Genomic DNA, 121,855 nt, shown 5'->3' with positions numbered 1-121,855 from the left:
CTCGTGNATCTAACCGGACCCTTGCCCATCCCTATCCGCCACTGATGTTAATGTTCTAATTATTACTAGAATTGTTTTCTGAAGTTGTGGAATATAACTCTAAGGAGTTGTTTAAAGGGTTGGTGTAATTTGTTTGGAGTTACCCCATGGTTAATGAGGAAGGTTGTTTAGAAAAAGGAGTAATGATCATTGTTAGTAGTATGGCGGATTATTGGATATAGATTAACTAATTATGGACTAAATTATAGAGGTCGTATTTAAAGAAAATAAATGAAGTTTTGTAACAAAGGCAGATTATCTTAAAGCTGAAGGTTGTTTTGTATTGTGCTATGAAGAGGTTTTGAATTGGTTGGATTCCTACCATAGAAAGAGACTATGTTAAATATATGTCGTCATGTCGATGTCCAAGTAAGGTTTGATCAAGTCTTATGAGGTATAAATATAAGGTAAAATTAAGATTTATAAAGTCCTATGAAGTTTAAAAAAAGCGCTCAATTACCCTATACTTATGTGAACAATAACATTTTTTGCACGCTATGCGTGCGTGCATGTCATACTAACGTTTTTTTTTTCTCAATTAGTTATTCATCAGTGTTACAAAAAAATTGATTCGAACAGATATTTCTAATTATTTATGATTTTTTTAATATTTATACAAATATATTAAAAGGCGTGTGTGACAATATATACACTCCACGTGACACCTCTTGTTACTCCACTAAAATTGTCCAATGTGTACATAAGTCATGTAAATTAACAAAAGTAAAATTACCTTCCAACAAGAATTCAACTTGTGACCTCTTGCTATTATATATGACACAATTACCATCTTAACCAACTTTTAATCATGCTTTAATTGTCCACATTATTATATTTGTACCTTTTAAATGTTGAGTTTTTCCTTAATATATTTTAATGTGAATGGAGAAAATGCATATCAAGTTCGAAAAACAATACCAACCCGGGGTAACACCCGAGTCCATATACTAGTTATTTTTCTTAAATCAATGTTCTTTGGTTTTTTAGCTATTTGTTTATCATTATTCAATATATAATATAGAGAGAGAAATATAAAGCAAAAGAAAGCTAGTGGTCAAATAAAGTGTCAAAATTTGTGTATCAGGTTCAATTGTTGAATATTAATTAAGTTGAAGAGTTTCATTTATATAATAGAGATTGCCGAAAAATAATCAACATTTAGGTTTTAAAATATTATCAGTATAATTATTAATATGGAATTCAATTTTTTATTTTTTTCTTCTGATTGTATTAATCAAGTTATATTGTCAATTTAATATTTGATCAAAGTTTTTTACACATATGTGAGAAGAGGAACTCATTCTTCTTAACTTAATATTTAGTTGAAACTTCAAATTCAATTCCATTGTTAACTTGTCGATATATATGGCAAGTAGGAAGAAGAAAACATTACTTAATATATATGACAAGTTAAATTTATTAAGGGTAATATGATAATGTCAAACTTTTTATGCACGTACACACAATAAAGAAAGGCGATTTTACCATCTTTTATCTTAAGAGCATAGAGAGGTATGCTTGAAGATGAGATACTACAACAATAAAATCCAAAACCAAAGAGCCATAACTATGATAATAATTATATCCACACCATCAAGCATGAGAAAGCCCACCTGCAATCTTTGAAGAATCCCCATGAGTTAGCAAAAAAAAAAAAAAAAAAAAAAAAAGAACAGGAATTTAGTTTTAATACATATACCTTCATAATAACTACAGAAAGTGGTTCATCCTCACAAAATTCAGATTGTGCTTGGACCTTCAATTTATCAACACTCAGAGTCAGAGAGGGAATCAAACTCAAGTAAATTCATTTAACAGCGCAGTATAAGTATAAACATCTCAATGTAAACATCAATACTTGAACAAGTAAATGAGTCAGGTTAAATACCTTATTACTTCGAATACTGCATACAGACAGAGTCCCATCTCCACTGAAAAACCAAATAAAATAGTCAAAAAATGTACGTATAACCATCTTAGTATTTATACTCATTTGATTAATCTAAAATCTATCAGCAGATTATTGAAGTATGCGATTTTCACCATCTTAGTGTTTATACTCACTTGAATAGTGATGCTTTTAACCATTAGATCCCCCACCTACTTTTTTTAGACAACTCTTTTCTCATGCAAACTATGTTATACAATTAGATCATATTGTAAATCACTTTGAACAACCTAGTTAGCTGATTCTCCATAGTACCACTAGAAGAATAATAAATTCTTCACCCCATATCGCCAACAAGGTCTACCCAAGGAACAGAGGTTATTAGGGAACTTTAATTGCAGTTTGTTACTTTGGGGAGTAGCATTAGGAAAATAGGTATCATAATAAACATCCGATTGCAAGAACTAGTTTGCAAAATGACGTAAAGGCAGTAGAAGAGGTTGTTGAGGAGCTTTTTGTATGCAAATTCCACATACATGTAAATTTAAGGTGTAATTCTTCAATCTTTTCTACTAGCTCCTCTAATCAATCATTGCATGCCTTATTTTCCACCAAATTAACTAATCAGCACATCACTAAATTACCAAGATTATGCAAACTATTCGGTCACAATTAATAAACCCTATTCAATGGCACATCTGCATAATGATACAAGTATCTGAACATTAAACAACAAAACCTCATGCGTCCAATAATGTTAAAGTTGGGGATAAAGCTAGACTCTGATAACAGTGTCAGGGAAATTGAACATTTTCCCTGACACTGTTATTAGAGTCTAGCTTCCCTTAGGCTATGTTTAGTTCACCTGAAATTTTCTGATCTGAACTTATCTGATCTGATCTGAACTTATTTTTTCTGATCTGATCTGAACTTATTTTTTCTGAACTGATCTGATTACAAGATCTTATCTTTTAGATTTCTCTCAATATATACGAAAAATATAGTCATGTGGGTCTTGTTTGATTCGTCTCAATGAATACTTTATTAATATTCAATTATTATAATTTTTACTATTATGTAATGAAAGATATTTAATAGTAAAAATGAGTTTAAAAACTGACAGATCTGATCTGATCTGATCTGAACTTATTTTTTCTAATCTGATCTGATCTGATCTGATTAGATCTGAAATAAGCAAAAATAAGGTGAACTGAACATAGCCTTAACCTCATTCAATTTCCACAGCCTAAGTTACATAAGTTGGTTATCTAGAATTGGCAACTTTCAAGATATAAAACGTTTAGACTTCAGACAGGTAACAGGCTAGGATTAAAAACATGTCAACATGCCTAAAAAGTATTGAGTGGAAATAGTAGCACGGTTTAAAAAAAATGTTCATATTGAATATTTCCCCTCGCAGTCGCAGCCACATAATAAGTTACACCTTTATGTCTGGTAAATCTTTCTATTCTGAATAAAAAACTTAACCATTAAGAGGATAAAATTTCCCCTTGTCAGAAACCTACAACTCAAGTTAAAGAGAAAACAAGAAAGCAAAATATTCTTTCAAATTAGTAGTTCTAAAGATGTTAGTATGACACGCACGCATAGCATGCTAAAGATGTTAGTGTTCACATAAGTACAGGATAATTGAGCGAGCTTTTTTAAAAACTTGATAGGACTTTACAAATTTTAATTTTACCTTATGTTTATACCTCATTAGACTTGATCAAACCTTAATAGATAGATTAGACATCGACATGACGACATATATTGAACATAGTCTCTTCCTACAGTAGGAATTCAACCTATTCAAAACCTCTTCATAGCACAATACAAAACGACCCTGAGCTTTCAGATAATCTGACTTTGTTACAAAACTCCATTTATTCTCCTTATACGACCTCTAGAATTTAGTCCATAATTAGTCAATCTATATCCGATAATCCCCATACTACTAATAATGATCATTACTCCTTTTTCTAAACAACCTTAGCTTCCTCATTAACCATGGGGTAACTCCAAACAAATTACACCAACCCTTCAAACAACTCCTTAGAGTTATATTCCACAACTTCATAAAACAATTCTAGTAATAATCAAATCATTAACATATATAGGATTATCAAGTTAACTTATTATAAGGCTTTGGGTTCAAAATCACATATATTATTAATCTCGATGAACCAACTCAGTAACGAATTACTTAGTGATTGACTAAACCAACTAAGACTATTAGTTAACATTGAGACTATTCTAACTTGGATTATCGACCAACCATTAGCAACAACTTGATAATATAATCTATTTTAGGACTTTTAATAACTACTTAGTCTCACTCTATCATGTAGGTTTCTAAAACCAATCAATTAACACGTAATATAATCATCCAACACACCACCATGAATTTGGAATTTCGATACACAACAAACAATAAGTTGAGCAGCATTAACAATATCTCACAACAAGTAACATCAATCGACGATCCAATCATCAATAATCATCCAAAACTGGAAACCATAAAAATTAGAACAAGGAAAAGAGAAAAGGAGTTAATTACATGTTACTCCCACTCAAAATGAGCAAGACTAAATCTGCTTTAAATTCAGTTCCCTGCATTTTCCACACAAATTAGTAATTAGGCCCGGGCTATATATGCCCCGGGTAAGAAAAATTTCATTTATTAATATTGTACTTTGATATGATATCACTAATTACAACTTGGTCTAGTGATTAAAACTTTAGTACATGAACTTGAGGTCATGAGATCAAAACCTATACCATGCAATTTCTAATTTTTTTTATTGTACATGGATTACATGAACTAAAACTCTCTAGGGAGAGCGCCACGTGGCACCGTTCTAATTTGCGCACGCCTTTTAATATATTAGTATAGATTCTTTTATCATGTGTTTACACTCCAGTCCATTTCCATCTGCAACGTTCACTCAAATAGGTGAAATAGATTCTACCTTACAATCCATTAGAAGGGCTTTGGCAGAATCTTGGAAGTGGTGTGTAATACTGCATGTATCCCATAGGATTTGAAGCAGTTTCTTTTCATACTGCCCTTCAATCCTCATAGCTGGTATGAGCTTATTCAATTCCATCCATGGCCTCCACAAATATGCCTGTGAGCACAATAAGTGTCCTGACATTCTTCTATGACCTCTCCTTCATCACCACCTTTTACTTATTCTAACTAATACAATTATGGTCTTTTTGTAATAAACCAATTCTTAAGAGCGTTTTATTTAGCGGTTATAATTATTAAAGTAATTACATTTTGAATATTCTTATTTTATTAAGGTTAGAGTATGACTACTTATTGTTCTCACGTTTGTAACGTGTTTATTTATTTAACTTTTATAAAGTTATTATTGTTATTATATATAAATACTTAGTTGAGTAGTATTTGCCCAAAATAAAATCAATTACTTCCTCCGTTTTGTTTTAAATGAAACGTTTGTTTTTTCACGCAATCCAACATGCTTCTTTAATCATTAATCTCTTTAATTGTGCACACCTAAAAATATCAGTAGTTTTTTGTCTCAAATTCCCTCCGTCCTTGTCTCAGATTCTCTCCTCAGACTTAGGATATTCACACCCTAAAGGCTAAAACTTTGTATGAAAAGTGCCTACGTCGATGCGCCACGTGGCACCCTACTCCTGCCACCAGAATTTGCTACGTGTCTGTTAACCAACAAAGTCAAGTGGTCATTATTTAAAAACTAAATATGCTGAAGTCTGGGCTCGAACCCTTGACCTTATGTGAGGAATTTCAAAGAATCATCATTTGATCTAACATCTCTTAGTGATCCATGTTTCCACAAAATTACAAATATATGTTGCAATTAGTTAATGTTATTAAACATATCCCTTGCATCCTTAAAAATAAATAAATTTGCATGTTCATTAAAATTAATTATGTATGCATGATACCATTTGAAGAGCAATGTTGACCACTACAGTACTACCCTTGTATTTACAGAATACTTTAAGCAAAATTTGATCATAAGTCTGTATTAAATATGAGCCTAGGCCGCATCCACGTCTAATATATTGAGAAGCGTTCCTTAAAACGTATATGTGTCATGTGTCACCATATCTTATTTAGTAACATTTTATCCGCGTCTTTCTCATATAGTAAAGAAACAAAAAGAAACAAACGTGAACATTCAAACCCACAACCTCAAGTATGAAAGAAAGAGATATACAACCATCACTCCACTATACTATTATTTCTTATTTAATCAAAATTAATGATGATGTATGAAAAAAGAACTTACAAAATTCATATAAATGACATAACTTTTTAAATGAGTATGAGATAACTTATTTAGCTACTACTCCCTCCGTCCCATAATATAGTGCCTATTTCATTTTTTGTGGTCAAACTTTAAAATCTTTGACCGAATATTCTCATTTGTATATATAAAAAAACATATTCATGTAGGATCTTGTTAGATTCGTCTCAATGTGTAGTTTCATAATATCAACTTTTTATATTTTTTATTAATAAGGAATTGAAGATATTAAAGGTCAAAGTTACGTTTTGGAGACCGTGAAAAAAGAAACAAGCACTATATTATGGGACGGAGGGAGTACTAATTTGTAGCATAGAAAAACCCCGAGCCATCGCCCGGAACAAAATACTAGTTTCACTTAAAATGGGGCCAATACGGATATGAATCTATGAATATAATAACCTGAGAGATGAGATACCTGGCCCTGGGTGATCCTGATTCTCAAAAACGATGAAAATTAGGAAATGAAGAAAGGACATCTGTTTTTACCTAATTGAGAGAGTGGGATTAACAAGGCGAATACAGACAGTGCCTCTCACAATCCTCACTTCACTTATGTAGTTATGTCAAAGAGTCAAAACATCAACTGATCCCACTTGAAGTTGTAGCTCTTGGATTGAATTTACAGCAAAAACTTTTGTGATTTCACAAAAGTTTTGAGCTGAGTCAATGAACAGAACTCAGGTCTGAGGAGGTAAGTTTTTGAGCTACATCTTGTATTAAAAGTTGTAAATTTCCTGAGAAAATGATAGTTTAAATTGGGTTTTGTTGAATTTATAAATTACTATGCAATTCAGTTGTAAAAATATAGAGTAAAACTTTGAAGATTATGTGAATTTTCCAGATAAATTGTTGCTGTGTGATGGATTTTTTTGAAGAGATCTCTCAAAAAATCAGTACTTGAATTACAGAAATACATGAATGAGAATGTTTATAATAATGTTTTGACATCTTCAGAATGTAATATTAAATTTACAGGGGTAGTTGGTAGATCAGAGCAGGAAAAATAAGAATGGCAATCCGAGCTGACAGGAGAAATTATGTGATGTCAGTAGAGCTTGCTATGCAAAGAGAGATGGAATTCAGGCAAAAGCTGATAAATCAGAGTTCTCTGCAACCTCAGGTAGCATAGATTTCGATTCCGATTCCGATTTTAAATGTTTTATTACTCCCTCTGTCCCATAAGATAATCGAACTTTACCTAGTTTATATCGGATAATGGCAACTAGTGCATATATTGCTCACATATTTTTCCAAGTGGACATTTTCTTTTTAGGGCTGAGGGTGTCTTCATTCATTAACGGTTAAAGTTCAGGTTTACATCTAAAGACATTGTTTAAGCACTAGAGTTAGTTGTTGCAGATCTCACACTTGCTAGATGAAATAGTTTATCTATCTAACTTCAAATGCACATTTCCATGAGGTATTCCTCTTTCTTTTGTGCCCATTTAGCCATTGCATCTGCTGCTTTGTTGCCTTATCTTCCTTCATGCTCCAATTTGGCTCCAGATAACTGGTCTAGGAGTGCCCGGTAGTGATATACCAACTTAGTTACATTGATTCTTCAATTTACCTCAATTATTCCTGTCAGATCCTTGACACTCGGACGTGGACACGGACACTTGGACACTTCATTTTGGGCCAAAATCATAGAAATTTTTCATAGAATACCCAAATCAGACACTTGGACACGTACCCGTGTCAGACATGGGTATACGAGTCCAAGTAACATATACCAATCAATGATGTTTATTCTGCAATTCATTGAATCTAGTCACCATTGTGATCTCTAGAAACTGCAGCTAGACCTGTCACCTGTCACATTGAAATCATCCTTGAAACAGGCATCAAGTATTGATCTTAACCCAAAAAAAACAATGGGTGTTTTGGGGAGGGGGATATATTGCTGGGATTTTGTGAGTAATTTAGGAGAAACTGTACACCAAGAATGTCACTATATCCGATACAAAATTTGTAGTTTATCTAATTTTTGTCCCATTGATTTTCACCGTCCCCAGACTCCAAGGCAAATCTTTGATCTTTAACATCTCTAATTACACATTTAAAAATATCATAAAAAGTTAATAAATTGAAAATACTCATTGGAACAAATTTAAGTCTCTTGTTCTCATATATTAGTGTGAACTTATGTTCAAAGTTGATGAGCTTTTACCTCGAAAAAGCAAATGGAGCAAAGATCTTGGTAAGGAGGGAGTATATGTTTTGTGGTAGACTGGTAGTAGCCTAAAGATAACATACCGTAACATTCCTTAAATTTGGAACTTGCATGGGGTTGATTCAATTATGGAATATGTGCATTTATGCTGTATGATTTTAACTATCAAGGCTATGTTATTCTTTTATCTCCTTAGAACCCCTTATATGAGTATATCACCTTCAGTTATCAGCCTTTCTCTGAACATGCATGAATTTATCTCTTATAATTTGGTTGATTAGATGTTATTTTTCCTGGAAGTTATCCTTTGTTAAGGTGAAAATGACAACGCCTTAGACTTGTGATAACTATCAAGAATTGTCACAAGCATTGCTGACTTTGTACAGTTCTTGGTCTATAAAGATGAGGTAAATGGAAAAAGTTGATAATGAACTTTTTTCTTCCACCATTTAATGCTAATTAGTAATTAGGTATAGTTCAATTTTGACCAGCCTTGTGATTTTGATGTAGCTAGTGAGCTGATCTACTATTGTGAGAAGACTGTTGCAATTACAACAGTATTTGTCTTTCTGCATCTCCTAGTCAGCTCCTGTTAAATGACTTGAGCAATTGACGAGATACTGATAAGTATATTAGCGTACTGATTGAATTGAAGGGCGAGGAAAGGGAAGTCATCTATTGGGCTTAGAAGTTGATGTCACCTTGCTGCTAAAATTTAAGAATTTTTTTGGCAAGAGTTGCGTGTTTGTGGCTCCTGCCCACTATTATATATTACCCAGTTTATATCTTGCCGTCATGCCATGGGATATTATGTGGAGAACTATATGTGCTCAGAAGCACAGCCTGAGTGCCTGACCCTTGACAAAGAAAGACAGTAAAGAACCAACACACACACACACTCATAGGAAGAAAATGATGGTATGACACAGCCTAATCACTAGTATTAACTATGCAAAAAACACTAAAAGTTACAAAAAACAGAAACTCTACAATAGTGACATAAAGAAAACCTGAAAAATAAAAATATACAGGAAATATATGTTACAGGACTTTGGGCTTAGTATGTTTGTTACAAAGTAGTTACAAAATTAGTTGTTAAGCTTTAGTTGTTTGTTGTTTCTGTTTGTTTGTTAAAGTTGGGAGTTTTGTTGTTCATTGTTCAATTTTATCACAAAACTTGAGGGCAAGTCTTCTTGAAGGAGGGAAGTATGTTACAGGAGGTTTAGGTAGGTAGTTAATAAGTTTGTTAGATTAGTTAGTTAAGCTTGTTAGTTAGTTTGTCGTTGAACTATAAATACTTGTAATTAGTTCTGAATAATGAATAAAATCATTAAATGAAATCTAAACTTCCCTCTCTATCTGAAATTCTCTCTCTCTTCTTCTGCAATTTTGTTTCTTTTCTCTCGATTCTGGTATATTCTATTCTTCTTCCTCTATTCTGCCATTAACAAGAAGGTTGAGCTTGAGCTCCCTTAACAAAATACTTAAAAGTTTTGCAGAACACATAAAACATTAGTGGATTAATGGTCTGACAAATGATCATGTGAATTTACTTATTGTAAGTAGTAAGAGGTTTCGAATTCTTGCTCTTTAACCCATATATATTTCTTGTTGCTTGAACTTCAGCTGGCTATCAGATTAGGTAGCTTCTCAATTTGCCTGTTCTTGTGTGCAGGTGGAAAGACCAACTTCAAGTCAAGTTCCAGGGACAATAATTCAGCCTGCTTCAAATGTGTATCTCCGTCCATCTCATGGACCTATTTGTGGGCCTACGAATACTGTTTCAGTACCAATTGCTAGGCCACCTGGCCTTCCTCCGTATCCATATCCATCGCCATATTCAAGACCAAGCCCAAATGCAGGTCCATCTCGTTCAGCTGATCAACGGCGGAATGGCAGAGCTCCTCTTCCAGATGGAATTTTTACATGCAAAGTTTGTCAGATTGACTGCAAAACTGGCTTTAATCTGTTGGGACACTACCAAGGTCAAAAGCACAAGGCCAGATTACAAGGCGGGAAGGGGAAGGAAGTAGCTAGTGGAAAACAGCCGCGAGAAAATGAGAAGCGGCCATACTGTGACTTGTGTGGGATCTGGTGTACTGATGAGTATACTTACAGGATGCACTTCAATTGCACTAACCATATTCTCAAGCAGTATGACTGTCTGATGAAAAAAAAGGGTGTATATGTAGCATAGTATGGTTCTATCAAGAAGTTGATGCACTAATAAGTAATAATCCCATTTTTATTTTTTAGGCAAATCGAACTATGTGATGGAGAGCAAAACTTTTGATGTTCAGCAAATATCTGTTGATTTCAACGATGCAATTAAGTATCCTTTGATATATGGGATGTCCTTTAGAATTGTATAGTTGATGTGTTCAGTTTTCTAGCAGGTTTAGCTTTAAGCTTATTTAGATAGCTCAATGAAGTATCTACAAGTTGGGGTTTTGTTAGCACAATGTGCACATGATGACTTGTAAATTACTAGTACAAGGTTACAAAAAAGGTGTAAAGATCAGCTTTGTTGAATATACTTTTTTTTTTTGGTACAAAGATTTAGTCTATAGTAGTACTCCCTCCGTCTCATAATATAGTGCTTGTTTCTTTTTTCACGGTCTCCAAAACGTAATTTTGACCTTTAATATTTTCAATTCCTTATTAATAAAAAATATAAAAAGTTGATATTATGAAACTACACATTGAGACGAATCTAACAAGATCCTACATGAATATGTTTTTTTATATATACAAATGAGAATATTCGGTCAAAAATTTTAAAGTTTGACCACCAAAAATGAAATAGACACTATATTATGGAACGGAGGGAGTATTGTACAAGTACCTTGTCTTGTTTTAGACGAAAAATTTTGTATCCTTTGAGCAGATATGGGTTCGATCAAGTACACTTTCCTTGTGTATAAGCATGCATGACGTTAGTATGACAATTATTTAAACCAATTATATATCAACTTTGTCTCATCAATTTTATAATACTTAACTTCGGCACTATTGGTCTATTGTACTCTAATACTTCCTCAAAAGTTTTAACAAGTATATCTAATATATCTACACGTTTGTCAAAGCAAGTTAAAGTGTCATAAGTATCGTATAACAATACAGGTTTCTAATTAAGGGTTAATGTTAAAGTGTCGTAAGAATCTTATAACAAAACAGGTATCTCATGGAAATCTGATAGTGGACAATACAAATAATCAATACAAATATATTAAAAGACGTGTGTGACAATGTATACACGCCATGTATCACCTTTGTTAATCCACTAGAATTGTCCAATGTGTACATAAGTCATATTGATTTAGAAAAGTAAATTTAGCTTGCAACAAGATTTGAACCCATGAGGCCGTGACCTTTTGCTATTATAACATGACACAATTACCATCTCAACAAATTTTTAATCATGAGTGTTTACAATAAAAACTTTAATTACCATCTACGAAAAGACATATAAAAGCCACCAGAGAATCAACCCTCTTGGTAAAAATAAACCCGAAGGCCATCGCTTTGCATTATGAAAAGAGAAAACCTCACTTACAGATTTACATAAATGGAAGTAATGATGTGTAAATCAATAAACATTAAAAAAATCTAAAATTCTATTTAGTATGGAAACTCTCATGAAGATCATGTTTTCCATTTTCGAAACTCGAGAGACAAAATTTCTTTGAAAGACCAGCGAGTTTCCTGCCTCAATAATCTTCAGTCACAAAATAATATTTTCCCAACTAAAAATCACTTAGCTACTCTATAGTCTTTGCCCTATTATATACATCTTTTGTCGGTAATAAACAAAACTACAATAAATTTATGTGCAGCAATAGTTATTTAATCCTAAATTTTGGGTTTCACGAGAAATGAACAAATGAGGTGTTCGGAGGCTTTTTCGAGACAACACAAATGTGCGAATCACTCGCGCTTACAAGTCACATTGGCTTTCCTAGGAACGTTTTGGGAGAAAATATGACCAGGCCCGGAGAAATTCAAAAATGTCCCAAGAGCAGCCAAAATTGAAAGTTATAATACACGCTTTCGTACTTTCACGGTGCCCGAGATCCAACGGCTCGGGATGCCTTCTATGGACATGGGATGTCATTGGAAAGGAATCATGTGGCTTTGAACTAATATATGGATGCATTTATGTTAATTTTGAAGACATTTTGGGTTTCACTGAAAATGAACAAATGCGGTGTTCAAAGGCTTTTCGAGGCAATGCAAATCGTGCGAAATACCCGTGCAATGTTACAAGTCACGTCGGCACTCCTAGGAATATTTCGAGGGAAAATATGACCATGCCCAAAAAAATCCAAAAATGTCCTAGAAACAACCAATATTGAAGGTTATAATACACGCTTTCGGACTTTCCCGGGGCCAGAGCTCCGAACGCCACGGGATGACTCCTAGGGACCTAGGAGGTCATTGGAAAGGAGTCATGTGGCTTGGAATGAATATGTGGATGCTTTTACGTTCATTTCGAGGCAATTTTTGGTTTCACGAGAAATGAACTAATGCGGTGTTCAGAGACTTTTCGAGGCAATGCAAATGGTGTCAAGCACCCGCGCGACGTTATAAGTCACGTCGGCCTTCCTAGGAACGTTTTGGGAGAAAAATATGATCATGCCTAAAAAAGTCCAAAAATGTCCCAAAAACCGCCAAAATAGAAGGTTATAGTACACGCTTTCGGACCTTTTGAGGTCCGAGCTCTGAATTCCATGGGATGCTTCATAGGGCATGGGAGGTCATTAATTGGAAAGGAGTGATATGGCTTGGAACGAATATATGGATGCATTTACGTTCATTTCGAAATAATTTTAGATTTCACGAAAAATGAACAAATGAGGGTGTTTAGAGGCTTTTGGAGACAACACAAATGGTGCCAAGCACCTGCGCAACGTAACAAGTCACGTCGGCCTTCCTGAGAACGTTTCGGGAGAAAATATAACCAGGCTCGAAAAAATCAAAAAATGTCCCGAAAATAATCAAAATAGAAAGTTATGATACACGCTTTCGGACATTCCCGGGGTCCGAGTTCCGAACGGCACGGGATGCCTCCTAGGGACATGGGAGGTCATTGAAAAGGAGTGATATGGCTTGGAACGAATATATGGTTGCATCTACGTTCATTTCGAGGCAATTTTAGATTTCACGAGAAATGAACAAAAGAGATGTTTATAGGCTTTTCGACGCAACACAAATGGTGCCAAGCACCCGCCCAATGTTACAAGTGACGTCGACCTTCCTATGAACGTTACGGGAGAAAATATGACTAGGCCCAAAAAAATTCAAAAATGTCCCGAAAACAGTCAGAATAGAATGTTATAATACACGCTTTCAGACATTCCCGGGCCCGAGCTCTGAACGCGACGAGATGCCTCCTAGGGACATGGGATGTCATTGGAAAGGAGTCATATGGCTTAGATCGAATATGTGGATGCCTTTATGTTCATTTCGAGGCAGTTTTAGGCTTCACCAGAAATGAACAAATGGGGTGTTCAGATGCTTTTCGAGGCAACACTAATGGTGCCAAGCACCTGCGCAACGTTTCAAGTCACGTCGGCCTTCCTAGGAACATTTCTGGAGAAAATATGATCAGGGCCGAAAAAGTCCAAAAAATATCACAAAAACAGCCAAAATAGAAGGTTATAAAACACGCTTTCGGACTTTCTGGGGTCCGAGCTTCGAACATCGCGGGATACCTCCTAGAGCCATGGGAGGTCACTGGAGAGTGATATGGCTTGGAACGAATATATGGATAAAATTTACATTCATTTTGAAACAATTTTAGATTTCACGAGAAATGAGCAAATAGGGTGTTTAGAGGGTTTTCGAGGCAATGCAATTTGTGCCAAGCACCCGCGCGACGTTATAAGTCACGTCAGCCTTTGTGGGAAGGTTTCGGGAAAAAATGTGACTAAGCCCGAAAAATATCCAAAAATGTCCCAAAAACAGTCAAAATAGAAGGGTATGATACACGCTTCAGACATTCCCGAGGCTCGAGCTCCGAACGCCATCGGATGCCTCCTAGGGACATCGGAGTTTATTGGAAAGGAGTGATATGGCTTGAAACGAATATATGGATGCATTTCCATTCATTTCGAAATAATTTTATATTTCACGAGAAATGAACAAATGGGTGTTTAGAGGCTTTTCGAGGCAACACAAATTGTGCCAAGCACCCGCCTAATGCTACAAGTCACATCGGTCTTCTTAGGAACGTTTCGGGAAAAAATATGACAAGGCTCGAAAAAATCCAATAATGTCCCAAAAATAGTCAAAATAGAAGGTTATAATACACGATTTCGGACATTCCCGGGGGACCCGAGCTTCGAACGGACGGGATGCCTCCTAGTGACATGGGAGGTTATTAGTCAGGAGTCATATGGCTTAGATCGAATATGTGGATGCCTTTACGTTCATTTCGAGACAGTTTTATGCTTCACGAGAAATGAACAAATTGGGTGTTCAGATACTTTTCGAGGCAACACTAATGGTGCCAAGCACCCGCGCAATGTTTCAAGTCACGTCGGCCTTCCTATGATCGTTTTGGGAGAAAATATGACCAGGCCGGAAAAAGTCCAGAAATGTTCCAAAAACAGCCAAAATAGAAGGTTATAATACAAGCTTTCGAACTTTTTCGGGGTCTGAGCTCCAAACACCACGGGTTACCTCGTAGGGCCATGGGAGATCATTGGAAAGGAGTGATATGGCTTGGAACGAATATAGGAATGCATCTACGTTCATTTAGAGGCAATTTTAAATTTCACGAGAAATGAACAAATGGGTTGTTAAGAGGCTTTTCGAGGCAACGCAAATGGTTCCAAGCACCCGCCCAATGTTACAAGTGACGTCGCCTTCCTATGAACTTTTCGGGAGGAAATATGACCAGGCCCGAAAAATTCTAAAATTGTCCTGAAAACAGTCAAAATAGAAGGTTATAATACACGCTTTCGGACATTCCCGGGGCGCGAGTTACAAACGCCATGGGATGCCTCCTACGGACATGGGAGGTCATTGTAAAGGAGTCATATGGCTTAAATCGAATATGTGGATGCCTTTATGTTCATTTCGAGACTGTTTTAGGCTTCACGAGAAATGAACAAATGGGGTGTTCAGATGCTATTCAAAGCAACACTAATGGTGCCAAGCACCCGTGCAACATTTCAAGTCACGCCGGCCTTCCTAAGAACTTTTCGTTAGAAAATATGATCAGGCCCGAAAAAATCCAAAAATGTCTCAAAAACAGTCAAAATAGAAGGTTATAATACACGCTTTCGGACATTCTAGGGTCCGAGCTCCGAACGCCACGGGATGCCTCCTATGGACATGGGAGGTCATTGGAAAGGAGTGATATCGTTTAGATCGAATATGTGGATGCTTTTACGTTCATTTTGAAGCAATTTTAGATTTCACGAGAAATGAACAAATAGGTGTTCATGGGGTTTTTGAGGCAATGCAATTTGCGTCAAGCACCCACGCGACGTTACAAGTCACGTCGGCCTTCCTAGGAACGTTTCGGGAGAATAATATGATCATGCCTGAAAAAGTCCAAAAATGTCTCAAAAACAGCCAAAATAGAAGGTTATAATACACGCTTTCGGACTCTCTTGTGATCCGAGCTCCGAACACCACGGATATCTCCTAGGGCCATGAGAGGTCATTGGAAAGGAGTGATATGGATTGGAACAAATATATGGATGCATTTACGTTCATTTTGAAGAAATTTTAGATTTCACGAGAAATGAACAAATAGGGTGTTCAGAGGGTTTCGAGGCAATGCAATTTTTGAAAAGCACCCGTGCGACGTTACAAGTCACGTCTGCCTTTCTAGGAACGTTTCGGGAGAAAATATGACCAAGCCCGAAAAAATCCAAAAATGTCCAAAAAACAGTCAAAATAGAAGGTTATAATACACACTTTCGGACATTCCCAGGGTCCAAGCTCCGAATGCCACAGGATACCTCCTAAGGACATGGGAGGTCATTGGAAAGGAGTCATATGGCTTAGATCGAATATGTGGATACCTTTATGTTCATTTCGAGGCAGTTTTAGGCTTCACCAGAAATGAACAAATGGCTTTTTCAGATGCTTTTCGAGGCAACACTAATGGTGCCAAGCACCAGTGCAACGTTTCAAGTCACGTCGGCCTTCCTAGGAATGTTTCGGGAGAAAATATGACCAGGGCCGAAAAATTCCAAAAATATCCCAAAAACAGCCAAAATAGAAGGTTATAATACACGCTTTCGAACTTTCTAGAGTCCGAGCTCCGAACACCGCGGGATACCTCCTAGGGCCATGGGAGGTCATTAGAAAGGAGTCATGTGGCTTGGAACGAATATATGGATGTCTTTACGTTTATTTCGAGTGAATTAACTTTAGGTTTCACGAGAAATGAAGAAATGGGGTGTTTAGAGGCTTTTCGAGGCAACACAAATGGTGCAAAGCACATGCGCAACGTTACAAGTCACGTCGGCCTTTCTAGGAATTAACGTTTCGGGAGAAAATATGACTAGGCCCACAAAAAGTCAAAAAATGTCCCAAATACAGCCAAAATTGAAGGTTATAATACACGCTTTCGGACTTTTTCGGGGTCCGAGTTCCGAACACCACGGGATGCCTCCTAGCGTCATGGGAGGTCATTGGAAAGGAATCATGTGGAGGAGAACGAATATGGATGCCTTTACGTTCATTTTGAGACAATTTTGGGTTTCACGAGAAATGAACAAATGGGGTGTTTAGATGCTTTTCGAGGCAATGCAAATGGTGCCTAACACACGCGCAAGTTACAAGTTACGTTGGCACTCCTAGGAATGTTTCGGGAGAAAAATATGACCAGACCCGGAGAAGTCCAAACATGTCGTAAAAACAGCCAAAATTGAAGGTTATAATACACGCTCTCGGACTTTTTCGAGGTCTGAGCTCTGAACGCCACGGGATGCCTGCTAGTGACATGGGAGGTCATTGTAAAGGAGTCATGTGGTTGGAACGAATATATGGATGCGTTTACGTTCATTGGGAGGGGAGGTAATTTTGGGTTTCACGAGAAATGAACAAATGGGGTGTTTGACTTTTCGAGGCAACACAAATGGTGCCAAGCACCTGCGCAACGTCACAAGTCACATCGACTTACCTAGGAATGTTTCAGGAGAAAATATGGCCAAGCCCGAAGAAGTCCAAATATGTCCTTAAAATAGCCAAAATTGAAGGTTATAAGTAGTAAAAACTATAGGTCACCCAATCTGATTAAAATTTAGCCGAACTAATACAACCTTCGTTCTTTTTCTATTACAACAATTTATTTGGACACAATTTTTAAGGATTTGGAACAAATGAGTAGTTTAGCATAAAAGTAACTCTTTAATTAACTAGAGTAGGATAGAAATTAAAAGCAATTTTGTAAGCCAAAGTGAGTAATTAGATAGTTTTAATAAGATAAAGTAAGGGTAATATTGTCAATTAAAATTATTTTTTATACCAAAATTGAAATTGTTTAATAGATGTAAAACTAACCAAAATAGTAATTATTGTAATCTCTATTACATAAGGGAAGGGGGGAGCAACGGTGTCCTCTTTTGAACTGACTATTTTACCCCCCTTCCCTTTCTAAATTACAAAAGGAATCTCAATAGCCAAATGGGTTCAACAAAGCCACCGGAAATATAATTTTCAACAATCACTCAGAATCACTTATATGAGGAAACTTTACAAATCACTCATAGAATTGAGAAAATCACGTTGTAGAAATCACGCAAATCACTCAAATGATCAGGAAACTTTACAAAAACTAAAAATTATCTTACAAACTAAAACTAATATACTAGGACGTCAATACATACAAAACCATTCACAAAATTCACTTACAAATCATTGTTCTCAATAACCATTCACAATTACACACTCATAAAAAATTACATTTAAACACAAATTTTAGAAAAACATAAATTTTGACAGTGATATCGCACATTTGTCCATCAGCGATTTGCGAACTTTAACAGGTACATAATTCTTTTAATCTTCAAAGTTATTTCACATTATTCGACTGTTATGTAGTTGAAAAATGGAGATATAACAATTTGTTAAAAGGGCTTTTATATAATTAGACTTAAATTTGATTCATATTCATATAAAATCATAAAACAAATTGTGTATGAAATTTGATTCATTTATGATACTGATGAAAAATTTACAAATTTAGTTCTTTTTTTAAAAAATTCCAATATAAAATTTTTGCCAAAAACTTTTACAAATATCCATGTTCAGAATAAATTTTGAAAAACAAAACAATATCAAACCTTTTTGTGAACAACTTTTGCAAAAATCCATTTTCAGAAAAAAAAGTTACATTAATTTGCGAAATCAGATTGTGTATGAAAAATTTTCAATTTCATTTCAAATATAATTGAAACTCAAAATGTTCAAATTATAGAAAAGGAGAAAATTAAAAATGACCATTTCATGCGAAATCAAATTGTGTATGAAAAACTTAAATTTCATTTCAAATAAATTGAAACTCAAAGTGTTAAAATTTAGTAAAAAGGAGAAAAATTAAAATGACCATTTCATGCAAAATCATATTGTGTATGAAAATTTAAAATTTCATTTCAATATATTGAAACTCAAAGTGTGAACATTTAGAAAATAGAAAAATTAAAATGATGAAAAATTTTAAATATCAATTTGTGAAACTATAATTTAGAAGTTAGACAAGGAAAAAAAAACTGAAATTGTATTATACTTTGCGGTTACTTTTGGGATCATAGAGAGATTACTGAAATCCATGATTAAGATATTACCTTTCTTTGTTACAAATCGACCCAATTAGATCTATGGGCTTAAGACTTGAATTGAAATACTTGATTTTTTGATGTTGTTCTTTGACGTTGATTTGAAAATCTATTGTTGTTTGATGTTGTTCGCAAATTAGATCTACTGCTTAAGACTTATTGAAACGCTTGTTTTGTTATTGTATATTGCATACTTGGATGAACTATGTTCTCTTCAATATGAACTAGGTTCCTTCAAAATATAGGTTGTAGATTTGTAGGAGAGGAAGAGAGAATGAATAGTTGGAGAAAGTTTTTTTGTGTATGATGGGTCTTCACTCTTCAACGATTTAAGTGAATAAGTATATGGACCAACTATTCCCGGTTAACAAACAAGAATTTTTTTTTTAAAGAAATCCTCCTAAATTAAATCAGATAGGCGGTGCACAAGTTTTATGCTCAAAAATAAAATTACTCAAACCAACCCTCATGATTCATTTGGATGGAATTTCAATCTATCACCTTAACTACTAACGCATTATGTGGATTAAAAACGAAACTACTCTTATCTAAATCAAAGAATTACTATCACAATTTTCCACTAACAAACCACTTTTCACCAATTATGTAAAAAAAGTATATTGCAAGTTAAATTATAATATGATATTTATATGAAAAGAACACTACATAATTAATTAGTAAAGGAACATTTAAGAGAAAGGATAATATTTGAAAACAAATTTTTTATGTACTATTTTTTTTTATGGGAAACAATCTTTTATAATTTTTCTCACAACTTAAAACTTTACAACATTTTGTATTTTTCTGCAAGAAATCAAAAACTATTATAAATTACGAAAATGAATAAAACCAAAAAAAAAAAAAAAAAAAGAACATGACGATATTTAGTAAAGAACATCAAATGATTATAAAATAACATGCGCATATAGAACTTGAAAAACAAAAAACTATTCAAAATCACAAAAATGAATAACAACATACAAAGACATGAAAGAATCTTATTCACAAAATGGAGGTGAACTTAAATACTAAATTGCGTTTTCAGTTTGTTTACTACTTAGTAATAATTAGGCCTAAAAATATTCTCGCACGCATCGCGTGCACAAAAGGCTAGTATAAAAAGAAGGGAGGAAATATATTGTAATCTCGTCTCATCTACGAATCTATAATATGTAAACTTTTGCGCATTATAGGAGCTTTCCTTAATATATTTTAGTGGGAATGGAAAAAAAATGCATATCAAATTCGAAAATACAATACCAACCTGAAGTAACGCCCGAGCCCAAATACTAATTAGGTACTACATACCGATCTACAACCAAATTGAACGAATTTTATTTTTACAGTTCTTTATAGGGTGAGTTTTCTAGATAAAACTCTTACACTAAGTACTACCAATATTAAACATTGAACAACCGATTTCCCAAACAAGATCTAAAGAGAGAAACCTCTTAGAGCTCGTTTGGTTCACTAGGGTCCAAGAAACGGAATCAATTATCGATTCCCTTTCTTCATGTTTGGTTCAACCCTTTACCAATCCATTACCATTACTTGGTGTTAATGGAGTCCCCCAATTTGTTACCTCCCCTCCCCCTTAAGTAACAAAATCCATTAGTTGGTGGTAATGGTTACCATTCCATTTTCATTCTATGGCTTGAACCAAACACCCAACAAATGTAATAATTTTTATTACCATTTTCCTTCTTTATTTGTTTCCATCCCTTTTCATTCCATATCTTGAACCAAACGAGTAAACGACCCCTTAGTATTTCACCTAGCTGACTGTCCTCCAACAATTTTTAATCCATATTTCTACAATTTTAAGAAACATCAATGCATTTTGGATGATATAATAAGAGCAACTTCATTTATCAGTACTACTAATTGATGTCGAGGTATGTGGATGTCAACTAGTTTAGTTGATAGCGTAGGGTATCTAAGAACAAATCTCCCAACAAAAGAAAAATAAGATGTTAAGGTGCTGTTTTTCTGGCAAGGAATGTCAAGATACTCATTTGTAGACCAAGAGCTTCTTTTAGAGGAAAAATGAAGAAATCAGTTTATTATTATCCAATCACTTCAGATCACTACTAAGGTATATGTTTCTCAATAAGCTCGCATTCTATTCTTTGAAAAGAAACTAACATTTCCCTTAGATCATAACCAACACTATAAGACTGTTGAAACAAACTCCCTAAAACAGAAGCTCCTCCTGTAGGACTTGGCAACACTGCAAAACAGAACATACCATCCTCCACCTGCAAGAACAAATTCGGAACATCCAAAGCAACGTTCACTCCTCTTTCGAGATGAAAAATCACCTCTCGAAAATTGTTTAGATCGCTTAATTTTCCATTATAACATCGCTCATACGGAGGATCAGGCCATAACACCATGGTCAGTCCAAGTTCCCTCTCCAATTCCCCCACCAGCTGATAGTATGCATATGGTGCAAGAAATGTCAAAGTTGTTCCAGCATCGATGATCACACCACCACCTGCTGGACTTACCTGGAAAATCTCCGGTGGAATCAGCAGCCTCCTTTTTCCTATACTTAAACCTTCAACCACTAGATTGTACCTCCCCTCGATCACCTTCAAAGAAGTCGTTTGGCCTTCTAGGAAGACGCCATTTCCTAACACCAAACGGTTATCTGCTTCAGGATCACTAATGTTGCCTAAGCAATAAGTGAACTTAGGCTCGGTTATTGGACTCATTTGCATTATCATGGATAAATTATGGAGTCCTAGACCAAAAATTCCATTGTAATTTGTATATGTACTTGTATGATCATGTTCACTTCCAAAAATGACATCTGTTAGAGGAAAGACTTCGCCATTTGAAGTCTCGAATGTGAAGATATCACTTCCAAGAATAGTGTTTGAGTGAGAGAAGTCTGAATAGTCATTAGTGAAAGTACACATGTTGGAAGAATCACAAGCATTTTTAGGTAAAAGCGTACACTTAGAAGAGTTGCAACTTATGTTATTGTAGGTTAAGGACATTGTTTTGTTGTAATTGCGAGTCAATACTAGCTTACTAGCAGTGTCCATAACAGCAAACATTTGAACTGGAGGGGTTCCAATGGAAAATTTTACAAGGTATTCACCATCATCTACCTCGTTTTTTGCTTGAAAATTATCTATATTATCTGCCATGTCAATCAGATAAGAAAGTCGCGCTTTTGACCTCACGAAGGAATGCCTAACGCGGTCATAAGGGCTCTCTTCGGGATTATATAGAGGTGACAAGGAGGAGTCGCGATGGATGAGACTTATGTGGATGCCTCCTTGTGATGCTTGAGATGAAGTTAGTACAAGGATGGAAAGTAGAATGAGAAGTGTTGATTGTGTTGTTATGTATCTAAATATGTACATTGTCAAAGATTTTTCTTGTGTGCAATGAAGCAAAAGCCTACTCCAAATGTTGGCATCTTATATACTTGGAATGTAACAAGCTGAGTACATGAAATTTTGGTTGGCTACCATGACATCCAGAAAACATGATTTTATTCTTTAAATTTGTAAGCTTCAAATGATTTGTAGGAGAAATGTGGATACAACTGCCCCCTCCCCCCATCTTCTTCATTTTATTCATAAATAATTTCTGCTTACATTCAAAATTAGTGCTCATTTTGTACCAAACCCTCCTAATAAAATATTAACTAGTGTGTTGCCCCGGACGTTGTCCCGGGTATTACCTTTTTTCTTCTTCACAATAAATGTGTTTTTTCCACTCTAGAAAAACTAACATTTTGTTTACTTTATGTTTGCAATGAAATATATAGCATTATGTGGATTTATGAATCACTAAAAAAGTTGGTTGAGATGGTAAGGACAAACTTATCTTTGCAAGAGGTCTCATGTTCATATATAGTGTAACGATTTACACGTGGCAACCGTTCCTTTGATAGAAACACGTTTTAATATATGACACATAAGATGATGTGGCAAAACTACGTGACGTATATATAGTGAATAGTATCACGTGGCAACCGTTCCTTTGATAAGAACACCTTTTAATATATAATTCTTCTGCAGGTGTGAGAAAAGATAAAACTAAAACTGATTCTTAATTAAATCAAAATGAAAGTTTGAAACTCATGTGATTAACCTCTTTTGGTTACTCTGAACAGTGGGATATAGATATATATCAGAAATCTCATTCAGTTTATACCAATCTACTAAACTACTCCCTCTGTCTTTTTTTATTTGCTACATTTTGTCATTTAGGGGTGTCTCAATTTATTTGCTACATTTGCAAATATTTTCATATATAGTACATAGGTCCCACACTTTATTTACAAATTTGCCATCACTCCCTTCTTGATTTTGTAAATGTTTCCATATATAATACATAGGTCCCACAATTTACCTATTTGCTTTTTTGTTAATTCCATTTATGTCAATGGTCCCCACTCCCTCCTTGGTCTTTGTGAAAAAGTGCTTGTAGCAAATAAAAAAAGACGGAGGGAGTATCTTAGATAAGACTTTGGAAATCAAATGATAACACTCTTCATCCTCACTACTAAATATGTATTTAAAATATACAAGATATCATACAAAATATAATTAGAAATCAAAAATAATCAAACATATATGTAACAAAGTGAATTTCAAAGATCATCTCTTGATTATTCAACATGTCGTTTATAGTCTAGTTGTTTGCCTAAAAAGCATTTTTTCAAAGGATTCTAACTTCGCAAAGAAAATGTAGCTTTCTAATATAACTTCCTACAAAGCCATTCTATCATTTGACATCAAGCATCAGAATTGGAAAGTATCCACTTATCATCCCAAGTTTTATAGCAACTTGTACTTCTTATATGATGTCCTAAAAAGTTGTCATATATTCCAACATAATAAGGGCTTGAAATTGTTGGTACAAAATAACTAATTCTGAAAGGATAATCCTACACGAACTATGAAAAGATCATTATTGGAGTATCATCTCAAAATTGAATGTTGCTCATTATCACCAAAACTTTAACTTACAAGCAAAAGATGAAAACTTGTTAGTAATTAAAATAGAGAGATCATGACTAACCCAAAATAGACCAGCAATTTCTTCAGGTCCAGCTTTCTAAGACTTCTGCGGACTTTACATAATCCGAAGTCTGAACCCTTTCTTTTAGGGGATTACATAAATCTGAACCTTTTCATTCCTACTTTTTTATACACAGACGCCACAAATAAACTGATCCTGAAGAAGTGCAGCTTGTAATTTATAATCTACTGAAAATTACTTGCACTAATTGCTTACAATTACCTTGAAAAAGGTCATAGTTATCAAATTATTATACCAAACCACTACATAGGAGTCATATTCAGTGGACATTTGTTATCCAAAAGCTGATAAGAGCATGTTCATTATAGAGTGAGACAGCCATCATATAACTAGCTACCAACCACTTCCCCCGCCACCCCCGCCACCTCCGCTGTCAGACCATCCCTTAGAGTTGCTCTTGCTCCCTGAAGCCCATCCAGAATCTTTGCCAGCATCTCCACCACTTCCACCCCAGCCACCTCCGGCACTACTGCTACCACCACCTCCACCACCACCACTTCCATTGTCACCCCAACCTCCACTGCTACTACCAGCACCACCACTTGAACCCCAGCCTCCAGGAAATGCTTCCTCACCAGGAGCATTTTGAACTTTAGCACCAGGGAAGCTACTCCAACTACCATTGTTTCCTTCTTTATCATTGTCAGAGCCCCACTTGGAGCCACCGCTGTCTCGGTTATCCGAGCTCCACTTTGACCCATAGCTGGAATCACCGCCATCCCTGCTGCCACCATCTCTGTTACCATGATGTGAACCTCGACCACCACGCCCACGCCCGCGTCCACGGCCCCGGCCCCCTCCTTCATATGGCCTTGGTGCCCCACTAGGATGTCCATCACGACCACCATTTCTGTAATCATTCCGTTCTACAAACCCAAAAATTCAAGCATCAGGCACAACATAAGATATTCACCCTCAACATATTGAATAGGCAGAGATGCAAAGTAACACAACAAGAAAAGGCATAGAACAAGTCTTTAAATTTAATAATCCATCACCACAAAGGCATAGACCTCAGGGCTCAGATACTGGAGCTAACAAGCGTGAAGCCTTGTAAAAGAAGCAGAGAAAGGAATAGTAACTCAATGGAAAAACTCTAGAAGACTAACATGTTAGCCACCTAAATTCCATCATATTGACAAATATTTATCCTCGAAAAATGTCGAGTCCCAAAGAAGAGAGGGTAGTTTGATCTTCTAAAATTTTATAAGTGTCAGGTTGGTAAACAAGTAGAGCTTTTAGCCTCACTTCTTTCACGGACTCCCTTCGGCCTATAATTTGTACTCAATTTTATTTGGGATGTCTCATACTCCCATATTTACTATCAATGCTCTTTTAAGTAAGCTTTTCCACTCATTTGGTGGGGACCAAACCCACTTACTTTTTCCTCTCTACTATTTCACTCGTCAATCTCAGTGAAAATCCTGAATCAATAATGGAGGGTGTATTAAAAAGTGTACTTCTTTAGCCCAACAGAGATGTGCACTCCGAAATGGCATGCACTTTAAGCCAATTGAAAGTGTTATTATTCAAATAGTAATAATGGTGATATTAGGATCCAAAGAATTGAGTAGACAGAGCATAATTTATACGAACTAGAGGCTAGAGCACTAGAAGAACATATACATGAAAGCCTTTGCCATCCTTTTCCAAGGTAAAGAAGATAGCAAGGACACAAGATAGAGTTAATCATAGTCCAAAATTTACCTCCCCTGGATGTAGAATGATCTCTGTCAGAAGACCCTCGCCATCCACCATCATTGCCGCCTGATCCACTCCATCCACCTCCTCCAGAGGAGCCACCAGTTGCTGGACTACGCATCGGAACCATAGCAGCCACTGATCGTATCGATGGTGACTCATGTATGGGATCATTGATGTGCCTCTGAAAGTATGCTACAAGCCTGTCAATGTTATCAAACATTCTTTTGCGGAATTTAAATCCCTTTGGGTATAAACCAATATACTCGTGATGGGGATTCGAACTACGTATATATGTCAGGATAAATGTTCCAGGGTGCTCATGAGAAATGCCAAAACTATAAACTATTCTTAAAGGGGTATCATTTTTCTCATTTCTAAGGAGCTCGTCAACTTCAGCTTTTGCCCCCTGCCGAAATTTACGATAGTTAAGCATCGCCTTCAAATGAGTAACCAATGGATCAACATAGCGGTCCATGACCTGCAATTCGAGAAAAAAAGTGGGAAAAGCTCAATATTGTTCAAGCAAAGATTTAAAGAACAAGTTTGGATGAGACACTAATTTCAGAATCCACATCATAAACAATGACAAATAACCAGCATACTGAAAGCAGACTAAGAAGCCATCCATGAATAGGAGTTCCCACATAATGGACATGCATGGGTATTGGGTAATATATCGTGCCACACACTGAACAGGCAATTAATAACCATTAACTACAATTACATACTGTCTTGACTCAAAATCAATTCAAAGGTCCAAAGTATTGCCAGAAAATATCATAACCTCCCACATCGGCAGCAAGCAAGTGGATGGATGATAACAGCAGCATAATCAATAGACAATTAAAAACAATGAAAATGAAGGAATTACTAGCCTCATCCAAATCCTCAAAAGTGTCCTCCCCAATTTTTAGAGTTTTCCCAATACGAAGCAAGCTTGTGATGTCTTTGTGGTCCTTTCCACCTTCAATTATATCCTTGTGAGCAAAAACACCGTCATAAACCTTTAAGGTCAGCGTCAAATAAGAAGGCCCACGAGAACTTGGACGAATAACACTTTCACCAGGATCCTTGTCTTTTAAAAGCTGTACAACACAATTAAAGAACGGTGAATGAGTAAAAGCAATGTAAAAATAAGCAAGAGAATCCATCTCCATATAACTCCATGAGGATAGCTACTCTTCATGCCCCAAGAACATAGGAAACAGCTAGTTTGACACCTAGAAAGAAGCCTTGGGAAAAACTTGACACACCAAAAAGAAAGCGACTGCTTTTGTTTGCTTATATATAACCTAATTGAAAATTGCCATCTAAACCCCCCCCCCCCCAAAAAAAATAACAAGGATTAAAATAATCCTACCCTCCATCCAATAAATCTTTTAAGAAAAGATAGACCATGTCAAATACATATGAATACATACCTCCATCGCATCATCAGCTGTAATGTTCTGAAAACGGGGATGAACAATCATCCTCGGTTTGAAATGCTTTTTTGCAAGCTCTTTGTCTCTGCGAGCCTTTTCTTGCTCGCTCGGTAAGCTGCTGCGATCTTCATGATAGTAAGGGTCCATGTTCTCTACATTCTGATTCCCCATATTTCTCATGTCATTTTCTCTACAAGCCAGGAACACCTGGTATCTGTTCTTTTGGATAGATTTGATCTTACAAGTAACAATTTCACCTTCGTGCAGCTTCTCAGTCAAATCAGAATCCCTCCAATCATCTGAAAAATCTTCCCTCATAAGGATACCAGTCAGCCCTGATTCCAAGCCACATATTGCTTTTTGAGGTTGTACCCTGCGAACTGTAGCTTGAACAGTCTGTCCTTCACCCAGGGTAGCATCAGTCTCCCCAGAAATCATATAAAACTCTTCATCTTGATTAGGTTCTTCATATAATTTACGCCAATCTTGAAAGCCCTGAATTAACTCCAGCTTTATGGCATGCAATGTCTCTACCTTAGATAAACGGCCAGTATCATTTGCATATGCATCAACACTAAAAGATTTCAAGGCACTTGGTCTGTCTCTAAGGTTTTCAATTGCCATCTCAATTGCATCATCATCATCCAAATTATCGTCCCCAACAATTTCTCTATAAATATCTTTCGCCATTTCCTGTGCTAGAGCATAGGACTCTGGATGTATTCGCGTATCATCCAAGACATCAACAAACTGGCTAGTACTAACAGCTAAACCACTACGCCTAATACGCAGAAAGCCAGCAGCACTAATAAATACCTTTCTCCCAAGTCCATGTGCAGTCAACAAATCTTTTCTCGAAACAATTGCCCCAGCTCTGCCAAGTGACCTCTGCAAGGAAGCTGCTTTCCTGGGCCCAAGACCAGAAATAAACTGCAACGGAGCAAATAACCAATCATGATTCGCAGCTAGATTGAGATCTATCCCCACCTGGTTGGTGACATCAACCATAATCTGTTCCACCATCCCATACTTTTCGTCAGCATTAAGAAAGTTCTCTAAGGGATTGAGTTTCCAATCTAAAACTTCTCGGCCTGGCCCACAAAGATTAGCAACCATAGCTAATGGATTTTGAAGATACCGTCCCAGGGCAACAGCCCGTCTCACAACACCTGAGAACAAACAATGATATGAAGTCCAACTAAAGTAAAAAATAAAAAATAAAAAACAACATTAATCTGGTCTATTTACCTGAATGCCCAGAAATCTGGTCGGATGATATGCGAGAATTTTCATATAGACGAGGTAAAGATTCATCCCCATAGAAAACACTCAGGCCATCCATCTCATGACCCACATCTCTAGGATTTTCTTCAACCATTTTGAACACAATCTGAAGAGAACATGGATATATTACAAAGACAGTACAGGTTCACTCTCAAATCCAAGAACATTATCCACATTTTATTTAAATCAAAGATAAAGACCAAATAAACCTAGGTAGAGCTAGCTATTCAGATAAATTAGTCGTGTTTGCTTTGACCTAAATTTCGGCATGTTCTCAGAATGTCATAATTCAAAAATATATATCAAAAGTGGATGATTACATAATACTTCTACGGGACATTTTTCGGGTTGATCCCATGTTCGTGTCATATCAATTTTGTGTTTCTCTGAGTAACTTTGCATTAGTGTCATGTCGGTTTTCGTTGTGTTGTTGTGCCATGTCATAGTTGTGCGCTGCTACATCAAAGGATGAAGATCATGCAGGGGCGAAAGCCAAAAATATTGGGATTCTTTATTATCTTTGTTGGATCTAAGTTCTCCGAAACTACAAGTTCTTGGAAACCCAAACTATTCTACTTACCTATTGTCAGTTTTCAGATTAACATTAGTACAAGTCGACTTATTATTACAAACCGAAAATCTCAAGTGACACCGAACAGGCCCTCTCCCATCACTGAGAAACAGAGCTTTACATCCAGATTTCAGCTATAATTTATAAAGATTTCAGTTTTTTCATATGGAGTAACAAGACAAGGTGCCTGGTAAACAGTCATGTTATTTTAAGATTGAAACTTATGAGCAAAAGAACAAGTTAAAGCAATTGTATACCCATATTAATATAAAAGCAAAGCAAAATTAAAAATCCTCTTCCCAGGGTGAAGTGCCAACAATGTAATTCTCATACCCCATCTCATTCTAGCAGATGTCTTGTTTCTCTCTCCTTAGTTCCAGCGTAAAGTTACAACACAATTCTTTGTTTACCCTTCTTTTACTGAACTGTTGATCACCTACTTTCTACAAATACAGCTATTTATTAACAGATATTCTAATCAATTTCAGATACATCGATGACCATCAATTAACCATCTTAATCAATATGCAGTTTACTAAATTTACACATATATATAAAGAAATGCTATCCTCAGTTATATGAACCTGAGCTATCAAGCAACCTCATCCAATTTCCAATAACTGATCTAGTTTCATAGTACAACAGTAAGGAGGGGTGAGACAATTACACAAAGCAACTGTGAGCTTCAAATACTCTTAGTTCATGAAAGGGGTCAAGGGAATTAGGTGAGGAAGATACCTCATAAATATCATCCTTCAGACGGGTGCAAGACAAACTCACAGCCCCCAGGACTACCACCTGTGGTTGATGTTCGGTCATGAACTTCAAAAGCAACTGCTGATCATGCTTTTTACGCTGCTGGTCAGTAACATTTTGAGACCTCAAGCTGATTGACCCAGCCTCTAGGACATCAACAATCTCCCCGTATGAATCCAACATAACAAAAGTAGTTGGTGGCTTTCCATGACCCCAACAGCAAGCCATAACCCTAGGAGCTGCCTCATCCTCTGAGCTGATATCGATTTCCTTGCGCTGGTATGGAGCCACAGAAACTTTATCCCAAAGACGTTCACCATAATCCATAAGCAACCTGTTCTTAGCTCTGCTATTCAACAGCATTCTAGCTTCCTTCTCTAGTGCTGGCAGTACAAAATGAAAAATAGCATCCTGAAATATCAGTTTTCTCTGCTCATTCCAGAGCTGTGCTAACTTGCTCACACCGCAGCTAAGATACTGCTCCTCAGAATCATTTATCAGCTTCTTAAGGTTTTCTTCTGGCAACTTAATTGTGACCTGGAGGAGCTTCTCCTCTTCAGCCTTCTGGATAAGCAGCCATTGTGCATCCTCAAATCTGTTCAATGGCTTATTCCGTAACCACTTAACGCCCGCGAACTGATGGAAAGCATCGATGACGACATTACCATCGGAAGTAGGACATGTTGACACAACGGCATTATCAAAATATTTACTCCGAAAATGCTTTTTCACACGAGGCTCGCAACTTATCTCAACTGCTGCCTGCATTTAGCCATAAACCGCTCAAAAAGCAGTTACAACTATACTCCAGGCAAAATAAACTCCAAAATTTTCAAACACATACCATGTGCCTAGCACCTTTTAGCACATCTTGAGGCGAATCAAACATCACACAGGTGAAATTTGAGGCAACATCCTCTGGTGTCTCCTTTGGATCCTCCAGTTCATCCACTCTCTACAGCAAGTCTAATTAGAAGAGAAGCACACTAAAATAAAAAAGCGCAATATGAAACTGACCATTACCTCTAAAGATATCAGTGCACCAAACTGCTCGGAACTATAGCCAAATTTGCTGGCAACCTCCCATAAACCAGCTTTATTGCAAATGCTATACTGTGATTTCCGCTTGGGCCTTCTAAATGTGCCCTCATCCACCCCAGCCTCACCAGGAGGGAAATGCAGATTAAATTTTGAGTCAACGTCATCCACTTCCCTTTCAGATTCTGCAAGTCTCAAGGCCCCTATAATCGATTCAAAAAGTTGTTGATTCAAACGTAGTCTCGTCTCATCATATATTCTGCGAGATTCTTCCTCAAATCTTTTATTGTAGTATCCCTGGAGAGCACTCTTCCGCTTTTGAAGAAGCAACCATTTTTTATCCAAGTCCTGGACAGCCCAGAGCACCTGCAGAGGCAAATCTCTAGTCTCAAACTCTCAAAAAATTACCTAACAAGTAAGCATATATATGCAATCATGGCCCGCTGTGAGCATGTGACTTACATGGGGCACACAGGGCCCCCATAACTTGGAGCCTCATAATTTTATAATTTAATAACTAAAATTATAATATTAATAGATTTATATAGTATATGCAATAATTAATAAAAGACATTCACTGATGACCTACTGGTTTGTATAAATCGGGAGCATTATAGCATTATAACCTCCTTAAGCAGTTAAGGTATTGATTCTCAAAAAACCCTACGCGTAACTTTATTCCAGTTAGAAAATCACCTGCTCTAGCGTTTGATATTTTAAGAGTTAAAGACCAGAGCCACCTTCAATATTTTTATTACTATTTTGTATTTCCAAAAAGAAATGGCAAGTTTTTCATGTTTCTAGAGGCCCAAAGTACTGCATCACAAAGTCCCAAAAAAGTTGGAGACCACCTTTTATATAATAGATACAATAATCTACATGTTGATTACCGTTCCAGCATGATTACCTTGTGCCATCTCAAAGCAGGTTTATCATGACTGACATCTTCACCAGTCTCAGGATCCTTCAACAAACAGAAGATGTCCTCTTTGCGATACATAGCAATATAAGGGAGCTGGAAATCAAAAGAAAACAAATAAGTCAACAAGGATATAGACATGACTGCAGCAGGCAACAATGCCAATACTCACATCAAGTTTCTGAACATGTGTGAAGTTCAGAAAACTTCTAATATGATCCTCCATCTCTTCTCCCAGTGCTATCTTGACAAGCCCAGGAACTTGACCAGATTCAAGCTGTGTTTTTATCCACTTGGCCTCATCTTCAATGAGGTCAGCGTCTGTTGGAGGAGGACCAGTGCTCTCCTCAGATATCTGTCACAATAGAAGAGCAGTATTAATCACATTACCCCTCATATTAGCGGTAGCCAAAAAGAATATGTTCAGCATCCATATTTGCTAATAGATTCAATAAGAGATGCAGCAAGTATAGACAGGGGAGGGGGGTAAAGTGAATTTGTCCTCATCAATATACCTGCATTCTTTCTGGTATGTCGATCTCCCGGATACGATCATCCTTGTCAGTCATATACCTCTCAGAAAGAACACTAGGTTCAAACTCATGTTCAAGCCCCCTATCCTTCCAATCGCCATTGTCATCATACTTGTCTCTTTCGAGTGCTATTCGCCGTATATTCAAAAGTTCATCAACGTCACCAAATATATCCTGGGCTTCCTGCAGTGCAGATGATGGAACTCCAGGAGCCTGTCTGTGCTTTTTTTTCTTTGCCTTCACTCGTCTACATTCCAGTGGAAGTAATTAAAAGATTCATCAAAAGAAACAATATCGCCAGTATGGTTGCTGAACAGAACTCAAAAGAATGACACCATATCCATACCTAACACGAACCCCATCACCATCAACTTCATCTTCTGATTCTGATACAATAAAATCAGCCATGTCATCTTCATCAGCCAAATCAGGATCTTCTGGCTCTATCTGCTCATCCTCTTCTGGCATATCCTCAACCGGTTCTCCTGTGACAGCAAAATTCAAAATAATGCACCAGAATAATTTTAACTAATCAAAGGCCATGTAGAAATAGAAAGAAGACAAAAAAAATCACCATCATCACCAAATAAGGTGTGTTCGACCTGCTCCTCTGCTGTCCTTCCACCCCCAGATCCAATGAACTCATCCTCATCAGAAAGGCCAGAACGCCCGGCATCAGTATCACGCCGAGCCTTCTTCAACCTCTTCAACTTTTTACTTTCCTGCAGAAAAAAAAAAGTGACATCATCATACATTCAAAATCAGGAAGCCATCCCAAAATCAGATGCATGCATATATCAGCTATATAACGGGTAACACTCACAGATTTTCGAGCAACCTTAACATTATTGTCTAGGAGAAGCTCATAGTCATCGTCGTCAAGTTCAAAGGACTCCCTGAAATAAGTCAAATCAATGTCAACAAAAAAAGTCTAGTTTCTCTACATGTGCTTCAAACAGTTTTTACAGGTAAAAGATCAACCTCTTCTTTCTCTTCTTCTTCTTATGCTTCTCCTCATCATCATCCCTATCTTCTTCTGGTTCTTCATCTTCTTCATCACCCTCAACAATAAAACCATCATCCTCAAACTCATCTTGTCCTTCCTCTGTAAGAAAAATCAACATTGAATGCAAATTTCCAACTCAAAGCAGTCATGAATGAAGCAATATAAAAGGAGATCACCATTTACACTGATTAAGAGTTCATGTTACAACCAAATGTAAAATTCTTAAAAAAAAAGTCAAGGAATGCAATAAAAGTAGACCCATTGCTATTTTCAGTGTCAGCAAAAAAAAAAATAAAAAAAAGAACAGTTCATCAGTATCACCAGAAATTCTCTCCCAGCTCAACATGATAGAAGAAGCTGTTATCTTAAAAACACGAACTTCCGCTCCAATCAAGGGCATAAAAGACATAAACTAGGATATTCTAAGCAATTTCCAAAGCTTATTGTTCTAAAATCCCCCAAGTGTACAACAACCCACAAAAATCAACTCATAATCCACTAAATTCAACCATAATCTCCCCTCCCGCCAAAAAAAACCCTAAACAATCCAAACCCTAATTTCCAACCCAAATCAAACTCTGAAATCTCCAAATTAAGCAATAATCAGATGCAAAATCAACGATTTTGAATATCATTATACAAAGAAAAACCCAAAAATTCAAAAAAAAAAACCAACCATCATCTTCGTCTTCATCATCATCAACACCACCGCCACCTTCTCCATCGTCGAGTTCCTCGCCTTCTTCCTCTTGTTCTCTCTCATCATCCTGAGGCTCAAGCTCCTCTGCGACAAAAAAAAATCAATTTATTCCATGCAAAATTAAAGAAACACAAGAAATTAGGGTTTTCAGTTAAAATGACGAATAATCGAACGAAGACAAAATAAAATGCGCAGGAAGTTCGAGGGTTTACCTTCATCGTCTGATACTACAGCTCTTCCACCCATTTTCTTCTGCGCGAGAAAATTAGGGCAAAAACCCTAGAAGGTTGAGAGAAATCGAAGAATTGGGGGAAATTTGAGAGAGAAATTAGAAATTGGAGAAATCTTTCTCGCGAAATACAGTAGTACTAGTTGTGAGCAGAGGAGAGAGAGAGAGTGTGTTTAGAAGAGCAAATGGAAGAAAATAAAAATGAGGGGGAGGCCTATTATATACGAATAGTTTTTTCAGTAATTAATTTTAGAAAATTAATTTTCCTATATTTTAGGTTTTTACAGTGCCAAATTAACCAAAATAACTGTTGTTTGATGTTCGAGGAAGTTTTGTAAGTCCTAAAAGTGAAATATTACAAGTATAAATAATACTCCTATATACTCTTGATTTTGATTAATAATTTCTATTATTATTTGTTTATAATTTTTTCTTCAATTCTTCGATTAATAAGAAATTTTCTATTAATAATTTTTCAATTATTTCGATTTTGTGAGAGTATTATTAATACTTCTGTTAATAAGAAATGTTCGATTATTACAGCTTAATTTTGTCATCATTTTTTAATCTAAAATTTTATATTATTGTAGCCCATATTTCTAGGGTTTATTAGGTTAGCTTATAGAATTGTGTATATAAAGACTTTTTACAATTAACTTATGTACAAAGATGATGAGATTTGTAGGTAAAATTCATGATCATTTAATAATTCTAACTCCTAATATTTCACCCCCTCTTTCCTTATTATGTCCTTTGTATAAAATGTGAGGTTTTACGTTAGTAGTTAAAGTTTGAGAATTCAGATCGTTACTTTTTTTTCATGAAATGTATGTTGGTATTCTCATTTTTTAAAGTTAGTAAAGGTGAAGGGACCCTGCTGAACTATCATCTCGCACGGGTACAATCAATTAGGTTTGCAGGGCAGACTCCTTGGAGGGAAGGGGGATGGTTTGATCCCATGACCTTGAAGTCATGAGGTCAAGTCTTTACCACTAGCAAGCCTTCATTGGTATGTTGGTATTATCATATACGATACATTAAAAAATCGTATGTATTATGGGTAAAGTTATTGCTTATGCACTTCAAGTTGTGTGGAAGAATATCTTAGATGTCAACTAAGAGAACTTTGAGGAGCTAATTTTAATCACCTACACGAAAGAGCTACATAATGGTTGAGTTTTAGATAGACTTGTGGGGGTAAGTCATAATAGTTTTGAAAATAGTTCGTGGAGGTTCTTGATATATAGGAGGGGAAATGAGAGGGGAAAGAGTAAAGACCTTATAGATATTCCACATTCATATGGCTTGATATTGAATAATACATGGTATTAAAAAAAGAGGGATATTCCCTTAGTGACTCTTAAGATTTACATAATACAAAATATACTTTCAAGGTGCATAGATAGGGGTAGTTTGCCTTAACAATGAGGTTATTGGACAAAAAGTATAGCTACTCAACAAGTTAACATATATTTCTAATGCTAGATCTTTGTATGAAGCAAGTTTAAGGAGTAAAAATGTAAGTGATCCAAGAACAAGATGGTGTGGTCTAAAAGAATCTAATGTTAAGGTTTTCGTTGACAAAGTGTTTAAGAAAGTCGATTGAATCTTGTAGGAAAATCTCAACTAAACTTGGATAAAGATGGGGACCATTTTCTAAAGCACTAATAAAGAAAAAGTCATAGGAGAATAAAAAGGAAAAGTATTAGTGCATAAGGAAACAACACGGTGATATGTGGATGTAACATAATAATTAAGAGTAAAAAAAAATGCTCCTAGAAAATCATAGTAATGAAGAACATTTGCAAATATGCTAATTAAAGAGACAAGCAATGTTAAAGGTATATAAGCAATTACAAGAAAGACTATACTTGAAGGAAGGTGAAAGAGAAATCAATATTAGCTAAAAGAAGACAAGTGTTGAACAAAATCTCGCTACGTTGAAATTCATAAATCGGAAAAGTAAAACATCAATGGATCCCAATCCATGACAAACAAATTAATCACAAATAGAGAGAATACTTTGATGAGCTGTGTAATGGAAGCCAAATACATGCAAACTAAGAGTCTAAGAGAGGTGAGGTCGTACCGTTTGATCATAATAATTTAAGAAAAAGATAAGTTTTTTTAATCCTAAATTAGATGAAAGTTAAGATCTTCAACTTTGCTGTAAACTATCCAAAGTGTCCAAATTTTTTCGAGAAATCACCAATTCATTTCGGAGATGTACAAATTTTGTATATTAAGTGACAATTTTGTAAATAAAATGTAACCGATATTAAACATACATGTCAAAGTTTGAACATCTCCGAAATGAATGGACGCTCGGCCTATTTTACCCCCTTCATATAATAGAACTTCATAAACAAAACTTCAGTATTCCAGTTAAAAGAAAGAAAAACAACAAATTTTTTGCTCAAGGGATTGCAACCCCTCTGCCATCTTCAAGTGTTGCAATCTGGTTTAGGTGCTTTTAACACGACACATTCGAGCAAAAGTTCGAGCTATCATTGACAAATTCCACAATTTAGGTCAATAATCTCAAGAAATCCCATCAAATGGGTGCATCAGAATCGACGCTTTCATCTTCATTTGTAAGTTGTAACTACACTTTTTCCTCCTGAATTTGGACCCACATCCCTATAATTTCACTGCTCCAACTTATATAATTTTGTTCCTCATGTTCATGGATTTAGAGACAGGAAGATCAGATAACTACAGTATCTGAACGAATTGAAGATGTTGATCCCATTTTAGAGAGTTTGAAGTCCCTTAAAATTGTGAGATTTTCTGTCCTTTTTCTTAGAAATATTATGTCTCTATTTTTTGGAAATTTAAAGCTTGATGCACTTGTTAATTGCCCAATTGTTAGAATTTGTGAGTTTTTATTGCTTTTTGAAAGGGAAAAATATGTGTTGTGAAGGGAAAAAAAGAAAGAGAAAATAATGATTTGGAAATCTTATTGTTGCAGGCTACGCCTATTTTGACAGGTCCACCAGCAGAGAGCAGTTTGACTGATCTTTTAGTAAGGAAGCCTTCATCTTCTTCTAAACATGGTACTTATGGTGCTCTAGCTGTATTTCTTGTCAATGCATTTGCACAAGTAAATATGTTAGTAGTTGGTTCAAGCATGAGTTAGGAAGTTGATCTATTTTGTTTGTCTTTGTGTGTGTGTCTATGTGGGTGTTGCCGTGTTGATGGCGGACTAGTGGAATGTTCATATTGTGGTCATTCGCGGGGATGTTAAGAAATTGACATATATAGGAAGGCCCTTCTATTGGCTGCAAGGTGATTTCTTACTAAAACTGAAATAGTCCAAATATGCTGATCGCCACAATGCCACCTAGCATAAGAGTGCTTTTGGTTAGAAACTTAGAACTTGAATTGAACTTTTTTGGGTAAGATTTTTCATGTTATGTCCTTCCTATTTGTAGCTATTTGTTGTTAGTCATACTGTTTGATTTATCAAATGTTGTCACTCCAATAAGGAAGTGAACTTATAAGATTTCAGATTTTCTCATTTCGTGTACTAATTGAGGCTAAGGGATAAAAGCCCCCTCAGGCCTCAATCTTTAAGGATACAGAAGTAGCTAGAAATGTTAGGGAAGCCATGGTCTAAGTGGAGTTCTTTGCTCCAATTATACAAAAGCGTGACTAAACAAGAAAAAATCTGAAACATGAATGAGCTACGCCCGAGAGTCTTAGAGTCTTCTGTCCATCCTACCCGACCATCTTTGATCTTGGCTAATTCAACCTGAACCACTAGAATTCAAGGAAATTATCAAATGCCCAGTGCATAGTACTCCGAAGTCTTAGAAATAAGAGGTGGCTGGTAGTCTATCAAATTCTCCTCTTGCTAGCTAAAGCTAAGCTCCCTCGCAAAACTGAAACCCCTAAGCTAACTAATTCTTTCCCTTTTTCCTCGACCTACTTTCTAACAAGAATTCTATGCCATTTCCCATTGTACCTCCCTCCCTTTGGTGGGTAAATTACATTACCAGCTGACCAAACTTCCACCTTGCCCTCAAGCTGGATAGTAATTGGCTTCATCTTCCCAGCATTGGCAACGAAAGGAAGCAACCCACTTTCACTTAAGACAGATGCCATGTTTCCACTTGTGTCGAAACTTCTCGTCAGTGAGAAGCTGTTTGTCCTCCAATGGCTGAACATGAGCTCTGGTTTGTGTTAGTGGTTTTGGGGCTGTGGGCTTCGGAGATATAAGGCATATTGTAATTAAAAGCTTGAATGGGAATGTGATAATTGAAGTCTGAGTTGGGTTATGGGAGAGAGCAATTGGGTTTTCAATATCGGGCTGAAGACTTTGGCCTTAAGTTGGTATTGCACATGAGAACCCATCCACATGAAATGGAGTAATAGTAGACTAAACATATGATCACCTCATTTATTTAAGCTAATTGGTTTTTTAGTTTCTCCTCCACTTTGATTGCCATTTCATGGCTAAAGAATTAATAGATCGCTCTACACTAGCCTTGACTTGATCTCGCAATTCTTATTGCACAGAGTTCCGGAACCCAGCTAGTTCCTGGTCAAGGATTTACTTAAGCCCAGCTATATCCTGTTTCATAATGAATCGGATTGCTGAGATACAATAGCTGGAGCCACGACAAGTTCTAGAATTGAACTGCTTTGATACCGTTTTGTAATAAACAGAAAAAATAGCAACTGAAAGAAGAATGAAGATGAAGATGGAAAGGAAGGAGAGGAGGGGGGAGAAAAATGAGAGAAGGCAGAGAAAGAAAGAGAGGTATCTTGATAAGATCTTAGTTGGTTACATCAGTTCTAGGGAATTCAAGTGTCCTGGTGTAACTCCCAAAATGAATAAGAACAATTCAGTAATTCACAAGATGGCAGAATGAATATTTAACCCCCTTATATACTGCCTTAGGAAATCATTACCCTGTTACACTCCCTTCTAACAGTATTACAATTTACATAGCTTGTTCCAACTTACTCGCCTTGTTGCATCTCTATTATATAAGGCAACACATGGGGGACACCAAAAAATAGAAAAAGAAAAAAAAGAAAAAAAATAGATGATAACTAACTATTTCATTTGAATTAAAAAAGGGGGGAAAAGTAAGACATTTAAACTAAACATCAGTTTTTTGAGAAAACAAAATGTAAAAACAATTTTTCTACCCAATTAATTTTATTTTCTACTTCATTTGTTATCACACGTTATCGCACGCATTGCGTGCATGTAAGACTAGTTTTGGATATAAGTAAACACAATCGGAAGTTTGGGATGCTTCATTACATGTTTGTTTTCAGCTGTAGATTTTGGGGAGATATAAACACAACTTATCAATAGAGAAATTGTATACCACCCAGAAAAGTTTCGCACATTGGTAAAGACTCCAGAACGGCATAACGTGAATGTAGTTGCTATTAGAACATTCCTGCTAAACATGTGAGGATTAGAATACGACCAGTCGATTACAAATCAAGTTGATGCCTGTCAGTACTTGTAAATGTTTTGTGGTGCGGGTACGAACTACGGATATGTTGATCGTGCTTTAGCTACAAATACATCGTAATCAAAATCAGACAACCAAATTATGGATTTTGTTGTGGGAATGCATGTCTCCTTTTGTTTTGCAGAACATACAATGGCTATGGCAATGCTACAAAAACATTGACATCACAGAAAGCTTTTTGACATTCTCTGGCTTTATGGCTGTATTAGGTGCTTTAGACCCAAAGGTGATCCTGGACCTTTTCTCCATGTATCGTGATTGGCAAGAGGACAAGGTTCACAAGATCACGCATAGACAGGTCCGTGTTCTATATGATTATTTGTTTTTGTTTGTTGAATATGCTGTTGCAAGTAAATAATTAGAAATGCCCTCTTCAGACCATTGGATTTGAATAAGGAGAATTTGTCATTGTAATGGAAAGTTATTCACAAAAAATGCACCTGCGTGCTACTGCTACCGATGAGTGTGGCCAAGAAGTCCAAGTTTTCATGTTGGCATGTTGCACTTATATAAATCATTCATGACACTGTTTATTTTCTGAAAGAAGAAAAAAACGTACAACTCTTCACCAGGTTTTGCTATGAACTGAAAATCTGGAATATATATTATGAGTTTAATGAACAGAAATAAACAACTGCAGAAGGAAGAAGAACAAGGTAAAGAGTATGAAAATCTGATTGATAAATTGTAAATCTTTAAGGAAGTTGAAGATAGAATATCAAGCATGTTAGAGGCTTGATACTACCCTAAACTAGATAACTGAACTGATATAAACTCTTGCAGTTCCCTTTGTGATCTTCTTGTCTCTCTTTTACTCTATTTTATAAATAATTATGGTTCCCTATATCTCTCCTCTTTAATTTTCTCCCTTCTGTGGTCTCATTGCATTATAAGCTACCCAAACTTCGACCTTTACCTCAAGGTGGCTTGTAATCGGCTTCTTCTTCTCCTCATTGCAACTATGGCCAGCATCCCACTTCTTGTAACTTTTGAAACAGATATCATGCTTTCACGTGTGTTTTAAAGTTTCAATGAGATTGGGATTGTTAGAGCTGAGTTTAGTTAAAATTGGGCTCGAAACACGGGCCTTTAGTTGGTAATTCCAAATGAGAGCCCTTTCTCGTAGTAATAGTGGGTCCAAGCATGTGACTATCTCATCAAATTGAAGTGGGTTGGTTAACAGTTTCTTCTCCACCTTCAAGTCCCCATTCCATGAACTGATGTACCGTGCACGGCCAAAGAAGCCTGACCAGTTGACAAATTGATCTAAGGCAAAGTTTAATCATCTTGGTGACTCCACCAGACCACCACTCTTTCCACCTGCTACTCCAGTCACTGCTCGTAAAGTGGACCGGTGTGTATTGTTCAGTTAAGTTAGTGAAATATATCTAGAATCCCTGGCTAAGATATCTACAATCTGCTCCTCAGGCAATGTTGAACTTTTGCTTAGCCATCCTACGCCGAAGTTGTCAATAATGCATCAAGTCCCTTTATCATTGGTCGAGTCTTTGATGTAGTGATCAGCGCTCATTGGTGCCTACAATTCAGTCTTCAATATGTCAAACTTGGCTTTGTTCTGGTAGCCCCTCTTCAGTTTGCGTGTCGGTCTTTTTTAAATGAACATCGCAATCTACAAAATTTCTGTTCGGCAGATAGGAGCTGTCTGTGTTTAGTTTGATGCAAGTTGATTTTGAGAGGATTCCATTTAAGAAATTTGAGCGGCTCAGCCTAGGGTGGAGGTGAACTGGAATCATTTTTTTAATCTCGAGGCCTGTGAACTCGAGGCTTTGGAATATAGTTACTTACCATTTACTAGAGGAATTTGTATGGCGGGAATTGTTGATGACTTTGGTTAAGATTGCTTGGTTGGTATCTCAATATCCTATCCATGCTTCTTCTGGACCTATGTGGTGAATCTGTCATTTAAGTGTCTAAGTTCACTATTTAACGAATGCAATAAATCAACAAAGAATTAAAGAACAATCGACACAAGAATTAACGTAGTTCACTGACAATGTGTTAGCTACATCCACAAAGGAGAAACGTTTTATTAGGTTTAGGAGAGATTACAAATTTCATAATATATAGAAGCAGAAGTTAATTATAGGGACAGTACCCTGCTAATTAACCTAACAGATGGGCCTAAACCCGTGCTTGGTTAATCCTAGCGCGAGATAATTAATTCAAGGCATAGTTCAACATTCACTAAGTTCTTATCCTTGCTTTCATATTCCATTAGATTAGGTTTGTCATCCTTCTTTGGTTGGGTCGAGTTGTCACTTAACACTATTCCGTTTAGAGTCTTTAGACACACTTCAAATAGATCGAGCTCAGTATTCCGAACCTTGTATTATTGGAGTGTAGAGCTAGAAGCTGCTCTGTACTGTCAAAATTTGGACGCTTAGATTCCTTAGATTGTCAGTTTGTAAAACCTAGAGTCCTATGAAATTTCTCCTGTCAAAGAAAAAGTTACTGAAATTGTGAAGTTGAAGTTATATCTAAGCTAACTCATGGAGTTTAGCAACATCATCAATAAGTTTGGTCTGGGTGTAGAGTCTTTATCTGTACTAATCATCTTTAAATTACTCATGGATATCAGTGAAAAAGGAAGTGGTGTAAGGGGGGATTTTGTTCAGATCACTTGGGCAATACCTTGCAAGCGTAATTTTATTGTATAACTTGTTTTCAGGTCTTCATTGAGAATATTATTATTCATTGAGAATATCGACATACTACTGAGCCTGAACTTTCTGATGAGGTATGTTCTAGGCGGACACTGATTGTATTAAGACTTTTTGCAGGAAGAAATTGAAAACAAAATAGAAGTTGTAGATGCATTGTCAGTTAAACTTCTACAACGGTATAACGGCTCTGTATCTGCCATGAAGACGGCATCACTACATCTATCAGAAGGTAATGCTTACCATGATCGTGTTGATTAAATTATTTTACACTATCATGGTTGGTTACTTTGTAGTGCTGTATATTATGCCTTTAGACCGACTACTAATCTGTGTTCATTCTGGGCTAATTTGTACATATCATGTTTGTACACAGTTCATTCGTTGCAAGTGGAGCTTGGGGAGCTTAAAGGGCGGTTAACTGAGGTTATTAGTAACTGTGATACATTATGTAGGAGAATTGCTTCTGACGGTCCCGAGTCACTTCGTGCGTCCATTAAGCCCTTCTCAGCATCCACTACTGATGTAAATGTCACTTCCAACTTGTGTCCAGGTGCTGCAGATACAAGCCAGCTGATCAAAGCTGGAGATCATTGACTAAGCTTACTTTCTTCTAACTATATCATCTAATGCTCCCTTGACACAACCAACATCCTGGATCAAATTTTCTTTATAATGTTACTTTTTTGGGTTGAGGTAAATTTTTCTGTGTTCGAGATAGATAACCGCAAACTAATTGGTGGTGGTTTTTTATTTTATAACAGTGAACTGAGTCAGTGGTTTTAACTCTTAACATAAACACAAATACCCACCCAGTCCCTTGTGGCATCACCGTGAAGTCAGAGTACCATCAGAGCCACCTTCATTGACACAACCTTGATCCTTGCCCCATCTCGTCTCCTCTTGTGATTTTCAGCTACAAGCGCACGTTGATCACAGCTGTAGCTAGATCGGTCTTGGTCGTCATTGATCTTGCGTCACTGTCCAACCGCCATGGGATTGCTGCTCCTTCCCCCTTTTCCCCTTTGTGTTTTTTGGGCAATTCACTTTGTGGTTGTTCCCTTGTTCTAAACTTGTAATCTCTTTGATATCTAATTTTAGTTTGATATATTTAGTCTAGATTACTTTTCAATGTAATTAGTGCTGAATAATTATTGCATTTAAATAATTTGGTTAGGTATGGCCGTAGGTTAGGGCTCATTTGGCTGAACAGTTTGTTCATCTTGATAATCTCTCTCTTCATATCGAAATTCGAATGTATTTTATTTAATTCTGAGATGTCAGTGTTTATAAATCTAGAGGTGATTTTGAGATTTAGCCCCATTGCCATTGCATTAAGTTCCCTCTCCGTTGCTATCCTCGAGCCTTTTCTTGAATTCATTTATGTTCATTTGGAACTCTCATTTTGGTAGATTTTACTTATTTGGATGATTTCAAATGAGCAATGAGTAAATAAAATAACCTTGGACGTATCATGCTCACAGTATATCCGGGTGTATGATAAAATTTGTACTTTTTTTCGACAAATGTTGATCTTTCACTTCTTGAAAAAACAAATAAAGACACCAAACACAGTTTGTTTGTTCACAAAATTGCTAACGAGGGTTGATTTGTTATCGTTATTCGTTTTCATTTTTTCTTTTCTTTAATGCAAAAATATGGAAATCATAAAAAGTAATTTCCTGTTTTTGTTGTTAGTAAATTGAGGTTGTGTTTACCACTCCTCTTAGAGTCTTAGTATAATTAAAACTAAATTTACTTCATTAAACCACTTATATTATGTGAAATTTTAGTATTATTATACCCAAAAATCAAAAATTGAAAGTGATGTCGAACAGACCTGAATTAGTGTTTTCTCTATTATGAAAAAGACCCATCACTCATTTAGCTTGTGCACAAAATTGATAACCGAATAAGTGGTTTTTCTATTTTGAAAAATAGACCCATGATGTACTTTCAATCCTACATAAACTATTTGTAAAAATAATTTCGAAATCAAAGCAATATGTGGTGTCTTAACAATTTGGGATAATAGGCCAACATAACGTGAAAGGTTTGTGCTATTTTTTTTTCAAATTTTAGTTTTTGGGATTGCTTTTTGTTTTTGGGAGGTGACATTGCTTTTATATATATACAAGTGTGGTGCAACATGGATAATTTCCAAGTTAATTTCTTCGAGTATATTATTTTATAAAGTGTTTGATCTTTAATGTGCTAGTTATGAATTTGTATGAATGCGATGTACTAGAAAAAAGAAAGTTACAATTGTTAAATTTCATAATCTATTGTATTCGTTATTCAGTATACATAGTATTAAGTTCATTTATTGACATAATTCGACTTTTCTCTACTTTTTCAGTTCATTTAGTTTTCAAATCAAGTTAAATTGGTAATTAAAAGATCATAAAGTATCTCAATCATTAGAACTAATCAAAACATTTCTCTTTCATAAATGCAACTTAAAAAGGAAAATCAATAAACTTACATCACATATGTTCTAATTTTTTTAAAATTTCTTTTATCAAAATACAATAAGCAAATAGCGCAAAAATTCAAACAGAACAGTTCATAACAGAACGCCATCACATCACGAAGGTTAATATAGTCAAACAAGAAAAAAAAATCAAATGACTCCACTAAGACTAGTAGTGGCCCCCCTTTTTGATTGAATCTCCATTTCTTGGCCACTTCAATTCCACTCACTTCCCCATTTTCTACTCTACTACTCACTTCTCTTTAGCTTCCTTCCCCCATTATCTCCCTAATTAAACTATCATTTTCTCTCTCCTAATTAACATCAAAATAAATACTTACTTATCATCAAGTGTCCCAAATTAGTGCTTTAATTTAAAACCATTTTTTTCTTTTTCATAAAAAAATAAAAAAAAATTAAGCACCTTATCACCACCTCCCATTTGCTGTACCTCTGACTGTGACCCTGTACTTTCATCTCTCTCTTCTCCATAAATTTCCTTTTTTTTCATCAAATTTTATTTTTTGAAAAAACCCCACAAAACAGTTAAAAGCAGATCAATAAACCAACCAATTTTTTTTTTTTTTTTTTGTAATTTTTTTTGCTTTTTTGAATTTTACTTATTTATTATTATTACTACTTCCAAAAAAGCTTAAAAATTTCTCAGCAAGTTTACTCCAATTTCTCCTTCAACCATCCACCATAACCCTAATTTACTCTTTCCTTCAACTTTCTCTCTCTTCTAAATTCTCACTCCTTCAAATTCATCCCCAATTTAATTTTTCTCTCACTGAAGGAAAAATTAGGGTAAAAAGATGGGTTCTTTGAGCTCAGAATTTAAACCACCCAACTGGGTATGGAAGTAAAAAAATACCCACATTTTAGCAAATGGGGAAGTTGGATGAAGATGATGAATTTTCTCTCTCCTCAGCTGCAGCAGTTCGTGCTAGTGTTGAAGGAATTTCTGGGAATAATGTAGAAAGAAGAGGTTGTAGTTGGTTTTTTTGTAGTTTTATTAAGCTCAAGTGTTTTTTAGCACTTCTGCTTGGAATAGCTGTTTTTCTTTCTGCGGTTTTTTGGTTGCCCCCCTTCTTGAATTTCGCAGATCGAGGTGATTCAGATCTAGATCCACGTTATAGAGGTTGGTTTTTTTTAGTACTTTTAATTTATTGGGTTTTTACTTTAATGGGTATTTGTATTTTGTAACTTCATTTTTTTTTTTTGGTGTTTTTGAAGTGTGAATTTGGATTTGATTTATTTTTATGGGTAGTCTGGGTTTTAATTTTAAGTGGGTTTAAGTGTAATTTGAGTAATTGGGGTGTGATTTTTGATGGGTTTTTAGTAAAAATTAGTGGGAGTTTTTTTTTGTTTGATTAAATTTTGACAGTTTGGTTTGGGTCTTTTAGTGTCGGTGGCTTTGTAGTTTGCATTAATGATGTTGCCTTTTGGGTTGGATCATGAGTTATCTGTTTTTTTGGGGATAGATATGATGTTAGAGTTAGGTTGGTGAATTAATTTTGTTTTGACTCATTAGATAAAAAATTATTGTTTTGGGTAATTTTGATGATTGGTTGTAAGCACACTGTTGATGGAGGATTTGATATGGTGTCCCATTTGAGTTTGGAGGATGATCATTTTGGTGCAAAGTGTTGGTTGGTTCATGAGAGATTGGAATTCGCATGGTTCGTCTATCTCCTTGGTGTTTTTGATTCATAAACATGAAAGGATTGGTGTTAATAGCATGGAAATCGGAGCATTTTCTTTTGTGTGTTCTTTTAGGGAGATGACTCAATCTGTTTGATTGTTGGGGAGTGGACCAAAAGATGTTATGGTGTTTGGATGAAGGGCTAAGTTTATATCCAATGCTTGAGAGGATGTGTATGACGGGCTTTAGTTGGCTGCTGCATTAACGGTACAATTGTTTTAGTTTCACAGAGAGGCAATTGGTCTATATTATCATGTAAGCTTAGTACGACTATTATATTCCATCACCTTAATCTGTTTTGAGCTCATAGGACCTAGGTGCTTGATACATGTGAAGATCTAGAATATAGATTAATGGAGTAAAAAAAGGTGCATCCTGTAGATTTTTACTGGACTATTTAGCGCATCTTAAATCTTTGCTTTCCTTGGCTTTGTAGTTTATTGACATCCATGTTTCGGGCCTCTATATGCGCAACATCATTTTGGAATCACCATGTGACATCAATTGCTTGCCGTAACTCCAATTGGACAGATTGTGGGGAATAGATTAACAGAACAATGCTCTTAGGGTTAGACACCTTACAGTATAACTATCTCAGATTCTCAGATCATGCCACTGGTGCGAGTGAGCCTTCTTCTGGTGTCCCTGGTCATTTAGGACATATGTTATCTAGATGTGCAATAGTAATAGAAACGGGAGGGGTATGATTGAAAGTTGGACTGTTTGGGATAGCTGGTGTGCAAGATGACTTGCATATTCAAGGATTATAGTATCCTCCAAAACTTATGAGTAGACATCTAAAATACAAGCTACGACCATGTCCCTGGTATTTACATTCAGGAGCCTATTTTGAGCCTACTTTTCGTTTATCTGCCTAAAGGTATAATATGCTAAAACTAGCTGTGAAAACTGTTATGTATCTTTCTCTCTGGAATATTTGATAGTACCATCATGTTATGATATATGCCGTCATTACTTGTTCTTGTGCTTCTTGACTGTTTTCGTCTCCCTTATGTGCTATTTGTTGACAACGGTTGCTGTTAGTTTCCTACATAACATATGTGACCACATCTTAATAATATGATGGTGAAGTGTTTGCGGTTTGTTTTAGTTATGACTAAACTTATGGATCTTATAATTGTTTGTTCCATCTCATTTTCGAAGTTAAAATATTCCAAGCTAAGAGTGTCATTTTTAATGCCAACTTGATGATGAAGGAGAGGGATCAATGAATTTTCTTGCAGATAACCTTTGTTCTAATATAAAAGTATGTCTGATGTTTAGGTCACACAATCGTTGCAAGTTTTAAATTGCTGAAGCCAGTTTCTTTTCTGGAAGACAATGTTGAACAGCTCGAAGCTGACCTCTACCTTGACTTTGGAGCTACTAATTCAAAAGTATAATCTATAACTATTCCCATACTTCAGCTTCCTTTTGTTTGCGTATCTCTGTCACACTTATGATATTTGTTTTATTTCTGATTATTAGGTGCTCATCTTATCAATGGAAAGTTCTGGAATAAATAAAACAGATATTGTGTTTGCCATTGATCCTGTGTCGAAATATTCTATATCTACAGCCCAACAGAGTTTAATCCGTTCAAATTTTGAAAATTTGGTTATACGTCAAATGACATTTGAGCTGTCATCTTATCTGTTTGGAGAGCCATCTTTCTTTGAGGTGTTGAAGTTTCCTGGTGGAATTACTGTTAGTCCTTACCAAACTGCATATCCTTTGCAAAAAGTTCAGATTCTTTTTAACTTCACTTTAAACAACTCTATCCTCCAAATACAAGAAAATTTTGAGGTGCTGAGGAACCAACTTGCACTTGGGTTGCATTTGACTGGAAATGAGGTACATTTGCTCTTTCTGTTTACTTCTCTATTGCTATTTTCAGTCTTTGCAAGATAATTTGATTACTGGCTGTAGATTTTGTCATCATAATAATTGACCGTCTATTATTTTAATTTGAGATTACTCATCTTATATGGTTCAGAACTTGTACATTCGCTTAACAAATTCTAGAGGTTCCACCGTGGCTCCCCCTGCTACTGTTCAAACATCTGTTGTGCTGAAGGTTGGAGTTCCCTCAAAGCCGAGGCTGAAGCAACTTGCACAAACCATCAGAGATTCTCCAGCTAGAAATCTCGGACTTAATAACACTGTCTTTGGTAAAGTCAAACAGGTTAGCCTTTCATCAGTACTGCAACATTCACTAAGCGGTGATGCTGCTAGTCCAACACCTGCTCCAGCTCCTGCACCTCTTCCTCATCATCACCACCACCATCATCACCACCATCACTATCATCATCACCATCATGATGACCATAGTTCTCATTTACCTCCTGCTAGCGCTCCCTCCTATTCTCCCGTGGAAGCTCCTCAACCTGTCCAGGGCGCTCCTGTGCCACAAAGAAGTGCTTCTTCACCTGTGAAACACCATCGAGCTGTCCCATCTTTTGCACCTGCACCTGCTATTAGCTATCGAGCAAGCCCTCCAGGTGCGCATCCACCTATTAGAAGCTATCCGGCGAGCCCCCCTGGCTGCAGGTTTAGATTCAAGAGTAGACACTTCGGAAAAAGTCCTGGAAAAAGTCCTGAACACTCTCCTGGGATTGCGATTACTGCACCTAGCATGCCTCCTCATCATTCTGTTGCTGCATCACCTCACCCACAAGTCAAACCACCAACTTCTGTTGCGCATCAAATTTCACCATCTAGTCCATTACCAAATGTAATATATGCTCATGTTCATCCCCCATCAGCGCGTGAAATGGACCCAGAGCCTCCAGATAAAAGGCCATCAATCGCTCCGTCTCCATGTAAGTGCAATTTTTGAAGTTTGTTCTTTTGCTTTAACTTTTCTTTTTCCATTTTCTTGCTGCAGCGTGATTGAATCTAAATATAGTGCCTTGGTCCCAAAAAATTTGACTGGCATCTTGTCTGTTTATAACTCTGATGCATATTTCACCGTTGCAGCACAAATTTATCAATGTTTTGAAATGACTAGATTCAAAGAAAAATTCCATCAGCCTTTTGGACAGCAGGATAGTTATATAAAATTTGTCCTTTCCCCTGTTTAAAGAAAAAAGAAATTTGTCCTTTCCGGAATTACTTCAATGACTTTCAAGTGAATTAGTTATTAGAAAATATTCACCTCCAAATATAATTAGTGAGTAGTACTTATTTAGGCCATGTTCTATTGAACTTCTTTTAATGAAAAATTATTCAGTAAAAATCAGATTTAGGTAGTGAGAAACAGTTTTAATCAGCAAAATCAGTTTTACTCAGTGAGGTAAGCATAACTCAGTTTTGATCAGTAACATTTAGCTTTAATTAGTAAATTGCACAAGTGAGCATTATCAGAAAATTAGGAAAATCAGTTTTGACTCAGTACACACAAGTTTTAAGTTTTAAACAGTAAATAAATATCAGCAGGGTAAAAATCAGGTGTAATGAACAAGGCCGTAGCGCCAGGCATCATCTTCTATGAGCTGGAAATACAGTGTCCCAGTGACATGAAGTATTTCTTTAGCATGCAAGTGGCTTGTGATTTTTGTATTTATCATAAAAATCAAGGAAGAAACGACTTTCATATTTAGATGGTTTGTGATGTATACTATCATTGTCAACTTTAGCTTTCACACGTTTATAATTTCTGTCATTCTTTACTGAGCGATTTTGGTTATCCCGTTGCTGTATTTGCAGCTGCTGGAGGTCATATAACAGCTACCTATTGGATATTCTCACTGTTCGTAGCTCTTTTACTACATTATTGGTAGAATGTGCTGTTTTCTTGTTTAGATGAGTTACTACTCTACGGCATCTGATGGACTTGTTTGTATTGTATCATCCAAAAACGGAAGAAAAGAAACCAAGCTAAGCTGGCGGAACTTATAAAGTGGGAGCAACGTAAAAGAAGGCGTTCCCCATGTTTGCGTGAGTGAATATACGGTGTTGTTTTGTACATGTAAATATACAATTGAAAAAAAAAAAAGCAAAAAAAATCGAGTGGCGGGATGCATTCTCAGGTCAAAGTTCACAAAAGTGACAGGCCACTGAATGAGAATGCCCATAGCCACTTTGTTTGTGTAATGAACCCTTCTTCTCTGCAGAAGTGTAAGTCCCAAAATCAAGAATTTATCATTCAATACATTTTTGCCCTGGAAAAAAATTTCAGTGTTGCTGTCTTTTTCTTTCAATTGAGTGCATTTTAAAACAATGTGATACATACCATTTTTGACATCTCAACAAATATGAACATCCAGATTTTACAGGACATTTAGGGTAGGCTGTCTATTGTCTAGATTTGGTATATGAATAAGTTGGGTAGTACATTTCTTGGAAAAGTGACCAACTTTTTTAGGTTATACTAGTATTTATTTGTTTATTTTATGTCTCTTTTTCAAATGTACTCCATGTAATATTACAACGGTATTGAATATTGATGGAAAGTAGCTGTTTCTTGCGGTTAAGGTTTAAGTTTTGAGCAGGAATGACTCGTCCAATGTGAGGTTTTCACATGTTGGTGGCCAACTGGCTTTGCGTATTCATGGAAAACTTAGGTTGAAATTTATTGTTAATTGCTTTTTTATACTATGAATATGGTAGTTATGACTACCAATATAATGTTCTACTTGTACAAGTCTTCACCTTCTTCTAATGGTAGCTCAATTAGAGGTTAGGAAAGATAGGTTAGATTTTAAAACTTGTATTTTTAAAATGTAGGGAGCATAATTAATTTTCTATTTGACAGGGTTAAACAATAATAAGTGGTTGTTTGGTATACAGGAAATTATGTAGGCGATAAAAGTTCTCATGATTTTCTGAATTGGGTAATTATTTGGTTGTCAGGAGATGAACATTCCTGAGAAATTAAAATTTTCCCAAAACGTGGGAATTTATTGACCTAACTCCCATTATCATTCAGGATTCCCACGATCAATTCATGAAAAGTGCAAATCTTTGATGTTAAACAAACACAATAGTCAATTTCGGAATTATATAAGGGAAAAAACTTTCTAGGAAATGAAACTTTCCATGAAAATTAAATTCTCATATATATATATATATATATATATATATATATATATATATATATATATATATTATATATAATAATATATATATAATATATATATATATATATTATATATATATATATATCAAACAACCATTAAATAATGTTCATCTCTTTGAAATCACTTATTTTGACTTCATATTTGACAAAATATAACTTCGGTAATTAACATCTTTATTAATATGCTAGAAAATATATATGGAGAGTAAATTAACAACATATTATTATATATAATATTCAAGTAGTAATTAATGTTGTTGATAGGAGTTTCAACTTTCGACTTTGAGGTCATACGTTCAATTTCTACCAGTTGTAGATTTTGGAGAAGGGGATCCCTTCATCTTTCTTCCCTCCCTCCCCCTCTTAATAAGTGCAACATTTTAGTATTATTAGTATGATATTGTCTGCTTTGGATCTAGCCTGCACGAATTTGTTTTTGGGCTCTTTCACCAAAAACCTCATACTAATATAGTTCGAAAACTCTTATAAACTAGGTAACTATTTCTTATCTACCCGATGCGGGACTTAAGACGTATATCCAACACAAAATTCATATGTTTCCAAATGTAGCCATTAGTTTGTTGAACCATTATTTTTGCATCAACATTTGCATCTCAAAAGAACCAAAAAGGAAAAATATGCAAGTGTATTAAAGGAAAACAAAAAAAATTTAGACGTTTGATGATTGGAATGAGCTAATAAACCAAAGCTTGTTCACGTGTAGTTTTATGAAATTTATTTACAATCACACGTTATTCATAATTTCATCCCTATATTTGTTTGACTGTAACTTTGTGAATTATGGAATATCCAAGTAGAATATTTAAAATAATTCGAAGATCCACGTGAGAGCACGGGCCTTGGCCTTCTCTAGTTCTTTATCACATATTCACATGAAAGAGCATCATATATTGATATACGGGGGGCCCAATCCTCTCCAAAAGGAGAAAAAAACTCTAACAGATAAACAAAAATTATTAAAAGAGACAATTTAATTTTGATATAAAAGTAGACCCTAGTCACTAAATGAATAAAATTAGTCATCAAAAGAAATTAACTTAGTCATTGTTGGGCTATTTTTATTTTTTACTTATCATTACCTAAATTTAATTTAAAAGTAAACAGTCTCTTACAAGACAAATTCAACAGACACATCACTGTTTATATATAATATTTTCTTGTTCAGGGGATATATATAGTCAACTCATCGCGTGCTTTAAATGGGAAGATTATGATTATTAATCTACATAAGAACTTTTCATAATATATAGTGTCTTTCATTGAGAGTCTTTCTCCTACGACAAATGAGTGAGATTATACTTATGGCTAATGTATTTAATTTCTTATTGTCTTTACCTTCTTTATCTCTCACTAAACATCTCGAGGTTTACTTATTTATGAAAAGAACGTCTTGAAGTTTTGATTTAGATAACTTGCAATCAAAAGCAAGTCAAAGTGATAAGCAACTTGTTTAAAGTTTTTTTTACGTTTTCATGATTAAAAATACTAAATCCAACGAAGTATAGATTCATATTTTCACATAAAATATAATCATGCATTTGGATGGCATATATATGATTTTAATTAACAACATAGTTCAACTATTAATGGTAAATATAGAGAGGAAATAATAGTCTGAAAAAACGGTGGAATAAATACTTAGTGTGATGGAGAGAGATTAATCTTAATTGAGAGATGAAGAGTTCTGTTTGGAGACATTGCAACAGAAAATAAGAATTAAATAAGTACGACACGTGCCGAGTCAGTAGGCCTAAAACAGGATAAAAAGTTGTGACAAGCAGATCTTGAAGAAGCCATCCTATGTACAATATCAACCTATCTCAAGCTTCTTCTTTTCCCCTTCTTTTTTTTAAAAGGACCCCTCCCTTTATTTTTACTAGCTAGTTAAAAGTAAACGGGAAGATATGCAAATCAACCAACAGTACTTGTACATATTTTTTGTTCTCTCAATAGCATCAAGAATTTTATGCTCCAAAACACATATTTTTGCACACGTTACATATTTTGCTCAAATTTGCAAACACATATGAAAGAGTACACTTAAAAATCTCCTAAGTCCTAAAAGTATAATGGAGACTTTGTTCATTTGAGAATTATGTTCATATACTGCCCAAAATCCACACCACGCTTCATATGCAATTTCGATCCAACATCATGCTCGTACGGGGCAAAACTCACGACGTGCCATGTTCTCCCAACCCATACACAACTCTAGTAAGAAAACAAGAAATTCTCATCACTCAAAAGACTAAATCAATTATCAAGAAAGATTTGAAACTTAAAGTCAACATAAAATCGATTTTATGATAAATTACTATAATTCCACTTAACACATGTAATTGTCAGGTTAATTATAATAAAATGGACTATAATCATGCATCAACTAATGACAATTAGCAGCTGAGTGACTAACGTGATGAATTTCAACACAAAGACTCCACAAAGAAAGGAAGAAAGACAAATCTATGACCTCACTCTACTACACTTAACACCAGTCACACTCAAAATACAAATTGCCTTTTTAAAACATTTTTTATTTTGTTGTTTTTTGTGAAAGGAATCATTTTTGTTTTGTTTTGTTTTGCAATCTATCGTTCATTTTTTCTGGTTTAATTTTGATTTTCACAATAATAAAAAAATTCACAAAAAAAAAAATTCCACCAAAAAAAAAAATTGATAATTTTTCCAGAATTCAAGGCTCAGAATCTTGGAATTTGGATCCCTTCTCTTTCTCTCTCCTCTCCATTCGCTAATTATTAGCAGCCCCACCGCAAGAGATATTTTTTTGCTCTACACAAAATTTGGAAATTCAGTGTTTTTTTTAGTTCAAGAAACAATATCTTCAGTTATGTGGAAATCCAGATTTTGCCTTTTTAGTTCTGTCATTGTATTTGTATAATTTGCTCAAAATCCTGCATTTTTTCATAGCTACTGTATAAAGGTGGGAACTTTACTGGGGTTTTGATCCAAGAAAAGGTGATTAAGTAAGTAGCACTTTTATTTTGTGTGTGTTATTATTAAATTCTTATTTTAGTAGATTTTATTATCTTGGTCTTCACTTTAACTGTGCATTTTTTTAGTGAATTAGTCAATATTCTGATTCTTTCAGTACTTTGTAAACTGGGGTCTATTGGGTTTTCTGCCTTTTTCCAAGTGACTAAGATTTTGGGTAAAAGTTGAACTCTTTTTGCTCATGTAATTTGTTTATTTTTATTGGGTTTTGAAGTTTTTTCCTATTTTCCTGTCATCTGGGTAATTTTCTTTGTTGTATTCAATTTTAGTTGTATATGTTTTAGAGTTTGCTTAATTTCCCAAATTATTGCTGTCTTATGCTAATTTTGTGCTGATGTTTTAGAATGTTAATCTGAATTTGAGTTTAATTCCAGAGATTTCAGTTGCATCCAATTGTAAGTTGTTTGGAACTTTGACAATCTTCATTTTGTTCATGCTAGATTATTGGTAGTAAAGCTGAAGCTCACTCATTTTGGGAGAAATGGTGGGTTTGGGATTGTTTTCCAGTGAAACTGCAATAAAATCAGTGAGTGTTAGTTTCAGAATACCATATTTTACTCAATGGGGTCAGAGCCTTCTTGTGTGTGGGTCAGTTCCATCACTTGGTTCATGGAATGTGAGAAGGGGTCTACAATTGAGTCCTGTGAATGAAGGTAGCGATCTCATATGGCGTGGGAGCATTGATGTTTCAAGTGGGTTTGAATGTGAATATAGTTACTATGTGGTGGATGATGATAAGAATGTACTTAGGTCGGAAATGGGGAAGAAGCGGAAACTTTTGTTGCCAGATAGTATACAGGATGGTGAAATTGTGGAATTTCATGATCTTTGGCAGGTAATTTAAGTTCTTTGTATTTATATCTGAATGCTTCGGAACCTACGTTTCTAACTTTTAACCTCTTCCCCCACCAAATATATGAGCAATTACCACTAAACATTACATGAGGCTTGGCTTTCGGATATTTCTATTATTGCCTTCTATCATGGTTGGATGACGATAAGTCAATCTTTGTGATAATGCTGTCTTGCGGCATTTTAAGGTGATAAACTACATGAACTAATCCATATTGAAGAGAGAAAGAAACAATGTGCAAGAAAACTTGGACATAAGTTGCTCTTTCACTAGCAATTTTGAAGGACATCCACAATTAGTTCAAAATTGCAGGAATGATTTAGGGTCACAAACTTAAAGACCACATGAGCATGTAAACAAGAGAAAGGAAATACATTAGTGCCCCCATTTAGACCCGTAGAGTGGGCCCTACTTAGTGGTTTTTCCCTACAGAGTTCATATGCAAGATATGGTCTGGGTTTACGTATTTTGTACTTCTATACTACTCTTTAATCCTGACGTTAATCCGACAAGTCGAGTGATGATGAGTCAAAATTACCGACAACGTATCTGCTCACTAGTTCTGTTACCTACTAAAAGTCATACCATCAGTTAGTCATCTGCCTAACTTGACACTATTGTTGAGGATTTGATGCTATTTGACAATCTTAACAGCTAATTAGTGGACACTGGACAGTGGTGCATACTAGAAGATGTTTTGGTTTTTATTACCCTTAAACTAATTATTATTTTGCATGATATTCGACTTCCAGACTGGTTCAGATGCTCTACCTTTCACTAGTGCATTTAAAGATGTCATCTTCCGTAATACTTCAAGCTTGATCGTTGAGAGACCCCTTGGCGTCCTGCAAAATAAATTAGGTCTTGACGGTAATTTTCTTGCTTCTGAACTTTGCTTTGTCATTTCTTTTTGGTCTCCAATTTGGGATTTATTAATTGATTTAGATGGTTGGTTCTCTTGAACAGATCTAGTGCTCGTACATTTCAAGATTTGCTGTCCTAATATAGATGAAGGGACATCTGTGAGTCCTTTTTTTTTTTCTTATATAGTTAAATATGGTTATTTTCTTGACCATATTATTCTCAATTTTCTTTCCCATTTTAGTTGCAACATGCATTGAATCTTGTTTCTTCTAATTTTTGCAGGTTTATGTGATTGGTAGTCCTCAAAAGCTGGGGCAGTGGAAGACTGAGGGTGGTCTTAAGCTCAGTTATGCTGGTGACTCGATTTGGCAGGCGGATTGTGTGATGGGAAAAGAAGATTTTCCTATAAAATATCCTTTTGAAGTTCCTAGAAGAGGTAGCCTGAGGACCTTGCCGATTATGGTCTGGCTACCTCATTCCTTATTGGTGATTTCTTTATAAAGATTCATTGTTTCTTACCCGAATTTCGATTTATTTCAATTCCTTAGCTATTATCTCACATACAGATATGGGAAATATGACAATGCTGGACATTTTGCTATTGAGATAGGGTCGAATAGAGAGCTTTCAGTGGAAACACTGTGTAACCAAGCAAGATATGTCTTTCTCTCAGACGGGATGCTGCGGGTAAGCTCTTTTTAATGGAACGTTGAGTCTTTTAGACATCACGTCAATCTTTTTTAATATAGCTTTGTTGGCTTGTAATGTCAGGAAATGCCATGGCGGGGTTCTGGCATGGCAATCCCTATGTTTTCAGTTCGATCAGAAGATGATATCGGAGTTGGGGAGTTTCTTGATCTGAAGTTACTTGTTGACTGGGCTGTCGCCTCAGGTTTCCATTTAGTTCAACTATTACCAATCAATGACACCTCTGTACATAAAATGTGGTGGGATTCATACCCTTACAGGTTAGGCTTGATATCCTGGAATTGTCAATTGATTAGTCATTTATGCTATTTTTCCATGTTATCTAGAATTTTTTCATGGACAAAAAACAAATTCATGTCAAAAATCACTTCTTGAGTGGGTAATTTTGACTCTGATTTGCATAATGCATTTTCTCTTTTTATAGAATTAGAAATGCTAGCCAACAAGGTTTAGGGGGCTGTTTTCTTTGTCTCTTTTCCTATTATGTGTGTGTGTGTGTGTGTGTATATATCGGGTTACCACCACTTTTAGAAGCCTCTCTCATCTAATACTTCTTATCAGTAAAAGTGATTCCTTTCTCCATCTTCTTGCAGCTCTCTCTCTGTATTTGCATTGCATCCCTTGTATCTGAGAATTCAGGCGCTTTCAGAGAATATTCCTGAAGAAATTAAGGTGCCCCAAACCTGTCACTCTTTGTTTCATACAATGAATTCTCCCTTGAATCTAGTGAATGCTTCCTAGTCCCATTTTGTTATCGAGTAATTTTTCATAGTCTGTTCGGTTGTTCTGATTCCTGCAGCAAGAGATTGTGAAGGCAAAAGAAACACTGGATTTAAAGGTACTCTCTTATTACTTTATTCGATAATGTAACTTGCTGAAAAATTTAAGTGTGGTCACTGATCAGGAGCTTTCTCTTTCACGGCGTTTAAATCCATTTTATATATCTGTGTGAGGTACCGAGGTTGTGCTTAAGTGGAGAATAGCTTGCTGGAATTAAGGTTGATATGGCCCAATGGCCCAGTGCAAGATCTTGAAATTTTTATTCTGTATGTGTTTGTGTGTGTGTGTGTGTGTGTGTTTGTGAGTGTGAAAGTGAGAGAGAGAGAGAGAGAGAGAGAGGAGGGGGGGGGGGGGGGGGGGACCTTGGGACCTTCCCTTTCATATGTAGTACTTCATATGGGAAGGAGTATATTGCTAAGCTATTTGGTAGAAAGAAAAAAATCTCCTACAATGTTCATTATATAGCATTAGTGGGATACATATTGGGCTGTGATTTTTAATTAGGTATGAAACTATGTATAAGCCTTACCAATGCAACTATCTCAGGTGAACACTTGGCAAACAAGCTCTCCCCCCCAAGCCCCTCCCGCCACATTCCCTAGATGAGAATTGATCCAGGTAGAACTCCCTGGCTGATGAGATGTGCCCAAAACTGGGTACTTCCTGATTTTACAAAATATACAACTATCTATGAGTGATATAGCCTTAGTGCGATAAATACTGGGCTGCCTTCATTGTACTATCTTCAACATGTTCTTTTGTGTTGCATCTTCACTGCTGTATAGTCTTGCAAAACAATGCGAATGCAATAAAAGTTCCTCAAATGGACGTGGGAACACAAAGTTATGCTTAAAAAACAAAACAAATCCTAAAGAGAAACCAGTCCGGACCCAGTTTTCTCCCAAATAAGCCAACAGCTAGACTAAATGACTTTTTATGTTCTATATGGATCTGTTATGTGTTTTCTTGCTGAGACCTTATGGATTCTTCTCTTTAAAGGATGCCTTTTGTCTTTTTAGTAGATATGCAGTTGAATAGGCATGCAAATACTCAGCTGTTTACGATGGGTCTGCTAGATATAATCTTGTGTATGCCAAAGATTCTAATTAATAATGACAAAGAAAATAAGTGCACAAATGCTTTTTTTTTTTTTTATGGCTCTGCAGGATGTTGATTATGAGGCCACAATGTCCACCAAACTTTCTATTGCTAAGAAGATTTTCTCGCTGGAAAAGGATCTGATACTTAAATCCAGCTCCTTCCAGGAGTTCTTTTCTGAGAATGAGGTTCTTCGAGGCACCCTTTAGATACTTATTGAAATGATATTTTTATTCTCTAGTTTTGGATTTTGGGTCATGCCATCTAACCCACTTTTTTATGATGAAAAGGAGTGGCTGAAACCTTATGCAGCCTTCTGTTTTCTGCGGGATTTCTTTGACACCTCGAATCATAGTCAGTGGGGCCGTTTTTCCCATTTTTCTGAAGAGAAGGTAAACAAGTTGCTTTCTGATTGTTTGTTTCTATTACAACCTTTAAACAAGATGCTGGCTTGTAGGGCATGTATGCAGAGTGATGGAGAGGCCTGTTTACACTTTTAATTAAAGCTACTATCTGATTGTGAGTAGTATATTAACAGAAGGTTTCTGCTTCTGCAGCTTGAGAAACTTGTCTCAGAAGACAGTCCCCACTACAGCATCATTTGCTTCCACTATTACATACAATATCATTTGCATGTACAAGTGAGTAGAGTGAACTTTATTCCAAGAGTATGTTATTAGCTGAAATTTGGGTCTTGCTTTCTCATGAAAGGACGTAATTGCAGCTATCAGAGGCTGCTGAATATGCAAGGAAAAAAGGAGTGGTGTTGAAGGGAGACCTCCCAATTGGTGTAGACAGGAACAGTGTTGATACTTGGGTCTATCCAAACTTGTTTCGGATGAACACATCAACTGGAGCACCACCTGATTATTTTGATAAAAATGGGCAGAATTGGGGTTTTCCGACTTATAATTGGGAGGAAATGTCAAAAGACAACTATGGATGGTGGCGTGGTCGTTTGACTCAGGTTTGAGAGACTTCACTGTATTATTACTGTACTCATTAGCTTCTCCAACTATGTGTGGATTTTATGTTAAATCAGATGTTCTCTGTTTTATTTCCCTTGTCTTAGATGGCGAAGTATTTCACAGCTTATAGAATCGATCATATATTGGGCTTCTTTAGAATTTGGGAACTTCCAGAGCATTCTCTGACTGGTTTAGTTGGAAAGTTCAGACCATCAATCCCCTTAAGCCAGGTAACAGATTTTCTGACAAATAGATATTTTTTGTCTATTGGAAGTTGAAATAACATTGGACTGTTTTCTCTTTGCCTTTTCATATAGAGAATGTTGATTGGGAGGACCACATTTTTTAGAAAAGTTCTTTTTCTATTTTTTTTGCTTGGTTTGTAAAGAGTGGATAATAGAATTTCAAATGGTGGAAAAATAGTTCTGCCAAGGGTGGAAAACGTTTTACTTCTCAAAGGAAGGAATGTCATATATTCCTCTCTGTTCTTCACCTTTCTCTTTCCTTTCTCCCATCCATCCTACACCTTCCAAGTTCATTTTTTCTTTTCTCACTTTTCGTGCAAGGAACCAAACGATGGAAGTCTATACCACGTGAAGTACAAGATTGATTGATGTAGGGGACTTGATTGAGGAAATCCAAGTATGTGTCCAAGAGTCCCAATTGAAATTTCAAAGCACCTTCAAGAAGAAACCGCAATTCAATGAGAAAGTTTAGGGTATGGATCATATTTTGGGAAATGTGGTCGAAAAGCCAAGAAGGGGAGCAAATATCAACGTAAAAACGGCCGAATAAGGCATTCACAACTATCAAAGATCGTCTCGTCCGACCGGTCGGGTGGATTTTGCCCGGTCGGGCGGTCGTCAGGTGTTATTTTTCCTTCGTCGCGCCTGGCCGGGCGCTTTTCAGCAGTTCTTCATTCGCCTCGCCCGACCGCCCGGGCGGATTTCGCCCGGTCGGGCCCGCATGTAAAGATGGCCTGGCAGCTTAACTTTTCTGAAAATGCGCCAAGTAAAGTTCGCCCGACCGGCCCGGGCAGATTTCGCCCGGTCGGGCGCGGGAGCAATTCTCTCGGATTACTTCAGCCTCTGATTTTTAACTAAGTGAAACTCGCCCGACCAGCCGGGGCAGATGTCGTCCGGTCGGGCGGTTACCAGGTTTTTGGGCTCTCAACGCGTCATGACTTCCCGTCTCTTGCAGTGGTTCCAAAGAGTAAGAAATGCAGCGAAATATGTTTGTTCCTACAATAATCAGTCTGAAAGCACAAACACACTACAAGACATACATTAGTACTAAAAAGGGCTCCGAAGAACGCAATTAATACCAATAATTCATGGGGAACGGGGGTAAAATTCTATATAAAATAGACACATCAAACTCCCTCAAGCTAGACTTTTGCTTGTCCCTAAGCAAAACATGTCTGAAAATCAACAGTTCAAGGCATCAATAGTGGTTTCATCCCATCATAAAATTCTTAAAATGACAATAGATCGAATCCAAACACACCACAAATCATAATCGGTAAGGTTCGACAAAAAATACCAATCAGGGATAAGAATCAAGAGAGGCCACTAAATATTCTCTGCAAATCAATGAGAAGGATCTCACCAGGGGACTCGCCACTCATTTGTAAAGCACTCTCCAAGCAGTTAAAATGACTGCTTCTTTCCATCCCCAGTACCCGTCCCTACTCTCATACTCGTGTGTTTGAAGGGTGATATATGGCGCTCAATTGCTCCACTTCACCAAGTTAGTCCATAGGCTTGTATCATCTCTCCACATCAGGTAGTTATACACGCAAACAAATCATATGACTCGATTAAGGTTGTAATGGGGTTTGGGTGGTAGGTGTGGCAAATATTTGGGAATGTGGTGCTTAAGGTAGTGAAGTATTACTACAACTTTTGTACGAAACATCCCACGCAATATATAAATTGCAACACAACTATAACCATTTTTCTTTCATTTTATCTCCTTTATCTTTTCACATAACCCAAGTAATGACTTCCCATATGACATAATTCACAATGAGATCTCTTTCTCTTAGAATTTTTTTTTTTTTCAAATTGATATTCATATTTTGCTCTTGGAAACCTTACTTGTCTTGTTTTTAGGAGTTCTCTACTTTAGCTACTAGCTAATGAGGATAGAGAAGAATTTCTTTTGCACATGTAGTTAATCATAATTGTTCTCTTTCTTGCTATCTTTGCATTCATACCAACAACCAATTTCATAATCCACAAGTTAGTCAACCAAAAATTCCTAAATACTAAACTACCAATGGTAAAGAGGCGTATTTTTGGGGAAATGAGGAGCTCATAATGTGGTTGTCAAAAGAAACAGGCTCAGCTCAGAGTGGTTAACTAGGGGAAATGAATGCAAGGAAGGTTGTTTGGTCTTTTGGTGCAAATTCCTACGTGAGTCATATTGTTCAAACATTGTATAGCTAATGCATCAATGGAGAGAAAACACAAGTTCTAGCATCCCTCATGAAGTGGGCATACACACAAGAAAGGCATAATGTTAAGGCACAGAAGCTCACAGTTAAGCCTAAACATGCTTGCAGGACATATAGAGTGCCACAATTTTGATTCTTATCATAGATCTAAGTACAGTTATGCCATGCCTTGGTGATCAATCATTGTTTCGTGCCTATCAACAATCCAAAATCAAAACAGCATTATGATAATATGGGGCACACGGAAACAACTAGTCAACCTTGACTTTGATTTTTCTCTTCTTTTTTTTTTTCAGATTTTTTTTTTTTTTTTTTTTTTTTTAAGCTTCACACATCACACAAACACTGAAAACAAAGCAAACAACGAAAAAATGAAAGAAAAGAAAAAGAAAGAAAGGAAAAATAATAATAAAAAAAAACACACAAGACACACAAAAGAAAAACTATGCTAAACTAAACTACGAAAGCTGTAAACTACCTAAAGAGTGATAGAAAATACCATATGTACGGTGGAAATCCTCCCCCAAGCTGAACTTGGCAATGTCCGCATTGCAACAAGAAGAAGGAAAGGAACACGGCCTTCAGTCGGCCATAGAATCATGAGCACCATCAGCGGTCTCATCAGCATGCATGCTGAGTACCGGTGCCTGCGCCACTCCCTCCAGCACCGCCATAGGCGGGGTTCCATGTATACCAACTGGGATGGGGACCAGCCGGAGCGATCGTACCAAGCGTGCAATAATCATCATAGATAGGAAACATAGCAAGGCGCTGGTCATCGTAGATGGTGTCGACACGGCGCTCTAGGCGCTCTAGAGCTTGAGTGTTGGCAGTCATATTCAGTTCCATACGCTGCAGAACACTCAGCATCCCCTCAAAGTCAGTAGTGGGGGGAGGGGGTTGGGTAGAGGATGAGGGTATGGAAGAAGAGGAGGGCATGAAGGGGGCGGGCTCTCGCCTACGATATACATGTGGAGGCTCAGGAACGGGACCAGTCTCAGGTGGGTGGGCCGCATCTCCAATAGGAAGGAGATAGGTAGGTGGAGCGTGGGCATCCTCTATAAGCGGCTGGGCTAAGGTGGGGTTGGGAAGAAGTATAGATTGCTTAGTGGCAATCATCCACCTATAATGCCGACCACTAGGGACAATGTACCGGGCGCATAAGAAGTGGTCAAGGTCAAGGTAAGAAGGCCCCGGAACAACATTGGCCCGAATCTCAACATGGCCGAAATGACACGCGATGTGGGTGACTAGTCCCCCAATGACAATAGGTACGAAGGAACGGACACTGCCGTCCTCCTCAAAAGTGGGGTAAGTCGTAGAAATCTTATGTAGATGATGCATACGCAAGATCAAACGGCATAGTCATGGTGACGGGCCACAGATAAGTGCCAAGAGCACTTAGTTCCTCAGTTCTAGAGGTGTTGGGTTCCCACCTTCCAAAAATAGTACTCCCCAAGAATTTCAGAAGAAAGCGAATGCTAGGATTATGCATAGATTTGATTTGTAGGTGTTGACAGTTTGGTGGTCTAACACCAGTGAGGGCTTCCCAAAGTTGGCCTAGCAGAAATGTTTTTGGTTTCTCCCTTTCCCCCCTAACGGTCATACCAAATAGTTGTGCAAATTGGCGAAGGGCCAGTCTCCTATCCACATTGGGAAGGCGAAAATACATGACATGATCATTTTGAGAGTGTTTTCGAATATCTAAGGAACTTAGAAATTCTAGGGTGAGGTCCGCATAGGTGCCATGGTACATGGTGAGGTATTGTTCTATTCCCATTCCAACAAATAATGTGCGGGTAATTTCAGCAATACCCAAAACATGCAAGAGGTCACGATGAACAAATCGGGTAGGGGCAATCATACGATGATTAAGTTTTTGAAAACGCACCTTTTGAGCCTCATCCTTGAAAAGTACATGAGAGGAAGAAGATGAAGTTGGATGGGGAGTTTGAAAGAGAGTGGAAGAAAATTACCCGATTTGTTCTTTTCGCCTTTTGAGCCTCATGTACTTTTCAAGGATGAGGTTCAAAAGGTGCGTTTTAAAAAACTTAAGCATCGTATGATTGCCCCTACCCGATTTGTTCATCGTGACCTCTTGCATGTTTTGGGTATTGCTGAAATTACCCGCACATTATTTGTTGGAATGGGAATAGAACAATTCCTCACCATGTACCATGGACACCTATGCGGACCTCACCCTAGAATTTCTAAGTTCCTTAGATATTCGAAAACACTCTCAAAATGACCATGTCATGTATTTTCGCCTTCCAATGTGGATAGGAGACTGACCCTTCGCCAATTTGCACAACTATTTGGTATGACCGTTAGGGGGAAAGGAAGAAACCAGAAACATTTCTCTAGGCCAACTTTGGGAAGCCCTCACTGGTGTTAGACCACCAAACTGTCAACACTACAAATCAATCTGTGCATAATCCTAGCATTCGTTTCTTCTGAAATTCTTGGGGAGTACTTTTTTGGAGGTGGGAACCCAACACCTCTAGGACTGAGGAACTAAGTGCTCTTGGCACTTATCTGTGGCCCGTCACCATGCTATGCAGTTTGATCTTCGTATGCATTCATCTGCATAAGATTTCTACGACTTACCGCACTTTTGAGGAGGACGGCAGTGTCCGTTCCTCCGTACCTATTGTCATTGGGGGACTAGTCACCCACATCGCGTGTCATTTCGGCCATGTTGAGATTCGGGCCAATGCTGTTCCGGGGCCTTCTTACCTTGACCTTGACCACTTCTTATGCGCCCGGTACATTGTCCCTAGTGGTCGGAATTATAGGTGGATGATTGCCACTAAGCAATCTATACTTCTTCCCAACCCCACCTTAGCCCAGCCGCTTATAGAGGATGCCTACGCTCCACCTACCTATCTCCTTCCTGTTGGAGATGCGGCCCACCCACCTGAGACTGGTCCCGTTCCTGAGCCTCCACATGTAACCGTAGGCGAGACCGCCCCCTTCATGCCCTCCTCTTCTTCATACCCTCCTCCTCACCAACCCCCTCCCCCACTGCTGACTTTGAGGGGATTGAGTGTTCTGCAGCGTATGGAACTGAATATGACTGCCAACACTCAAGCTCTAGAGCGCCTAGAGCGCCGTAGACACCATCTACGATGACCAGCGCCTTGCTATTTCCTATTATGATGATTATTGCAGGCTTGGTACGATCGCTCCAGGCGGTCCCCACCCAGTTGGTATACATGGAACCCCGCCTATGGGTGCTGGAGGGAGTGGCGCAGGCACCGGTACTCAGGATGCTGCTGATGAGACCTGATTCTCTGATTCTATGGCCGACTGAGGCCGTGTTCCTTCCTTCTCCTTGTTGCAATGCGGACATTGCCAAGTTCAGCTTGGGGGAGGTTTCACTGTACATATGGTATCTTCTATCACTTCTTAGGTAGTTTACAGCTTTTGTAGTTCAGTTTAGCATATGTTTTTTTTTGTGTTTGTGTGTTTTTTTTTTTTTTTTTTCTTTCTTTCTTTTTTTCTTTCTTTTTTCTTGTTTGTTTGTTTCATGTTTGTTGTGATGTGTGAAGCTTAAAAAAAAAAAAAAAAGAAAAAAAAAAAAGAGAAAAATCAAAGTCAAGGTTGAATAGTTGTTTCCCTGTGCCCCATGCTATCATAATGCTGTTTTGACTTTGGATTGTTGATGGACACGAAACAATGATTGATCACCAAGGCATGGCATAACTGTACTTAGATCTATGATAAGAATCAAGATTGTGGCACTCTATATGTCCTGCAAGCATGTTTAGGCTTAACTGTGAGCTTCTGTGCCTTAACGTATGCCTTTCTTGTGTGTATGCCCACTTCATGAGGGATGCTAGAACTTGTGTTTTCTCTCCATTGATGCATTAGCTATACAATGTTTGAACAAAAAAATGATTATGACTCACGTAGGAATTTGCACCAAAAGACCAAACAACCTTCCTTGCATTCATTTCCCCTAGTTAACCACTCTGAGCTGAGCCTGTTTCTTTTGACAACCACATTATGAGCTCCTCATTTTCCAAAAATACGCTCTTTACCATTGGTAGTGAAGTATTTAGGAATTTTTGGTTGATAACTTGTGGATTATGAAATTGGTTGTTGGTATGAATGAAAAGATTGCAAGAAAGAGAACAATCATGATTAACTACATGTGCAAAAGAAATTCTTCTCTATCCTCATTAGCTAGTAGCTAAAGTAGAGAACTCCTAAAAACAAGACAAGTAAGTTTCCAAGAGCAATTATGAAAATCAAATTGAAAAAAAAAAAAAAATTCTAAGAGAAGAGATCTCATTTGAATTATGTCATATTGGAAGTCATTACTTGGGTTATGAAAAGATAAAGGAGTGAGATGAAAGAAAAATGGGTATAGTTGTGTTGCAATTTATATTTGTGTGGGATGTTTCGTTCAAAAGTTGTAGTAATACTTCACTACCTTAAGCACCACATTCCCAAATATTTGCCACACCTACCACCTAACCCCATTACAACCTTAATTGAGTCATATGATTTGTTTGCATGTATAACTACCTGATGTGGAGAGATGATACAAGCCTATGGACTAACTTGGTGAAGTGGAGCAATTGAGCGCCATATATCACCCTTCAAACACACGAGTTGAGAGTAGGGACGGGTACTGGGGATGGAAAGAAGCAGTCATTTTAACTGCTTGGAGAGTGCTTTACAAATGAGTGGTGAGTCCCCTTGTGAGATCCTTCTCATTGATTTGCAGCGCATATTTAGTGGCCTCTCTTGATTCTTATCCCTGATTGGTACTTTTTGTCGAACTTTATCGATTATGATTTGTGGTGTGTTTGGATTCGATCTATTGTCATTTCAAGAATTTTATGATGGGGTGAAACACTATTGATGCTTTGAACTGTTGATTTTCAGACAGGTTTTGCTTAGGGCAAGCAAAAGTCTAGCTTGGGGGAGTTTGATTGTCTATTTTATATAGAATTTTACCCCCTTCCCATGATTATTGGTATTAATTGCGCTCTTCGGAGCCCTTTTTAGTACTAATGTGTGTCTTGTAGTGTGTTGTGTTTTCAGACTGATTATTGTAGGAACAACATATTTTGGTGCATTTCCTAATCTTTGACCACTGCAAGAAGACGGAAGTCTGACGCGTTGAGAGCCAAAAACCGGTAACCGCCCGACCGGGCGACATCTGCCCCGGCTGGTCGGGCGAGTTTCACTTAGTAAAATCGAGCTGAAGTAATCCAGAAAATTGTCCCGCGCCCGACCGCGGCGAAATCGCCCGGCGGTCGGGCGAACTTTATGCGCATTTTCAGAAAGTTAAGCTGCCAGGCAACTTTACATGCGGGCCCGACCGGGCGAAATCCGCCCGGGCGGTCGGGCGAGGCGAATGAAGAATGCTGAAAGGCGCCCGGCCAGGCGCGACGAAGGAAATAACGCCTGACGACCGCCCGACCGGGCGAAATCCGCCCGACCGGTGGGCGAGACGATCTTTTGGCGTTTTTAGCGCGTGTTGCGCCGGATTTACGAGACATATAAATACTATTTTCTTAGAATTAAAACTACGCCTTTTTACTAGAGAATACATTTTATAACTTTTTAGAGAGCTTTTGAGTTTACTCCATTGTTAAACATTGATTACTACGCTTTGATTCCTTCAAGTAAAGACTAAGTTTTCTTAATCTCTTCTTTCCTTTCATTATTATCATGTCTTTTAATTTGTTCATTATTTGTTTTGTTATTTCAATTATGTGTGAGTAGTCATTAATCTAGGGTTAAGTAAACCCTAGCAATGATTTAATATGAATTCTTCCATTAATCCCAAGTTTATATGATCAATTGTTCTTGTTTGATTGGATTGTTCTTATGCTCATTATCATACTAGGGATAGGTGATTTTGATTTGACTCCGTATATCTTTTTCAATGGGAATTGAATCTAGATGGTTTTGTTGATCCAATCAATGGTATGAATATCTTCTATGGGAATAGTTAGATGGATTGCTAGGAATTTAATTGTGATGCTATGCTTAATGCCTCTTTCTTGCATGATTCTATGGAATAGGTTTGATTGCTTGTTTAGAGTAGCCATTGGTACTCGGGAAGGTCTTTGGTATTATAGGGTGCATTACTCCTCTTGAATTCTTGATTATGTTATTTGGGATGGAAATTATTCATGTATTGGTCATGCTAGTGGTGATGCTTAATTCTAGATGTTTTAATTAATTGATATCTTGTGTGTTTCTAGTAATTGTCATAGTTTAATTAGTCTTATCAACACCTTTTCATCATGTTTGTCACTCGTTTAGTTAGATTGAGTCAAGATACTAGTGTTTGATACTGTTTGTCCCTGTGGATTCGACCGTACTTGCTCTGCTACATAGTTAGGAGGTTAGTTAGGAATTTACTTTTGATAGGTGCGCGACACGCCTACCAAATTTTGAATTGTGTTTTCCTTTTGGAAAATGTTCTTTTATGGCAATCATTTTCCGTTGAAAATGTTTATCGTCCAACCAAACGGAGCTTGAGCTTTGATCTTTGACTTTATAGTTTAATCCCATATGTCTGCTCTTCATTTATTGGACACTGGACATACCCCTATTTACTTGAATTGCATGTTGCAGCATCCTTGGGTCTGGTTAATAAGCGAATGATGTTTACTTTCAGGAAGAGCTTGAGAAAGAGGGGATATGGGACTTTGATCGGTTGAGTCGTCCATACATCCGACAAGAGTTTCTGCAGGTTTGAATTTCTGATTTGTCTTCTCTCGTCTTCTTTATGCAATACGTGACTTTGGATTGGTTATCCATGCCATGTGGGATGTATAGCTCCTTATCTTAGTATTATTTTCTTCTTTTAGGAGAAATTTGGCTCTTCTTGGACGATTATTGCAGCTCTTTTCCTAAATGAATGTGAGAAGGGGCATTACGAGGTATTCAAGTCAGAACCTTTTTTCAGTTCTAACTTTCCCCATCCCTCTGGCTGTCCAGGTGACAGTTGCAATTGAGCATACATATTATAATATTTTGTTTTAGTGAAAATAGTACCATTTCATCACATATCTAGGTTAAGCTGTTCATTAGAATCCGAGATATAAGGGAGCATACATATTATATTTTCTGTCACAAATTGGGCATTTGCTGTTGCAATTGAGTATTTTTTTTTTTTGATGGCGATGCTAGATTTTCCCCTTTTGCAGGTATACTATCTCAAGTCCTAGGATAAATAGTCCAATGCTTGCTGTGCCTGTTAACATAGTTTTTTTTTTTGTTCTTCTTTCCCCCAGTTTAAGGAAGATTGCAACACTGAGAAAAAGATAGCTTCGAAGCTCAAGGAATGCACAGGGAAATCATTGTTGTTTGGAAGTGAAGCCGAGCTCAGGCTCAATCTGTTTGATCTTTTGCGGGTAAAGCATGATGGTGAACCAAGTTTTTTTTTCCTATGTGTCTTTCTTCTGAGTGATTTCACCAATCTCATCTTTGAATATAATCTTACAGAATATAGTTCTGATCAGAGATCCAGAAGATGCTTGCAAATTTTATCCTCGTTTCAATCTCGAGGACACTACAAGTTTTAACGATCTAGATGATCACAGGTAGCTAATCCCTGCTTTTAGATATACAGGCTTTGCTAATGAAGGTCAACTAGCACAACCAGTTTGTGCTTTCTCTGAACTGGAGCTTTGAGCTATTCCGCTATCCTATTGTAAATAAGACTTTGGAGTAGTTGTTGAGCCGTAATTTGCAGTTTTTCGGTACAACCGAAATACATCAAACATAATTAGATGAAAGGGACCCAGGGTGCTGGGTGGTTTGTCTGAGTTATATATGCCTTTTCTGTTTCTCACTTTCTCAAAGCTTGAGAAGCTCAGTCACTAGATTCTCTTTGTAATAGTGTCGGTTCATTGAATAAACAATGCTCTCATAACCCAAGCAATTGTGGAACTTGTAAATGGCACAGATAGTAGAGAAAGCTTTTGCAAATGGATAACATGTTTCATGAGGATTTTTGGAGGAATATACCTTAGATAGGAGTATTATTTAAAGATTGATTTTCACCTTTTGGGAAGATTAAGAAGTATTAGTGTGAACTGCTCTTAGGCAGGGAGTGTTGAACCAGAAGTTAGTGCTTGAAACTATTGGAGATGTTTCTACTTGCTTTCCATCATGTCTATAGAAGTAGTAGTTTTCTTTACTGAAATTAATTGTACACATAACTTGATGAGGACTGCTTACACCTATTCTAACTCAAGCCTTATCTATTGGTACAGTAAAAATGTTATGAGAAGATTGTATTACGATTATTATTTCCATCGGCAAGAAAACCTTTGGCGTCAAAATGCTCTGAAGACTTTGCCAGTACTCTTAAATTCATCAGATATGCTGTCCTGTGGTGAAGATTTAGGGTTGATTCCTTCTTGTGTTCATCCTGTAAGTGGATTCCTATAAATCTTTCCTATTTCTTTTTGCATATACTAGAGTAGCCACCGTTATAATTAAGTACAATCTCTGCAGGTCATGCAAGAGCTTGGATTGATAGGTTTACGGATTCAGCGTATGCCAAATGAGTCAGATTTGGAGTTCGGCATTCCTTCCCAGTATGGCTATATGACAGTAAGTTGTCTATAAACTTTGCTCATTCATCATGAAGCTCTAACTGTGAACTTGGAGAGCCCAATTGATTGGAAATACAATATCACAAACTACACAGTACACAGTCTACACACCACCTTTACAGCTGAGTATGTGGTTTAAATATGAGACACTATAGGAATATAGGATTAACCTCCTACTTTCAGAAGGAACAGTTACACAGAGTGCCTTCAATATTAACCTGTGCAACATGTATAGCTATTATAGCTAAGTTAAATTTAAATTCTCAAATTCTATTTTCATATATATAATCTGTTTATATTAAGAAATTGAATTATGTGATTTATCAGAAACTACACAAACAATGAACTAGGTACCGTAGCCTATAGGGGACAGTGGACATCCCCTTTGCAATTACAGAGATACTGCTACAAACTTACCGATTCAGGCCCCATTATGTTGTGACTTATGAGCAATGCTATCTGGAGAATTATTCTCCACCGAACATTTGAGGTAAGGGGGATTTCGGTAAATTCACTTGATGTGGGCCCTACATAAATTCCTCCTCTATGTTCGGGGGATCAAAATTTCTCCATTTAGCCTTTTTGTTATGTAATGTACTTCTCTTTTCTCTGTCTTTTTAGTAAAAAATTGTTTGCTCATTATTTTTTGAGTGGGATGCTGTTTTACTATTCACAGTTTAGAACTTGAAATCAATGTGGTTAGTCAAAATTGTTCACTTCGATGTGGTTTATTCTTACATTCTAACTAGAGAACATGTTTCAAATGTCTAAGGTATGTGCTCCATCATGTCATGACTGCTCTACTATGCGTGCTTGGTGGGAAGAAGACGAAGAAAGGAGACGTCGATTTTTTAAGACCGTGGTGGGATCAAATAAGCTTCCGCCCAGTAAATGCATCCCAGAGATAGCTTATTTTATCATACGTCAGCATGTTGAATCCCCTTCAATGTGGGCTATTTTCCCTCTACAGGTACGCAAACCTTTCTCAGCAGCAACTTGCTATTGTGGCTGATGAGATATAGTATATACATATTATATCATTGACTAGAAGTTTTAACTTGTCATCTTACACCTTGTTTAGGATTTACTGGCCTTGAAGAACGAGTACACAGCTCGCCCTGCAACAGAGGAGACTATCAATGATCCCACTAATCCGAAACATTACTGGAGATTCCGTATGTTTGAGCACATATTTGTTGGTTTTTTCATTCTTTCTTTCTTCTTTTCCACCTGTTCTAGACCCGTCGAAGGCATAGATAACACATATTTCGTCAACAAGAGCAATGAGGGCCTGCTTATTGTTGCAAGTTTCGACTTTTCTGTGTTCTGTAAACTAACAAGTTTATGGAAACTAGGAAAAGTGGTTTCTTTTGTTTGCTGTTTTCGAAATTAAAATAATTTGTATAACTAATGTTAATTTCCTTATACTACACTTAAATTAATATCTCAAAACCAAAACCGAAAAATATCAACAATATTAGATTGGCCTAAATTTTATTCGCGAAGAACAAAGGTCCTGGACTTTGGAATTTGGCAGACTTCAATCTGATTTTATGCTATAGAAAAGAAAACCAAGTTGCTTTAAGTTTCTCTTTCAACTATCAACTCTCTGTGACCAAACATTGGTTTTCATCAACTTAAATCATTTTAATGATCACATTCACATATTATAAACTTTCAGGTTCCCATGTTACATTAGAGGCTTTGCTGAAGGACCAGGAGCTGAAGACCGCAATTAAGGATCTTGTGCGTGGCAGTGGGAGAGCGTATCCTCGTGATCATGAAGAAACATTGGCAGCTTCAGACCAACGGAATCAGTCGCCTGCGCTAACATCGACAAAGGTCCAGCCTAATGGTGGTGTCTCACAAAAGGAGACAATTGCAGTCTTATAAGAGGAAGTGAGGCAGTTTTGCCTTGAAAAGCCAGTGAAATTTCATTAGGTTCTTTTTTGCCCACTTAAAGCTCTGAGATACTGAGGAGAAATGAAAAACACAATCATGTAGTAATAATTTGTACTTCTGTAGACAATCTGTTTTCTTCAGCCGTGCTTTAAGAGGAAATTGAATAAATTTCTGTTGCTCTAATATATATAATCTGTTTCTTTTTAGTGGTTACACATTGATTTATCTGAAAACTTTGACCATAATTCTTAATATAGTTTTCAAAACATGATATGGTAGTATTTTTCAAATGTGTTTCAGAACATTAACTAATTACAACTTTATTGATATACACTATATTGATTGTCCAACGTGTATATCAAAAATCGTGAAAAAGCAAGTATCACTATTAGAAAAAAATGAAGGAAATATCCAACTTCGAATATTATGAGAAAAGGGAATTTGGTGCATTGGTATGAAAAATTCTAATAACATTTTAATATATTTACTGCTATGCCACGTGTGATTGTGATTATGGGCAATTCATAAAATATTTGATCACAATTCATAAATTTGAGACTTTATTTTTATCCGTGTGTTATTTTTATCCGTGTAATTGTGATATAGATCGTATTATTTTCAACTTTCAACTATGATAACAAAGTGATCTAAATAAACTATTATAGTATAATAAACGTGTGACGAGGTAACATTTATTGACAATATTTGAGTTGTGAATTGTGATTAATGACAAAGACTACAACCTAAATTAAGGACATTATCTACAAGACTACAACTAGGATATGACTTATGATCATATAGGCAAAAACAAACACTTTCCTCATAACAAACTTCTTCCTTTTTCTTTCCAAAAAGACAACTCTTTTACCTAAATTTACACACACAATTACTCCATATAAAAACAAAAGTTAACAAATCTTTGCTGTGTGATAGTGAAAATGTGCTTACCAAAATTGAAAAGAAGAAGGGCTTAAAATAGAAAGACAATTAACGATGACAGTTGCATAGAAATGAACATGTGGTGAAAAAATGGAGGAGAGAGAAAAAAATGGTGTTTTTTTTAGGGGTGAAGTTAGGAAGAAAAGATGAGAGGTGGGATAATTTGAAAAAAAAGGGATAGAAAAAGGGAAGAAGGGAAAAATTCCTTCTTTGTGCATATATGTTTTCAAGGAGGAGTATAAATCCTCTGAGAAGACTTATTTAAGCTTTAACCAATTTTATTGTCTCGCGCTCCCTTGGCCTGTTTTCGTCTACCTGAATGCCTTTCCCAGTGTTCAGGGTTTGTTTTCAATCTCTCTTTCTTGTTTTACATTGCGATACTAGTCTTATATGCACGCGATACTCTTACATGCACGCAATGCATGTGAATAATCTAAATTGTATCATTACATTATGTATGTTTGAATTAAATTTTATGTCTGGGTTATTTCTGATTTTCATGTTTAGTAAAAAGGATGAAATGGGTTTTTTTTTTCTTCTTTTTAGAATGTTTGAAATTTGAATGATGGGTTATTTGGTTGGCAAGAGAATTGAGATTGTGCTTTTTATGTATTTTCTTTTATAGATGGGATTTTGTTTATTTTTGTATGGGAATGAGATTAGGTTTTGTAAATGTTGCTTCTTTGATGAACTTGATTTCATGTTAGCATTTTGTTCATGTTGTTGGAGGAGTGAAATTAGAATTCTGGGTTTCTTTAATGTTCTTTGTTATGTTACCTCTATGTAGCAATAATTGCCAAATTGGGGATCTTTATTCTTTTACTATTTTTAGAAAATTAGGGATTTGGAATTATGGGTTTTTCTTCCCCAATGTAATAGAGGGATTTTGGACTAGTTTGTCTAGAAATGAAATTGGAATTATGGAGATTAATGTGAGAATGATAGAAAGTTGGCTTTGGCTATGGATGCTTTCTTTATTTGATGTGAGTTTTTGTCATTTATTAACTTGGATTATGCATCTTAATCTGCTAATGTGACGATTGTGCTTCTCGACTAAGCTTTTTGAAGTGCAATTACATTGTGCTTGTTTCTCATTTACATGAAAGATTTGACTGTGACTCGAATTAAGTTAGTGTAATGTGAAAAGGGACATGTGAAAATAGATTTTTGTTTGCTTATTTTTACTGCTATGTCATACATGCATCCTGTTGTTAACTTGGGTTTTGAAATGCTCTTTGCCTTTGGAGTTTTAATCATTTTTTCAGTCTTTGAATTATATATATTGCAGAAGCTCTGACGAGATATGTACAGAGGAGCGAGGGACAAATACATAGGTATGTCGATAAAATCCTTCAAGTTTCCTTATTCAATTGTTGCCTTGACATTTTTTGTTCCATTAGATTGTCTAAGAACCATTAACCTTGGCTACTTATTCAAATTGTGTTGGGACTTTTTGTTTCTATCCATTTGAGTTAAAAGGAGATATATAAATGTTTTTCGAGTTGTTACTGTTATATTTATCTCAAAAGTGTGACTCTATATGTTAATTTCTAATTTTAAGAAAATAAAAGAACAGGGAATACACATAGAATAGTAGTGATGGTTCAATTTACATTTGTGATTAGATGATATTGGGCATATATGAATGTGTTCTATTGCAATCTGTGTGTTTGAAGATCAGTTAGATATGCATGGGTCCAGTGTATGATCATTATTGTACAATTAACTATCATGTACACATTTACTCATGGATGTTTTCTACTATTTGATCTCATAGGAGCATCCGATGGCTACTGTTCGTGGGAAAGCTAACTGCTGAAAAGAATTTTGAATTGTTTAGTCTTTCATCAACCTCAACTTCGGAAGGCTACTAAGAAGAAATTTGAATTGCTTACTTTATTAACCTCACTTCCAAAATGGCTGTAGTTGTTGACCAACATCCTGGAATTAAACCTCCTGCCCGATCTCAAAGATGTAGACTTCTATCCTTTACCCACCTTGACTTTTTCGCCTTTGAACCTAGCCCAACTGATTTGGCATATTCCTTGGGGAAAGCTGACCTTACTGCAAGTTTTCATCGAAGTTTATCCACTCCTTGCTTAACCTTAACAAGTAAGGTGGATGAAGAGTTCAATGAGAGCCGAAAGGTTGAACTCATTGGTGGTAAGGGTGTCTCTAAAGTGCGAGCACTTGTAGTGGAAGTTGCCATAGCCTTAGCCTCTGGTGTAGACCCCGTGCCTATCTCAAGTGGGCTTGGTGGGGCCTACTTCCTACATAACCGAAATGGAGACAATATTGCCGTGGCAAAGCCAATTGATGAGGAACCTTTAGCATTAAACAACCCAAAAGGTTTTACGGGAAGAATGCTTGGTCAACCTGGCTTAAAACGTTCTGTCCGAGTTGGTGAAACTGGCGTAAGAGAGCTGGCTGCTTATCTCCTTGATCATGATGGATTTGCTGGAGTATCTCCCACAGCACTTGTTAAATTTTCTCATGTTAAGTTTCATGTTAATGATTCATCTCCAATCTCATCTTCAAGACACAAGATCGCTTCTCTTCAGCGCTTTGTAGAACACGATTCTGATGCCGGGGACTTGAGCCCATCTGGCTTCTCTGTCTCTTCGGTTCACCGTATTGGGATCCTAGATATAAGACTCCTCAACATTGACCGACACTCCGGGAATATACTTGTCGGAAAGTACGAGTGTGATAAGCACTCTCTTGGTGCTGCTGAGCTCATTCCTATAGACCATGGCCTTTGTTTACCTGAGTGGTTGGATGATCCATATTTTGAGTGGCTCCATTGGCCTCAAGCATCGATCCCCTTTTCAGATGCTGAAATGGAGTACATATCTAATCTTAATCCATTTGAAGATGCCCAACTTTTGCGAACTCAGCTTCCCCGCCTTGGTGAGTCTTCCATCCGTGTTCTTGTAGTGTGCACCATCCTTTTAAAGAGGGCAGCCTGTGCAGGGCTTTGCCTTGGTGACATCGGTGAGATAATGACTCGTGATGGTCATGGTGGAGAAGAAACTATGAGTGTATTGGAGATCATTTGTGTTAGAGCTAAAGATGCTGTCTTTATGCTCACAAATGGCCTAGATTATGGAGTCATTGGAGGAGAAGCGAGACAAGAAAAGGATTTTTCAATGTTTCAGTTTGACGAGGAATGTAAAGAAGATGACCATAGAAGCATGTTTAATCCGTCTAAGGTCGTGCAAACCCGAGTAGGGAGGCCGCCTCTTGCTCCACAAGCTCATTCTGAAAGACTAGTTAATATTCTTTCTTCTGATGTTAAATTGGGCTCACACGTAGAGCGTGACTATCAAAGTAGTGTTGATTCTATAATGCACGAAACAAAACCTCATCACTTGGTTAAGAGTATTAGTTTTGCAGCACCGGGGAGGAAGAACGAAATCGAGGGCATTTCTTTTGGGGAAATGAACGAAATCGAGTGGGAATTCTTCCTCGAGATGTTTGAGAAGCTGCTACCAGAGGTGTTTGAGGAGCGAAAGAGCACCGGTATAACCCAAAGAGTAGGGTCAGCTTGATTCTTTCCAGAAGCTCCCAACTAACTTCATTTTTTTTATAAAAGTCTAGAAAAAAAAGCTAGTAACAAATCCAAAGCCAATAACTATGATTATTGATTAGGAATGATGCCCTTGTATTTGTTTGTATCATTAAACTGTAAACTAGCTATTACTAGAATGTAGATATAGTTTTAGGGTTTGAAAGGGAAAAGAGATCTGCCATATGTTGACATCCTACCCCTTTCTACCTTCTTCCCCATTCTTATAATTCCTTTTTAATCTTAAAGAGATCAAAAAGATGATGTGAAACTGTACAAGATGATGTGAAACTGTACAAGTATACATTTTGTAATGGAAAAGCAGCTTAATGTCTATATACTTCTACATAATAAGAGTTTTGCCTACCAAGTAGGTTTAAGTGCAGTTGGTAAGAGTTTCACCTTATAAATGTTATAATCCTAAGGTCAAATGTTCAGTTTTTATCAGTTTACATTCTTTCCTACTGCTTTCTACCACTTTTTTTTATCCTTAAGCTTCTTTTTTTTCCTAATTATTTGCCAATTTGTTTATATATGAAGATACATTATGTGATTCTTGTCAAAAACCTAATGATTAATAGGAAATATCATATGACATCTAACATGTGAACTGCAAAAATTCTATCGAATATCTAAATGTACCCAACCTAGCCACCAGCTAGATAGGGTGTCATTTAAATAGATCAAGCTGGAGACACTTTCCATGAAACGAAGATGGGCATATAAAAAATGATATGTTAGTTAACATTTGTTTAGTAGTTCCGTGCCATTCACACAAACACTAAAATCTTTTAAGGCGGAGATTCAATAATATGACAAATTGACAACTCACTTTTGCAAATTTCTCAATCTAAAAATAGTCTCGAAACTGCTCATACACCTAACACGAAATAACATCATAAATAAAAACGATCATAAAATTTATAAAATCTCCAAAATTAACCATTAAATTTAACTTAAATCTAATGCTTGTTTATGTGATGGAATTGTTTCATATAGACCCAAGAGGGATGCTAACTTCAAGTTCTTTTTTCCCTCTACACTTTACACTGTAAAAGTCTAACCCACAATTGAGAAAAAAGGAAAAAAAAAATTGCATAGAAAAGATGTTTCAAACCCTAATTCGTAAAATTTGCGCAAACACTGCAATTAAAAGGGGAATTCCATCTATCTCTCCAAATTATAGTCTATGTTCATATTCATCCACTCATTCCAATTTTCTTTTCTATCTAAAACCTTCAACTTCGTATTTCCAGCATTATTAGTTGAAGTCAATTTTCGAGGAAAGAAGTTGAAGGATTTTTTCGACGATTCCACAAAATTGAAGGTTTGTTTGACACTAATTTATTTATGTATTGTATGTTTCAAGGTATAAATTTTGTAGTTTACACTTAAATATTTGAGTTTCTATAAATTTTATTCACTAGTATGCGAAAAAAATCCAGATTTTATTCACTGGCATTATGATTGAAAATGTACATTTGTATTGTAATCTTATCGTTATTATAGTTAATTTAGCATTTATTTTTTTAACATTTGAAGATGTTGATGAATAGGTTAATTGACCATTTTCATCAAATTGTTATCTTGAGCATTTCAGAATCAGAGGAGAAGCATTGCATCATTCATCTGATTCGAAAGTATTTCATTGGTTTCGTCTTCCGAGAATTAGAGACTGTGGTTGCATTTGCAGGTTAGTTCTCAATGGTTATATCCCAAATCAAAAACCTTAGGCTTCCATTAATGAATGTAGTGAGAATGAATGGAGTACCTATACTACAGCAGCTACATTTGGAAGAAAAACTGCTTCGTATTTCGTCTGAAAATTGGTGCATCATCAATGACGGGACGCCTGATCCTACCATTGTCATGGGAATTTCAGGGTAATCCCTTTTTCTTGGTGCTGTAAATCTGTTGAGCATAACAACTAGTTTGCCTTATGACTCATAATGCATTTATCTTGTTTTATTAAGTGGCATACATTACTTGTTGTTTGGACTATGCCAAGTGACGAATGTGGTATGCCTTTCTTTCCAGTTTGTTTGCCCACCTTTTAAGTCTTTAGTATGAAATCTATGTTGTTGTGAGGAGGGAGTATATTATAAATGGTTTTATGAAAACATTTGCCATGAATTTGGGCATACCTGCATTTTTCTTAAACTATCTTGCGATTGGACATTGTTTTGGTTATCTTGTAAAATCGTAAACTACCCAATGACAATAAGTTGAAATCAACTCGCATGCGCTGAAGGTGTAGATCCTTGAATTAGGTTGATAAGGTTAGTAACTTAAGAGTTGGTCATGTTGCCTTTTGCTGTATTGCATTGTAGGCTGCCTGAAACTTGAAAGCGAGCAAAGTCAATACTGGTATTAGCATGTGTGACCGTGACTCTGAAGAAAGTTGTGGTTCTTTTACATTATGGGCTTGTGTGGGGAGAAAACACGTATGTCACGTTTTGGTTGAGACTTTCAGTTTCAGCTTGTATTGTTCCCATAGCTTGCCTGAAAACCATCACATTGTGAAGGATCAAGATTTGGCTGTAATAACTTACTATTGTCCTTAAGTATTGTTTGCTACTCCTTCTGTTTCTCCTTTGTTCTATTCGATTTTGTAGATACAAAGGCCAAAGCACAGAAAAAAACTGAAACGGTGGGCCCCAGAATCAGCCGAGAGATAGATACTTCCTCTGTTCCTAAATAACTATTACATTCACTTTTTCACGTAACCAAAAGCGCTTCTTTGACCATTAGTATCTTTAGCGCACAAGTAAAAATTATAAAAAGTTGATATTTTGAAATTATACATTGAAATGAACATAACAAGGTCTCACTTGACTATGTTTTTCTTTATATAATAGCGAGGAAATAGAATCAAAGCTAGTTGATGAATAGTGTTAATTTACTCAATGTAACACTTATTCAGGAACGAGAGGAAGTATATTAGATTGGCCCGAAGGGGTTAGTGCACCCTTTTGGTGGGGTATTGTAGTGGGGAAAAGGAGGAATATTTGCCAACATAGGTATGAAGTAAAAGTGACTAAAACAAAGGAAAACAGAGGTAGTACTTGCTCGAAGCTCTTTGTGTGCTTCCAAGGTAGTGGCTAGAGCCTAGATGTGATTCCTGAATAACTTATCTTGACGTAATTAATGTTGAAGTACACTATGTGATCAGTATGGCACTGAATCAGAGCACAAAAGTATATGCTTAAGTTTGAGCAAGTGATTTACTTTAGATTGCCAGGTTCCTCAGAGATGTGGTTTGCTGCAATTATTAGTAGGTCATTCTACTTGGCATTAGAATCTGATGAGGCATGTGTCTGTTTACACGTTATCAGGAAGCCAGCAGAACTTCTTGATGTTAAGTCAGTGCTACAAGATAAGATTCCTGTCATCAAACGGTTCACTGGTGGAGGTACTGTTATTGTTGATCAGGGGACAGTCTTTGTTTCCCTCATATGCAACAAGGATGCTGTTCCTGGTGTGCAACCATATCCTCAGCCAATAATGGCATGGAGTAGCTTATTCTATGATGAGGTTTTTCATGGAGCCGGAGACTTTAAGCTACGTGAAAATGGTAATAGAAGCCAAATTTGGGGATACTTTTTTTATTCTGTTTAAGATGCCTTGTCTTGTGTTTACTGAGTCAGCTACGTTTTTATTCCTCCAAATGATTCTGTTAATGGAATGCTTGCCTCTTTTCATGATGTAACACCCAATATATGTGGTTAAACTGTGATTGTCATTTTCTCTCGGAATGTATGGAAAACAAATGATGATACTTTTATTACAAAGTCGAATATCATTAGTAATTTTTATTAATATACAACGAGCCAATTCATCTGTCAGAATTAAACATCAAAATGTCGGTGCACTTATATTTTACACAGATTTTAATTTAAGAACATAAAACTGTTTGTTCTGTGCATAATTATATAGTTAGTTTTTTTTTGTTTTCTTTCACAGTGGCTTCTCTAGTTCTCTTCCATGATGAATGGGTTCTAGGAGGCTGGTGTTCACTGACTGCTCAGCTGCTTTTAACCGGTCTATTATTTTTGCTTTTCCGTAGATTACGTGTTTGGGAGCCGGAAATTTGGTGGCAATGCTCAATCCATCACTAAAAACCGATGGATCCACCACACATCATTTTTGTGGGACTATGAAGATGCAAATATGACATACTTGAAAGTACCTCAGAGAGCACCAAAGTATAGGCAGGTATGTTTGCATATCTTTTACTAGACTTATATGTCAATTTTGTGGAGCATGTTGAATAGACATAATTCTGAATTTTAACAAATTTAATATTTTGTCTGATCGAGAATCTTGACATCTCTTAATACTCGAGGAACATAACTTCTTATTCTATTTACAGCCTATTTGGTTAGGCGTAATTAAGTACATTTTTAAGAGAAGTTCCACGTTATGTCTATGATAACGGAATATCATTCCCGAACATGTTTTTTCTTATAATTTTTTTTACCATTCAATACCACCTTCCAAAGTGGTCAAGGATGTTAATGAAATTGTATGAAGGTAAAAGTGATGTTGATATGGAACTAACCTTACAAAAGTACACTTAAATGCATTACCATTACTGTCATCTGTTATAGTTTACCTAAAGAATCGTGACCGTCTTTAACCAAGAAATGGAAAGAAGTATTCCACATGCTTATAATGCATCTTTTGATGCTTATAGTACTCAAAAGTAAGAGATTGATATTTTGTGTTTAGGCAAGGGACCATTCAGAATTTATATGCCGCATGAAGGATATTTTACCAAGGTCAGCTTTCATCGATGGAACGATCAAGGCAGCTGAAACCCATTTTTCGCTGAGCTCCATTTCCCTGGAGGATATCAAATATCTTGATACTACAAATTTTGTTCCCTCTTCAAGGATTTTGACATCCAAAGAGCTCGAAGCTACAATTTGCGCAGAAGATAGTTTGTTATCCCACTCACTGTGAAGGAGTGGATGAATATGAGCTTTTCATCACATCATTGTTTTCATATATTGTAATTGTATAGCAATAAATAATCTTTGAATAACCATTTATTGAGTACTATATGCTGGGTTTAAGTTTTGGTTGCTGATTTTTGTTGTCGAGTCTTAAGGATATGCTCTCCTTACATTATATTTGTTGGAACATCCCTATATAATAATAAGCATGAAATCCAAATTTCATTGCTTTTCAAGACTAAAATATAAGCTGATTACATAATTACTATTGGTGGCCTGGTGGGTGCGAAGATTTTGTTGGTATCCGTGGTGGAAGTTGTAGTATGAAAGTGCTGAGTGAAGGTTTATTGAATATGATGTAATTTCATGTTCTTTTAAATTCAATGTTTATTGAAGATGAGGTGTTGTGAACAATAGGTCACAGGTTCGAATTTTCCTTTCCTTCTTTGTACTTGTCTTCGTGACTCATATGGATTAAAAAAAATAATTTAGTGTCTGTTTTTAATAATTAGGATTGTATGAAGGATGTTTTCTGCTTAACGGTTAACTAGTCCTTATTACTTGATGAATTTTTCGAAATTCACGAAATTAGACTTCTTTATCGCTTAAGGGGAAGTCATGTGCTGAATCATCTTGTTAACATAGTTGCACAAATTAGACTAAGAGCCTGTTTTCCTCAGCTTATTTTCAGTGTCTGTTTAGTGTCTTTTTTTAATAATTAGGATTGTATGAAGGATGTTTTCTGCTTAACGGTTAACTAATCCTTATTACTTGATGAATTTTTCGAAATTCACGAAATTAGACTTCTTTATCGCTTAAGGGGAAGTCATGTGCTGAATCATCTCGTTAACATAGTTGCACAAATTAGACTAAGGGCCTGTTCTCCCCAGCTTATTTTCAGTTCAGTTCAGTTCAGTTCAGTTCAGTTCAGCTCTAATAAGTTCAGTTCAGTTCAGTTCAGCTCCAATAAGTTCAGTTCAGTTCAGTTCAGCTCCAATAAGTTCAGTTCAGTTCAGATCAGTTCAGTTCAGTTCAGTTCAGTTCAGCTCTATTCTTTTATAACCATTTTGTTAAATATTATTATTATGTTGGTATAATTTATTTTACTAATTACTATTATTATTATTATTATTATTATTATTATTTAAATATATATCATTACTATTAAGTATTATTATTATTATTATTATTATTATTATTATTATTATTATTGTTGTTGTTGTTGTTGTTTCTATATATTTTTTTATTATAGCTTTACTAATTATTATTACTATTATTATTAGGAGGAACATGGTTTAGGTCAAAGCACAAATAAACCCACTTTTTTTAGCCCATAAACCAATCAAATCGCGTCAAGACGGTTTATGATGTAATTTTTGCGGTCCAACCCAATCATTATTTTTATTACTAAATATTTTTAAATTATTAAATTTAATTATTAAAATAGTAATATTAATTTACTTCTTAGATATTATTGTTATTATATATCACCGTCAAGTATTAATATATTAATACAAATAATATTAAATAATTATTATTAATTATCATTACTATCATTAATTATTATTATTATTATTAATTTATGATTATTAATATTATTTATTTATAACTATCATTTAAAGATATTCAAAATACTACTATTATTATTATTCATTATTATTACTTATCATTATAATTATTATTTAATATTCATATTATTATTATTTAAAATATTATTTATATTTTATTACATTCAATTTATTTCAATGTAATATAATTCAATTCAATTTAATTCAGTTCAGTTCAGTTCAGTTCAGTTCAGTTCAGTTCAGTTCAGTTCAGTTCAGCTCTGATAAGTTCAGTTCAGTTCAGTTCAGCTTCCATAAGTTCAGTTCAGTTCAGTTCAGCTTTGATAAGTTCAGTTCAGTTCAGTTCAGTTCAGTTCAGCTGTTTTATGCCGAAGAGAACAGGCCCTAAGGGCCTGTTTTCCTCAGCTTATTTTCAGTTCAGTTCAGATCAATTCAGTTCAGCTCTGGACAATACTTTTACTCTCACATATCACTATTCATTTCAGTTCAATTCAATTGTTTTATGCTGAAGAGAATAAACCCTAACCCTGACTTCATCCAATTATAATGCTTTCAGTACATTAGACTATGTTAATATTTCAACTGATTATATTTCTCTATTAAGACTCCGTTTGGCAGAACGTAAAACATTTTCCTCGAAAACTGGTTTTCATTATCTCTTACCAAGAAAAAAAGAAACGTTCTCTGCTATATTACGAAAATATTTCCTATACATGGATATTCTCTCCATATCTTTTAGCTTCCTAATTTATGTGCAATAATATGTAAAGTGAAAGTTGCTTTAATGGAATAATGAGATTCATTTGTATTTATCAGCTAATTTAAAACGTCAACCTCTTGCAGCATGCTAGGAGGAGAAAACTACAATGGCTGCACCTCATCAACCGTGCAATTATATCAAAATCCCTAAAAATTAGAGAATTTAAATGAAGGTAAATAATTGCACTTTGCAAGATAATATTGTGCACTAATTTTTGTGTTGGAGAAACTACTACTTAGATGCAATAGGATTCAAATTATGAGTGCAATGGAAAAGAAAATCTCTAATATCACATGGTAACAAATTAAAGGATTATAATCACATGAAATTTGACGATTAATTTAAAGGTAAGATCCCACTAAACTTTTAGGTACATGAGAATTACTTTTTTGTGTCATCAAGAACGTCTTCAAATAACTATAACAATTTCAACGGCCAATTGACCAATTTGGTAAAAAAAATTAGCACCTAATGACAATTTGGTAAAAAAGTTAGCTTCGGTGACAATTTGGTAAATAAATTTAGCTTCGGATGATAAATTGGTAAATAAACTTAGGTTCGGGTGACAAATTGATAAAATAGTTAACTTTTGCGATAGTTTGGTAAAAACAATTGAGCTCTTGCGACATTTAGGCCAAAATTTTAAAAATCTATTTTTTTTTCTCTTTATTTATTGTTGAATTCGGGGGTATCTCCTTTTGATTAATACAATACGAGCGAGAATCATTAAAATATTATTTCACTCATCACATGTGGAGAGCAAATGTATTCATGTATGTATTTGATATTTTTGAGATTTTTTTGGGGATAATTTAATGCACCATTGTCCCCAAGTTGTCATATATCTTCATTACAAGATTGTATTCATCTTAAAAATTATCCACAAATATATTAAATACATTTCAATACATATTGAATACAAATGTTATTGTTCTCAAATGTTAGTTAGAATGAAAATGGAGAGGAAAATATAGGAAATAATTTGGTAAATAATTGCATATAGAAAAAAATAATAATGGTGAAATTAATAAATTAAAAATATTCTCTTTTCTACACAATTATTTTTCTTTTGCTTGCATTCTAATTAACATTCGAGAGCAACCTTTCAAACAAAACATTCAAAAACAATAACATTTGTATGCAATATGTATTGAAATTTATTTCAATTTTTGTGGAAACTAAGATAGATACAATATTTTAATGAAACTATACACTCCGGAGTAACAACTTTAGGGACAATAATACATTAAATATTATAAAAAATATTGAATACATTTGCACTTAAACTATGATGAGTGAAATAATATTTTTTATTCTCATCTTTTATTAATTACTCCCTCCGTTTCCTAAAGATCTTCCCACTTACTGTTCCTACAGATACCAAGGAAAATCAAGTTGTGTGGGGCATGGTGTGAGTAAAGTAGGAGAGAGAAAGGGGTTAAGATAAATAAACAAATAAAAAGGGGTTAAAGTAGGAGAGAGAAAGAGAGTAAAATTGAATTAATAATGTAATGGTGGACCATATGATAGTGACATGAGAGGGTAAATAGAGAAATTTGTTTTGCCAAATAAGGAATAAAGCAAAAGAGGGAAGATCTTTTGGAAACACCCTTAAACGGAAAGAGGGAAGATCCTTAGGAAACGGAGGGAGTAGAATGGAAAGAATATATGGTAAAATAATGAGCGATAGTTGGGTAAATAAATGTGTGGGAAAGAAGAATAAAATTTAACAAAAATGGGAAAGCATAGAAAAATAGGTTTTTAAAATTTTGGCCTCAACGTCTCAGGAGCTCAATTTTTTTAATAAATTGTCGCAATAGTTAATTTTTTTATCAATTTGTCACCCGAACCTAAGTTTATTTACCAATTTGTCATCCGAAGCTAAGTTTATTTACTAAATTGTCCCAAAAGCTAATTTTTTTACCAAATTGTCGTTATGTGCCAATTTTTTTTACCAAATTGGTCAATTGGCCCAATTTCAACTAAAACACGCAAGTATCTTTCAATTTCAAAAGTTCTATATATATATATATATACAAATCCAATTATAATATATACCTAAACAATAAATGAATTCCTAAGTTATTACCAACATGAATACCCTATTTCTCGAAAAACCTTATGATCAATTGTATCATCTACAACACAATTATGACCACCAATAACAAGCTCTTTACCAATATGATAACTCACAAAAGCATCAATACAAGCATACAAAACCTGACGTTTATCAAGCACTTCTTTATCCCACTTACTCAATGTAATCTCCTTACACTTCTCCATCTCCCACCCCAACACCTTCATAGCCACCTCCTTAAGCCCGGCATTCGGCCTCGCTTTCTCCATCTCCGCCGCCACCTTACTCACATCCACCATACACTCCAACCTAAGATCATAATCTCTTTCAAGTCTCTTAGAGTCACCAGCGATTCCGACACCGGAAAACTTACAATGTGGGTCCCTTAAGAAGTCCTCAAGGGTGGAAGGAATACAAGGGGAGTGGATTAGCTGGTAGATGAGGCAATTAGGCCCTACACAAAGTTGTAGGGTTGCTATAGGGTTAAGCCACTCAGTGTCTAAGCCAACTATTAAGGGTTGAGTATTATTAGATTTTATGTGGTTGATCCATGAGGTTACTACGGTGGCGCAGCTCGTTACGATGGTTCGAACACGGTGGCCGAAACATGTTACGTCGTAGGCTGTGTAGGTGGTGGTTTTATGGTGGTTAATTATGGTTGCCATGGTTAAGACCTAAGAGGGATTTTTAGAGGTTGAGGATAATTTTTTTTGACTAAAGTTTGATTTTGTTGTTTCACAAATACAATATCTCTTAGACTTTATTTATAGAGATCTGATTTTAGGAACTAAAAAAGAAAGAGATAAAAATTGGAGATGGTTGGTATTATGAGATAAAGGACGTGTGATGTGCTAGGTTTTATATGCAATGGCATGTATTTTGCCGAGAGGATGACGGAACAATGGCAATATGGCATGTTATGAGAAGGATTCGGAATTATATAGGGTTTGGAATCATTCACTTTTTGAAAAGATTAGGTTTAATAAGTTTAGATAATTTTGGTTAAGTTATGATAAGTTTAGATTTATTTCGATAAGATCTTATAGAATGAACTTGAATAGGTTTTGATAAGTTCGGTTTAGATAGGTTTAGGAAATTTCAGGTGAAAAAAACGCACTCGTAATGAGTCACATTATTACACCTTATTGTTTAAGGGCTTAGGGCCTGTTCTCTTCGGCATAAAACAGCTGAACTGAACTGAACTTATCAAAGCTGAACTGAACTGAACTGAACTTATCGGAGCTGAACTGAACTGAACTGAACTTATCAGAGCTGAACTGAACTGAACTGAACTGAACTGAACTGAACTGAATTGAATTGAATTGAATTATATTACATTGAAATAAATTGAATGTAATAAATATATAAATAATATTTTAAACAATAATAATATGAATATTAAATAATAATTATAATGATAAGTAATAATAATGAATAATAATAATAGTTGTATTTTGAATATTTTTAAATGATAGTTATAAATAAATAATATTAATAATCATAAATTAATAATAATAATAATAATTAATGATAGTAATGATAATTAATAATAATTATTTTATATTATTTGTATTAATATATTAATACTTGACGATGATATATAATAACAATAATATCTAAGAAGTAAATTAATATTACTATTTTAATAATTATATTTAATAACTTGAAAATATTTAGTAATAAAAATAATGATTGGGTTGGACCGCGAAAATTATACAATAAACCGTCTTGACGCGATTTGATTGGTTTATGGGCTAAAAAAAGTGGGTTTATTTGTGCTTTGACCTAAACCATGTTCCTCCTAATAATAATAGTAATAATAATTAGTAAAGCTACAATAAAAAAAATATATAGAAACAATAATAATAATAATAATAATAATAATACTTAATAGTAATGATATATATTTAAATAATAATAATAATAGTAATTAGTAAAATAAATTATATCAACATAATAATAATATTTAACAAAATGGTTATAAAAGAATAGAGCTGAACTGAACTGAACTGATCTGAACTGAACTGAACTGAACTGAACTTATTGGAGCTGAACTGAACTGAACTGAACTTATTGGAGCTGAACTGAACTGAACTGAACTTATTAGAGCTGAACTGAACTGAACTGAAAATAAGCTGGGGAGAACAGGCCTTTATTCTCTTTGGCATAAAACAACATAATTGAACTAAACTGAACCGATTGCAACTGAGCTGAATTGAACAAAATTATAACTAATAAAAATGATAACTGAAGCTCAATTGAACTAAACTGATTGCAACTGAATTGAATTGAACTGAAAATAAGCTCGGAGAACATGTCCTAAGTAAGAAACAATTAGCGCATAAACTCCCTCTGTTTCTTCTTAATTTTACCCACTTTCCTTTCTGATCCGTTTCTTTTCAATCTATAGACTGTTGCTTTCTCCATTTTTTCGTAACATGTCCTATATATTTCCTCCTCTTTTTTCATTCATGCATGTGGTCTACTTTTTCACATAATACCCCATATTATAATTTATCTCTTCACCTGTTTAATTTTCTCTCGCCCTTTTGAACTTCTTCAATTATTCCTCAAAATGAATAGAGTAAATTCACAAGAAAGGAAAGAGTACCATATAAAAGAAAGGTAGCACCAAAAAAAAAAGGAAAGACAAGGTTAATTTGGCAAGTAATATACTATATTAATTAAGGGATTTTCTAACGAGTGCACACGCACAAATTAATAATTACATGATTCTGTATTAGTGGATTATTGAAAAAATAAAAAGTTTGCCTTCTTTCCATAATTAATGTAAATTTCAATAATAGTTTCCAGTTTGAGGTTCACCAATCACCATATTTTTTTTTAAGGAAAATTAGTTAAATATAATTTGTTTTGAGGTATTTTTTTTTTTGCTACCGGATATAAATTATGTTCATAATTTAATAGGGCACACATTTTAAAAAAATAATTTTATAAGACCTATTGTATCAAAGCTTATAGGCCAAAGTATAAGCTTGTAAGAATTTTTTATTTTTTTTTTAGAATTTATATGAAGGCTTGTATTATAAATTAAGATCGATTGGCCAAACAAAAAAAATTCATTATTTTGATATTCGTATTAGATCCAGGTTGTACTTGGTAGCATTACAAGTTGGATTGGAAGAATTGTACTCAAAATCAACAAGATGATTTTTGTTATTAGATTTAGAAAAATCAGAACAAAAGACCGATTGGAAGACTTGTACTCAAAATCAACAAGATGATTGTTGTTTTGAATTAGATTAGACTTGGATAAATCAGAACAAAAGACTGATTGGAAGACTTGTACTCAAAATCAACAAGATGATTCTTGTTTTGAATTAGATTAGACTTGGATAAATCAGAACAAAAGACCGAACTTTCACCCCTATCGGAAATGGTACAATACTGCTTAATATGAACATGAAAATAAAGTATAAAATGTGAGCATATAAAAGAAACAATAAAGAGAATGCTTCACTATAATTTAAAGTAGAGGTGATCATGGGCTGGGTCTAAAAAAAAACTTGTCCATTGACAGTTTGTATTGTAAGAGACCACCTACTTTTAAATTAAAATTAGGCAATGGTAAGCCCAATATTAAAAAGAAAATTAGCCCAATAGTGACTAGAATAATTTCTTTTGGTGACTAGTTTAATCCATTTAGTTACTTGGTCTACTTTTATATTAAAATTAGACCGTCTCTTTTAATAATTTTTGGTCCATTGATTGGGCCGAGTGAGCCCAAAATTTTGTGCCAAAACCCGTTATTTCGGGTCAAATCGGATCGAGCCAAAAAATAGACTAAAAAATCATTTTTGGCTTGTCCAAAGTCCGTTTCAAGCAAAAAAAATTGGGCCGGACCCGACCGTGGGACAAACAATCTCCCCAAAACCCGCACAAAAATCGGGCCAGGCCAAGCCCGCGACCCGGACCAAAATGATCAATTCTAATTTAATGATAGAATGAGACTTACACAATATAAAAAAGTGATACATTAAGTAGAAGTATCACATTAAGTAGCACATTCAGAAAATTTGGTCTCCTAGCCAAGCAAGAAGCCTAGGGAAAACTATTACGGGTGAGATGAGGAATAGGACTTTGCACCAATAGCTGCTGTCTTCCATTGAACTACTTATACTACATATCAATACTTAGTGGAGGGACTAAATTGGAATCATGGACTTGAGAGAATTGCACCTGACGGGTATCTAACTGTACATCTACAATATCTAGGACTAGACTAAAGTTATAATTGTGAATCAAATTGCTGGTTTTGGGGGGCCTTTGATATTTCGGCCTTGTGCTATTGGTCCGACCGTTCGAGTGTCGATCAAGATCATAATACTATATCCGTTTCATATTATTTGCAACGATTTGACATAAATATAAAATGAAAGTATTACAAGATCTCTCATCACATATCTTATAACACGTTTATCATATTCGAAGAAGTAATTTGGCTAAATTTGTAGATTACTTTCGAATGATGAGAGAAAAAAATGTCAATTAAAGACTTCTCAGGTGAACATATATATATAGACTATATATAATATGGAGTTAATAGAGTAGCTCTCACCCACTGATCTTTATGATTAGAGATAGAAATGGGAAGCACATAATCATGCAATAAATATAGAACTCGTTATAATCAATCAAATATATTAGAACATGTATCGTGATTGAACGTATATGGTTGTAATTGTAAACACACTATCTCTAGTACTACTACATACTAAAAATAATTTTTCTTCTTGTTTCATCTTGTAAATTACAGAAGTGGAGGAAAAGATGAAGAGCAAGACTGGTAAGCAAGTGTTTGGGATGTTATTGTGGCGCTTGCGTTGATCAATCTCCTGACAGTAGCGGAGGCGGCTCGATGAGTTTTAAACAGAAGACTTTTACGGCCCGTTTGATTAGCAGTAATGGTAATGGTTTTGATTTCTACTGCAATTTTGAAGGCATTTTTATGTCAACCTTCATGGTAATGTCACTTTATCTCCAAACATCTATTTTCTTTCTAAAATTTCATTACCATCCATTACTACTTGGGAAGGTGGTATTGGGTAGTAATGGAAATTTGTTGAACGAAAACACATGTTTTCACATCAAGTTTTATTACCATTGATGTTAACATTAAAATGTCTTCACAAACTTACGCTAAAAAGTATTTACTATTATCACAATTTAGTACCACCAACAAAACATCGTGTTAGGGTAGACTATAGTCCATATAGAGGAAAAGATGAACAAGTAAACAACCCTTGTTTGCAAAAAAAAAAACATAGAACAAATTAACTACCTTATACATCATCATCATTTATCAAATTAACTACCATATTCTTTTTCATACTACCCAAAAGAAACACTTACATATTATGATCGAAAATTACATACTTTAGAAATTGAACAACCCAGATTCCAGTTCCTCCTTATAATCTCAAATACACCACATCTCTCAATAAACATCTAATTCAATCGATTCGTCAAATCAGCTAATATAATCATCTATCAGCTATCCGCTAATTGCCAAACAACGCTACATATAGCAGATATAAATGAGAGAGGATTAATCAAGTAACAGAAGCAAGAGCCATTAAATTTCTACCAATTTCAAAAGACAAGAAAGCATCAACACAAGCATACTGAATCTGAGCATAACTCAACCACTCAGAATCCCACCTACTTAAAGTAACACTTTTAGGCTTATTGACTTCAACATCCATTAAAATCCTGGTTAATTCCTTCAACCCCATTCCTTTTCTAGCATCAACAATCTTCTCAACAGCAAGAACTCCTAAATCAACAAGATTCTTAACACCAAGATCATAGTCCACAAGTAACTGTTCGACGTCGGATCGAATCCCAACACCAGCAAAAACATTGTTTTCATTGGAGAGGAAATCAGAGAGAGATTTAGGGAGTGGAGGAGGGCAGTGGATGATTTGGAAGATAAGGCAAGTGTAGGAGAGAGAGTGGTTGTTTGTGGTTGTTGTTGTTGTTGTGGTTGTGCAGAGTTGGAGAGTTGCGACGGGGTTGTCGAAGTTGCGGCCGAAATTGGGGCGCCATTCGATGTCGAGACCGACGAGGCGAGGCGTGGGGGAGGAAGGGAGAGAGGCGAGCCAGGCGGAGGCGACGGAAGGGTCGGAGGTGACGGTGGTGGAGATGAAGTGGGTGGTGTTGAAGAGGATGTTGAAGAGGTTGTGGTTTGGGTTTGGTGTTGCATCGGAGATTGTGATGGTTGCGGAAGGTGCCATTTGTTGTTGTTGTGTGGGTGGGTGTGGAGGAGAGAGAATTTGGGGGAGAAGAAGAGAGGAAAGAAAAAGGAGGAAGTTTTTGAGATGCCGGGAATCACGGAGTGTGAAGGTGGGATTGAGAATATTGATTTAGCGCATGGAGATTGGAGGATGAATAGTGAATACGTAGCGCTTAGTGAGTTCGGATTCTCTAGAGTTTTAGTGAAAAGAGATTGTTAAACATTTTTAAATCAAGGTTTATATTGGTGGGAGAAAAATATTAGGGAGATAGATTTTGATGATAAAAAAATAGGGGAGATTTCGCAAAGAGAATATATGAGCTAGATATGGCCAACAGTGCGGGTCAATCCAGCTCACCTCGTGGGTCGTGTGGGCCGGGCCAGAAAAAAGCCCGGTCCAGCCCAGCTCGAACCGTGAAATTGGTAGGTGGGCCATGGGCTAGATTTCTTGAGCCCAGCCCACTAAAGCCCACTACTAAAACCGCCAAGCCCGGACCATGAAACCGGTCCAACCCGACCCATGAACCAAACCAGCCCAATCCAAGAAAATATTGAACCAAATTATGTATATTTTAATCAAATTGTATATATTTTAATCAAATTATGAGCCATTGATTTTTTATTCAATGGTTGATATTGCTCAAACTCTAACTTGTAGAGTTATTTTACAACTCTAGAGGATCCAAACATGTGTGAAGTGGAGTTGGCTCGTTTTTTTTTCCCGGATCCGGTAATTTATTGGTCCAAGGAGATTCAATCCTCATGAGTTAAGGGTAAGAAGGAAATCTCAACCAATAAAAAAAAACTTTCATAGATTGGAAATTGGGCCCAGAAGCAAATATTGTCAATTATAGTTATTTTTTTTTACTAAAAGTAGAGTGGTCCAAATAGATAAAACTACCCAAAGTGGAGATTATTGCAATTGAAAATGAACAAAGGAAGTATGTAAATAAAATGGTGTTGAAAAATCTCATTTTGTAGCAACACAAAATCAACAATGTAAACGAAAAATTTGTGAAAAATAATATAAACAAGAACCTGTGTAACACACGGGCTTCAAAACTAGTTTAATATAAAGTACATTAAAAATATAGTGGACCAGGCCCAGTCACCTACCCCGCTACAAATTAGTCATTACCACTTTCCGAAATCGGCGATTTTCTCTCTCTTCAATAAGATTCTCTGGCTCTAAAATTTTACAAAAACAATTGTTCAGAACAAACATACACTATATCATGTCAAAATACACTATCATGTCAACACTATAACAATCAATTATGATAATTTTGTGTAATATACAAATACACTACACTATATCATTTCAAAATACATTATATCATGTCAAAAACACTATATCATGCAACACTATCATGCCAAAAAAGCACAACAAAACACTATATCATTTCAAAATACACTATATCATGTCTTTTTTTTTTTCTTTTTTTTTTTTTGATAAGTAAGAGATGAGTATATTACTTTCAACACCAAAACCAATACAACCTAAATTCCTCTAAACATCAGAGGAACAACACAAAACACCTTACAAAGCTTCAAACCAAACTTTATCACTACTGTTCATTTTCTTTGGTAAAACATGTCTAACTCTACATCTCACAAGCTCCTGTATCTTCTTTACAGTAAGATCTATTCTATTGACTTTACCAAGCCATAAAGCCTCATTCCTTGCTTGCCATGTCATATATACTACTGCTTCCACTGCAGCACTTTGGACTGACCTCTGGAACTTAGTTCCTCTTCTTCTTCTGCTTAGCCATTCAATAATTTGCGGGAGTGTATCTCTTTTAGTTCTCAGATCACACCAGCTCTTTACTGCCTCAAGACATTGGCTGCTAAAATGACAGTTAAAGAAAAGATGGTTATGGGTTTCCACCTGAACACCACATAGTAAACATGTGTTATCTACACATATCCCATATCTAGACAAGTGGTCTTTTGTCTGTAATTTCCCTTGCATTGCTAGCCATGAACAGAACTGATGCTTTGGTATACTTGTTCTCCCCCATATTACCTGACACCACTGCAATTTTTCATAATCCCCTGTTAATTTTCCATAAACCTCCTGGATAGAGTAGCTGTGCATCTGCTGAAGTTGAGTTACAGTCATGAGCCCTTTCAATTTCTCTTTTACGTTACACAGTTGCTTCCAGTACCAACTACAAGTACTATTAGGCACATAATCCCACCAAATTTCCTGTTTAATGTAGATATTGTGAACCCATTTCACCCACAAATTATCCACCTTTTTTTCCACTGCCCAAACGTATTTACCAAGTGCTGCAATATTCCAGAAGTAAATATTTTTTACCCCTAAACCCCCTGCATTCTTAGGAGAACATACTTTATCATGTCAAAAACACTATATCATTTCAAAATACACTATATCATGTCAAAAACACTATATCATGCAACACTATCATGCCAAAAAAGCACAACAAAACACTATATCATTTCAAAATACACTATATCATGTCAATATACACTATATCGTGCAAAGCACTCGTGCAAAAAAACTTAGCAAAATACTATCATGTCAAAATACACTATATCATTTTAAAGTACACTATCTTATTTCAAAATACACGATATCATTTCAAAATACAGTATCAGAAGAGAAAAAGTTATAAGAGGATAGAGAAGTTATTAGGAGAGACAAAGAGTGGAAGACTGAATGCGGCAAAAATTGAAAGTTATAATCATTACAACTCACTTAAGATAGATCAGGTGTACACTAATAGTTTAGTGCGTACTGGATTCATATTAGTTTTTTTTTTTTTAAAAAGTACATGAACCAAATAGTTTGTTACAATACATTTCTATAACGAATCCAAACATATATACATAAATATAGCTATATTTTTCCAGTTCTTGCATTGCAAGTCCAATAAAACCTAAACCAACTCGGTATATTAAGTGATTTCCTAGGACAGCTAGCTCATCGAGTTAGACTAGGATTTTGATTTCTCTACCCGCAAAAACTATAAATACAACCTCCCCCTACCAACTCTAGTACGATAGTACCATAAGTTTACTCATACGCCATAGCAAAAGAATTGTTTTGGTATATATTTCGTAAGTGTATTGTTAAAAAATGGCTAGCATGAAAGTATGCCTTGTCTTTGTTATCCTTGCTCTATGTTCTTCAATTCCTCATTGTCTTAATGCAATTCCTCTGCAAACTCCCGCTGTCATTGAAGCAATCTATCAATTCGGGGACTCGATTTCTGACACTGGTAATTTGATACGTGAGAATCCAGTAGGATCTCATACAGCTTTTGCAAGGCTTCCTTATGGAGAAACATACTTCCATAAACAAACTGGTCGTTGCTCCAATGGTCTTCTCATGATTGATTATATTGGTATGTGATCACCTATGAATATATGTTCTTAATTTCATGTATTTAGCATCAATAGTTCATAATATATATTCAACATGTTGATTATCTCTCATTAAGAAAAGAGAATTAATGTCTAATAATGCAAAAACCATGATAAACAACTTGCGTGTTAATTATGCATACTAACTTGATTCTTCATATAACATAATTTTTCCAATACACTGCACGCCTGCACGAATGTTTTCTTGTTAACCAAAAAAATTGAATGTCACAATGTTATCTGGTGCACAAATTATTAGAATAGGCGGTCTGTTAGATAAACCTAATACTGAATTTTTCTAACAAGTTCATTCTATTTCACTTTAACCTAACACTATTCTAGATATCCCTTCTCTTCTCCTTTTCTTTGTTTTCTTGATTCTCGAACTACAATAGACAATTTCAAAAAATAACTCGGTAGTCTTACGAAACGGATTAAACTAGTCACTAAATGGATTAAACTAGTCACTAAACATGTTAAAGCATATCGTTACTGAATCGATTAAACTGGTCGCAAAATATATTACACTAGTCCCCAAATAGATTAAACTAGTCACAATATTTAAAAAAGAAAAAGGTCGCATGTTCTTTTCTTAATATTAGACTTGGCTCGTGCCTAATTTAAATTAAACATAGACAGTCTCTTACAAGACCAACTGTATCTTGTGAGTTTTTTCTATTAGATTCCTGTCCATGTAAATATACCTAGTAGACTAGTAGTAGTATTTGGTATGGTTAAACCGTGTAACCTTAAAACTTGTTGATTATATACCCAAATATACTAAGATCTTTCTTTCAATTGATGCAGCTGAAAACTTCAATTTGCCACTCCTAGATGCATATCTTAACAAAGGAGGCAACTTCAATCATGGGGTTAACTTTGCCGTAGCTGGATCAACCGCTCTTACAACATCAACATTAGCTGCTAAAAACATATTATCTCCTGTCACAAACAGTTCATTATCTGTTCAACTAGGCTGGTTTAGATCTTTCCTTCATTCAATTTGTTCACATCCTTTCGAGTATCAACCCAAACTCGCAAACGCCCTTTTCATCATCGAAACAGGTGGTAATGACTTCAACTATGCCTTCTTCCAACAAAAATCATTACAACAAGTTCAACAAATGGTAGATGAAGTCCTTCAAGCTATAACAACTACTGTGAAAGAATTGATCACTTTAGGTGCTACTAAATTTGTTATCCCTGGTAACTTCCCAATTGGTTGCTTGCCTATTTATCTAAGTACCTTCCAATCTAAGGACACCAAGATGTATGATGAGCTCCATTGTCTTAAAGATTTGAACGAATTCGCGACGTTTCAAAACAATCACTTAGAACGAGCTATTAAGGAGCTTCAAATACAGTACCCAAATGTTGCAATAGTTTATGCTGATTATTACAATGCATTGAGGGGACTCCTTACAAATGCAGCTTCACTTGGGTTCAACAAGAGTGAAGTGCAAAAAGCATGTTGTGGAATTGGTAAGAATGAATATAACTTCAATATGACAAGTATGTGTGGATATAAAGGAGTTACAGTATGTGAAAATCCGGATAAGAGTGTGAGTTGGGATGGTGTTCATATGACTCAACATGCATATCAACTCATGGCAAGGTGGTTGATTAAGAAGAATATTCTCCCTGGAATTTCTACTACAGTTTAGATGATCTTGTTTTATTTTTATTTTGCAAGTAGTTCTTGAATAATAATAATAGGATAAGAATTTTTTCAATTAAAGATTAGTATATAGCTATATGTTTTTGGGTAATTTTATTTACTTTAGGTGATAATTTGTTTGATCTTAATAAAGTATTGATTTTTTAAGCTTTAACTAGCTTCAATGACTCCATTGCTCCAACTTTCTGTTAAATGATTGTTCAATTCACTAGCAAGGATGATTTTTATCACGTACTTAGTTTGATTTTAGCACACTCAATTATTTTGCAAGTTAGTATTACTACGTGCTGTGTACTTTTTTAGTTGCACCATTTGCTTTTTCACATTTGTCGAGACGTTTCTTTGAACATGAACATCTCTTATTAGGTGTAAGTAAAAATTATAAAAATTTGATATTTGGAATTCTCGCATTGAAATGAATTCTCGCAATTACTAGTTCTTGAATAATAATAATAGGATAAGTATTTTTTCAAGTAAAGATTAGTATAGTAGGCATTATTAGGAAGTATATAGCTATATATGTTTTTGGGTAATTTTATTTTCTTTAGGTGATAATTTGTTTGATCTGAATAAAGTATTGATTTTTTAAACTTTAACTAGCTTCAATGACTCCATTGCTCCAACTTTCTGTTGTTTGATTGTTCATTAGCAAGGATGATCTTTATCACGTACGTAGTGGTAGTTTGATTTTAGGACACTCAATTGTTCTGCAAGTTAGTATTACTACATGTGTATTTTTTTAGTTGCACCATTTGCTTTTTTACATTTGTCCAAATGCTTCTTTGAACGTGAACATCTCTTATTAGGTGTAAGTAAAAATTATAAAAATTTGATATTTGGAATTCTCACATTGAAATGAATTTAACAATACCCCACTTGACTATATTTTTTTCCTTATATAATGGTGCGAGGTAATAACTTAACAAAGTTGGTTGATGAATACTGAATAGTAGCAAAAAGGCAAATGGTGCCACTAAAAAAAATACGGAGGTAGTAGTATACTATATTAAAGAGCCGATTAGGGGCATGTTTGGCAAAACTAGCGGTTCTAGTAGCTGTTAGCGGTTGTAGTAGCTGTAGCTGTTGGGGGTAGCTACTAGCTGTCTACTAGTAGCTGTCAGCGTAAATTAGTTGTTTAATTAGAAGTGTTTGGCAAAAGTAGCTGTTGGAATTGTAAAAGATTAAAAAAACATTGGTTAATAATTCTACCTTATGCTATTATATAGGGTTTATTTCGTAGACCGCTACCTCAAAACCTCAAACGTTACTTGTAGTAACGTTCCACAACCGCTACTTATAATCTACTCCAATTGCTACCCGCTATTACAACCACTATCTTACCAAACACTCATAATTTTCTTAAGTAGTGTTTCAATCTTGTCCAACCGCTAACCGCTACCTCAAACGCTAGTGCCAAACAGGGCCTAGGATATTTTATCATAGGATTCAACTAATTAGTTATATTTTTCTTACCTTATTTTCACTTATCTTACCAACAATAAGTTCTCATATAACTATAAGTTATGTTCAATGCTAATAAGTTGTGATATATAGATTAAGTTTAGATCAATTAATTAAGTTAAGATAATTCATTTGATTAAGTTTTGTATCGACAAAAGTTGCCAAAGTTCAGTTAGTAACTAATAAAGTAAGTTCTACGCCCTCCAATTGGTATCTTTTTAGCTAGTGCTCTCACTTTGCTTTTGTGAAGTTACCATTAAAATGTGAATTAGTTGGGGTCACAAAATCACATTGATTAATTATCAATTATTTATGAGGCAGTAATTTAGAAAAAACGTAGATTAAGACCAACAAAAGAAAAGACAAAGAGAACTAACTAACTACTAAAAATATATAGCGTAATACCTTTAGAACACTTATGATAAGTAAAGGACTAATAAAGTTAAATAGGTTTAATAATCAAGTGCGAGAAAGCATGCCTTTATATGAGGTTTGTGCTCAATGCATATCTTTTTAATTTGCACATCGAGTATCCATGCATATACTTATATATATAAAGTCAAAGATGGCGACCTTGAAGCTAAAATGCTCCATTATGGCATTATCTATATATTAGGGTAATTGGTAGCTAAAAGTTTTCCACGTTTTTTAATAAGGTGAAGAGAAACCTTGATAAGTTGAGAGAATAAAGGGGATCCCAACTTGTCTAGGGTGAGAATCAATCCCAAGATCTTTTGAAATCGAGAAGAAAACTCTAATTACTAGGCTATCCTTCACTCTCAGTAAAAATTTTCTACATTCATATAGCTTATATTGATAAAAAAAACCTCTAGATGATCATACCTATTTGTCATTGCATGATGTACTACACAAGTCATGGACTTAAAATTTAAGTCGAACATGGCTAAATGTTCATTAATTGCATGATTGTTGTAGGCCTAATATTAAAAAGAGAATAATTAATGACTAGGTTAATTTCTTTCGGTGATTAGTTTAATCCATTTAGTGACCAGGTCTACTTTTATATTAAAATTAAACCATCTCTTTTGATAATTTTTGTGACACATAATACTTTATATTGATAGCTTTTGGAAGGGTACTAATAAAAAATAAAGGGTATCCAATATTCATTAATTTCCTGAGATATTTAATATTGTTATTTTGTTGAATTTTCTTTTTTCACTTTTTTGTGTTCAATTTGTTGACTACATGCCTGGAAAATAGTGACTTTGGAGATGATACAGTATCTACGTCGATTCTCTTATGTTGTGGTGAGTGGGGACCATGTGTTAAGCAAGATCATGGAGTCATCACTCATCACATGGACTTTATAATGCACTACAAGTTCAACGCAATACAGTGCAAGCTTTGTTTGTATTCTTTGAAAATTTGAACATTATTATGCTATTATTGCCCTTGTATATATATATATATATATTATTCTGATCCGACTATTGGGTGAGCACGACATTCTTATATGTCACATGTTAGTATAGTTGGTGACTGGTGTATTAGGCGGCTCCCTTTTAGTTTATGCATATTTTGCTAAGTTCTAATTTAACCATGGAAATCACATGAAATGAATGTGCTAATTAAGGTTACAAATTTAGTCAAGAGGAAGAAATTTATAATACAAAGTTTTGTTAATCAAAATATTCATAATCGAAATTATTGGTTATCGTATACTTGAGCAGACAAATGATGATTGTAAATTTATATTAATCTAAGTATACATTATTGTTGATGTATTCCTCTCATTAAATATATATATAGACAATTAGTTCAATTTAGTCATGTTTGAATCGAATAAAACACATTTATCCAATTTTGATTGGAATTGAATTTCATAATTCTGAATGATTTATCAAAACATATTTAAAATAGTTTTAAATTATATTGCTTCTTTTTGAATCCAATCAAGTTTTGCCCTGGTGCATATTTCTAACTACAAGTCTACAAGACTAGGACTGTAAGTCTGTAACTATGTGCCCACTAACCGTACTAAAGTATTAGTGAAAGTATTGGGTCAGACCGTCTGACCCAATATTCTCGTCAGACGGACTGAGCCCAGTAAATTCACCAACAATAATAACGCGTCCTTCATCATCATCATTGAAGATTCACAGTGACCCCGACAACATCAAGAACCCTCCATTGCCCCCCATCACATACCTCCGGCAACGTAGTCGGCCAACCAAGGCCTCTTTAGACGACATTGAAAATTGGATATTGCCCAAATCTGGAATCTATATTGCAGTGTCCCATCATGGAAGAGTTAGTTCTCGTGCGATTCAATAAAAGACTGCAAATAATAACAGCCTTTAGTAAGGAATTAGGATATGAAGAAGCAAAGGCAAACCTTAGTAATACTTCTCTCTCTTCTTCTTCATACTCTTCTTTCGGTATTCCCTCCAAATTAAGAAAGATCACAATAGATGACGTGAAATGGCTAAATTCGCTGCTGCCCACCCAGGCTTTCCACTGTCTTGGTTCCTTGAAAATAAGTATTGACTTGGAGGTGGAGAGTTTGGGAGAAGTTGGGGAGGTTGTCTTTAGGAGCATGGCTTCCCTGCAATCCTTACATGTTATTTCTTGCTACAATTTGAGGAGTCTTTCTGGAGGATTGTACTTGACCGTTGTTCACAGTGAACCTTCTACCCTCTAATGAAGGTTTTAAGCTGGTAGAAGAGGAATGAAGAAGAAGGAGAAAGTGAGAAAAAGCAGAGGTTAGTGTTTTGTTTTCTTTTCAGTTGGTCTTTGTTTTCTTTCAGTTGGACTTTTTTTTTCTTTCAGTTAGACTTTCTTTTCTTTCAGTTAGACTTTGTTTTCTTTCAGTTGGACTTTCTTTTCTTTCAGTTGGACTTTCTTTTCTTTCAGTTAGACTTTCTTTTCTTTCAGTTAGACTTTCTTTTCTTTCAGTTGGACCAACTGAAAGAAATAATGGGCCAACTGAAAGAAATAATGGACTAACTGAAACAAAATGAAGACTACCTGAAGAAAAATGTAGACTACTTGAAAAAAGAATAAAGACCAACTGAAACCCAAGTAAGTCTAACTGAAGCACAAAAACCTACTGAAAAACAAAGAAGACTAAGTGAAAACAAAATGAAGACTACCTGAAAAAAAATTGGAACCACCTGAAAAAAAATGAAGACTACCTGAAAAAAAATTGGAACCACCTGAAAGTCGTCCGACCAAGATTATGGTCGGACGAGTCCGACACAATACGTTCTCAAAGTATTATCCTTGAAAGATTATGTCGTGTTGATTGAAATATCTCCTTACATACTTGCTCTCATCGAATGCAGCGTATGATACACTTAGGGTCTGTTCTTCCCAACTTATTTTTAGCTCAATTTAGTTCAATTCAGTTCAATTCAATTCAGTTCAGTTAAGTTATGGACAATACTTTTACTCTCACATATCGCTATTCGTATCAATTCAGTTCAGTTTAATTCAATTCAATTCAATTGTTTTATGCCGCCCTTAGCTTATTTAGGGATGTAATTTCTTCATCAACTTATATCTTTCGAAATTTATGGAACTTACTAATCTTTATAGGAAAAAAGGATCAGAATACCCCCAACTTTGGCCCGTTCGTTTATAATACCTCAACTATTGGTTATTTTTAAATACCCCTAACTATTGGAGAGGTCCGCTAAAAATACTCTATTTACCTATTATGACCGGATGAACTGGTAAACAAAAACTCCCACCATCCCTCACCCTCCTCTGCTCATCCCACCACCCCCACCCCCCGTACTCACTACCACACCCCATCAGCCCCCCTTCCCCACCACCCCGACAAATTCCTCCCCTTCCCTTAACGTACCCCCGTCGAACCTAGCCTCCCCTAACCTTCGTTGAAACCCCTACCCTCTATGTGAGCAGCAACGAACAAGGGATCAGAGCTCTGGCGATGGTGGCGACGACTGGTAGGGCTAGGCAGTGGCGGCGAGCAACGCTGCACACAACACCAAAAACCACAAAGAGGAATGAGAAGACACACACAGGGGAGAGAAATAGGACGAATCGCACCGGCAACGAGGTCCAATTGTGGCAGCAGACACTTGGAAGGGGAAACAACACCTAGGAGGTGAGGGAAAAGCTGGGGAAAGGGCGGGGGGGGTTAGGGCAGGGGTTTTAAAGGGGATCAGGGGAGAGGGGAGTTCGATAGGGTGGTGGAGGGGAGGGGGGCTGCGGGGGTGGGGGAGTAGGAGCTGCTGGGGTGGTGGGAATGGGGAGGGGGTCGGGCTGGCATGAGGGCTGTGACGGTGGAGGGGAGGGGGAGATGGTGGCTGAAATGGTGGGGATGGGAGTAGAAATTGAAAATAAAAATAAAAGAGAAATAATGAATTAAAAAAAGGATTTTTTGACAAGAATAATACAAACTTTTGTCCGTTCTCTCTCAATAATACAAACTTATGATTATTTTTTAATAATACAAACTTTTGATCCAAATTCCTCTAATAGGGCAATACCAGTGTTTAACTTGTTGTACGAGGTAACAAATTGAGGTCGTTCATGTTGGTGGGGGGTTGGGGGAGGAGGGAGAAAGAAGAAAGATCATTTTATAATTTCTATTTGACCTATTTTACCGGTTACAAGTCAACTTGACCTACTGGAGGAATTTTGATGTAAATTTGTATTATTAAAAAATAATCAAAAGTTTGTATTATTGCAAGAAAATGTGCAAAAGTTTGTATTATTGTAGTTAAAAAATCCTTTAAAAAATTACCTTTTTAACATGTTACAAGTTATCTGGGTGCATTTTTGGCGGACCTTCCCAATAATTGGGGGTATTAAAAACAACTCATAATTGGTGCTATTAAAAGTGGACGAGCTGAAATTGGGAGTATTCTGATCCATTTTTCCATCTTTATATAATATTATAAGGTGTTAGAAATTATTAGAATTTATTGAAACTACATACTGATAACAGGCAAGTACATATTAGTTTCAATAAATTTATTGAAACTATAAAGTAGCAATGGTAATTTCTCTTTGCCTGTTAAAAAAAATTAGAAAGAAGAAGGCGATAGAAAGAGAATAACAGTGAGATAAAATTTTGAAAGGGTGCGGAGAAAACATATTCCATTCATGTAATGAAGGGGACAATTGCAATTTGCAAATGAAAAGTGATAAGATAGATATGGGATAGAAAGAATATGTTTTACTCCCTCCGTCCCAAAATATACTTCCCATTTCCCTTTTTTCACGGTAATTTATGTAAGTTGGGATAGTAAAGATTTTTTATTTATTTAAATAAATGTTGTATGGGGAAAGATGATTTTAGGAGAGAGAAGGGAGATAATTGGTGAAAGAGCATTAATTGTAACATTTTGGTTGAATAAATAAAGGAAAAAACAAAATTCAAGAAACAAATAAATGATGTGGGACACGATTTTTCTAGGCAAATTACGGAAAAATGTGGAACTAAAAATGGAAATGGGAACTATATTTTGGGACACCTAAAATGGAAATGGAAACTATATTTTGAGACGGAGGGAGTATATGATTAAGATGATATAAATGCAAGACAAATCTTATTACTAATTAAATCGATTAAATGGTCACTTTGTCTTGGAAAGCTACACTCCCCAATAATTTGCAATCCCCAAACTCGATTAATGGGTTTGGTTGATTGCAAGAGGCGAATTAAACTTTTTAGGATGTGTGATATGTAACTGATTTTGACATATACAAATTTAACTAATTTTCCTTTCCTTAATAAATAGTTACACCATTTCATATTTTCACGCTTGCTAACAAATATTTTCATGTTTGTCGATACATGTTTTTCAACATTAATTTCTTTAATTATAAATAAGTAAAAAATATAAAAAGTCGATATTTAAAAAATATACGCTAAGACACATTTAACAAGATCCTATATGACTTATTTTTTCTAAAATATAAATCACTAAAGACAATCAAAGTATAAAATGTGAATATTAAACAATATACAATGATGCAGCTAGTATTTCTAAATAAATGAAGTATTAATTAAAATCTAGCATTTTTTCCTGAAATAAATCAAAAATAAGTTGAATAATATTATTCTACCTTAATGAGATTATCCACTTACCTATGAGAAAATAGGTGAACTTCCCTTATTTTAGGGAAACAGTGAACGACAATCAAACTTTTGTCTTAAGACTTAAATTAAGGTTCATGACTTCATGTAAGAGCTCACTAACTTACAATTTAGATAGACATGAAGTATTATTCTGGCCCAAAACCCTAAACCTAGCTTTCTCTATAGCCGTCCTCTTTTTGTCCCTTTTCTTTTATCAATTAAGAGCTGCCATAGATGATTTCATCCATGGTAAGCCCCTTTTTCTATGTTGTTTTTTCTTTCTAGTTTGTCCTTTTATTTTTTTGAATAAGTTAGTCTCTCTTTATGAGAGTTTCATGTGTCATACTATCAGAAGTTTAGTCTTCTATATTGTGGAGATCTCCCTCTCCTATGGGAGTTGTGAGTCTAGTTTGTTATTTGTGGGTATGGAAAATTGTTCTCTTTAATTGAAGTTCAAAACTACCAACATTAAGGTATTAGAAGCTTGGATGTGGTCGACATGGATAGATCAATAATATCTTTCTCCAAACTATACTAAAATGATAGACGATTCCATTATTAATGGTTGCTTGAGACAACAAATACAAGGAACTTGCTCCACATTTTCGATCTGGTTCATTACAGTTTCATCATCGAAGATGAAGTTGATTTGTTCTTGTTTGATTGTATTTTGTCTTTCTGTAATACTTATTTTAGATGTCGTTTAAAGTTCAATTAATGGAATTTCTCTTTCGAAAAAAAACATAAAATTTCGATCAAGTCACCAAATTCCGCACCACTAAATCAAAGCATCGACGAGTTTGCTTACTGTATATAGTATTTGATTAACTTATATTATGTAAAATAATACTTCCTTTGCTTTACAAAGTATGCAACATTTTGACTTACACACTTGCCATTTACCAATATATAACTTTGATCAGAAGATTTTTACTTAGTTATTAGTAAAAAAAATGTTAATATCTTAATACATACTTAGATTTGTTATATATATTAGTCCAAAAAATTGGTATCAGAGTTAATATTTTAATAATTCAAAAGTCAAAATATTATAACCTTTACAAAATAGTAAAATATACTCATAGTAATTCATTTTTTGACATGTGCCCCTTAACTTTTGGACTTATATTCACTTTAGCTCAGTTTCTCGCAGTTTAGTTCAATTCAAACAATCTTATATGTTTAACTTTTTCGCAGTTTAGTTTACTTCAAACAATCTCAAATGTTCAATTTTTTCGTAGTTCAATTCAATTTATTTCAGTTTAGTTTTTCGCAATTCAATTCAGTTTCTTCCCGTTTAAAAGAATAAGACTTTAGTATCATAGTAAAAGTTAAAATTTGAGGGAGAAACCGTACTAGTTTTATGCTAGTCAAGGTAAAATGAGGTGCCTACCTTGGAAATTAAACTTTTTTGAGTTCTTTCCTCTCCCCCTCCCCACCTCACACGACCACAATTCATTCATTCACTATTATTCATCACTCTCACTCTTTTTGCTTTTGTTTTTTACTTCAAAAATCATCATTCATCATCAACCAACAACAAACTAAACTTATGGCTGACCAAAAACCATCAACACCCAACAACAACAACAACAACAACAACAACAGCAACACCACCACCACCACCAACAACAAAAACACATCGGATTCCGGCAAACCCCCATCAATTCGAGCAACCATTGACGACGTTGTTGAAACTCGCAAATCAAAAAGGAGGAAAAATTGTCCAAGTTTTTCACTTCTTCAATTAAATAAAATAATTGATGGGCAATCAAATTCAAGCTTCAACTTTTCTTTCCCTACTGATGAACTTACTACTACAACACCTGAAACAACTCCCAAATTCGGATCTTTTAATTCGGGTCATGGGTCGTCGGAAATGGTCGTTCTTGTGAAGTTCCGGTGAAGAACAGTGAAAGAATTACAAAGGAGAGAAATACAGGGAATGAAGAAACCGACAAAATTTGACATTTATTGATGTGTTAGTACTTTTGTAGAATATTTTATTTTTATCATTTTAAGCACAACTTTAATCTTGGCTCTGAAATCCAGGGTTTTTTTTGTGTTGAAATAAGCTAAAGTAATAATAAGATATTATATTCTTGATTTTTTGTTGGTTTATTATTTTTCTCTTCACCTTTAATATAAGTTGTTTAACACATGGAATTGGAGACTTGGAGTTGTACACTACTCCACTTGTTTTGTTTCTTATTATTTGTCCCAATTTATATTTTAAGGGTCAATTTTGTAAGTTTGATAGAAAATGATACTTCAATGGAACATGTGTAAGGGGTGAATCGTCTTTTCTAATTTTTGGCAAAGTTTTTTGCGGAATTAAAAATTATAAAGGAACATTGATGTGAGAGACAGAGAAATATAAAATTGAGGAAACTTCTTGACATTAATCAAGAAGTGAAAACCTCAAACTTTATTATTGCAATGACTCTATTACAATAACACTCTACAACTCGAGTTCTTCTCGAACTCAAGTTACCACAGTAATCCCCTCTAATTACTGGAACTCTCATCTCTCTTGCTTCTACTCCGAAGACTCTACTCATTGATTTAACTCTAAGTCGTTACAAGAGTCACTCAACCCTTGTTCCCCAAAATACATCTCAAATTTTGTGAAAACACTAGTAATTATGTTGAACTCAAGTACTTAGGGAACTTTGGAACTTTTATTGAATGCAACTGACTTTTGTGAAAACTCTTAAGATATAAACGCAGACAAATATGTTTTCAGTTGGTGGATTGCAATGAGGAAGACTTCAGTCTTCTCATGCCAGTTCCACTTATTCCTCCATTACGTGTGAAGCAGTAACCTACGTAAAATTATTTTTCCATGTTCACACTTCTTGAGGAACAAGCAAAGTTATGGACAATCCACTAACAATATGTGGTGTCAACAGTTGAGAGAAATAAGGAATTTATTTAGGAAATTCATTTTTATTTGTTCAGTAACAAAGAAAGAATTTTTATTTAAAATAAAAACTATTTTATGTATTAACAATATTTTCTAAAAACTCTCGGTTAGATACTTTTTAAAACTACTATTGCATTAAATAAATTCCATGTAATTCCCTAGTATTAAGCAACATAAATTACTTACATAAATCCTAACTACATACTCTTGAACTTAGACTTCATGTCATCCCTTTAAATCTTCAACTTTGAAGATCCATACGTCCCATCTGATACATATGGGAGTATGGTCATTTTCTACAAATCCTAGTTCTGTTAGGATTTGTGTATTTCCTAGTTCTAGTAGGATTAGTTTTCCTAATTCTAGTAGGATTAGAACTCCTAGTTATATTAGGAGTCTTTTTAATGTTTTATTTTGTTTAAAATTCTAAGTTGAGTTAGAAATCCAAATCCTAGTTGGATTAGGATTCTAATTAGAGTCGAGTTATAATAGGATTAGAAGTCTAGTTAGTAGTATCCAAGTTGAGCTTGTTCTACTTGGATTAGGAGTGTGTTTATTTCTTATCTTTTTTAGTCTTTCTTATCTTAGTAGGATTAGGGTTATGTTTGCACGCCTATATAAGGCAATTCGTTCATTAATAAAAATCAGAGTTTTTTGGAGAGTTTTAAAAGATTGTCAAGTGCATGTTTGCATTGATTTTGATCGTCGTATCAAGAACACATAGATCGTGGTTTATGTGAATCTACTAGTTGAGGCTAGGTAGAAATCCTCTAGTTCTTGAGGGAACATATAGAGCCTATCCATTTTATTGTTATTGTTTTCGTCCATAAATTCGTAAAACCACAAAAAGAGTTCGAACAATCCATAGAATCACATCACCATCTCCGGAACAACAAACAATTCCTTGAAAGAACTGTAAAACATGAATACATCTGTCAAGGAATAGCAGGTAATACCTTGAGGAATTGTGAAACGCAAATTCTTTGGGGAAGGAACAGCCGGCAGTTCCTTGAGGAACCGCGGATAAGAACTTGAATCATAAATCATAAATCATAATTTGAAAATTTAAGTCTCATTGTTATGTTTATATTGCTTTGCCTTGATTATAAGTGCCACGTCATAGAATGACCTTCAATAAGTTCAGATAAATTAAAATATTTTTTGATAAGTTCTTTCACATCATAAAATGACTTTCAATAAGTTAAGATAAGTTAAGAAAATTCTAAATAATATCAAAATAGTTTAGATGAAATAAAATAGGTTTGAAATAAGTCCACGTCAATTAAGGTAAGTAAAAATAAGTTAAAATGAACCCCGCTATAAAGTCTTGTTCTTTTATCGAAGTGGATTAAACTGACCTAAAGTAAACCGAACAAACTGTAGTAAATTAATATATTCCCTCTTTTATTCTAATAACGTTTGAATGTCTCGTTATCTCTCTCATTGTCACATAGACCTCTCAAATATTATGTCTTCCATGTTATAATAAATTTTGAAATAAATTATGTATTAGTATAGATAATGATCATGAGTGAATTTTAATATCACAAAGGTAATGGAGTTAGGTAGTACAGAGTAGAAATGGAGGATTTTATTTTATTTTTTAATGTTTATCTTTTGACAGGAGAAACAGAGGATGTTATTGGAGACTATAATATGTGTAATTATTGGTTTGATGTACTAATCAAAGTTGCGAGACTAGTAGTTCTTGGAATGGTTGCACGTGCTGATCGATTCCCTTCTTTAGAATTGTTTGTACTATGATACAGACGTCCTGAAATAGACACATGCTTTGATGTTAGGAATTATGATGAGTCAAAATATATTGCATACTTCCTCCGTTTAGAAATAGTTGCACCGTTTCTACTTTTCACGCATGTCGATGTATGATTTCAACCATTAATATATTTAATTATCAATAAGTAAAAATTATAAAAAGTTGATATTAAAAAAATTTACATCGAGACAAATCTAACAAGATCCCACATGACTATGTTTTTCCTAAAATATAAATCACCAAAGACAATCTAAGTGTAAGATGTGAATAGTGTACAAAATAGAAATGGTGCAACTATTTCTAAACGGAGGAAGTACATGACAATTGACATGCAAGTGTCAAGTTTTGGGTTTATTCTTTCAAACATAATTAAAGTTTATATGGGAATATTAATTAGGAAAAATTGTCAGAAACTACCTATTAAAGACGCTTTTTTAAAAAAAACTACCTTATATCATATTTATTTTACAAAACTACCTTATAAGTGGAAAAACTTTAAAAAGCACTACCAAATGTAAAATTTAGTAACCATGGTTAACTATTCTGTTTGAGAACCGAAAGTTGGCCAAATGATTGTACAGAAAACATCGATGTTTGGTTTTTTTTTCTAATCAAGTTCATTATTTCATTCTTCTACTTGAGAGTTTAAATTAAGATTTTTAGGAGATTCTCAAAAGATTCTAATGGTCTCTTGCAAAAGTTGTTTCGTTCTTCCATTTAATTGTATTTTTTACTTATTAAGGTATAAAATGTGTTGGTGTAATGGTGTTTGAACGTCTATATCTTGCCTGTCTAGCAGTGTTTTAGATGTACATCTTGTCTCTCTCAAAGTAGTGTAAAGCTACATACATCTAGACCCTGTTTTAGCGAGATTTATTTTGGGTTATCATCTGCGTAAGAATTGCACCCAAACATTGATAATTTTACATACAGTAGTTCCTTTTCCTTGTCAAGTGATAAAAGGAGTCATAAAAGCTTTCACTAGCTTGCAAATGGTTATATGCTTGAATTTAGCATATTCTCATTACTAATGTACCAAACTTTTTGTTTGCTGCATAGCGTGGAGCTCAAAGGCAATTTGTTTACCCCAACCTACAATAAATGGATCTTTGTCTTAATGACCTAGATGCAATTTGATGCTCGTGTACCTCGTTTGAATAATTGAAAGAAAGTGAAAAAATGCTGCAGTGAGAAAAAAATTTGACCATGGTTAGTAAATTTTACATTTGGTAGTGCTTTTTAAAAAATTTCCACTTATAAACGTGATATAAGGTAGTTTTTTTAGAAAAAGTGTCTTTAAAAGGTAGTTTCTGACAAATTTTCCTATTAATTATTAAGAATGAATGTATGATAATGAAATTTAACGATTTGATGAGGGGACCTATCTCTAATTTCAAATTTGGATTCCGTTACTCCATTAGTGAAGAAAAATCTAATAATACTAATGGTTGAAGTAACGATTAAACCATCATTAATGTCATAGTTGTATAATATTACTAAGTATAGGGCTATTTTTGAAACTCAAAAGAAAAACGGTTTACCATTGCAATTGTTCCACAGGGTTACCAGTGGGAATTTCCCTAAAATTAAAGAACTAATAAAATTAGAGTTTTTTTTTACATTGAGTAAAACAAGAATAGTACAAGATCTTTTCATATTTAGTTCATGCTTCTACTACTACTTTCCCTCCTAAAGTGCAAAGCAATCTCATGAGCTACTCTTACATGTTCCTTTGGAACCGTTTTAATTTTTGCATATGAACACAGGGAAGACCAAAATATTATATCTTAGAGGTGATCATGGGCTGGGCCGGACCACCCTTAAAAAAATTGCCCATTGGTCGGGCCAAGCCTAAATTCAGGCTAAAATTTTGTTCCCAAAGTCCACTATCTTGGGACAATATGAGCGGGCTTTTCGGGCCAAAATCGAGCCGGCCAAAAAATAGACTAAGAAGTCATTTTTGCCTTGCCCAAAGCCCGCCCAAAGCAAAAAAAATCGAGGCGGTTCTGACCGCGGGCCAAAAATTATGCGCAAAACCCGACCAAAAAGCGGGCCGAAACGGGCCAAAATGATTAGTTCTATTATATCATGAACTATGTCCCTAATACAAATAAACATATTGAGATTTTCTCTAATGAAGTATTTTGCCTGGTAGGAAGTTAATTATCTGTACTCGAATATTTGAACCCATTTTACATGCTTGCCTCAACCCTTCCAAAGTGCCATAGCCTGCACTTGTACGAGGGAATTCGCAAAAACCTTGTTTCCTCCTAACTTAGTGACACCTTTATGCGTAATTGACCTGTACAAGTGTGGGAATAATTGTGTGTTAACCTGTTGTAGGTTAACCTGGCATTCAATATATATAGTGTTTACAGACCTATTACTGTAAAAGTACCCTTCTACCCTTTACAATATAATATTATCCCTTTACATATAATATTATCCAATATGACCATCCTACCGCGACATTGGCATTCACTTGTCTCCGTTGTGATTTTTCGTATTCTTCCATGTCCCACTTACCGTAACTTTCACGAAATCATGTTATGTTGTCTAACCAGTTCACCATTCGTTATTTCATTTGCATGCAGATCATTATGATATAGATGTTCTTACTTTCGTTGCTTATTTCATGACACTTCTTACTTGCTATCCATCGATTAAAACTCTCCTCTGCTTTGTGAATGATGATGTTAGGATTACATTTCCTTCTGTAGAAACTGATGTCGTTCCTATGCTTTCATATTTCCCATAGTATGATTATAAACCGTATACATCTCATTGTATCCTTTCTTGTTTTATATATGTAGTTAATGTTGTTTGATATCCACTTTCAATAGAATTTGTTGTTGCTTTTCCATTCTCATTCCTAAATTTAAAGATTCCCATACTCTTTTTGTTATTTTACAATCCCGAAACAAATGTTCTTTAGTTTCTACTTCCATGTTACACATTTTGCTTAATTGTGAGTCCTTTACATTTATACCTCTCATACATGATTGGAATTATTCCCCTTGAAATTCTCCACACAAAAAACTTCCACCTAGGAGTTATATCCAGTTTCCATAAAACTAACCAGATTGCTTCGTTTTTTTTAACTTATTTTGATTAATTAAGTTCCAGTAACCAGATTTCGTCCTATAAAATTAGAGTTATAATGGCTAATGGAGTTAAAGTTCATCAATTATTAAGATAAAATTTATGTACTTATGGATAATTCATGATTATATGGTAAGGTTTGAAAACATATGTGGTTAATAAGTTTTAACTCAATTATGGAAAAGATTCGTTCTGCAAACAATCATATGCAGGGACGGTTCTTGGTCCATGCGGGGTGGGCGACCGCATAGAGCCCCGGTATTAGAGGGTCCCCGAAATTTTAGACTTAGTCCTATAGTGCAAAAATTTCAGTATCAAATTGATGTGGAGGAGTTGGTAAGATAATGAGCCTTTCAAACCTTAGATACAAGGTTCAAATCCTAGAGAATACACAAAGTCTTGTATTTTTTTTTTGACAGCTAAGTCAACCATAATTACATTTACACACTCTCTCTTTGTCCTCTTTGAAACACAGCAGGGCATTTTACGAGCGAGACATTTCATTAATTGCCTTGTCTCCTACAATGCTCCATGAATTAAATTCTTCAATTCTCCATATTCATCTACATTGTTTCGGTCTTCCTTCTTCGGTTCTTGCCGTTCTTCATTTCCAAAACCCAAATTATTTAATGTTTTTCCCAAATTCCATTAATATCATCTACTCATTTACAAAATAAAATTTACAGTCATTTAGGGGAAAAAAAAGTGATAGTCGAAGAATGGAAAATTGGCTAACTATAACAAGATAGCAAGTGACGTAGATATATTTCTTCAAAGGTAAATTCACATCTTTGTATTTTTCAATTTTATATTACATTGTTATATATTTCTTTGTTTTATAATGATGTCAATGGTGGGCATCTTGTGTGGGATGCATATACCCATGAAACTGTTGAAGGAAAATGCAGTGGTTAAAAGATTTGTGAATTTTTTTTCCTCATGAGTCAAGGGCCCTAAGTATAAGAATTTGAGTAGGGCCCCGATAATGGTAGCCCCGCCCCTGATCATATGGAATAAGAAGCGTTTAAACTACGGATTATTCATTATATACTCCGGCAAAAAAATTTATTCACGATATATCCTTAATTTTTTTTTTATAATTAACTATACATCCCCCAATTCCTTGATAATTCGCCATGTATTCTTAATGGTTAACAATTATCAATTTTTTGATCAGTAACCATTGATTCCACCACTAAATCTTATTTAATCCCTATTTCACTCATTTACCTTAACATATTAACATTATAACAATTATCAATTTTTTGATCAGTAACCATTGATTCCACTACTAAATCTTATTTAATCCCTATTTCACTCATTTACCTTAACATTATAACAATTATCAATTTTTTTGATCTGTAACCATTGATTCCACTACCAAATCTTATTTAATCCCTATTTCACTCATTTACCTTAACATATTAACATTAATATAACACCTCAGACCCAAAAAATAAGCAAAAGAGTTATAGAAGAAAATAGCTAAAAAGACTGTTGGAACCCAAGGTGACACTCAAGAAAGGAAGATTTGAATTGAGTGACGAAATCTAATCGATTTTCGCAAAACCTCGGTTATGGCACTGTGCCAGACACTGCACGAATCGCTCGTAAATCACTGATTCATATTTTGCGAAAACTAAAACGTAACAAAATGTGAAATTGAAGATGAACACACAAAATATAACGTGGTTCAATCTCACCTCTGAGATCTATACATCCACACAAACCAAACCCTTTTATTATTTAAATCCTAAAATATCAAACCTTTGATATGATAAAATTCCCCCACTACTAACCCTAGTAGTGCTCCCCAACACTTAACTCTAAGTGTTGTCACTCTCTATAATGATAAAATTACAGAAAGAAAAGATCCTCAAACTCAGATTTCCAATAAATTATCGAGAAATTAAGGGATATACAATGAATTCTTTTTCTTTGATCTTAGGTGTTATTTCAATACTAACTAGGTATTAGGATCAAACTATGCCCCGGATAGGAAAAAATTTCATTTATTAATATAATACTTTATGATATTAACACTAAATACAACTTAGCATATTGGTTAAAACTTTAGTATATGTACTTGAAGTCTCGGGATCAAACCCTATACTATGCAATTTTCCAATTTTTTTATTGTACATCGATTACATGAACTAAAACCCTAGAGCGCCACGTGGCACATTTTCTTGTTTTCACACGCCTTTTAATATATTTATATAGATATGTTAAGGTAAATGAGTGAAATATGAATCAATTAAAGTTTAATAATGAAATTAGCAATTAATGATAAAAAAAATCAATAATCATAAATCATTAAAAACACTAAACACACGGTAAATTACGAAGAAAATGAAAATTATATAGTAAATTTTGAAAAAAATTAAAATTTGTCTTCATCATCATCTCTTTACAAACCAAAAAATGAAAAAAAATCACCTTTGCGTAAAAATGTTTTCCTCCCAACCAAAATCAAACACATGCAATATCATATATATCCAGCACTGTAACATAGATAATCTGACACAATACCAGAGTTACATAAGATATCCTCATCATCAAGTAAAAATGTACTCTTGAAACAAAGACAAAACGTTCTTAAACAGACAAAAGAAAGAGGTTAATTGTTCACTTATTCTAGAGAGGAATCAACCTTATCAACAGAACGAGAGAAAGCAAGAACATTATGAGGATTTTGAGCTATATTCTTCTCATTATCATCACTAATAATAGCATTATGAAGTAACACCTTAACTGTTGGATCAACAATTCCTGGCTCATCCACCTTTTTGTTTTCTTCTATTACACCATTTTCAGTCTTATTATTGCTTCCTTCACCTCGTTTTTCTACCTTCATATCTTCTTCTTTTCTTTCTTTATGTGCTTCCATTTCTTCTCTTTCTCACACAAAAATTTACACACTTGGTTTAGTTTACTGATCGAAACTTTCTTGAAAGATTGTACTTACTTTGTTGGTTAGTGCAACAAGCTAAGATTATATATATAATGAAAGTTACTCTTACGTGTGACATAGTATGTGATTGAGAGCGATGTACGTGTCATGTTTAAGAAATGACGTGTATGCAATTACCACTCAAATAATAAAGGGGAACATACAGAAGTTTACTGGATAAGATCAGCTATGAGGTGGTTTTTGTCAAACCCAATAATATCATGAGAATGGAGATAAGTAGGGTGTATAGGTGGATTGCGAAAAGTTTAGGGCGTTAAAATTAGTTCATTTTAAATTTGTTGGATTGAATTGGATTGGATTTTAATAAATTAAATTTGCTTTGGATTTAAATTTTCGAGTTCAGATATTTTTGAATTGGATTTGGATTCATCGCTTCATAGTTTAATAAATCAATCGAGTCCAAAAAATATTTTAGCATATCATATACTTATATATATATGTCTACACATATACATATATGTATATTTGAAAAAATTTCTATAACATTTTTGTAGTCCAAAGGGAAAACTGAAAAGGACCGTATGTGTTGGTGTGTGGTTTATATACAAAAATTTAAGCTGATGGTTGAGGTCCTAGGAATAGATCTATACTCTATCACTCCCCCTCATGCAAGAGCCTTTATGGCTTGAAGTGATGCAACACATGCCTCTCTCATACCTGACGCTAAATATTCCACTGAAAGGAGGGGTGGATGAGATTCGAACCTGTGACCTTTTTGTCACGCTAGATCTGATACCATGTCAAAGGACCAACTCTACCAAAAGTTTAAACTGAATGGTTGAGGCCCTAGGAATAAATCTATACTCTATCAAGGACAATGAACTCTCCTCCTCTTGAGCTAGCTTCTACAAAGTACATTCCTAATATCCTATAACAAATAAGATATAAACCACACACCAACCTTGAGAAATTAGATGATTTGGGTGGTTAGCTGTTATTTGTGGGTAGTGACACAGCCTCGTGTGTTCACGAATTAGATGCTCCTTTTTGCCTACGGAATGCCATCTACTTCACAGATGAATGGATGATGCAAATGTGTTGGGGTTATATACGTTCACATGCGAGCATGATATGGGTGTGTTTGACCTAGCCTCTAAGAAAATCACAGCATTTTTGTGAAGGCGATGACATACTTGGCAAGAGTTCGGCTCCTGTATGGTTTATACCAAAGTTTTAGATATATTATGCTCTTTCATGCAGATTAGTTCTCATTTACTTATATTTTCAATGATCAATGTTTAATTTGTTTGCTCATTATAAGAGCCTGGTACGTAGTTGCAGAAGTGTCAATTATTTGGATATGTTAATCACCTTTGTTACACTTCCTTTTTTTTGAAAAAATTATTTGTATAGTAATGCTTCTAAACACAACACATTTATTCTCATGATAAGAAAAGACCAATACTACGGTCTTAATTCTATCTTATTTTAAGGTATTATAGGTGGACACCAACGGCAAATGCACGAGCCATCTGCACATTCACCATAGCAAGGGTTGCAAAAGGAGCAATCATCATCAGTTTTGCATGGATATAGCCGGTTTGTTATTCCAACTCCCTTCTCATTGAATTTGCCTCCATTACTAGTAACATGGCTGTAAAGAATAGACTTCGATTCTGTGTGAAGTGATATCCCTGAGACTGCCAAATCATTGTAGTCATTGTTAGTCCAACGATATTCGCCCAAAAAAGTAAATCACAGTATAGAAATATTGAATTGTAACTGCAACGAGTATATTAAAATTGACCTCAACACCACAAACTATGGTCTGGGTGCACCCAACACCCCAAACATTGACTATTAACCAAAAGACAACAAACTATTGGTATGAGTGCGGTGCGTGTCATAAGTGATGCCGGAGATACCTTTTTTTGCGATACCCCTAAACCTTCCAGTAAAAGTTTCAGATTTTCTTCGTGAAGAAGAAGAGTTTTAGATAGAGAAAACTTGATATTTAGCTACGTACTAGTCATTGGCGAAAACAGGTACCTCGCTCCGGTGTCATTCATGACACGCACCGCCAATAGTTTATGGTATTTTAGCTGCTAGTCAAAGTTTGTAGTGATTGATGCACCTAAGTCATAATTTGTGATGTTGAGGCCAATTTATCTTTCAAGTAAAATATAATGTTGTATTTAAAAATAAAAGGCTACCATAACTTTTAAGGTCGCAAACTACGAATATTAAATCAAACAGTAATGGTTTTTTTTGTAGATTGTGTAATTACAGTTTTAAGATTGTCATAGCTAACGCAAGAAAGATACCAGAATAGGCAAAAAAAATAATAATAATAACACACGAGTTTTATGTGGTTAACTACCAATGTATTACTGAGGAATGATAAAAAGAGGTTTATCATTCCTCTATATTACTACTCTATTCACTCGACAGATGAGAAAAAGACTTATTGATCTAGGGGAGCTACACAACCCAATTCCCAGCAAGTGGCACACTGCACCACCATGGATCTCCCATATTTGAATAGGGTCGTACGAGACCCCGTGCTAGCTCAATTGCTTGTAGCATCATATATTCATATTCAATATTCAATAAATCCTTGCACTCAAGCCAAAGTTTGTGATAAACTCTTTTTATCTCCTGGATGCAAGCGTTTGCTTCATCAAACAATGGTTAGTACTCCTAATGTTCAATATCACATGACTAGGAATGACAACGGGTCGGACTTGGACCGGATTATGCATAATCCGACTCCGACCCTACAGGAACTCGGATTTTAAATCTGAGTCCGACTCCAAAAATCCGAATCCGACACGACTTAAAATCCGAACATCCGACTCCGACTAAAAATCCGAATATCCGACTAAAAATCCGAACATCCGATCTAAAATCTGAACATCCGACTCCGAACCCAATTAGCTTATTATTCTGCCCATTTTTTTAATAATAGAATAGTCTACTATAATACGATAATCTAATCATTAGAATTTATTTTAATTATCATATGGAAATCTTATATAGAACAAATCATCTAAATATTACTATTATATTTAACAATCATTTATTTAATGGGAAAATAATCCTATATAATACAATTGACTGATAGTCGAAGTCCGGTTATACATAAATTATATATTAACATAAATAAGAAAAAAGGATTGATTGATTCAAAGTCGGAGTCGGATTCGGATGTCGGATTATTTACGAGATCCGACTCCGAGTCGGAGTCGGACTTTTTAAACGGAGTCGGATTACTTTTTTGTCGGAGTTGACTCAGATTTTTTCCTTCGGATCGGAGCGGACTAAGGTCGCATCCGGAATGGATTGCCATCCCTAATCACATCTAAGCTACTGTTGCGTGGTACTCAATGGCTGATGGAAATCTAAGAAGAAACTAAAATCAGATATCTGAGAGTAAGGTTATATCACACACAAATTTATTACAATTATATCATAATTGAAAACAGTATAATATTTTGAGAGTGATCATGTAAAGTGTAACTAAGGTAGCATATCGAATTATATTGAGATCACATATATTTGGAATAAAAACTATTGTGTTAAATTTCATTGGACCACACACAAGCCTGCGTAGGAGGAGAGTTTGATCACATACAAGCTTAGTAGGGTTCCATCCTAAAACCAATTGGTGAATAGGTGGAGTACTAGCCCACCAATCTATATGTTAGTCATTCTCCTTTAATCTTCAATGTGAAACAACTATTTCCTAACTCAGATGTGAGTTATACTCTTATCATATATTGTCTATCAAAATGCATACATTTTGCTACTGTCTTTAAGTATTTAATATCTTTATGATTGTAAGTTGAAATAAAGGTGCGAGTCATCTTAAAAATTTGTGAAAGAACCCTATACACGACGTACCTGATGATATAAGACAGATGATCATCACAAGCAAAAGAGTGTAGTTCTTGGAAGAGTAGCTCTTGTCCATTTCAGAATGCAAGCAACTGTTTGTCTTTTGATATGAATGCAAGCAAAATTGTTTTATTTGCCAACTTTTTTTAGAGCAAAAATGGTTTCGTTATGAGTACCTATTATAATTAAGTTTAGAGTACATGCTTTATATTATTTATAATTACCATATTTTATGAGGATAGGATACAGTAACATATCATCAAAATCAATTACTCCACACCACAAAATACTATAAAAATAAACTAAATCCAGTGTGATTTGTTTTCTAAGGATATACATATGTTGATATGGTGTGATTTCTCAAAATTACTTACGATACTTCTTGTGATTTCCTGTTACATATATTTGCTGACATAAGCAAAATGCCAGAATGTAATATGGATAGAGTACTACAGGCTACGGCCATGTTCTTTTGAACTTATTTTTGCTGAATTGAAATTAAATTAACTGAATTGAAATTAACTTAACTGAATGTTATTAATTGAAATGAAGTGAAATTTTCTGAATTTAACTAAAAATTAACTGGACTGAAATTAATTGAACTGAACCAAAATAATAATAATAATTATAACAGTAATAATAATAACAATAATAAATATTAATATTAATAATATTGATATTAAATATAATAATTAGTATTAATAATAATTAAAAATTATAATAATAATATTAATAATTGTAATATTAATAATATTAATTATAACTATAATAATTAGTATTAATAATAATTAAAAATTACAATAATTAATTATAATAATTGTAATTATTATTATAATAATAATGAGAATTGTTGTAATAATAATAATAATAACTATAATAATAATAAGAACAATAATAATAATAAATAATAATATTAGTATATTAATAATAATAAATAATAATATTATTATATTGATAATAATAGTTATAATAATAATAAATAGTATAATAATAATAAATAATAAATTACAATAATGATAACAATAACAATAATAATATATACTTCCTCCGTTTTTTATACTTGCAACACTTTCTTAAAAGGAAAATAGTTAATTACTTGCAACACTTTCTACTTTTGCTTTTGCTTTCTCTCTATCTCTCTCCAATCACATGGCGCTCTTTTTTTTTTTCCCTCTCTATCTCTCCCCTACTCAAATTTTGCATTGAAGTTGATGAAAAAAAGTGTTGCAAGTAAAAAAAACTGGAGGAAGTAATAATAATAATAATAATAATAATAATAATAATAATAATGATGATGATAATAATAATAATAATAATAATAATATAATAATAATAATAATAATAATAATAATAATAATAACAAC

The 121,855-nt window shown here is 35.1% G+C and overlaps 11 protein-coding genes across 18 annotated transcripts; 7 read left to right on the top strand and 4 right to left on the bottom strand.

Moving 5' to 3' along the window:
- Window positions 1-6,646: 6,646 nt before the first annotated feature.
- Window positions 6,647-10,781, top strand: LOC104889565 (uncharacterized). The gene is made up of 3 exons (XM_010674821.4): window positions 6,647-6,928; window positions 7,213-7,357; window positions 10,086-10,781. The coding sequence occupies exons 2-3, from the start codon at window positions 7,247-7,249 to the stop codon at window positions 10,605-10,607; spliced, it is 633 nt and encodes a 210-aa protein (XP_010673123.1). The 5' UTR covers window positions 6,647-6,928; window positions 7,213-7,246; the 3' UTR covers window positions 10,608-10,781.
- A 10,518-nt stretch (window positions 10,782-21,299) lies between these two features.
- LOC104889564 (aspartic proteinase CDR1) lies at window positions 21,300-22,586 on the bottom strand. The gene has a single exon (XM_010674820.4). It carries the CDS (start codon window positions 22,584-22,586, stop codon window positions 21,300-21,302), a length of 1,287 nt encoding a protein of 428 aa, XP_010673122.3.
- Window positions 22,587-24,213: 1,627 nt separating this feature from the next.
- LOC104889562 (transcription elongation factor SPT6 homolog) lies at window positions 24,214-34,639 on the bottom strand. 2 transcript variants are annotated; one of them, XM_010674818.4, is made up of 17 exons: window positions 34,424-34,639; window positions 34,188-34,295; window positions 33,487-33,610; window positions 33,329-33,401; window positions 33,080-33,227; window positions 32,852-32,990; window positions 32,488-32,752; window positions 32,145-32,327; window positions 31,961-32,068; window positions 31,039-31,419; window positions 30,860-30,970; window positions 29,998-30,777; window positions 28,653-28,794; window positions 27,402-28,573; window positions 26,856-27,065; window positions 25,984-26,458; window positions 24,214-25,142 (listed from the first exon to the last, which is right to left on the bottom strand). In XM_010674818.4, exons 1-17 carry the CDS (start codon window positions 34,455-34,457, stop codon window positions 24,610-24,612), a joined length of 4,986 nt encoding a protein of 1,661 aa, XP_010673120.1. In that variant the 5' UTR covers window positions 34,458-34,639; the 3' UTR covers window positions 24,214-24,609. The 2 variants fall into 2 exon arrangements, with proteins under 2 accessions (XP_010673120.1, XP_010673121.1); XM_010674819.4 differs by having other exon boundaries at window positions 33,089-33,227.
- Window positions 34,640-36,803: 2,164 nt separating this feature from the next.
- On the top strand, window positions 36,804-43,895 carry LOC104889561 (hypothetical protein). Of its 3 annotated transcripts, XM_010674815.4 has the most exons (7): window positions 36,804-37,034; window positions 37,137-37,220; window positions 37,412-37,465; window positions 37,650-37,728; window positions 40,148-40,236; window positions 42,740-42,851; window positions 42,996-43,895. In XM_010674815.4, exons 1-7 carry the CDS (start codon window positions 36,999-37,001, stop codon window positions 43,214-43,216), a joined length of 675 nt encoding a protein of 224 aa, XP_010673117.1. In that variant the 5' UTR covers window positions 36,804-36,998; the 3' UTR covers window positions 43,217-43,895. The 3 variants fall into 3 exon arrangements, with proteins under 3 accessions (XP_010673117.1, XP_010673118.1, XP_010673119.1); XM_010674816.4 differs by lacking the exon at window positions 37,650-37,728 and having other exon boundaries at window positions 36,805-37,034; window positions 37,412-37,496; XM_010674817.4 differs by lacking the exon at window positions 36,804-37,034 and having other exon boundaries at window positions 37,188-37,220; window positions 37,412-37,496.
- Window positions 43,896-45,535: 1,640 nt separating this feature from the next.
- On the top strand, window positions 45,536-50,999 carry LOC104889560 (hypothetical protein). Its single transcript, XM_010674814.4, has 5 exons — window positions 45,536-46,233; window positions 48,082-48,194; window positions 48,286-48,651; window positions 48,794-49,619; window positions 50,506-50,999. The coding sequence occupies exons 1-5, from the start codon at window positions 45,981-45,983 to the stop codon at window positions 50,577-50,579; spliced, it is 1,632 nt and encodes a 543-aa protein (XP_010673116.1). The 5' UTR covers window positions 45,536-45,980; the 3' UTR covers window positions 50,580-50,999.
- A 3,476-nt stretch (window positions 51,000-54,475) lies between these two features.
- Window positions 54,476-73,348, top strand: LOC104889559 (4-alpha-glucanotransferase DPE2). 2 transcript variants are annotated; one of them, XM_057393185.1, is made up of 23 exons: window positions 54,479-54,882; window positions 55,351-55,745; window positions 56,516-56,633; window positions 56,730-56,785; window positions 56,910-57,040; window positions 57,191-57,314; window positions 57,399-57,595; window positions 57,929-58,007; window positions 58,135-58,173; window positions 59,282-59,401; window positions 59,504-59,605; window positions 59,771-59,854; window positions 59,938-60,180; window positions 60,286-60,411; window positions 69,286-69,360; window positions 69,479-69,550; window positions 69,905-70,024; window positions 70,116-70,213; window positions 70,889-71,048; window positions 71,133-71,231; window positions 72,006-72,203; window positions 72,315-72,408; window positions 72,915-73,348. In XM_057393185.1, exons 2-23 carry the CDS (start codon window positions 55,392-55,394, stop codon window positions 73,124-73,126), a joined length of 2,901 nt encoding a protein of 966 aa, XP_057249168.1. In that variant the 5' UTR covers window positions 54,479-54,882; window positions 55,351-55,391; the 3' UTR covers window positions 73,127-73,348. The 2 variants fall into 2 exon arrangements, with proteins under 2 accessions (XP_057249169.1, XP_057249168.1); XM_057393186.1 differs by lacking the exon at window positions 60,286-60,411 and having other exon boundaries at window positions 54,476-54,882.
- A 573-nt stretch (window positions 73,349-73,921) lies between these two features.
- On the top strand, window positions 73,922-78,027 carry LOC104889558 (phosphatidylinositol 4-kinase gamma 8). Its single transcript, XM_019248273.3, has 2 exons — window positions 73,922-75,408; window positions 75,852-78,027. The coding sequence occupies exon 2, from the start codon at window positions 75,991-75,993 to the stop codon at window positions 77,623-77,625; it is 1,635 nt and encodes a 544-aa protein (XP_019103818.1). The 5' UTR covers window positions 73,922-75,408; window positions 75,852-75,990; the 3' UTR covers window positions 77,626-78,027.
- Window positions 78,028-78,655: 628 nt separating this feature from the next.
- On the top strand, window positions 78,656-82,706 carry LOC104889557 (uncharacterized). 4 transcript variants are annotated; one of them, XM_019248272.3, is made up of 6 exons: window positions 78,658-78,969; window positions 79,243-79,335; window positions 79,428-79,525; window positions 80,978-81,216; window positions 81,709-81,857; window positions 82,374-82,706. In XM_019248272.3, the coding sequence occupies exons 3-6, from the start codon at window positions 79,512-79,514 to the stop codon at window positions 82,605-82,607; spliced, it is 636 nt and encodes a 211-aa protein (XP_019103817.1). In that variant the 5' UTR covers window positions 78,658-78,969; window positions 79,243-79,335; window positions 79,428-79,511; the 3' UTR covers window positions 82,608-82,706. The 4 variants fall into 4 exon arrangements, with proteins under 4 accessions (XP_010673109.1, XP_048495950.1, XP_019103817.1 ...); XM_010674809.4 differs by having other exon boundaries at window positions 79,425-79,525; XM_010674807.4 differs by having other exon boundaries at window positions 78,656-78,969; window positions 79,243-79,525.
- A 4,307-nt stretch (window positions 82,707-87,013) lies between these two features.
- LOC104889616 (3'-5' exonuclease) lies at window positions 87,014-87,670 on the bottom strand. Its single transcript, XM_010674873.3, has one exon. It carries the CDS (start codon window positions 87,668-87,670, stop codon window positions 87,014-87,016), a length of 657 nt encoding a protein of 218 aa, XP_010673175.1.
- Window positions 87,671-92,286: 4,616 nt separating this feature from the next.
- LOC104889556 (3'-5' exonuclease) lies at window positions 92,287-93,388 on the bottom strand. The gene has a single exon (XM_010674806.4). It carries the CDS (start codon window positions 93,260-93,262, stop codon window positions 92,579-92,581), a length of 684 nt encoding a protein of 227 aa, XP_010673108.1. The 5' UTR covers window positions 93,263-93,388; the 3' UTR covers window positions 92,287-92,578.
- A 2,982-nt stretch (window positions 93,389-96,370) lies between these two features.
- On the top strand, window positions 96,371-98,337 carry LOC104889615 (acetylajmalan esterase-like). The gene is made up of 3 exons (XM_057393438.1): window positions 96,371-96,638; window positions 97,293-97,321; window positions 97,443-98,337. Exons 1-3 carry the CDS (start codon window positions 96,371-96,373, stop codon window positions 98,319-98,321), a joined length of 1,176 nt encoding a protein of 391 aa, XP_057249421.1. The 3' UTR covers window positions 98,322-98,337.
- Window positions 98,338-121,855: the final 23,518 nt, after the last annotated feature.

This window comes from Beta vulgaris, chromosome 3 (assembly GCF_026745355.1).
Source record: "Beta vulgaris subsp. vulgaris cultivar EL10 chromosome 3, EL10.2, whole genome shotgun sequence".
Lineage (NCBI taxonomy): Eukaryota > Viridiplantae > Streptophyta > Magnoliopsida > Caryophyllales > Amaranthaceae > Beta > Beta vulgaris.
This window is presented reverse-complemented; position numbering and strand designations above follow the sequence as displayed.

What these genes read in the sequence shown, in the direction of transcription:
- LOC104889565 (XM_010674821.4), top strand. Translation starts at nt 7,247, where the DNA reads ATGGCAATCCGAGCTGACAGGAGAAATTATGTGATGTCAGTAGAGCTT. An exon ending in AGAGTTCTCTGCAACCTCAG is followed by an intron (nt 7,358 to 10,085) that starts GTAGCATAGATT and finishes TCTTGTGTGCAG; the next exon opens with GTGGAAAGACCAACTTCAAG.
- LOC104889564 (XM_010674820.4), bottom strand. Translation starts at nt 22,586, where the DNA reads ATGTACATATTTAGATACATAACAACACAATCAACACTTCTCATTCTA.
- LOC104889562 (XM_010674818.4), bottom strand. Translation starts at nt 34,457, where the DNA reads ATGGGTGGAAGAGCTGTAGTATCAGACGATGAAG. An exon ending in AAGAAGAAGAGAAAGAAGAG is followed by an intron (nt 33,402 to 33,486) that starts GTTGATCTTTTA and finishes GACTTATTTCAG; the next exon opens with GGAGTCCTTTGAACTTGACG. An exon ending in CAGCTGATGATGCGATGGAG is followed by an intron (nt 27,066 to 27,401) that starts GTATGTATTCAT and finishes TGTGTTGTACAG; the next exon opens with CTTTTAAAAGACAAGGATCC.
- LOC104889561 (XM_010674815.4), top strand. Translation starts at nt 36,999, where the DNA reads ATGGGTGCATCAGAATCGACGCTTTCATCTTCATTT. An exon ending in CGACGCTTTCATCTTCATTT is followed by an intron (nt 37,035 to 37,136) that starts GTAAGTTGTAAC and finishes TCATGGATTTAG; the next exon opens with AGACAGGAAGATCAGATAAC. An exon ending in GCCCTTCTATTGGCTGCAAG is followed by an intron (nt 37,729 to 40,147) that starts GTGATTTCTTAC and finishes TGGCTGTATTAG; the next exon opens with GTGCTTTAGACCCAAAGGTG.
- LOC104889560 (XM_010674814.4), top strand. Translation starts at nt 45,981, where the DNA reads ATGGGGAAGTTGGATGAAGATGATGAATTTTCTCTCTCCTCAGCTGCA. An exon ending in TCTAGATCCACGTTATAGAG is followed by an intron (nt 46,234 to 48,081) that starts GTTGGTTTTTTT and finishes TCTGATGTTTAG; the next exon opens with GTCACACAATCGTTGCAAGT. An exon ending in TTGGAGCTACTAATTCAAAA is followed by an intron (nt 48,195 to 48,285) that starts GTATAATCTATA and finishes TCTGATTATTAG; the next exon opens with GTGCTCATCTTATCAATGGA.
- LOC104889559 (XM_057393185.1), top strand. Translation starts at nt 55,392, where the DNA reads ATGGTGGGTTTGGGATTGTTTTCCAGTGAAACTGCAATAAAATCAGTG. An exon ending in ATATTCCTGAAGAAATTAAG is followed by an intron (nt 58,008 to 58,134) that starts GTGCCCCAAACC and finishes TGATTCCTGCAG; the next exon opens with CAAGAGATTGTGAAGGCAAA. An exon ending in GGGCTATTTTCCCTCTACAG is followed by an intron (nt 72,204 to 72,314) that starts GTACGCAAACCT and finishes CACCTTGTTTAG; the next exon opens with GATTTACTGGCCTTGAAGAA.
- LOC104889558 (XM_019248273.3), top strand. Translation starts at nt 75,991, where the DNA reads ATGGCTGTAGTTGTTGACCAACATCCTGGAATTAAACCTCCTGCCCGA.
- LOC104889557 (XM_010674807.4), top strand. Translation starts at nt 79,347, where the DNA reads ATGGTTATATCCCAAATCAAAAACCTTAGGCTTCCATTAATGAATGTA. An exon ending in ATTGTCATGGGAATTTCAGG is followed by an intron (nt 79,526 to 80,977) that starts GTAATCCCTTTT and finishes ACACGTTATCAG; the next exon opens with GAAGCCAGCAGAACTTCTTG. An exon ending in GAGCACCAAAGTATAGGCAG is followed by an intron (nt 81,858 to 82,373) that starts GTATGTTTGCAT and finishes TTTTGTGTTTAG; the next exon opens with GCAAGGGACCATTCAGAATT.
- LOC104889616 (XM_010674873.3), bottom strand. Translation starts at nt 87,670, where the DNA reads ATGGCAACCATAATTAACCACCATAAAACCACCACCTACACAGCCTAC.
- LOC104889556 (XM_010674806.4), bottom strand. Translation starts at nt 93,262, where the DNA reads ATGGCACCTTCCGCAACCATCACAATCTCCGATGCAACACCAAACCCA.
- LOC104889615 (XM_057393438.1), top strand. Translation starts at nt 96,371, where the DNA reads ATGGCTAGCATGAAAGTATGCCTTGTCTTTGTTATCCTTGCTCTATGT. An exon ending in TCTCATGATTGATTATATTG is followed by an intron (nt 96,639 to 97,292) that starts GTATGTGATCAC and finishes AATTAAACATAG; the next exon opens with ACAGTCTCTTACAAGACCAA. An exon ending in TACAAGACCAACTGTATCTT is followed by an intron (nt 97,322 to 97,442) that starts GTGAGTTTTTTC and finishes AAATATACTAAG; the next exon opens with ATCTTTCTTTCAATTGATGC.